Source organism: Thalia democratica, chromosome 8 (assembly GCF_965202585.1).
Source record: "Thalia democratica chromosome 8, ktThaDemo2.hap1.1, whole genome shotgun sequence".
NCBI classification, from domain to species: domain Eukaryota; kingdom Metazoa; phylum Chordata; class Thaliacea; order Salpida; family Salpidae; genus Thalia; species Thalia democratica.
In genome coordinates this window covers 19725443-19844029 of record NC_139172.1, presented here as the reverse complement: position 1 = coordinate 19844029, position 118587 = coordinate 19725443, and the positions used below count along the sequence as shown (strand labels likewise).

At 24.9% G+C, this 118587-nt stretch overlaps 4 protein-coding genes across 7 annotated transcripts; all 4 read left to right on the top strand.

Moving 5' to 3' along the window:
• The first annotated feature begins 7804 nt into the window (after nt 1-7804).
• Nucleotides 7805-15477, top strand: LOC145842196 (uncharacterized). Of its 2 annotated transcripts, none has more exons than XM_082949598.1 (5): nt 7805-8096; nt 8315-8636; nt 8807-8995; nt 10842-11025; nt 15024-15477. In XM_082949598.1, the coding sequence occupies exons 1-5, from the start codon at nt 7929-7931 to the stop codon at nt 15079-15081; spliced, it is 921 nt and encodes a 306-aa protein (XP_082805724.1). In that variant the 5' UTR covers nt 7805-7928; the 3' UTR covers nt 15082-15477. The 2 variants fall into 2 exon arrangements, with proteins under 2 accessions (XP_082805724.1, XP_082805723.1); XM_082949597.1 differs by having other exon boundaries at nt 15061-15476.
• A 3364-nt stretch (nt 15478-18841) lies between these two features.
• Nucleotides 18842-38824, top strand: LOC145843415 (integrin alpha-1-like). 2 transcript variants are annotated; one of them, XM_082950894.1, is made up of 29 exons: nt 18842-19059; nt 19481-19608; nt 20024-20223; nt 20784-20928; nt 21953-22095; nt 22994-23101; nt 23908-24047; nt 25900-26090; nt 26197-26264; nt 29124-29274; nt 29775-29860; nt 30309-30551; nt 30770-30973; nt 31136-31275; nt 31379-31527; nt 31795-31949; nt 32605-32702; nt 33639-33764; nt 34067-34238; nt 34410-34559; nt 34819-34913; nt 35216-35308; nt 35459-35570; nt 35786-35896; nt 36040-36186; nt 36289-36423; nt 37414-37521; nt 37638-37766; nt 37988-38824. In XM_082950894.1, the coding sequence occupies exons 1-29, from the start codon at nt 18854-18856 to the stop codon at nt 38075-38077; spliced, it is 4023 nt and encodes a 1340-aa protein (XP_082807020.1). In that variant the 5' UTR covers nt 18842-18853; the 3' UTR covers nt 38078-38824. The 2 variants fall into 2 exon arrangements, with proteins under 2 accessions (XP_082807020.1, XP_082807019.1); XM_082950893.1 differs by having other exon boundaries at nt 36037-36186; nt 37988-38823.
• Nucleotides 38825-48632: 9808 nt separating this feature from the next.
• Nucleotides 48633-73342, top strand: LOC145842164 (uncharacterized). Its single transcript, XM_082949561.1, has 15 exons — nt 48633-48757; nt 50510-50693; nt 50950-51024; nt 52967-53091; nt 55634-55781; nt 56106-56188; nt 57217-57337; nt 57853-58005; nt 59023-59078; nt 59147-59209; nt 61685-61735; nt 69936-70062; nt 70688-70756; nt 70886-71046; nt 72054-73342. The coding sequence occupies exons 2-15, from the start codon at nt 50519-50521 to the stop codon at nt 72189-72191; spliced, it is 1545 nt and encodes a 514-aa protein (XP_082805687.1). The 5' UTR covers nt 48633-48757; nt 50510-50518; the 3' UTR covers nt 72192-73342.
• A 13664-nt stretch (nt 73343-87006) lies between these two features.
• LOC145841880 (homeobox-containing protein 1-like) lies at nt 87007-108146 on the top strand. 2 transcript variants are annotated; one of them, XM_082949174.1, is made up of 11 exons: nt 87007-87194; nt 87855-87981; nt 88448-88522; nt 88735-88852; nt 90120-90347; nt 90537-90650; nt 92800-92932; nt 94249-94376; nt 97671-97766; nt 105579-105739; nt 106134-108146. In XM_082949174.1, the coding sequence occupies exons 1-11, from the start codon at nt 87055-87057 to the stop codon at nt 106464-106466; spliced, it is 1653 nt and encodes a 550-aa protein (XP_082805300.1). In that variant the 5' UTR covers nt 87007-87054; the 3' UTR covers nt 106467-108146. The 2 variants fall into 2 exon arrangements, with proteins under 2 accessions (XP_082805300.1, XP_082805299.1); XM_082949173.1 differs by having other exon boundaries at nt 106131-108146.
• The last annotated feature ends 10441 nt before the right edge of the window (nt 108147-118587 follow it).

The following is a 118587-nucleotide window of genomic DNA, read 5'->3' as shown; positions in this document are numbered from 1 at the left end:
TGAGCTCAACTTGTCACTACCCGTTTTATTGTTTTCGCGTTGTTATGAACTTTTAACGACCCAAGATCATGGTTTTTAACTCACATATAAAAAATCTGTTGCTTAAAAAAAATTTACAATGCATTGCTTTTTGATAAAGAGAATCTGAGCTGAGTTTAAAGTATACAGTTTGAATATATTTATTTTTTTAGACACTATAAGTGTTAAAGAATGTTTATATTTCAAATTTATTTATCAAGAGGGCAAAAAATAATATAAAAAATGTTATATGCTAATAACGCAGGATCTTTTTAAATTAAACAATTGAAACAAAAGCGTTTTTTTTTTGAAAAGTTTCATAAATTCTAAAAAAGTTTATCAAAAAGTTGTTAAGTTACGTGCCTGTTAGTGGTACTGTATGTTTAGTTGTATTTCAATTACATAACTATATGCAAATTAAAAAACTAAAATAATGACATAAAACTCATCTACTCTATTTAAGAAAAAAATATCTCTGCTGCAAAATATTTTATTTCATAAGTATAATGTCAACACTATAGAGAGATTTATAAACAACTACAAAATAAACAATTGTTTAACAAGAGTATTCAAAGTTTACAAATGTTTACTAAAGTTTAATAGATTCAGGTTTAGTTTACTTTTTTTGAATAAATTGTTTGATTACCATTTTTTTTTACTTTATTTACATTTAATTCACCATAGTTCTAAAAGTACTAAGTGAGTGTTTAATAATTTGTTTCAAAAAAGTAGGTCACAAAACTTGTTAAACCTTTAATTCTTATATGGAATTTTTTAAAGTTTCAAAAGTGTAAATTATAGTTTTGAAATTAAGTAAGTTAATAGTAAAACCTGCTAGTTGATTTTACAAACTTCAAGTTTATAAAAATAAATACTTAAAGCTGACAAAAAAAATTCTATCTTTTTAATTTACACTTAAATATGTCTTTATGAAAATATTTTTATACATAACTTTGGATTTGAAGTTTAACAAGATGCAACTACCTTAACTACCATTTTCTACCTTGACTTTTCTACCTTAACTTAGATAAGAAGCATATGTTTCTTCAACAATAAAAGTGATATTAAAGTAGATTCCACAAAATATTTTAGTATGGTTAAGGGCATAGGGGGGAAAAACACTTTTTACATGTTGATCTTATTTTATAGATATTTTCTTAACTAACAGTTGCTTTTTACCATTTTGTAAAATTCAAATTAGTTTTTGAGATTTGAGGGAACAAAGTCAGAAAGCTCATTAGGTTCCTTATGGAAGAATAAAAGTATTAAGGCAAAAAAGGTTATTTCACTAAAACTCTTTTGTACAGTTTTTAAGCAATCTTTCTTAAACTTTCTCAATTTGATTTTAACTAAATAATGAATATTTCTTTTGAAAAATTTTGTAATGTAGAGTAAAGATTTTTTTATAAAAATTATTTTTATTTTGGTTGTAGAATTATTAATTTTTTTTTTAATTCTTACAGCAGGATATTTTCTTATAATGCTAGGAACATTACCTAAAAATTTGAAGTTAATTTACAAAAAAATGAAGAAGGTAGAGTTTTAGTGAATTTTTTTAAGTTCTGAGAAAATTGGCAACAAAAAAAATTTCCTTTATACATTTGTATTGGAAAATTTTTACACAACTGAAGATATCTCAGAAGTTAATGAATATTTTTTTCTGTGAAAAATATCTTATAGTAAATAATTAGAGCTTTCATATATAGTCTATTATTATTAAATAAAAAAATTGTTGGACACCCTATGTCCTAAATTTTATTTGAATTTTCACATTCAAGTTCCCATTCTTAGTTGTTCAATTAAAACTGATTTTATAATTATTGTTGTTTTATCAACCACCATGGCTACTTAAATAGTCTAAATTTTTACTTAAACTTTTTCATTTTGCCAAAAAATGTTTAATATTGCAAAGGGTAGAGTTTGAGACTTATGTTTTAATTAAGAGAAAAAGTTTAACTTTAAAAAATGTTGTTTTGTTATTTGAAGATAATTTGTTACAGCTGGCTTAGTCTAATAGGGGTATTCAAAATTTTATTTAAATTTGAGTTATATAGTAGGTCCACCTTTTCGTTACAAGTCCATCTTGTTAAGTAGAGTTGTATCCTATCTATCATAAACTTTTTAGGGTTGCCACAAAACCTGGAATCCTGAAAAACCTGGAATTTGACAATTTAGGCTAAAAAAACCTTGAATTTAAGAAAATTCCAAAAAAAAACTCGATTTTTGAACATAAGTCACTAAAAAACTAGAAAATTTAAACAATTTTTACATTTAAAGTAGTAAAATATTGATTTGACACTAAAATTCTATCATACAAAAAAACATTTCATCATCAATTTTTTTTGTTGAAAAACAAGTTTAAAGTAGCTTTACACTTTACAGTATTTTTTCAATGTTATTATACTACTTAACATTGTTTTTAACCTTGAACTTATCTTTAAATAAAAATAAAGCCAAAAGTGTGTACTTCAGAATTTCAGAAAACCTGGAAGAAATTTCTTAAAAACCAATGGCAACCCTGTTTTAATTGCAAAACAAAGTACAAAGTAACTTTCAAACTATAGGCAATCAAATTATTCAAAGCCAAGTTCAATAAGTGTTTTATGGAATGTTAATGAAATAAAAAAGCAGAAAAAAGACTATTTCAGTAAAAAAAAAAATATTGTTCCTTAACTAAAAAATATTATTCAAGTTTTAAAAGCTATCTGTTACTAATGTTTTAATACTTTCAAAATTTCATTTATCTTAAAACTTAGTTTCTAGCTCTTGTTAGAAAGTATAATTATAGTGAATTAAAAAAAAAATTATTAGGTCCATAGCATGGTTGTTTGGTTTATATCAGAATTTTTTGCAAAACTACTAAATTTCAAATAATAAATTAAGTTTTTATTTTTTGTAAAATTTAACTTATAATCTAAGTTTTTATAGTAAACAAAGTTGCCACACTCAAGCTAGTTTGAAATTTTTGAAAACTCAGGCTGTATCAGGCCAGTTTGAATGTTTTTGAAAAACTTTGGCTAGTTTTTATATTTTTAATAAATATCAGTCTAGATTTTTATAACTTTAAATCTTTATATTTCATAAAAATTATTGTTTTATTAAGTCTTTTAGTTGTTATTTTAGTAATTTTAGGTATTTAAGCTAATTACTTTTTTTTTTTAAATTATAGGTTTTATTTTATTTCAATTTTCTCATAAATTCCAGCCAACTCAGTTTATATTGATGTAATTCAGGCTGGCTTTTTGCCTTTCAGAGTGGCAACCCTGTTTAATACTAGCAGTCATAAAATTATCAAATTTAACATACTAGCATTTTTGTTTTTTCTTTACACATTTCTAATAAACTTTAAGCTAGCATTATCTAAAATTCTAAATGATTAAAAAAAATATAATACAAACCTATGAAACTCTTTAATTTTGATCGCTTATGAAGCATAACTAACTTGAATTAAAAAGAAAATTGTATAAAATAACTGATAGATTAGTTTTTAATCTAAAATAATATTGATAAAAAGTTGAAAACCCTCCTATGCCCTTAAGTCCTTTTCTAATTGTTGTTATGTTTTCAAGTAACAACAATTTAAAAAACAAAAAAAAAAAAAAAATTTCAATTTTATTTACACTGATGCTGAAACTTTTATCTCAAAAAGTCATAGTCTAATTTTAGCTAGTTAAAGTTGTTTTATGTTTTTCGTTAATTGAATTTTTATAACAAAGTTTACAACAAAGTTAATTAATAAAAAAGTTTATTTATTAGTTCAAAAGCTTTATCAATTACTGGTTAATTGAATAACAATATTAATTTTTAAGTTTAACATCTAAACTTAGGCAAACATGCTGGCTCATTATGGTTAGTTTTTTGGTGACTTAATCTTTTTTCAAGTTAAAAATTGGAAATTTATTATAGTTTTTTGCATGATTTAAAATACGGTAGTTTTTCTTATACTTATTTATTAGAAGTTAGCCAAAATATACTGGATCAGTACACTTTTTATTGTTTTTTTATAGTATAATAGTTTTAAGCATTAAAAATTGTTTAATAATATTTTTTTTGATTTAGTATTATTACAACAAAAAAAAACTTTTAACTAATTGCAATTAATATGATATTATACTTTTACAATTATACAAAATAAGTTTTATAAATGCTCAAAACTTCACTTTAAAGTATACATGATCTCCTATACCCTTTAGTATTGAAAATGTTTATAAAGTATCATTAGTACTTGTGTTTTTTTTAACCTAGTTTGATTTTTAAAAATTATTTACAGGGTTGCCACACAATCAGGACAATTAATTTAAAATTAAGATAAACTCAGATGACTTAAACTTGTTTTTGTGAGTTATTGCACTTGTTTCCAACTTTAATGTAAAATACAAGAGCAAAAAAGGCCAGTTAAGTTTTTATATGGTTTTATAACTTCTGAAAATCTCAGGCTAGTTTTTTTTTTTAATAGACTTTGAATAAGATTTAGTTTCAATATTTTGTTAAATTATAACCAATTTCAATAAAGTATTTGATTTTTATTGGTTTTGAAAAATAAAAAAAAATAGTTTATTTGATAAAAAAGAACTGAAGATGACTCAAGACAGTTTTTGGTCACTCAGGACGGATTTTTCGACTCAAAGAGTTGTAACCCTGTATATAAACACATGTTATTCTCTGATTCTAATAAGATATTTTTTTGGTTTTACGGTATATTAGTATAAATTCTTAGTCTGGTAGATTTTAGAATAAATAAAATGCATCTAATATCAATTTAATCTGCGCTAGGATCTCTATTAGCAAACAATTAAGTTTAATTTTGAAATTTTTATTTAATTTGTAATATTAAGTTGTACAAGTATCAAAAAGTTCATATTATAAAATCTTATAGTTTAAACTTTTTGCGTTTCAAATATATCAGTTTCAAAAAAATCTTGTACATTAGCTTTTTCTTAATACTAAAGTGACAGTGTAAAAATTGAAAATTGTAGAGTATAATTTTTTTTCAATATTATTTTTACACTGGAAACTTAGTTTATGATTTTATTTAATTATATTTATTTAGTATCTGGGCTTACTGTAAAGCTGTGTAACATATAGTTTTTATAATGAATTTTATGCTAAACTTGTATAGCTGTTTTTTAATTGGAATTTTTTGAGCATAATTTCACATGGTAAAAATATACATGTTCTTAAATCAAAAAATATATTTATCAACCCAAACTACTTAATAATAATCAAACTTAACATTGTTTAAGTTCTAGCGATGGTTTTAGGTAATTTTATGTTAACAACTAAAAAACTTTACTAAGTTAACATTGATAAAAAAATATTTTTTTATGCTTGAAATTATTATTATGATTATTTATATATATATATATATATTATTTTTTAGTATTTAAAATAATTTTGGTCGATAGTGCTTGACAAATTGAATTGGAGCTAAATATTTATTTGAATATATAATAAACAATAGGTTTATATGCCCGTTTTGTATATGAGATTTATGACCTCATATACTCATCAGTAAAGCTTAAGTTAATTAACAATGTTTAACAGAAAATATAATTTAAAAATTGTATAATTATTAAGGCGTAGTAATAATGAAAAATTTTGTACAGTGAGTTATATACAATATTACTGCGTCTTAATAATTATATAATTTTTAATTTCTGTTAAACATCGTTAATAAACTTTAGCTTTACTGATGAATATATGCGGTCATATATCTCATATACAAAACAGTTGTACAAACTTATTATTTTTTATATAATCAAGTAAATAAATATATTTATTCATTTATTATATATATGTATTTTTAAAACTATAATATTAAGTTTAGGCAATCAAAAAAGCTTTATTTTGATTGCTGTGTTTAAGTGTATATTGAAAATTGAAGTAAAGGAAAAACAAAGTACATTATAATAATGTATGTTTTTTATGTGTTAGGGTATTAAATAAACTCTTATTTGATTTATTTGGAATTAATAAAATAGTTATTCAATTGAATTGAAAAAAAATCTAGTCTTTTTTTTTGTGATTAGAAATTTACAGTAGAATTTTAACATTTATTTTTGTTTCTGTTTTTTGTAAACATTATTTTATTTTTGTATCTTATAAGATGTAAAATGTTATAATTAATAATTTTTTTGTAGTTTGTTTTAAATTGAATAATATTAATACACGTAATCCTATGCTTGTAATGTAAAAAAGTATACATATTATTGATCACTTAATTGTTTAAATGAAAATAAAAGTAAACAGCTTATTTACTGTGCTCATTTTAATATCTTTTCTTTTGTGGTTGCTACGCACTTAAGTTTTTCAAACGAGAGTGTTCATTTGTTTTGTATTGTCACAAAGAAAGTGAAAGTAAAATTCTGAAATTTAAGAGTACTAGATAAGCACATGTTAGATTTGTTTTGACGTAACTAGCTTACATTAGTAAAAAATATTTAGTTTAAGTTAATGTTTCCGTTTTAAGTTTATTTAAAAACTTGTTTACTTTAATTTTTTGATCTTTATAAAAGTAATTAAAACTATTTGGAACTAATAGTACGAAGATGAATATTATCTGTTTAAAAAAACATAATAAATAAAATGACAGATTATAGTGTCATAGTTTTACCAAAAAAAAAATGAGTATATAAAATTCAAAGTAGTAAAGTAAATAAATGTATATGCCTTATAAATTAACAATTTTTTTGTTTTTTGTTAGTTTTTTAACTTAAATTCCAAACCTTTCAATTTTTTTAATATTTTTAGTGTCATCTCTAGTAACTTGTTTAATAAAGTATTTAGTTGAAGAAAATTTTTCAATTGAGTTATTTAGATGTTTTATGTTTTACAGTAAGCATTTTTATTCGTAATTAATGTTTTATTTTTTAGAGTTTAAAGGACTTTTAATTCTATTACTTTTGTTCTTTAATTTAATGCTTCGAGTTTTTTTCTTATAATTAAAAGTTTTTATTTAATAATACAGAAATATTTTTAGTTGGCAACTCTAGCTTTTTTATGAAGTTAAATTAAAGTAAACTATTTTAAAGGGATACATCATTCTAAATTGAGTTGTCTTAAATGTTAAATTTTTAGAATGCATGTTTTATTCATAAGATAGTTTTTATTGTAAAATTACTATTGTGCATTACAAAAGTTTTCATCGATTAGAATATGAAAAAATATAAATAAGTTATTTTAGAAGTGTAATATTATTGGTTATAATAAAAAAATTTTTCTTGAAAATTTACTTGGATATGTTTTTATACTACCTATGCCATATTATTGGTTTTTTATGTTTTAGATAATACTTTACACTTTTAAAGTTTTATTCTGTTTAAAGTTAAAACTAAACTATCATAATTTTTTTTTTTAATATTAAGTTTGAGTATGAATCTGTTTTCTCTATAAAGTCTAAAATATAAATTATCAATAGTTGCAAAATTGTGATTAATTAATTGAAACAATATAAAGCTAAGGTTAATATGGTTAACTTAATTATTTAAGTTTATATCATTAGTAGCTCAAATACTACAAATATTATATTTTACATATATCAAATATGTTACTTAATGGTCAAGTTTTATAAAAGCTTTTTTTAATAATTTTTGTAGTATATTCTTATATAATGCATTTATAATCCTTTTAATTTTAAAGAGTTAAATTGTAATAATAAGAAATGAAGTCAATTATACATAAATATTTTTTTCTATAGTAAAAAGTAAGAATATGATTTTAAGTATCTTCTAACAACACTAATAAAAAAATCTTTAAATAAAATTAATTAAGTTTTTTTTCAGAATGTTATAGTTTTGTATGTCCAAATAAGCTCTGCAGTTAAATATTATTTTTATGTATAATCGATGATGCTGAAACAATATAAGCTGAAAAACTAAAGTAAGTAATAAAATAAACTAAATGTTCTAAAAATGGCTGAATCAAACGTAGAAGCATTGAAAAAATTAGAAAAAGAAGAAAAGGCTTTAAAAAAGAGTAAAGACAAATGGAAGCTTTATATAGATTATCTTTTAAGGCATCAATCCATAGTAACTTCTAAATATATGGCATGGGAAAAAAACGAGTTCGAATTGTTTAAGGTAATCTTACACTAAATATTTGAATAAGTTGTTTCTCACCATATTTGAGAAAAGCAACTTGGTATATTTTTGAACATTTAGTTTTAAATTTAACGATTAAAACTGTAATTATTGCACTTCAGTGAAATAATACAGTCTTTAAATTTTTTTTAATTTTTTAGTAGTTTTTTTTTTAATTTTCTAAGATAAAGTTATTACCTTAAAAATATTTTATCAAGGAAGCTCTAGAAAAATCGCAGAGACTAGACGAGAAGGACCAGTCAAATGCTCCAACTATCAAAAAGTTGAAGCTTCGTTGCGGTGTACTCGAAACCAAAAAGTACATAACTGAAGCAAACATGATAAAAAAGTACTTGGATTTCATAGAACGACTTAAAGGCCTGAATTCAGTTGCCAAAGATCTCGTTAAGCTGTTAAAAAAGTCGAAAATTGAAGATATTGAGGAGCTTGTTAAGCACTTTGACTTTTGGAAAGCTTTCGTTGCGATCAATACTAATTTAGCTGTTTTAGAAACTAAAGATGTTGACTTTAACCATCCAGGTTGTTTTATTTATTATTAAAACTTTGTCATATTTGTTTCGTTAGTTTTTCTTGAATTTATGATACATAGTCATAGCGATAACGTTTTACCAACCTTATCAATATTATTTAGCAGCTAAACTATTTGAAAATTATTATTTTATTATTACTAATGTTTTAAAATCCATTAGGTATGAGGTATGTAGTTTGGATTTGTCTCGTTCGAACCACTTTAAACATTGTAAACAAGTTTTTAAAAGAAGTCTCCAGTTTGACGCAAATTCCTCTGACCTCTGTTGATCAGTTTGTTGCATTCAATCTTTCGGAAGAACAGAAAGCAGTCAGTCAAAGACTCGAAGAAACTTTTGCTGGTTATAAAGGTCGGTTTGTTTGTTCATTTATATCATTCAGAATGTAACCTGTCAAATGATTAAGTAATGATACTATATGACCATAGCAAACAGTATAATAGAAAAGATAAATATATAATCAAGTTGTATTACGAGCGTCCAGTGTTTTTAGATATATTTTTAAACAATTGGCTTAATTTTCAAAAGGTTTTTGTTTTCTTTATTTTATGCTTTTTCTTTTTTTTTTTTCAAATTTTCCCACAAACGGTCGCTCCAGTACTTTGTACTTAAGCCAGCTTGATAAGATCTCAACAGCGGTTTCTTGCGACTATGTCTGCCTGATGAGTCCTAGAAAGGACGAATTCGGTCGTAGGTTGTCTCGAATGCTGTTGTTGTTGGTCGTGTGGTGAAGTTCATTATTTATTTTACGTGAAAACCTGTTTCTTTTTTTGTATCCTAACTTATACAATCACTTATTTTTTATGCACTAACTTTAAAATTTCATTCTAAGTACAGAATATAGTAAAAAACCTATTTTTTTGAAAAAAAAAGTTTTTTTACAAACTGATACTTAAAGTCTATAAATACTTTAATAATATTTTGCTTGTCATCTATGTTTATTCCGTAAAAAGGTTCTTAACTCTTAAATTACAACATTTGTATCTTGTAAAAAACATTTTTATAATTAAGCATCCAAAATTATGTGAATATTTAATATTGTTTTAAAAATAATAACAAGTTGTTAACATAATGTCTAAATTTTATAAAATCAAAACGTTAGTTTTGTTAGCAATTAGTCAAGTATTCACAAAGAGACACTTTTGGACGAAGGATCACCTTTGCACAGATTGCATTTTTTAAATAATTTTATTATAATTTTATTTTTACTATCATTGTTACCCCTAACACTTACCCTCGGTCAGTAACTTATTTTCTTTTTTTTAGTTTTTTTATTAATTAATTTTAATATTTTTATTCTTGTTTTTTTTTTATTAATTGTTTTTACTAGTAATTTTTTATTTTAACTATTACTGTTACCTCTAACCTTTACCCTCGGTTAGCAACTTTATTTTAATTAATTAAATTTTATTTTAATATTTTTTCTTGTTTTTTCTTTAAAATAACTTTAATAGTTATTTTTTTTTTACTATCACTGTTGCCCCTTACCCTCGCTTGGTAAATAATTTTTTCTTCTTTTTTATTTATTTTTTTGTTTAAATTTTTTTTATTTTTTGTTTTTACTATTGCAAAAATGACCCTTCGTGCAAAAATGTCCTTTTGTGCATATTTGACCCCTTCCCCAATTTTACTACTTTATGTTTTGAATTTTAGGTATCAAAGTTTATAAAAAGACTTGAGTTTTGTTTTACTAATTGTATTTTAATTCATATAATTAACAATACAATAATTCAAAAGTTAACATGTTTTCAAAGGTAAATACGCTTGCAGTATTTACAGTTATTGTTGAACTAACCAATTTAAACACTATTATAGGTTTATAAATCAATCTGCTGCAATTTAGAGCTTCAGTAAGCTACATGTTTTCTGAATATAAATTTTATTATTACATAACTGTACAATTTCTTAGTTTTAATGAATTTATATTTTTAGTTTAGCTTAAATAACTCTTGTAGTTTACTACAATTCTAAAAATACTTTTCACTCAATGAAATGTGTATTCATAATAAAAAAAAGAAGGTTATAGCGTATTTTTAAAACTATTTAATACCAGAAGTAAACATTTAGTTTCAAATATGTTTAAGTAAAAATACAACTGTAAAGCACTTTTATTTTGTTGTATTTTTCTTATTTCCAAAGATAAAAGCGTTGTTCTAGTTTATGTAGTTTAAGATGTTTCAAAAAAAAATCATTTCAGAGGAAGTGCCGAAACCAGAACTCGGACTCGGAGCCAACTTGACGTTGAAAGCTCTGAGCAAAGTTTCGAACAACGTGGAACAGCCCACGGAAGAAGTGAAGCTTCCGGGTGAGACCGAATACCTCACCTTCGAGTTGGGATCCGAACCGCCTGCCTCGGTTCCCAAAAAGTCCAAGAAGAAAAAGTAAATGCTTGCATAGTAGGAGTGAACGAGTGTGATTAGCTGAAGAAAGTGTTGCATGTTGAAAAAGCAATTCAGTTTGTATGTTAGGATAATTATGCATGTGTGTAATAAACTTGTGACAAAACTTAGTGCTTCAGAGTCGTATTTTTATTTTGGAATTTATAAAATGTTTTTTTGTTACAAATATGCCGTAAGCTGAAGTATAGGTGTACACAATGTTCGTAAATTTTGTATGAACAATTTAGTTTTGTGTGAAAGTTATAAAAAGAATTAATGCATTTTATTGCATTTCAGTTTACCGAATTTCTGTAGTTTTCCTAAATTCTTAGCTGCTGCGTGTTTAGTCCTTATCAAAAGTAGTTTACTAAAGAATTTCATATGTAATTAAATAATGAATAAAAAAAAAACAAATGATAGTGTATTGGAAAACTGTTATTTTATGTGTTGGTATTCCATTTAAAGCTGTAGTTTTTTCTAGTTTATTTAAGAAAAAGTAATTTGTTACTTTTTAAATTGATTAGGGTAACTAAAAGTTACAATAAATAAATCTCAAAACCAAAAACATATTTATTTTTTAGAATGTTAGTATTTATAATCTTGTTTTTAAAAGTTTGAATGCTGCTTTATTTAACCTTTTTGATTTACTATTTAATTAGTTAATCTAGATTTTAGTACAAAATTCATCAAAATGCTTAGATCAATATGTTAAAATCAAACACTAAGACTAAATATAACAATGGTATTTAAACATTACGATACTCTTACAAAATAAGTTTTTAAATAGATTTTAACTTTTTAGTTTTATAATTTGACAAAAAATGCAAAATTAGTAAATGCTTTATTAAATCTACTTGAAATATTTTGTCTAAACAGTAATAAAAGAACTGTGTTGCTAAAAATCTGCAAAAAAATATTTTAAAACTTTTATACAAACGTGCAGCTTTAATTGAATTTTTTTTAAAACTTCTTGTAATATAAAAGTTATTCTCGCTTTATTTTAGCACTTACAACTAATTTTTGTTAAAACTGTAATATAATAGATACTAACTCGTAGTTGTAAATTTAATAATATAACAGTTTCAAAAATGTATAAACAAATCATTTTTTGTTAATTTTCTGAAAGTCTGTTGTTTAGGTAAATACAAAAGTATAAAAATAGTCTATTTTTAGCCTTAGTTAGAATTATTAAATTTTAACCAAACTAATTTTACCTAGTTATGTACTTTAAACTACTTTTAAGTGTCATATATGAATACAGGACTGTAAGTTAGTAGTTTAATTTAAGTATTAAGCCGTTAAATTTATGAAGAAAGTTATACCTTTTTGGTTTCATTGTTAGTACTAAGTTGGTGTCTTTCTGAATGATAATATGTGATTGTTGTCTTTTAAAATATAACAATTTTAGTTGAAAATTTTTTTATAACGATTTAAAAGTGTCCTTTTTTCAAGATGAGTCGTTGTGAAGTTTTTTTAGTCTTTTAATACTTAACCAAGTTGTTTTGAAGACTTTTCTATAAATCCACACCTAAATAAACAAATCAAGCTTGTTAAAAATTTAATTTTAAGAAAAGTTTGTTACAGCTATAAGCATTTGGTTTAAATTTTATTACCGCCGAAGTTTTATATTTGATTATTGTACGACTTATGTAAGTTTGTCCATTTTTATGAAAAACCAGACCACTTTTTTTGGCTCTTAATGCTGTAAATGTTATTAAAAATAATCATATGAGAACTTTGCTGAAAAGTTTTCCAAACCATTTACTAACGGCTCACTTGAACTAAAAACTTAAGTCAAACATCTGCTTTCTTTTTCATATTAAAATGTTGTTTTACTTTAATACAGTGACTAAAAGATATTTTCATAATGAAAATATTTCACTTTTGTTAAAGAAAAATATGCTATATAATAATTTTCCAAGTATATTTGTTTAAATAAGAATTTATTTAGATAACCTCTAGATTTTCAGGAAAAAATTATATCTACAACATTCGCTGTATACATTTATTAATATAATGAAAAAAATATTGGCATGTTTCTAAATAGAACAATAAAACATCGAAGTATCAATCTAAATATAAAACCTCACATAAGTAATCTGTCTTTCATTATAAGTTAAGTTTATTAAAAGTATAACTAAACACAGAATATAAGAACTTTATTATTTTACAAAGTTTACGCAGCTTTTGATTTGAAACAGGATTGCCAAAAAACCTATAGTTACGAGAAATTTTGAGTAAAAAACTGAAATTAAAAAAATCACTAAAAAGTCTGGAATTTTAACATAAAATAGTTAAATTTCAATAAGGATCGAAAAATATCTCATACACAAAAGAAATAAGTTATTTATCAATAACTTTTTTCATTATAAAACACATGTTAAGTAGCATTACTGCATCTTTTCGATATTTTTATACTTTTTGATACAGTTTTTTACTTAAAGTTTAATTTTATACTAGAAAAAGACATTAAAACTTGACTTTCAAAAACCTGGAAGAAAACTTGGAAAAAGTTTAGCAAGACTGAACTAAAAAGCGTAAGACTTAAAACAGTTTTACTTAAAAAGTGATGATCATTTGGTTAGGTACGAAAAATCTATCAGATATAAAAAATAATTTGTTCAATTAATTAATTTTGTTTATTATAAAGAAATTAAACGTAGCATTACAGTATTCTTCAGTATTTTTATACTATATATGGACTAACAAATTTGTATTTTCAAAAACCTGGAGAAGAAACTTAGAAAACTTGGTGAAAAAATTAAAAAAACCTTTGTAACCCCGAACAAAACTAAACGCTATTTTTAGTAATATTATTCGATGCATATTGTTAAAAATCATACCAAAAAAATATTAAACTTAATAATAGGCTTAAGTTTATTGAACGACAAAAAACACTCAAAAAATTTGGTCAAAGGACCTCTAATATTGAATATATATTATAGAAAATTTCTATATCTTTTTAAATAAGAGTTTTTATAACAACATCTATTAGTAAAACTATTCAACTAAAAGAAACAAGCAGATAAAAATATTTTTTGACTTAGGGGTCTCATTTAAAAGTTTTTACCGTATTACTCCTTACAAAAATGCTTTTATGAATCAGAACTTAGTATATTATACATATTGTGTTTTAAATGAACCAATAGGTTTTTTTGATAAGTTTTTTTTTAATACAAAAAGAACTTAGATTTAAAAAATCGAAAAATACTAAAATTTTAGTTTCAAAAAAGCTTGTATACATTAGAAATGGGTAAATGTTTTAGTCGGCGGGCCAGATTTACCAAAAAAAGTATTTTGTTGGATGGTCAGAAAAAAATACTTTAGAAAAAATGGCAATGAAATAATCAATTAATAAGCACTATTGTGCAATAGAAATATAATAAGAGATTTCAAAAAAATTGTCATTAAAGGTCAATTTTATCTGAATTGCTAAAAAATAATTTAAAGTAAAAACGTAATGGGCTAGGTATTTCTGCTCGCTAAATGTACAGAAAAAAAAAATTTTTGCTTTTAGAATTTTTTTAATTTAATAAAATTTTTAAAATTTTAATTTAATTTGAAATTTTATCAATTTTTTTTTTTGACTTTCTATTGCAGTTTAGTTTTTAATTAAACAAAAAAGTTCATTTAAAGTTTTAAGTAATAGTTTTAAAAGTTTATTTTTGTCAAATTGTATGGCTTATTTTTTTAAACTCGCTTGAAACTACATAAAAGCTAATACAGTAACCTCTCGCATATTTACGCACTCGTGACGTTACGCACTCTCGTTTAGTTACGCATTATATTTATTTAAAAAAATGATAAGAGTGCTAGCTGACTTTAAACTGTTAATTTAAATGATCAAAATATAAATATTTAATTTAAGCAGTTCAATCATTAAGTTAACATAGAAAATGTAAGTAAATTATTTATAAGTAAACAAAAATAGGTTGAAAAACAAGTTAAAATAGTTTATGGAATTCACTTTATATTCTTAAGTTTTTTATTCAATTTTTCAGTTTAAGACTACAAACTTTAAAGAAAAGTATCTTACAGAAAAAGAAAAGGATCAGCTAAGAAGAAAGGTAAAGTAAAAAAGAAAAAAAAGAAGAAATAATAAACAAAACTGATAAACAATATACAAAACTAAAATTATCTTTTATATCAGACTGAACATAAGATTCAACACTAATAAACGTGTTAAAGAAATATATAAACCCATTTTTTTTTGATTGAGAAATTCTTATTTTGAAAATGAAAACAAACTTATTAAATAGTTTTCATCATTTTCAAACAATTATCGTAAAATTTTAAAACACTTTAAAAACTTATAAATATATTTATGGCTTTTTAACTCTTGTTCTTAAGTTTTAAATAAAAAATGATGTTGTTTTGCTATAATTTAGTAATGAAACAACTACGTAACTTATTAAATTTAAATCATAAACTACTTAACTGTTTTATTTTATTATTAAAAACTAAACAACTAATTTCAAAACAAAACTAGAATTTGTGACTTATAAAAAAACAACTTTTGCTAAACAATTTTATTAAACGTTTCAATTTCTTTTATTTGTAGGTGTTTATTTTAACTTATAAAAATAAAAACTTTAAATAAGAAAATAACTGTTTTTAAATTTGTTACCAGTTGAAAAGTTGTTTGTTGTAATTAAATTAAACTATAAGTTTAATTTTTGATCATTTATATTACATGTATGAGCGATAAAATTCTTTATTTGTAAAATAAAAGTCATGTTTAAACTTAAATGAATTCTTATTTTATCTTATAAACTTGAAAAAGTTAACTTACAGTTCAATTTAGCAAAAATTTATTCTTATTAATTATAAAATAGATTTGGTTGTTTTTCATGTAACTAAACTGTGTTTAAAATTTAACCTTTTTTATGTACATAACCTGTATTTATATATTTTTTGGAATACAAAGACTTTAACAATTTTTTGTTAAAATCATTATCTAAATGATAACTAGAAGCTAATAATAAAAAAAGCTTTGCTTATATTGTAAAAAATATTTTGAAACTCAAAAAAAGGTTGCACATTTTGTGAAAGTTAACCTTTTTTAGTGTTTTTTTTAATAAAAAAAAAACCTTTAAAAGGTTTTCTTCTTATAAATAAAAACGTATGAATGAAAAAATTTTTGTCAATTACTCTACTCATCAAACTAATTATTGATGTTATTATAAGCAATCGACTTTGGAAACTCATCTTTAAACAACTCAGGACTTAAAAAACAGTTATATTTATATTTGTTTCTAAGTATAGAGTCTTACAACTTAAGTACAAAATTTATTTTTATACTTATGTTATAACGATAAAATGTACTTTTTTTCATATAAAGAAAAACAAAAATTTCTTTTTAGTTACTTACTTTTCTGATTTAAATTCATAAACTGATGAAAGATATAGTTATAATGCACTTTGATCACAAACTATAAACAAGCTTTATTAAAAACAGTTTAGCTTTAGAGTATGAAATATCTTACTTTATTTAATAAATAATTATTTTTTTTGTTATGTTCATTTATCTTAAAATATTCGCAAGCTGCATAGGTATAAGAACATTTTTAAATAATTTGCTATAACAACATTTGTAATTCATTAAAAAAGAAAACATAGGGTAAATCAAATGTTTAATTTTAGTACTAAAAGTTCTAAATGAGAGACTATAAAAACATCACAAGTATTGATAAATTTCTCAATGTTAGCAAAGTTAAAATTTTGTGTACAATTTCTATAAAAGGAAGCAAACAATTCTATCATTCTGACGCTAAAGCAGTCTATATAGTATACGTTTAGTTTCCTTAAAACCTGTATAGTTTTAATATAACGATAAATAATAGTTAAATCTAAATGAATAAAGGCTTTTCTTTAATAAATGAAGTTTTGTTAATTGTAGATAAACTAGTTCTTGCAATGGAACTAATTTTATTAAATGAAATTAAAAAAAAAAGGTTTATTTTTCCTCGTTTGTTAATAAGCTAAAACTTATGTCAATTACCTTTTTTTAAAACAAACTAAAAGTATTTGTTTATATGAAACTGCATTACTTCTAATGTTCTTATTAGTAGCAAAAATTATCAAAAACTACAAACTGTTTAGTTTAATTTTATTTAAGATTAGTAGTACTGAAGGTTTTATGTAAGATATTATATCGAACAAAAGTAATAAGACTTGAACTATTTTTGGTTGCTTGATAGATTAAAAAAAAAGTTTAAATAGTTTTTGATCCACCGTTTTGTAGCTTTTTTTTTTTGAAGTTCCATTGCGACAATATATTTCTGATACTTTGTCTTTTGAAACTAAATATAGTTTGTTTTTAAACTTATTTGAATACTTAGTTTAACTTATCTTATACTTTAAAAGTTAGTTAATATGAATCTATTGTGAGTTTGTTTCATTTTTGAACTAAGTAAATATCTTTATTTTATTAAAGAAATTGTTTGTATTTATGTTTTGACAGCAACATATTTTTGATAAAACAATATTTTATGTAGTTGCAAGTTTCAAGATATTATTACTATTGTACAGTGTACTTTAAAAGGAGGGGAATGTTTTACATTTAAAATATAAATTTAAAAGCTTCTAACGAAGTTTTTTTTATTTAAATTAATTACTAGATTCTAAATTTTTTCCAAAAAGCAAACAGTATGTTAAAAATAAATTAAGTACTTTATAAATTTTTGTTAATTGTATTTTAATAAAATTACTTTGTTTGAAGCTATTATTAGCAAACGTTATTAGTAATTGTCAATGTTTGAACATTTACTATTTACTAATTATACTATTTAAGTAATTAAAATATACAATTAAAAAGATTAAGCAGAAAGCTATTAATAAACACCACTTCTTAATAAAATGCTGCAATAAAGTATATAACCTACAACTAAAATGATTCAGCAAACATTAAAATAAAAACACAAATAGTCATTTAGCTTTAAAGTTACTTAAAATAAGTGTTGTTTTTAATGAAACAATTTTTATAGATTTATTAGTTTTATTTAACAAGTTAGCATTAATTGTTTTTTAGCAAAGAAATATCTAGAATAATACCATAATTTGAAATTAAATTTAAAAACAACCGTTTTTGTACGTAGTACTTATTTTAATTAACGGTGTTCAATTTTAGGTCAGTCTTTTACAGACTTCGTGAAGCTGTTCACATTTTATGAGCAGCGAAACGCCGTTAGTAAGTAATGAGTTGCCTATAAACAAATTTGTTTTGATTTTCCTTTGAGTTCTGCTTTTTAGATCTCTAGGAACTATCGCCTTATAGCGTATAGAAATTGACATTAAATTTATAAATTATGTTTTTTAAATTTAAAATCTAAAAATTACAAAACTAATTCGCAAAAGATTTCAGATTTACGTATTTGCTTATAAAAAGTAATGGCTTTAATTTTTTAAGACTAATTTTACTACAAACTTATCGTTTTACTTAGAAATTTAGAAAGTATTAAGAATCCGAATTTACATGCTTTAATTTTACTTAAATTTTTTTAGTTATTTCTTAATAAAGATAAATCTTACCATTCAATGCGCGAAGCTAACTTATAAGAAAACCCCTCTTAAAAATAGCTAGACTAGTATTTTATTTAAAACTTTTTTTTCCAGTTATATCTTTTGAAATTAAAAGTTTATATAAACTTTAGATTCATAGCTAATTATTTTAAAACATATTTCAAATAGAAAAACCTAAAGACATAACATTCTGTTTAATAAGTGAGTTACTGATTTTCTAAAGTGATATTAAACAGTAATTACGTACTTATTTTTGATAAAAAAAACTCAACTATTAAGTTACACATTTTCTAGCATTTAAGGTAACGCAATGACGAAATTTATTACATTTCTTCTTTATTTGTGCTTTGATATAAAACAAATACGTGCATATAACGTTGAGGGAAGATATGATCAAAGGTTTGTTAAAGCTTTGAAAAGCTTGGAAACGGGGCCCGATGAGGAGAAAAGTGCGTTTGAAGATTCTATATTTTTCGGGAACGTCTTTAAAACAACTACTTACAAAGACTCCATAATGTTAGTGCTTTAACATAATAACTGTTATAACAATCTAAAATAAAAAATTTAGACTATTAGAGAACACTTACAGATATGGGTTGTTTACATCTCTAAGTTTTTATAGCTTTGTATCAAGTATTTAAGCTTAATTTTTTTTTAATCTCTTAAGTGTTTTTTTTTTGAAAAACAATAAAATAAATTAGTTTAGACATATCGGTTTATAACAGAATAAAAAATCTAAATGATCAAAAGTTATTTGAAACTACAACATTTAAACATAATTTTAAAAACTTTATTATAATTTTCAGCAAACTATTTTCTTCATGAATAATTTAAATAGATTTGAAAAAAACACTTACGATCCAAGTAAAACATAATTTAATACCATATAAGTATACTGTATAAAGTAAAAAATAAATTAAACTGTGGGTTTCTTAAGATTTCCGGTCGGAGCTCCTTTCAAACATGTAAATCAAAAGCAAGATCTCGATTCTTCCATCACTCAGGGTGGCGGTCTTGGGCTAAACAAGAAAGATGTAGATACTCTTGGTTCTATGTACAAATGCGGTTGGTGTTTGTAGTTGAAAGCGAATAGAATTAGCATTTATGAAAAAAACACTTTTATGATATTTCATAGAAATACTTGGTTTTTCGAAATTTTTAAAATTCTTAATTTAATGAAATGTTTCACTTTCTCATACTGAAAACGATTTTGTTTAAGAAAACCTAAACTCTTTTATGTTTCGTGTAAGGTTGTTGAAATATTAAGTAAAATAAATATTTTATTTATATTAAATTGTACTTGCGCTTTTATCAATCTACTATATTTATATCTAATTTATTTATTATATTAAAATTTGTTCATTATCAAAAAGTAAACCTTTTTAAAGTATTTCGACAAAAATTGGTCATTTCAAAACGAACGAAAAATTGTTTAAGTTATAGAAATTAACAATCAATACTTTTGCATACAACTATTTAGTGTTTGAGAAGAAACTGTTTCTATCTTCAAATGAGACGGATGACGAAGGGAAAATTTTAGATTGTGGTGAACGACTTAAGTTTGATCAGGAGTTGTTATCAGATGACGATGCAACTAAACAAGCTCTTTCCTTGTCCATGACATCTTTTGAAACTAAAACAAGACAACACACGGAGTTTTTCAAGAGGCATACATTTTTGGTCTGTCTGTTTAAGAAAAAAAAACGTTAGATTAAAACAAATTAAGTTGTCTACAGGAAAGAAAAAAACATAAACTATAAAGATTTTTTGTAGTAAAAGTATTATTTTAGTTACAAAACTCATTTTTGAAATAAAACTATAGTTAGTAAAAAGCAGTAATACTTAAACTTCCGTTTATTTTATCCTTTATCATAGTTGCTAGAATTAAGTTGTAGCAAATACTTTATAATAGATAGTATTTAAATAAGCTTTTTGAATAGTTTTACTTAAAAAACTCTTACTACTAAAAAAATAAACAAGTTTTGAAACGTGATAGAAGTTTAAAAAAATTACGCTCATGTTGTGAATTAACATAATTTATTTTTTTATAAATTTAAACTACCAAAAATGTTAACATAATATAAATATAGTTTATATTTTTTTAAAGAGTAAAAATTTTAACGTAGTTTATTATGTAAAACCGTTTAAAATACTTATAAAAAAAATTGTATTAGCTAATCAGAAAAAAATCAAGTTTGTACTGGTTTAAACTTTAATAATTAAGCTTTGTCCTTGTAAAGGCTTGTGCTCCAAATCGTGTACACACATGCGGTATTAGTACTGGCAAAAATGAAGGGGGTTGTTACGTTTCCAAGGCAACCAGAAGCGGTAGAGGGGACGGGGGATGGAGAACAAATTGGAACAAAGTAAATCCCTGTCGTGAATGTTCGTTAAAAAGAAATTTTCAAATACTATTAATAAAACCTAAGAATAATAAAAATACAGCTGTTTTACGTAACTTTATCTACACTTGGTGAATTTTCTATTGTGTTTTTAAAAATTTAAACAAACTTTTAAAATACTAGAAAGCATTTTTGTACAGAAAATTTTATAGTTAAATATGATAGCTTTACCCTATAATATCATTCACATAAACAATTTTTTACACTAATTGACCTTATTAGGTATTTGGTTGATCTACGAATATAAAAGCGCAACTTGTTTAGTTTAAACAAAAGCAACACTGTTTAAAAACTTTTATTAATTCCTTTGTACATTAACAAATAGGTACATAGGTTAAAAAAACATATGATACTAGTGATTTTTGTTTTAACTATTGACATTTTTGTTTAATTAACCAGAAGTAGTTTATAAACATTTCTTTTATTGTAACACAGTGTATCCTTAATAGCTTACATTTAAGTAGTAAGGAGTTATAAATACAAAAAGAAATAAAAGAAAGTTTATATTTTTTTGAAAAGCTTTGAAGCTAAATAAAACAAAAGCTTCTTTTTACAAATCCTTGCATTTTACGACTTGTTGTGTAGTTTACATCTTAATTATAAGAATATAAAACAACAATAAGAACAATGTTGTTTTAGTTGTTTACTTATCACACTTCGTTTCTATTTCAAATACTTTAACGTTATCTTTTAATGTTTTTTTTTTCATTAAACGTCGAAATTTCTTCTAGTAAATTTTAAAAGTCTTTTTCTATACTTTTGCTGTTTTAGTTAAAATTTTAATATGAAACAATCAGAAATCAATATTAGATAGAGTTTGAAAATATATAGAACATTATTACTTGCTCAATTAGTTAAACGTTACTTTATTTTTACTACAAATTAAAGATGCATCAAACGAACCGGTTTCAACTAAATAAAGCCAAGTTACTAACATAAATACAAGTATAAAATTAGTTTGCAATTTTTACGATTGTGGGGCATGAAATCAACTTAACTTTTTACAGCATGCCAGGAAAAACCGCTAGATATCATCTTTTTGATTGATGGCAGCAAATCAATTAAAACTGTCGACTTCAACAAAGTTAAGACCTGGGTCAAAGAAGTAATGACCAGTTTTGACATAGCAAGCGATACTCAAGTCGGCGTGGTAAGATTTCAGTTTTTTATTTCACATGTTATTGATAAAAAGAAAAAAGCTTAAAAAAGTATTGGTGATTGTTATTCACAGTTGTTAGAAATTTAATAAATTTTTAAAATTTGAATTTTAAATTTGGGAACTATGAAAATTCATAAAAGACAACAAGCCATTTGAATAATTAGTAAAAATACTTTTATAAATATAATTGCAATTTTTATTATTTAACTTTGTAGTCTTTTAGCTAAAACAATATCGTTTTTATACAATTTGTTAGTAATTATTTGATAATCTTTTTTATTTTACGTTCATGGTAATTTTATTGAAGACTTTATTAACAGGTTTAGAAAATATTTAATATATTTTATCTCTAAAAATAAAAATTTGTATAGTACGAAAACTTAAGAAATACTCTAATTTTGATAAAAATTGAAAACAAAAAATAAAAATTAAATGCGGCCAAGCTTTTACTTTTTTCATTTAATCTTTTCGTAAAATTTTAATTTTTTTGATCTTCTAAAATCTAATACATTAAGACTATACTTGTCTTAAGCAACAGAAAACTTTAAAATGTAAACGATAATATACATTCTAAAATGATATTTAAATTTATACTATTCTAAATATATTTTGCAGTGTTTATTAACTTGTGAAAATTTTATCTTTAATATATTTATAATTTAAATCTTAAAAGCATCAAACATTTTTGTTTTGCATGTTATATCTAAAACAATTAAAGGCTAGGTTAACGTACATTCTTAAAAGTAATTTGCTAAACTATTGTTGGTTGTTTACGTACATACATTGGAGAATTAAAAAAACTTATAGGTAAAATTATAGTTAAAAATGTTGTACAAATTAAATTAGTTAAAGTTCTGAAGGATTTTAATATTATTCTAACACACATCAGGTTCAGTATTCTTATTGGGCGCCCGGCCGAACTGAATATTTAGACACGGAAATAGAACTTGGGTTTTATAAAAAATCTGATTTCGACACACTAGTTGATGTGATAAAGGTTGTTTACCATAACAGTAACTAAATTGCTTACTTGGTATGATTTAAAAAAAATTTCCGAAGTTTTTTTTATTGAAAAAAAAACTAAAAACATGTTTAACATGCTGTAACTTTAGTTTTTTTACAAGTTTATTATCAAGCATCAAAGAACAGTTTTTTTTTAAATTTAAATTTATTTTCCTTGAGCATTAAATTTTTTCAATCTTTGTGACATTACAAAAGATATAAAACGTTTAAAAACTTGAAATATGAATTTTTTTAAATTCAGATCAACTACCTTTAAAACTTTAAATTTTTTGGGTAAGATCCTCTTATTATATTTATTAACTTAAAAATAAAGTTCCTATTAATACTAAAGCTTTCCAAATTAAACCTTTGTATGTTTTTTACTACTATGAAAACACTAAAATTACTATTATGTATAATATCAACTATTATACAGTTTTACCTAAAACTTTAAAAATAGGGTAAGGACATTTGTAGTTTTATTTCGACAATTAAATTAAATCTAGTTTTTAATTTATAACTTGAAAAATAAACTACTTTTAATTTTTAAAGCTTTGCATCTAAAAACGCTAGCTCAACAAAAACACAGTATAAACTAATAACAAAATTTATGAGTTTACTCTAAAATTTTGGTGGATGAGCTTAGAAAAATTGTTCGTTTGCACAAACTTATTCGTCTTGTAACAGTATTTTACGTATGATTGTTGTAACTTTGTTATTTTGAAAGTATTTAGTGTCAATACTCAATATCACTAATAACTTTTGTTAAAAACTACGTTAAGCATATATCTAAAACATCAGCAACACGGGTACCAAACTTTCACTGCTCACGCAATCGAAAAGACAGTGAGGGATGACTTCTTGGGCAGCGAAAACAACAGATTTCCACAGTCGTCACGTGTCATGATCCTGCTGACTGACGGTGCCGCCGACGATTCTGAGTTAGTTTTGTTTGGTAGAAATTTTCAAGTTTGTATAAAAGACATTGAAAGTATAACGTTAAATGTATCTAACTAAATGCGAGGATGATTTAATTTTTTTTTTAACAATCAACTAAAAAAACAATTTAAAAGTTTTGATTATAGAAGTGTTTATCTTAAAATATTGTACTTTAGTTTTTGAATAGTTTTTGATTTCTTTTTTTTACTTTAGGCTTTTAATCATATTTTTCTTTATTTTTTTTTGTAGTACTAGTTTTAATTTTTACTTGCCTAATATAATAATAACTATGAAAATAGAAAAAAAATTAAACTATCTTTCTATTTTGCACAGTTTTTAGTTCAAACTGTTATCTCTTGGAAAAAAAAAAAACACAGTAAAACTAATTTGTATTCCAACAAAATATTAAGTATACTTTATTAACCCTAGAATTTGGCAAGCTTTTTATACTCTTTTGACAACTAAGAACACTTTTTTTTTACACAATCGTTAGTATAAACTTTTTTGTATTCAAATTATTTTCTTTTTCTTTTTTTGTGTGTCCTGTTTAAGTGGCTCAGCTTTTGATGCCTAAGTCCAACATTGCACAATAAACAATATAAAAAAAAAACATATGCTACTAGTTTATCTTTATTCGACTTAAAACAACTTCAAATTGTTTGGACAACCTGTGTTTAATTTAATTTAAGTTTCAAATATTTAGACGTACTAGTTTAAAGATTACGTAACAAATGCGTTGTTAAATACATTAAAAGTACTCTAGTCATTATATTTTCTTCTTAAACTTATAAAAAGATTATTTGAAATACAAAATTAGTGGTTAACTTTGCTCTTGTAACAAAAATATTTTTATAAAATTTTAGTATATATTTAGCTGTTTTGAAGGAAAAAAGTCTACAGTGACCTGGAACATATCACAAAATGTTTAAATAGTCTTAAAAGGGATAACAATAGTTTTTTGTAATATTAACTTCTTATATGTAAACTACAAGTTATTAGCAAAAGTTTAATAAGAAGTACAATTTAATTTTTTAACTAAAAGTAATAATTCTTAATATAGATGGTAAACTTATTAAAATTGTCTTGTTTTTCTACTATTAATTATTTTTCGATTAAAATTCTGTCAAATTCAACAATTTTTTAAATTTTAATTAGATCTGTAAAATTACAATTTAAGTGCCTATTATATCGCTCGTTCTAGGTCAATAGTGTAGTGGTCGGCAGATTTTTACAAGGAAGATGACATATTTTCTTTAAAAAAATACTACTATATATAAAAGAGTAATTATGTAATGAAATAAACATAAAATGGGCAGCATATTTTACAAACAAGTAAACAAAGAGCATGTTTACAACTTTTGGTTATTGAGTACGTGAAACTTGCTTCTTCTCTATTAGATATTTTTAGCAAAGCACGTCGCGAACTCGTGTCCTGGACAAGACGTTAAAAGGTATCCAAGTGGTGTGCGACTCGATAACCGAAAAGTTATTCGTGCTCTTGGTCCTAAAACCAAATATTTTGACCATCTTTTTTTTGTTCAATAAACTATAATCATAATTGGTTTGCTAATCGCAGTTTCTGACTCTATTTTAGAGTAAAATTATTAAGTTTCCTCTAAAGTTGCTATAAAAGAATAGAACTAAAGTGCTCCTTTTAGTAAACTAAAACCAATGTTTTACTTCATAGATAAAGAATATATTTCACTTACAAAACTAGTATTTTTCATTTGCTTTTGTTATTTAATTAACTTTTATTAATTTTCAAGCACAATTCTTCTAAGGTTAAAGATTATTTTTTTATCGCATACTTAATAGTTAGATATATTTTTTATATCTAACTAAACTAAATTTTAGAAAACTAGAAGATTCTGTAGCTTACTCAGAAGAAAACTTTGTTAAAACATTTGTCGTTGGAGTAGGAGAGTACAAAATAGACGAACTGCTAAAAATAGCTTCTGACCCGAGCTATGTTTTCACTGTGAAGAACTTTGATAATTTAAAGGGCATCATAGATAAATTGCAAGTATCAATAAACAGTCTAGAAGGTTTGTAAAAGGTTGATACTTTTAGATGTAATCAATTTACAACGAAAAAGTTAATTTGGTATTTAGAACAACACAAATAAAAAACAACTTATATATTTAACATTAGGAGGGAGTGTCAACACCACAAACGGATTGTCTCAATGCTCTGCAGGGTTTTCATCGAAATATAATGAAGTATGTTTAATATTTGCTATTTCTTCAACTTTCAATTATTCTTATAGTCTTTACTAAAAGTTACTAAATTTAATATTTGTTCTTTTGATTTTACTTAGAAAATGCGTAGCTTCAGTAAACTATGTAATTTAGATTTTTTGCTGAAAACCACACTTAAAAGAGTTTAAAAAAACAATAACCAATTTTAGTATGATTTTTTTCCAAAATGTTTTTAACTTATTACATTTAGCTTAAAAATGCTTAGATATACAAGCTGCTGGCACTTTGTTTTTATCATAAACAAGCTAAACTTAAGTTCGAAGTATTTTTTGGCCAAGTAAAACGTTGATTCATTATTTAGAAACAGCTAAATATTATAAAATAAAAGAATATAAGTTTATTACATTTATTTTAATAGTCTACTTAAATACTTCAAAAAGCAAATAGAAATAAAAAATAAATAAAAGGTGACTTTCTATTATAAAATATATCTAGTGATTTTTCAAACAAAAAATATATTAACAATTTTAAAGCTCTGTTATTAATTTTAGCTTTAAATTAAAAACAGAGTAAATAAAACCCATGTTTAGAATAACTAATAAAATTTTTTCAAACAAATATATACTTTTAAAGGTGTTGCAACAGACACTTTTTCATACTTTTTTTAAATTTCTCTGAAAATAAGCGTTTTGCTGCTTTAATTGAAGACCTGTATTTTTTCAATAATAAGGAAGTAGTTTATTTCAGCAAGCTATCTTAAATTAATTGAAAATACTAAGCTCACTTATCTTTGAGGAAACGGTGTTTTAACAAAAAGATGTCAATGCTTAAGCATTTTCTCAAAAAAGTTTAATTAAAAAGAAAAAAAGTACGAAGAACAATGATTTATGCAGTACGTTATAGTTATTTACCTTTTTTTATTTGCTTTTTGTTTTGAAACTATACTTAATCAATAAGAAAATTTGTTTTTTAATTTATTATTATTGTTTTTTTATAGTTGTAGGTTTATGCCATAATTTATATTTTATTGGTAGAAATTAATAAAAGTATATAGATAATATTAATTTATAAAATATAATTTTTAATAAAAAATATTAGTACAGGTTTTTTGATATGATTTAACTTTTATGTTTATTGCAGAAAAAAGTTTAAAAATATAGCTTGATCTTTTGAACTTTAGTTTATGTAAAAATAAATATTCAGACAGCCAAGTTATACTTTGAAAGGTTAAAATACAATTAATTTTAAAGTTTAAACTTATTATTTCAATTCTTTTTTTAATCAGAGGTAGTTTATTTGCTTTCAATATAGCTGATTTTTTATTATAGTTATTGTTGTTTTAATTTGATTAAAAAAATGTTTCATTAGGTGAAAGTCATAAAAAATGCTAGTGCAATATTAAATAGATTGAAAACAAAGTTACATACTTTATTTTAAGTTATAAATTTTATGTTAAGAAAAAACCACCTGATCGTTAGTGAACTTATGTAAAAACTTTTTAAATAGCTGTTTATTAAAAAACATTAAACAAACGTGTTTACATGTTGTGAAAATGTTGTTACAAAATTATAAAGTTTTAAACTTTTACATGAATTAAAACTTTCTCAAAACAAAGTTCTATATGTATAAACAAAACGATTTTGCTTAATATAGTTCGTTATGGCAATAAACGTCACAGTAGTCACGAGAAGTGATGCTACGTCACTTCCTGATACTTGCTTGCTACTAAAAATTCAGTTTGTTGCTTTAGTTTTGTGAATTAGCTTTTAGAAATTTGTTTTAAAAATAATTTGAATTAAAAATTGAACCATGTTAGAAGTGCTTTGTTAGTCTTAGGCAGCTAATCTGCTTAGTTTATAAGTATTAGAGATTAAGTTTAAAGCTAATTTTATAAGCTGATTAAGTGCTTATTATTGTCAATTGTTTTATGATCATTCAAGCTAGTATTTATTAGTGTTTTGAACACTTAAATGTATATTAAAGTATAAACTTAAATGCTTTTAATTTACTTTAATTTGGTCATAAATCATTAGCTTTAATATTTATTTGTTTGTTATACCCAAAACAAAATTTTTAGTTTTAGCTAATTTGGTTAACATTAAACAAAAAATTATTAGGAACACAACTAGATACTTATTTTGTAAAATAAATTCTTAATAGACAGTAGAAAGTTAGTTATTATCTGACAGTAACTTTTTTTTTTTCATAGAAATTTTAACAAATCTTTCTATTATTGTTTTAATGCATTTTTATTTGAAGTTCACTACTAGTGTTTGCTTTTTAATCAATTAAAAGTATGCAAAAAAATATTTTAGTTCAACTATACAAGTTAGTATAGGTTTGGTTCAGTCGGCGTTTGAAAAACTTTTTAAAATCAAAAAACAATTTTATTTTATAATAAGCTTGTTGTTTTACTTGTTGTTTTAATTTAAGTCTTGAAGTGATATTGATACTATGAAATATAAGTTATGCTATAGTAAACATACAAAGACTTTTGAGCCTATTACTTTTTGTCAGTTTTTATAACACCTAAAACTCACTTACCTAAAACTCACTTTTCAGATTTTTTAATTTATAAAACGAAATCTACTGGAACCAGGTAATAAAAACCGTCTAATTTCTACTAAATAAAAGAGATCATTGTCAGGTACAAATGCTTGTTTTTCAGTAAACATTTGTACCTTGCAGTGGTAATTCTTAACTTTCAACAACTTTTCGATTTTTCAGGTTTTACAGGTGGAACGACTAAGAAGAGTGTGACTGTGTGTGTGACTGTGGCAGTAACTTAAGCTTAATATAATAACGTAATAACTATAATAAAAATAGTTTATAAAAATTCATTTCATTGTTTTTAATAGTTTTTTTTACGAACATCAACAGAATGGTCGGCTTCTTTTGGGCGCAGTTGGTGCCTACGACTGGTCGGGTACCGTTGCCAAGTATGACGGTTCCGATGATAAGGAGGCAGACATTCCTGACTTTTCAGAAGTGCAACAGGTTCTGCCAAATAGAACGAAAGAGTCTTATTTAGGTAAGAAACTGTTATAGTAATAAAAAATTTTCTAATGTTTTATTTAATTTATTTTTGTATATAACTAAAGAAATTTAAAGTTATACTTTCTCAATGTTAAAGCTATAGCTATAAATTTTAGTAGTTTGTGTTGTAATGAATAAATCTTGTAAGTTTACAGTAACTAATTTTTGTAGATAAAAATAGAACGAAACTAATTAGGTTTGCTAAAGAAAACTTTTAGCTAACCAAATATTTACTTATAAGTATTTTAACCAAATAACGTGTTGTATAACGATCATACAACGGTAAAACGATCAAATAATGTATATAAACTTACGCAAATTCACAGTCTTTAATTTTTATGTATCATTTTAGTTTTTTGTTCCTATCAACACCTTTGTTTAAAGTCTTTTGTATGTATTCTATCAAAAAACAACCTTAAAAAAATGCATTTAAGTCTAATGCATATGTCCATACTTTTTATCTTAAACATATACAAAAACTAAATGCTTTTAAAGGTTACTCGGTAACAACTGGAAAGTACAATGGAGGCAGCAATGACTGGGCCGCGTCAGGTGCACCTAGGTATTACATGCACGGAGCCGTGAGTTATTTACATTAATTTCTTTAAAAAAACTGCTAAGGTATTAAATTTAATGTGGTAAATATGAAGGAAATATCAAAATTAAAATCATACTAAGTAGTTTTACTTAAGCTGTTTTTATTATAACATTGCAGTATCAAAACATTGTGTATCTACTAACTGGTTATTTTTATTTTATGTTTAGTGTTAAAAGGTTAGAAGTTCACTTAAGTTTTTATCAGTCATATATTCATATTCTATAAGTATGTATTCTAATATGCATTTTAGAAAGAAGATATACATTTTTTTGTAATTTAAAATATTCAAAGGTAAAAACAAGGGTTAGAATAAGATATAAATAAGTTTCAGCCCATTGTTTCTAATATATTATCTACCAAAACTGTTTGATAAGCTTTTAAGTCATCAAAGCCTTATTTTGTTTTAAAAAATTACACTGATATTTTCGCAGGTGGTCGTATACAGACCACAAGATGACAGCAAACGATTTGACCAACATTCCACTATCCTCCCCCATCCGAAACACCGGCAGTTTGGCAGTTACTTCGGCGCCACTTTGCTTTCCATGGACCTGAACAACGATGGAAAAGACGACTTGCTGGTCGGCGCTCCGCTGTACATAGGAAAAGACTCAGACGAAGGGCGGGTATTCGTTTACATATCCGATGACTCCGGTCAAAGTCAAATAAATTGGGCAAGTTTGATTAGACTTTGTTTTTCTATTACACTCTAGTACCTATCTTATACTTCTTATAACTTAGTTTAGGGGTATTTACAGATATTTTGTCCTTATGATTTTAGCGCTAAGTTTTAGATCACTATACATAGATATATTAAATTATAAATAGTATTAATATTAACTTAAAATGATAAAAGCTTTCTCTCTTTATTGTAACATCAACATTTTTAAAGGCAAAAGATTCGTACGAGCCTTTTGAATTGAAAGGCAACGAAGAGGTCGGTGCCAGGTTCGGAACTTCAATTGCTTTCGCCGGTGACCTCAACAAAGATGGGTACAATGACGTCATAATTGGTGCTCCGATGACCGAATCAGGAAAAGGTGCTGTCTACGTTTACCATGGAAGCAAAGACGGAATCAGTACTAAGTACCGTCAGGTAACTTTACAAAATCAGATTATGAGTTTACAACTATCTATTTCAATATAGAAACAAAAATGTTTTTATGTACTGATCAAGGTCATCATTTTTTCAACAAAAATGTTTACAAACGTTTTTATATGATTATTTTTTACTATACTTAAATAAACAAAACAACAGCGTGTTGGGGCGTCCGACGTTCAAGGTGTCAACCTGGAGTATTTCGGTCAATCTCTGCAGGGAGGAGTGGATTTGGACAACAATCAATACCCGGATGTTGCTGTGGGAGCTCCAAAATCAGATACCATTGCAATTTTCAGGTTAAAAATTATAAAAGAAATTTGAGTTATGAACTGAAATTAGATTACAATTTAATTATTTATAAATACTTGTTGAATCATTACATCTTATATCTTTTCACAGAACAAGACCAGTTTTAAACTTTTTATCTGAAGTAGTGTTCTCAAAAGCAAATGTAGACATATTTACCTGTTTGGACACTGAAAATAAGCTTTGCCAAAGCGTCAAAGTCTGCTTGACTATTAGTGGTCAAGGTATTGAACCGGAAGCCAGTAAGTAGTATATTTTGTTACCAATTTAATAATTCGTAAAAATCTAACAGAAACTGGTCTTTAAACAGCATTTAAAGATTACAAAAAATGTATACGTAGTATGTTATTTTTTAGCTCACTACATTATTTTATAGAAAAAAGAAAACTTAACAATCTTGTTAGATTTATTTTATAGAGTATACAAACAATATAACTTTTAAAATATTTTTATTGCTTTTTTTTAAATCATATTATAAAAGTACTAAATTTGAATGAAAAAAATCCTAGGTGTCGATATGAAACTACGCTTAGACCCTGAATACGGGCGTCTACAAATGAAAGATTTAGCCACAAGTGACAACGGACAACAGGAAAAAACTTACTTAAACAGAAAGTTTAAAAAAGATGAAAAAAGTTGCTTTGATGTTCCTGTTTATCTTAAGGTCAGCTAAAAGTACTTAGCGGTTTTTTATTCGTTAAGTAGAAAGCTGAATTTTATCAAAGTTTATAGTATACTGTTTGTATTTACTCTACAAGATGTATATGACATATGAAAATATCTACATACCTGTGTTAAAAGGTGTAAGCATTGAAATCTAAGAAGTCTAGCAATAAAAAACTTAACATGTAAGATAACTTATTACGTTAACATTACAACGTAAAGCTAGTCAGTTAACATCAGAATGTTGTAACTTAGTTATAATATCACCAATTTTAACCGTTGTTTATCCTTTAAACTTTTTGTTGGATTAACTGAGGAAATGTTCTTGTACAATTAAATTAACAAAAACAAAGAACAATATCTATATATCATGTGTTTTTAAAAGTTGATTAAAACAATACTCTAATTAGTCTTAAATAATACTTTATCTAAAACTATTTGTTTAATATTTGTTAGTGTTCATTGTATACAAAAACAAAAAATAAAATTTTTATATTTTTTACGAAAAGTCAAAGTTACATATTTTAACAAAATTAAGTCATGTACAATTATATTATTCTGAAACTAAATCGCTCTTACTATATAGAACACTTTTTTTTAAAGTAAAATTTAATTAATTTAATTCAAGTAAATTAATCGGAATACTGTGGTTGCAGGACAATGTGCAAAACTACAACGCACCCGCGAGTGCGATTGTGAGCTACAGTTTGACCGAAGCACACACAGAACGGGCCCTCTCTTCAATTTCAGACCCGTTAGTTCTCTAAAGTTTTACATGAGTTTAAATATAACTTAAAACAATAAAAAAGAAGCTCAAAATTTTTCGCCCTAGGACCTGGTGCACAAAGAACTTTTCGGTTATCGAGTCGCACAATACACATACCTTTTAAAGTCTTGTCCAGGATAAGATTTACTTAGTTATTCAGGTTGGATCTTAAAACGTAAAATTTTGAGTGTCATGATAAGTTTAAAATTAAAAAGTAATTATAGGCATAGGAGGTCCATACAAAACAACTTTATCGGGTCCAATTTGAAAGCTCAGAGTATTAACAATGAAAAACTTTTTATAGAATTAAAATTCATTAACTTTTGAGATATAACAAGTTTTATAAAAAATCTATTAAATCGATCTAGAAAACAAAATAAAGTATTCTTTTTTAGAAGTTTAAACAAGTTTACTAAAAGTCTAACTCCTCTCTCTCTTTTTTAAAGTTATTTACTTTGAATTTTCAAGAAACATTCTTTTTAAGGTTACAAACAACTTTATGACCAACATTAAAAAAACGGTTTTTATGTTTGTTCAAAAAATAAGCTATAATTAAATTTTGAAAATATGTTTGCTACATACTGAGTAAAATTTACTGAAAAAGATTTTTTTTTTAATTTGAAAAAAGTTGCTCAAAAACTTAAGGGAAGATATTTAAAATTAAAGACAGATATTATTAGTTCTTGAGTGTAAGTAATAATTTGTTTAAGTAATAATCAAAAAAAAAACAAGTAAACTCAAAATGTACTTATTTACTAACATAAATTTTTGGAGTTTCAACTATTAGTAGTAACTTTAAAGTAGTTTGAGTCGTTTATTAAGTAAAGATAGGAAACGCAGTAAACTTTAGTTTTTGTTAGTGATATAACAGGTGAATTTTGTATAAATATGAAAGTACTTAATTCTCTTTACTATCAAAAACAGAGAAATTCCTAATGAGTCCAGCACTACGATGATGTTTAAGAAAAAATGTGGAGCAGACGGAGTTTGCAGTTACAATCTTGCACTGCAAGCTACACAGGAGTTACCATCACATGATCTCAAATACCAGTAAGTTTTATTATTGTCAGTTTAGTTGTATCACTTAAGCTAAACACAAATAAATTTCTTTATGGAAGTTAATCACCAGTTAAACTTTTCTACTAAAACAAATGAACTTGTTTTGTAAACTTGTAAGCTCAATAAGGTACTTTAAAGTTATTGATTATGTTTATGTACATTTCCCTTTTTTAAATATGATTTAAACTAACATTGCTTTTTAACATATACTAATGCATTTTTTAAATCCGCAACACTCATTTTAAAGTATATTTAATTTTTTTAATTTAGACTTCTAATTTTTTTTTGTTTAGAAAAAATGACAAAGAAGTGAAAGTAGACTTGACTGACGGAGGAAAGTTTCTTGTGGTTGGAAGCGAAACAAAAGAACCTTTAACATTGAATGTGACAATGCAGAATTTTGGGGAAGATGCGTTTGATACCCTTGTTGAAGTAAAGTACTCCAAACAACTGTCTTGGAACGAAGTAAGCAAAAAAAAAAAAAATTATTTTAGTTTATAAAGATGTGTGTGTTGTATGACTCAAAAAAATTGGCGTAAATAGAATTATATATTTAAAGAAGGTTTTCGTAACAATAAGATAATTAATGATTTTTATGGTTACGCATACTAGCAGCTATCCATTAAACTTGTTTAGATTGCAAACGTTGAGTCCTCAAACCCGGATCATGCGGACTGTATAAAAGATAAAGGCTCTCAGAGAGTGGAGGAGGGCGATTATTACAAAAAGGTTATCCAGTATGAGTTTGACGAAAATAGAGGAAACATTATGCCAATAAATGCAAAGGTAAATGGTTTTGTCTGTTTGAATTTCTAGCAGAAACTTTTAAAATGTTTTGATAATTATTTTAAAAGAAACTTCAAAATAAAAAAGAGATATAACTAAATTAAAACCGTTAAAATGCCTATAAGATAGTCTATAAAAATGTTATGACTTTTTTCTCAAAATATATTTAAAACTACTTACTAAAAAATGTTGTAGTAAATAAGTTTTAGTACATGAACAAATAATTTACAATAGTTTTTAAAATAAATCAATTTTTTAGTGTAAATTTCAAATTCGATTGAGCTGGGAAAACTTAAAGGATGACAAAAATGATACAAAAGACGTTTTTGTTTCACTTAGAGCAACAACTTTGAAGTTAGTTTGTTAAGTTAACCACAAGCTAAAGTTTAGTTTAAAAAAATACTGTTTTACATGTTTTAGTTGTAACTGTTTAAAACTATAAAGCTCTAATTTAATGCAATGATCGATATTAATTTTAGTGTTTATAACTTTTAAGATGCACACTGATACAGTAGTTTTTAAATCAAATAAAACTAAACTAAAGTACAAATGAGTACATAGTTTGTAAACTTTGAAATAAGTTATTTTATTTGAATTAATTATAGATAAGTTTAAACGTTTAGTTACAAAAATTGAAATAAGTTTATACTTTTTAGTCCGGATGCTACATCACAAGACACTGATGATTCAAATAACAAGAAAGAGTTCAATGTACCAATCATTTACAGATCTGATATAGCTGGTAAAAGGTAAAACTCGATGATAATGTTTAAGCAAAAATTGTTGTAGTTTGCCTGTTTAAATATTACAAAGTCAAGATAGTATAAGGATTTACCGATAATGTTTTTAAAAACACTTTCTGTACTGTTTTATCTATAAAATAACTGAAATTTTTATAGAGTGTCCAATGAAAATGTTGTAAAGTTTAACACTACAAAAGAAGTCAACAGAACAATAGATTCAATTTACCAGATTGCACCTAATATCAGAGATATTGTTGTTTCTTATGAAGTATGTTGTTCGTAATCAAAAAAAGACCACTTTCTTATAATTCAATTTTTTTTTTGTTTGAAAAGTCTGTTTAATTAGTCATTTTTATAAGAAAAAATTATTATCAACAAGCTTTTTTGACTTTTCAAAGATTATTATTCATCTTTAATCTTTATTTAAACACGCTTTTTAAGCTTTTATCTTAGAACGTTTTAAACAACAAGCCACTTTTATAGATAACTGGACGCGGATTTTCGAACATACCTTCATCAAAATTCTATCTAAACTATCCCGATAAGTATGAAGATGAACTTTACTTATTGTATTTATTCGACATCAGTTGCAAGGTTTGATTTACATTCTAAAAAAAAATATATAGGTAAAAAATATAGGTAACTATAAACCTTTAATCAAAAAAGTAAAAATATTTAAAAAAATGACAAAAAAATTGTACAATTACACTTATATATACATATAAAAACTTTAGCAGACCGGTGTTGCAAACACGGAGTCGACCTGTTCATGTGACACCAGCAAGGTCAACTTTCTCGATTTAAGGTGGGATCAAGATGAGAACACAACAACCAGCAACTACACTTATTCTTCAAACCCCAGCTTGTTCAACACTTCTTTAATTGTTAGCGTTTTAGTACATTTTTTCCCTTAATTTTTACAGTACGACTTTAGGTATTGATTCAAAAGAGTAGCTTAAATATTAAAAGTAAAACTTTTTATTTAGGATTGTACGAACAAAGATGTTCCAAACAAAATGTGTTCGAAAATTGAATGCCAAGTAACTAACTTAGGTGAAGGCAACAAAATTGAATTCGATGCGAGGTTTCGCCCGTGGACCCCTACGTTCAACTTTAAAAAGGTTTGTTGTCTTAAGTTTCTAATAGAGGTAAAACCTTATAAAGATTTAAAATAAATTTGTAAACAAAGAATTTTTTTTATAGTCATACATATACCACTAATAGATAAAAAGTCTTTCGAAGAAAAGTCATCTGAACAAAGCTAGGTTATAGTACAAAACTTGTTACAATTTAATTAACTAAAGTATAGATTGAATTATATTAAAGTAGTCAATATACTGATACTTTACTACTTCCTTTCTTGAAATTCATGCAAGTCATAGATTAATAAAATACCTTTAACTCTACATTAAAGATAACTTAAATGCATTAGAAGTATTCAAACTTAAAAATACTTAACGCATTTATAATAAAAATTTTTTTTTAAGAGATATTAATCATTATTTACACAAAGTAAATTTAGTTAAGTAACTAAAAACAGCAGCTTATGAAATAGCTAAACTATTTTCCTTAAATCTTTATATTAGTCCTTAAAATTATCAAACGCTATATATGTAGATATACAAGTAAAAATAAAATAAAATTCTAACTAAATTGACGCAAATCGAGCAATAACGTCAAATGACGCATTTCCTGAATGAATAAGTATTTGGTGTCTAGATTATAATAAAATTAAAAAATAAAAACAGCGTTTTTACTTATCAGCGATTGAGAAACAGTCTTTTCATATAAAGCTGTACTTATATTTTTAATTCCTAATGTATCATCTTTAATTTTTTTTAATAGCAAAAACTATTGATTGTGAATATACCAAATTTGAAGTTTTCTTCAGAAACTAAGAAAAACTAAATTAAGCAAACACTAATTTTAAACAGCTCAATTGATTATGTTACAAAACAAAAGTTCTAGCTTACAAATACAATGTTTGACTTAAACTTATCTTTAGAAAAAGGATTGTTATAAAACTAAACTTCAAAAACTATAAAACTTTATTTAGTTAAATGAGATCCTTGTTCTTTTTTTATACTTTTGATAATAAATTTTGAACACAGAACAAAACAGAAAAGTCCGTGATGAAGTTAGACTTCCAGTTTGAAACAGACAGCCAAGTTACAATAATCAACAGCAAAAACGAGAATTCCAGCCGCTATTCCAATCAGGTAGAACTTAAATTGAAGTATAATTTAAGTTAAACAAACATATTTAAAAACTAAGTAAATAGTCAACAATAAAAAGTGATTTGTTATTTAATTTAATTTTGGTTTATTTTCAACAGCATGAAGTTGTGATTGAGCTCTACACACCACCAATTGTAATTGAGCAGAAAAATATGATTTGGATTTATATCATTGCTTCAATCGGAGGAATATTACTGCTTTTACTAGTGACTTTCATTCTCTACAAAGTTAGTTTAAAACCCGAAAATATATATTATATAAATTGTAATATTACCATATTTTTGACTTAACTTACTATTGTAGTTTAAAGTACTTTCTATGTTTCCTAAAGCACAAAAAGTATATCACGAACACATTAGATATAAGCATACATCATTTTTTTCAAAAACAAATAAAGCTAAGAAACATTTTTTAATTAACTAAAAACTAAAAGTAATCATATTTCCAGTGCGGATTTTTCAAGAGCAAGTATGCCGAAAAGAAGCTTGAATGGGAGGAAGCTGACGGTGGTGACGACATGGAACCGATTGATACGTAACAATACAAAGTTCGCACTACACGAGTACATGATGAATATAGTGGGTGTTGGTTTCAGGATGAAAATCGACTTTTTTCGTTTTTTTTTTCGCATATGAACTTATTCTTTGTACTTGTAAACGAAGATTTTGTTAACTATAATGCTTTTTTAACTTTAGTTTTGAAAAAAAAGTGTTAGGAAAATTTTTTCAATTACTTTTGAAATTTTTGTCATTAATTTGCTGCTTTGCTTACAACATGGGATGGTTACTCTTTGAAAAATATGGTCGTTTTAGGTCAATAAGAGTATAAATACTAAATGGTTAATACATTTTAGTACACAAGGCTTGTTGGCAAACTTTAATTTTTAATTGTATGTATTTAAGTATTTACTATGCTATTTTAAGTAATAAGTTTCACTTTAAAAGTACTTCAATTTTGTTTTACTAGCCTATTTATATAAAATTAGAAAAAAGAGCTTAGTAGTAAATCAACATTTTTTTGCTGTTTAAAAACAGTTGTATAACGAATTAGTGTATAAAACTATTAAATAATTTAAAAACATAATTTTGATTTTTTTAAATTAACAAAATTCTATCATAACATGTTATTTTAGTAATTCAATGAGTTGTGAACACTCAAAATTTTAAGCTAAACAAAATAATATGAGAGGTTTTCTCGACTGAATCTTTCTTTAACACTGTTCAGTTTAAATTTTATAAAAGTTGTTGTATGTTTTTTCATAATTTATACTTTCTGCGGTATTTACAATAACAACTTTAAATATTTTTAATCGTCTTTTTATAATTTTTTTTGTATTTTTTATACTGAATAAAATTCAAAATAAACAAAATGTACTTTTATTTAAAGTAATTATAAAAATATTGAAGTTGAAAAGTTTAGGTTTTAAATTGTGAATGATAGTTATTTTAACAATAAATTATAAAGCCATTGACAACAAACCGATAAAAAGTTTCTTAAATCCTGAGGCTGTCTGTTATAACTGTTGAAAATGTTCTCATTTTTCGCTCTTTTATTTGTAATATATAGCTGGGTAAAGTAAAAACATATAAATATCCAGATTTTTTAAATTTTCTATAGCGACCACAATACGATAACCGGAAGGTTCTTCGTGCACTAGGCCCTAGAACCAAGTCTTTGTGTGCACCAGGTCCTTTTGAGTGTCTTTAATTTTTTGTTCAATAAACTATATATAAACACATTAGTGTAAATAAAAAAAATTGTGTTACCCTTAGAAATGTTAAACTTGTTTTGTATATTTAAACTATTCACTATAGATTTTAAACTACATCAAGTGTTTACCTTGAGTATTCATGTGCTAATCTTATAAATCAACAATTATTTTAAATGTTATATTAAACTAAGTTTTTAAAAGTTCCTTAAAAAAATGTATTTTGACTTAATATTTATGTTTTTAATAGTTACAATTTAGAGAGTAAACCAAAATAAATAAGTACTTGAAACTTTTAAATTGCATATAGATATAGCTTTATAATTAACTTTGATAAAAGGCGAAATTTGATATGCAAAGAAATGTGACTTAGTTTAGATTACAACTTCATTAATTTGAAGAGTAATAACATCTTTTCAAAAATTTTGTCACCATTACAAACTTTCACTAAAAGAGATCGAGCTTATTTTAAATTTAAACTCTTAAAAGCTTTGAGTTGTACTACAATTATATCGGCAATACAATACTTTGTTAAACATTTTCAGTTATGTGGTCACAATAAATTTAAATAAATTCTGTTGAAACTTATGTTTATCATATTTGTTGTCAATGGTAAATTTAAGAATTAAAATTTTCAAATAGAGGTATATATTGTGTGCAATGAATTTAACGATTGTGAAGTACATTTTTTTCGAAAAAAAAAAAACTAAGATGAAGTTCGTATGAAAGCATACTATTTATTAAAAGAGTTTTGTAAAATTAAAAAGATATTAAACACATAGTAGGTTTATTATAACCTTACTTTCGCAGCTATACTTGGTTAATACAGCTTGCAAGTAACAGTTAAGATAGTAATTTTAGAAAGTTTATTACAAAATTTTATTTTTAGTCGTAACAACATTTGAGTTAGTTTTTTTAACACATTTTTTTTATAATAACTAAAATTTTCCATTAAGCTACAAATTTTACTCGTTTTCGTTTAAATATCTCATAAATTATCAAAAAAAAGTGTATTCATAATGTTCATCACTATAAATATTTATTTTATTGAGTTAATGTTGGAAGTCTAAACTTTTTATTTTTAGATTAATTAGTTGAAAACTTTTTCGTTAAAATTTTGTTTTAGTTACAAAAAAAATCTTTTTTTATGACTAAGTAGTAAAATTTAAAACTTTTTTCTTATAAAAATCTTAAAGATAAAATGCATAAGAGCGATCTTTCAATTATATAGGATTGACATTTCCTCGCGATCTGGTATTTACCTTCAGAGTTACGTTATCTCTAAAAACTATATGTTTTATAAAATTAGTTTGTTTGTTTGATTATCAGCATACTTATTGCCATCTCAAACTTGACCTATTTTTTAAACCTTTAAATAGAGATACATAAATAAATAAATATAAGATGTTACATTAAAAGGCGTTAGATCTTAGAGATCCGGATAAGCTAAGCTTATTGGAATATATACCACAGATGGTTTTACGTTAAAACTTTATTCCGACTAACGGCGTTGTACTGCTCTCAAATAAATTTAAGAACAGATCTACGGAGTCTATAAAATATTAACACACATTAGAAAAAAAGCATGTATAATTATGTACAATATTTATGTGAGTAGTAACTATAAACGAACTTATGGTTTAAAAACAAAGTTTGAAATGAAAAAATAAAAATATAAAATTGTCTACAAAAACTACAAATTTAATAAAAGCATGTACTAAACTCAAAAAAGCTCTAAAAATAGGCAAGTTTTTTAGAAAGAAACATAAATTAATTTGTGCAGAAAAGTTACGTCATAATAAACTTAACAAACTAATCAATAACTTTTTCAGCTTAAAAACAAACTATGCAGCAAAATGTTTACTAAAAACTTAAACTAAATTTAAAATATTTATACAGTACAATATACACGGTATATAATAAAATAGAGAAAACATGTAGTACAGTGCTTATTAACTTATCCGGACTTCACTTATCCGAACGCTCACTTATCCGGACAGATTCGGTCAGGCGAAAAAAAAAAAAATAATAGTAAACACAAAAATTCATTCAAAAAGTTTCACAACTATTTAAATTCCATGAGTTTTCTGCTGAAAAACGTGGAAAAACTATAAAATTAATGTCTATTATTTCTTATTTTAGTAAAACTTCCAATAAAAGCTAGTTTGTTAGAATTGATATGGTTCCGTTAAATTGACTTTAAACTTAGTCAAAGTTTCCCTTTTTTTTTTTCAGTCTGTTTTTTTTAATTAAAAAAAAATATTTTATTTAATTTAAAGAGATAGTTTTATATTATTTTTTGTTTTTAAGGATTAATTTAATTTATATTTCAAAAAACGTATATAGTTGTAGAGGGTTAGTAAGTCTGATGGTTTTCTACCATAAAAAAATAGTTAACCTAAGGTTTAGCTTTTATTATTTATTATTTTATTAGATACTACTCTCAATTATTATGTATTTGTTTTTACCATAACACTTTTATTATGCATTGCATTATATGCAGCAGTTATATTTTTATATGAAAAAAATGATTTTTTGTAGTTATCCGGATTTTTAGTTATCCAGACATGTTTACAGAAAAATCTTGCCCAACGTGTCCGGATAAGTGAATAAGCACTGTATTAAACTTAATGTTTGTGATTGTATATGAAAATGTTGTGAACTAAATAAGTGCATAAGTAGACACAGAGTTACTTAAAGTAGAATCATCGGTTGTGAGGACAAATATTCGATACATCTTTTGCTTGGTCAGAAGTAGGTCTTTATCTTCTGCTGCAATTACTGCTCTTTCTGTATTGCAAGTTGGGCAAATTGTACTTACTCCGTTTAATGTATGTTTGATCTTTGAAACAATACTCCACTTCATGTTTGCCTTTTACCGTACCTGTGAAAAAAGCTCCAGAAATAATCTGATAAACGTGTGCTTTGTTTATACAGAAATACTTGCAATACAGAAAGAGCAGTAATTGCAGCAGAAGATAAAGACCTAATTCTGACCAAGCGAAAGATGTATCAAATATTTGTCCTCACAACCGACGATTCTACTTTAAATAACTCTGTGTCTACTTATGCACTTATTTAGTTCACAACATTTTCATATACAATCACAAACATTAAGTTTAATACTACATGTTTTCTCTATTTTATTATATACCGTGTATATTGTATTGTATAAATATTTTAAATTTAGTTTAAATTTTTAGTAAACATTTGGCTGCATAGTTTGTTTTTAAGCTGAAAAAGTTATTGATTAGTTTGTTAAGTTTATTATGACGTAACTTTTCTGCACAACTTAATTTATGTTTCTTTCTAAAAAACTTGCCTATTTTTAGAGCTTTTTTTAGTTTAGTACATGCTTTTATTAAATTTGTAGTTTTTGTAGACAATTTTATATTTTTATTTTTTCATTTCAAACTTTGTTTTTAAACCATAAGTTCGTTTATAGTTACTACTCACATAAATATTATACATAATTATACATGTTTTTTTTCTAATGTGTGTTAATATTTTATAGACTCCGTAGATCTGTTCTTAAATTTATTTGAGAGCAGTGAAACGCTGTTAGTCGGAATAAAGTTTTAACACCAAACCATCTGTGGTATATATATATATATATATATATATACATATATAGAAATAATATACACAAAATAAACTTTTGCTTGGTACAGCTGTTTCTGCGTTTAATACGCGTCCTCAGCCAAGTTTTATTCAATGAAAAGCAAACTTGTAAGTACAGCAATAAAATTATACAAAATTAGATATTACGTAATAAAAGAAAATAAAGGCAGCAAACCTGTCTCCACAATCAAAATATGTGATTCAAAAGAACAGAAGACACTAAACAATAACAAAAAATAGCAACAAATATATATATATATATATATATATATTTCAAATACAAAAAAAAAAGACAACTAATTTTTATATTGTTTACTAAGTTTCATCGTTTAACTTGTTTCGTCAGAACTATAGAATGCACATAGAAAAATTCTTAAAGAAGCGCAAAAAACAAAGTATGACGTATTGTCTTAAAAACAACTTATGTACAAATTAACATATTTTTTGCTTTTTTTAATCTTGTTTTTGGTTTTATTTTGTTGCTATTTTTTGTTATTGTTTAGTGTCTTCTGTTCTTTTGAATCACATATTTTGATTGTGGAGACAGGTTTGCTGCCTTTATTTTCTTTTATTTAATGGTAATTCTTTTTTAATATATACGTATACATATAGCATTTATTAATAAATTAATAATGCAAACATTTAGATTAATTTACTTGGAAAAAAAACTTCTACTTTTATGCTTGCTTCATAGTTTTATGATAAACTTAACTAAAAAACTATTTAAAGTAGACAAATGATTTTAAACCGATGATTTACAAATGATGTAAATTAACGTTATTTCAGAATCAATAAAACCGAACAATCAATACTACATAATGTACAACAGAAACAAATGCGAAAATCAATTTTAAGCTATTGGTATAAAACAAATTCAGTTAAGAAAACATGTAAGTTTAAAGTTTTAAAAAAATAAATCGAACAAATAATATTTAGATTCATTAATTTAAAAAATAAAACGTACTAAAATTATTTGTAATTTTTAACATGCATTTAAATTAGTTATTTTAGACTATAGTTTATTGAACGACAAAGAAGACGCTCAAAATATTTGGTCCTAGAACCTGGTGTACGAAGAACCTTTTGGTTATATAGTCGCATACCACGGATACCTTTTAAGTCTTGTCTAGGACAAGCAAAACTTGCAATAAACTGAGTTCTTTGAGGGAATTGTTTGTTAGAAAGTTTAGTAAAAGGTGAATATAGTTTTCAAATAAAGATAAAACTTCATGTTTTTAATAAACGCGAGTTTGAAGTTTTGGTAAATAAGTTTATCTTTTTATTAGTAGTTAATTTTCTGACCATTCTAGCATTTTTAAAGATCGTTTTAGTTATTCTTTTATTTTTATTAATGCTCTAAACAATCTTTTAACAGATTTCGACAAGTATTCATTAATTCCTAAGTATAGTATAGATAATATTAAGTAAACTGTTGACCAGTAAAAGCACAATTGAATGCACAATGTCGGAGATTGGATAATGGAAAAAGTTCATGAAAGAGAAAAAACTGTTATTGGTAACCAACAAGCTATATCTGTAGCAACAATCAAAGATACCCGAACAAGTGCTGCATTTCCCTTTTCTGCGCTTTTTTTTGCAAACAGAACGTTTGATAGACTTTTCTGTTCGTATTTTGAAGTATTAGGATGTAACCGACAAATATGCAGACGATGAGAAACAAGTTTGAACAAATCATAGCAATCGATAACAGAGAAGTTAAGAAAGATTTCGAGTAAAAGTCTAGCAGGCAAACGGCAAAAAAGCTGTAAAAACCTAATCTCGTTTTTATACCAATGCTCGTCTGTGGATGTTGACTTTTAAACACTTTTGAATTTAGGTACTACTCTTTTATGTTTTTTGTTTTATTAGTGTTCTTTGAGGATGTCTCGTTGGTTTAAGCGGTCCGAACATATTCAATGTTCTCAACTAATTTATACAGCTTATCTTAAGTTAATATTTTGCTTAAGAACTTTTAGTTTTCGATCACTAGCTTACCCGAAATATTGTTGTATCAAACAATATTTTTCCCCACAGTAAAAAAAGTTATCGAAAACTAAAAGTACAAATGACAGTACTAATGATAAGATCCAATAGATAAGTATTAGAATGTAAAGTTTGTATTTTTTTATTTCTAAATATTTGTACGGGTTATAAATTGTTTACAGCCGTAAGCCTGTCATCAATACAAAATCATTTAGTGAAGTTTGTGAATAAAGAAACGTTAAAGTTCTTATAAAGTTGCAACAAACGCTCGAACGGTGTTCAAAGTTATTACTTCAATAGTTTCATGAGTAACTGCTAGATAAAAAGGATATTGCAATTAAGACAAACCCAAAATTTATGTGTGAAACAGACAAGTTAAAAATTAACAACAAGTTAGATGTTCTTTGATTTTCAGACTTTTAATTTTCCTTAAAGTTTTTGTTATTGCAAAACAATTAAATTAAATTAAAAAAATAGTTCCAATAGAAGTTATCCAAATATACCTTCTGAGGTAAATGTTCTTTATCATTGCTTTAACCAAACTAATAGGAGTTTCTACGCATTCGTCAGACCGATCGTCGCAATCGAAATTGTTGTCGTTCTTCTTCTTTATACCAACTGATGTGAGTTTTGCTGGAACAATACCTTTCGTTAGACTGATCTTCGCAATCAAAGTTACAGTCGCACGTTTTTTTATATCAACTAGTTAGTAATTGTTCGACTCGCAACAGAAATACCATGGACAGCTTAGTAAATTATACTTGATATTTCGCATAAGTTGGTATTTACAAATTGAAACTTACATTTTGCTTCAACTACTGAACGATATATTTCTGGCTGTCATTTTATTTAACTTGTATTTAACCGTTATATCTGGATTGTTTGCAGCATCTAGAATAGCAGCAGCTGGGTGCAACACTGAGTTGTTAAGATAAAACTGGTGCGTTTGAACCCCAGTATAACTATTGCATTATATTGTAACAAAATGATTTTAAATGATTGAAAATAAAACTGAAGCGATTGATAAATTGATAAACTTACTCAATCTTAATTTGTTGGAACAACTTAGAGAGCACTCATCGTCCCGACACGAACTTTCAATCTTCCGATTACAAGAACGGAATGAGTCAGTCGAGCTTGCCAGTGCTTTTTCTTCGAATTGCGGAGAAAACCTTTATCCGTATAAAGTAAACTCAAAAAATTGAGACCGACTTGTGGCACCTCCGTGTAATACATACATGGAGCGATTAAGCGCAGTAGGTCCCAAGGTACACTTTATGCTTTTTTGTGGTAAAACAGGCGAAATATCATATGATAGCTTTGTATCGCAGTGTTTTTTATCCTCACCTCCCAGTAAATCAATGTTAAAATCACAAACAATATCAAAGTTTAAACTGTAATAGTTTGTACTTAGTTTATTTCGCTGTAAAAGGCTTTACACAAGGTCTTTACATTTGAATTTTCACAAGTGCATTCATCTGTTAAGTTCTGACTGTCTAACACTCTATTGCATAAATTGGACTTAAGAAAGATTGTACCAATTTACATAACTAGTTTTGAAATAAAGGTATAAAAAAGAGAATTTTACTATTTCATTCTTATGTAAAATTTCGAGCTGTTACACCATAAAAATTTACAATCAATACAGAAAATTATAAATAACCTGTTAGTTTTTTTTAATTAACAAAATAAGCTGCTTTAAAAAGTGTGTAAAAACATAGATGATAGTTTATTTTCAAAATGTATCAAACGATACAAGCATACTGTTTAGCAGATCATATTCTAGGAGATTTACAACTATTGTTAGCATATATGAAATAACAAACTCCATTTTAAGTTAACTTCGATGAATCTATTTTGCACAGCAAGCTCTTTTTAAAAAGTTTTGATTCAATTAAAACATGTTTGTTAATAAATTTACTAAAGCCAAAATCTAAATCTAAAAAAAAAACCTTTAAGATTAAAAAGGGTAATCAATTAAAAAGTAAAAAAGCAAATTCATGTTACAACAATGTAATACACTAATAGTGTTAGTTTGACCAGTTAATACTAACGAACATATTTAAAATAGGAAACTATGTAAATTATTACTTTTAGCATATAAATAAGGTCTGTTTAATAAAAAAAAAATCATATAAAGTAAAAAGCGTAAAACGTTCTCTTATCTAATTCGTTTTTAAGTATATTAAAAAATAATTTGAAAGATTTATGACGATTTAAGAAAACTGATGCTCCCAGAAAACCGAAAGTTTATTTTTTTTTAAATTAATATACAAATGAGTGCTAAAACTCTATATATATGCGGTATTTAGCCTTTAAAAATACTACAATATGAATTATATTATAGTTTAGTATAAAAATAATTAAAACAGTAAATACTACAATAACCTACTTTCTTTAGTTTAACGATTTTTTAAATTTCTAAGAAAAAAATCGATTATAATTAAAAAACAACTTTTAACTTACAAATACTTGCATTTATGTATTTGTATCTGATTTTTTAGTATTAGTACAAGTTTAAAAACAAGAACATACTTACAAGTTTGTTTGGTATAAATGCTTTTTTTTACTTAGCCATTAGAAAAAGATTTACTTGACAATAGTATTGGCAGAAAATAAGGATGGTTTATATTTAGTAAACATTTGTTAGTTTTAGTTCAGTACAATAAACTCGAATAACTTTTGATTATATACTTATCGCGACAATTTCAACCAAGCTTATTTTACTGTATAAATGTCAATGGTTTTAATTTTTAGAATATTTTACAGAATAAAATAAAAACGATGTTTTAAAATTGATAATATAGAGAATACTTAATAAAAACGTAATTTATAATGAGTTAGTTTTATTTATTTATTCTATTTTGCAAAAAAAAAAAAAAACGTTTTCCTATTTCTGTGCAAAAATCATTTATACAATTAATCAAGTATGGACTATGGAGTCTTTAGATAAAAACTAAACATTCAAATATATATATATATATATATATATATATATATATATATATATATATATTGTTTGCTGCTGAACGACAAAAAAAGCGCTCAAAATTTTTGATTTAAGGGCGTGGTGCACGAAGAATCGGTTATTGAGTCGTACACCACTTAGATACAGTTTAATGTATTTTCCAGGACTTAGTTCTCAAAAATATTTATTTTTATAATCTTGACAATTCTGCTGTAAAGTACACTTAAATTAAAGCAAGGCAATTAGATTAATACACAGGAAAAAACAGTTATGTTTCCGAAGTTTTTGAATTTTTATAACGTGTTCCGCTTTATAAATTCGAATATTTAGTCATAGCTAATTGTCTTACGAAGTAAACTATTAAGTTCTTCATAAAAAGCTTTAGTGTATTTTATAAATAGAGCTTTTTTTTTAAAGTTTATAATATAATCAATTTTTTTCGCAATTTTTTTTTATTTTGAGCAATGAAAAACTAAAACAAGACGAATACAGTACTTTATTCTACTAATTCATTTGGATTGTTTCTCAAAAATGTACAGCATACAATAAAATATTTAACAGTATTTAAAATTTTTCAACACTGTCTCGTTTTAAAGTACAATACGCCTGGTATATAAAAGCTAAAAAAGCACCACGGTTTTTCGAATTTTTCATATATCTTATCTTTTTTCTATAGTTAAATAAAGTAAAAATCTTCGCAGCAGCTTATGGTTGAACATTCGCTTTTGTTTTGTTTGAACATTAAATTAAGAAAATAACAACATCATAAACTAAAACTTGTAATTCTACTGTTGATAAGCCAACAACTAAAACAAGTATTACTGAAAATAAAAACACAAACTATAAAAGTATAGGTAAGGTTTTTGTCAAAATCCTTATAATATTTTGTTCTGGGTATTTGATGAGTTATCCTGAGAAAATTTAACTATATAATCAAGGTAATAATTGTTAAATATTTACAAGCTAAGGTTCATTATCAATATTTCTACCTCAATTTCTCTTAATTTCTTAATTTATTTCTACCTTAAAAAAATAAAAAATAAATAAATATATTAGCTATTAAATTAATTGTTTTTGTTTTAAAAATGGTTATAAACTTCTGACTTTAACAATTAATTTTTTTGCCACTTTGTATTTTTTTTTCTGTAGATATATATTTCAGAATACAAAGTATATCATATCTTAAAACTAGGTATAAAGCTGTATTTATACAAAACATATTTAAAATAGGTATATTGAAAATAGAATTAGTATTACTACAGATACTGTTAAGGGCATAGGGGGGGGTAAACACCCTTTTTTGGTTTTTGATCTTATTTTATATAGTTTTTACTAAGCTACAAGATGCTTTTTACAGATTTAAAAAATTCAAAATAATTTTGAGATATAGCCGGTCAAAGTCAGAGGCAACAATAGGATCCTTATGGGAGGCGCAAACTAAAACGGCAAATAACTAGAAATCACTAAAAATCTATCTCCTCCTACGTTTTTTGAGATAACTACCTCAAATTTTTAGGATATGTTCCTTGCAGTATTTAGAAAATTCTGTCGGAACAGAATTTAAAAAAAATAAAAAATAAAAATTTTATAACAAAAAAACAAAAAAAAAACTGTTTTTTTTGTTTATTTTTTATATAAAATTTTTATTTTTTATTTTTTTAAAAATTCCTTCCGACAGAATTTTCTAAATATATCAAGGAACATTTCCTGGAAGTTTGAGGTAGTTATCTCAAAAAACGTAGGAGAAGATAGATTTTTAGTGAAATAGTCTATTTTTGCCGTTTTAGTTTGCGCCTCCCATAAGGATCCTATTGTCGGCTTCAACTTTGACCGGCTATATCTCAAAAACTATTTTGATTTTTTTAAATCTGTAAAAAGCATCTAGTAGCTTAGTAAAAACTATATAAAATAAGATAAAAAACCAAAAAAGGGTGTTTACCCCCCCTATGCCCTTAATGAAAAATGTGTTCTACAACACTTTTTATTCAAACTACTTTATTGTGAAAGTAATACTATTTGCAATTTACTTTTAGGAATTTGCTTTCATACAATAATTAAAGAAATCATTTACTAGTTATTAAAATATTAGAGCTTTTTATTCTCAGAGCATTTTTGAGATTCCGTAGATCTGTTCTTAAATTTATTTGAGAGCTGTGAAACACTGTTAGTTGGAATAAAGATTTGACTGAAAAAAATCTGTGGTATTAAAATATTATTAAATTTTATTTATGATCTCACTTAATATAGAAATTTGAGAGGGTTTTTATCAAGATAAGTATGTCTAAAAGATTTTATTTATAAAATCTTCAAAATCAGGTTCAGATAAGAGTCTAAACACATGTTTCAAAAAATTATTTAAATTAGTTGCACAATTACCTAACAAGTTTAAAAATAAGCATCATACCTACAAACTTTAAAGTTATCATCCTTTGATCTTGTATTACCTTGTAAATGAGTCTTAGTTGAAGATGTATAAATATTTTATTTTTTAAATGAAGAATTACAAATGTTCTATCCATTCTCATTAAATATGACTTAAGTAGACAAAAAGAAAGTTATACAATGTTTATTAAGCTAAAAATTGTTTTAAGTTTTTCTTATTGCTTTAAAATGTTATATCAATTTCTAATTGTATAACTTTTTAATTATAAACATTTATTACATTTTTAAACAGTAAATTGTTTCTTTAGATATTAAAAATGTTTGTGAGAAGAAACAAAGAGTTAGCACAGACAGTTTGTATTTTAGTACTGTTAGCTACTCTCGGATATAGTATATATTTGTACAACTCACTTCAAATAAAAGTTCAGCAATTAGAAGTTAAAAACATAAGACTTGAGTCTCAGCACCAATCTCTTTCTCAACAATTACAAAGTAAGTTGCCTAAGTCCAATTAATCTTGTATAATAATTGAAAACTTTTTATAATAAAATTTAAGTATATGTTAATATTTATTATATTCTTGTTTTTTATAATATTTTATTATAATATTAACTGTTGTCTTTTTTATTTTGATTAGCTTTATGAAAAAAATGTTTGTTCTAGTATTAAAGTTTACAAATACTACTTATAGTTTAATTAAAACTATTTTTGTTTATTAACTTTAATAACATATGGTTAAAACTTTTAGAAGTTTATGCAGAAAATGCTAATGTAAAAGGATTTTTAGAGATAGAAAAACAGGAGCATAAAAGAAGTAAAGATGGTAAGTTAAGTTTTTTATTATTTAATTTTATAATTAATTATTTAATGTTTGACTTCTTTATTTTTTTATCCTTCGAAGTTTTTGTTTTTGGAGTATCTTTTTAACACTATTAAGTATTATAAAGTACCTTTAAAAAATATTTTATCCCGGTTTAACTTATTGCTAGTTTTTTTGTTACTCACCTAAGATTTTTTCATATCCTATATTTAGTAAGTTTTTTTGATAATACACTAGAATATTTCTTTTATAGTATTATTTAAATATAGATATAAGGTTTAAATAGTCTTTATCAGATTTTGCCATAATTCTAAATATATTTTAATAAAAATAAGTTAAGAGCATAGGGGGGGGGGGGGGTCCACCTTAATTTTTACAAGTTGATCTTATTTTATAGAGTTTTATTTGAGCTATCAGAAATTTTTGACAACTAACTATTGACAAGTAACTAATTATAGTAGTTGTGTAGTTGTGTTTATACAATTTTTTGTTAAAGATTGTCCATTTTTAAAAAGAAGTTAAGGCCATAGGGGGGGGTAGACCATGTTTTTTACAAGTTGATCTTATTTTATAGAGTTTTTACTAAGCTTCAAGATGCTTTTTACCGTTTTTAAAAATTCGAATTAGTTTTTGAGATATGACCGGCCAAAGTCGGGCCGCATAACAGGTTCCTTATGGGGAAGGAAAACTAAAACGGCGAAAAAAGACTAATGCATTCAAAATCTATCTCCTCCTTCATTTTTTAAGCAATCTTCTTCAAACTTTCACAGTCTATTCTTTATACAATAACAAAAAAACGTTATTTGTGACTTTAAAAAATTTCAAGTAAAAATACCTTTTTTTTGTAATTTTATGACAAAAATTAAAAAAAAAAGTGAATTTTCATCAAAAAAAATTTTTTTTTACAAAAAAAAGGTATTTTTACTTGAAATTTTTTAAAGTCACAAATAACGTTTTTTTGTTATTGTATAAAGAATAGACTGTGAAAGTTTGAAGAAGATTGCTTAAAAAATGAAGGAGGAGATAGATTTTGAATGCATTAGTCTTTTTTCGCCGTTTTAGTTTTCCTTCCCCATAAGGAACCTGTTATGCGGCCCGACTTTGGCCGGTCATATCTCAAAAACTAATTCGAATTTTTAAAAACGGTAAAAAGCATCTTAAAGCTTAGTAAAAACTCTATAAAATAAGATCAACTTGTAAAAAACATGGTCTACCCCCCCCTATGGCCTTAATACATAGCAAGAAATTGTTCTTCAGTATTAAATGTGTATTATTATGAAAAGTGCACCACTTTTCCAAGTTAAAAATTAACAAACATACAAATTTTCAAGCTAATACTATAATTTAACTGAGTTTTAAGATTTGATAATGCAAAGTGTTCAAACTATTTGTTTTAGAACTACTTAAAGTTCATTGAAAACCTATAATAAAAAATAGATAAAACAATAGATAGTCTTTTTTCTGAACCTTTTTTTGTAGAGAATAAATAAGAAAAAGTTGATAAATGTTTTTTTTACAGTGAGTCTAGTGTTTTCAGCAAAAATATTTTATACTTTAAAAGTAAATGTTTAAGTTGGCATTTTACACTTTAATTTTTTTAACTTAAACTAATTTAAGTTAATATTTTGTTTTGAAGCTGAATAGTTTATGTAGTGTGCCTTTAATAGTTTTAGAAAATTATTCTTAGCAAACAAAAATTAAAAAATGTCTTTAGATTGATTTAGCAAACAACTGTAGCTAGTAAACAGGTCTAATAGACATTTATTACTACCTATGAAGCCAATGTTTGATAATTTGAAAAGGTTAAATCTAATATTGGTACATTTTTTTTGTGTTTTATATTGTTTGTGATACTAACATTTTCATAAAAAGATTTAGTTTAATACAATTAGATAAAATATTGCCTATTTTCAGTATTTCATACACTAAAAAATATTAATTTCAGCCTATGAAGAACTTGAAAATGTACATAGTAAAGAAATAGAAAAATTACATTCTCTTAATTATGAAGAAAAAAACAAGCTTAAGATAGAAAACAGCAAAATTCAAGCTGAAAAGGATGATATTGAAGTAAGTTGTTTTTACGTCAAACTCAAAAAATGTTTTGTTGTTTGTTGTAATTTTCACTAACATAGAATTAACAACCATTTTTCTTATTTATCTTGTCAAAACTTTGCAAAAAAGGAATGTACTAGCAACTTAAAAACACAAATATACAAGTAAATCAGCAGTAAAATATCAATTAATGACCTAGAGAGAGTAAGACATTTTTTTTTACAAAAGTCAACATTAGCTTGTATATGAAAACTTAAAAATATAAACTATAAATCAGTCTTAGTAGAATATAAATATTTCAATTAAGATTTTCGTAAAAAGCTTCCAATGCAAAAATATTGACTATATTTTTATATGGTCAGTTTTCTTGTAAACTTAAAATAATTAACTATTATTTTTTATTTGAGCTAGAGGCCTCAAATAATAAGGATATATTCCTTATGAAAATTGAATAATTTAGAGTTTTCAAGTTTTGAAACATTATATAAACTAGAGGAAAAATTGAAAGGTTGTTTATTTGTAAAAAAAACATTGTTGAAATTAAAGTGATGTTCTTCTAGAAAATTTAAATACTAGTAATTGACATGATGTGAAAACTTGGATAAAGTTGGTTAAAAAGCATAAGAAGACATATTATTAGTGAAATAGTGTTTTTTTAGTTTGCGCCTTCTTTAAGGAACCTAAAAAACTCATCGATTTTGATCTATTGTATCTCAAAAGTTACTTTGAATTTCTGTTAAGTGTTTGATAGTGTCTGCTTGCTAAGATAAAACAATAGAAAATAAGATCAACTTGTAAAATTCAAGGTAGATCCTCATATGCCATTAAAAGTAAGCTTTAGTAAAGTCTAGCAAAAGTTTTTCACAGTTTTAAAAAATTTTACATAGTTAAAAACAGAGTGATACTTTTTTTTTAAAGGTCTGTAATTAGGTAAGCACATTTTAATGCAAAAACTAATGTTATGATATTATACTATTTACTACTTAAAAAATATTAAAACTTGTTTCAAAATATAAAAAGCTACTATTATGTGAAGGTTTTTTAAGTATTTATATACAGTTTGCAACTAAGAATATATGAATTTAGGTTATTCATTTTATTATTATTTTTATTTCACAAACGTTACACAAAGTTTATTTTTCAAGTGACAAATTAGTTTGATAAGTATTTAGTAAGTAGACAGTTTAAAAATAAGTTTAAAGTGTAATGATGCATGATTATAGGATTTAAACAGATACGAGATTTAAAATGAACCAAACAAAACTACAATAAGTTAGTAAATTGTTAATAATTTTTATTTTCCATTTACTGGTGTTTTCGTGTTTAAACTAGGACTTTCTTTCTCAATCAATATTGATTCTAGGCTGTAGAATTTGCTCTGCTTGGACATTATAATACTTAAAACTTATTTTTAAACTTTCTACTTAATATTTTCAAGCTAATTTATAACTTGAAAAATAAACTTTGTGTAGTTTCGAAAACTTTTGTGAAGTTAAAAAAAAATAAAATGAGAAAACTCATATATTTTAGTTGCAAGTGGTATACAAAATGGAAACTAACTTTGAAAATGTAATGAAATAAAAGTTGTTCTTACTAAAAAGTACATTACCACTAACTATAATTTTGGTCCTGACATTGAGAACGGTCACTGCAACAAACAATTAGGTTTGTTGTTGACATGAATAAATTTTGTGCAAATATGCTGGCTATTAACAAGACTAATCTAAAATAAACAAGTTATGTGTTTGAACTTTTACTTTTAGTAGTACAATCGTTTTTCTTCATATTTCCTTACCACCACATTAAGTATAGTTTTGGTTTAAATAAAACGTGGCTGAGCTAAGTTTTTATCTCCAAGTTAAGCAAATTGTTATAGTTTCTATAAGTTTATAGTGATGTTTGTTGCAAGTTTGGAAAGAGAGTTAGATATATTTTTATACCTCTTTTTAAATGCTCTTACCTGATAGAAACCTGATTGTACTCCAGTCAGTACAATCTTTTACGAGTGTCAGTCTTGCAACAAGATTCGTTTAGCACAACTGTGGTTAAAAAAAAAGATTTTTGTGCTTCAATATTTTGATTTTCAAAAGTACAGCACAATTTCGGATTTATTAAGATATTTTATACTTTTCTATAGTAGCTTTTCTGGAAACGTTACTTAATGTTTTGTTTGTGGAATACTGTGTTTTCGAATTCATTTGAAACATTTTTAATAACGACTGATTTGTACGTAATTAATGTTAGTTTTGTTGTATTTTTAAATTATTGTTTTAAGATTCTTTTTTACAACCTGAGTATGTATTAAATTTCCTTATCATTTTTACTATCTCAAAATTTCAAAAAGCCTAACGACTAAATTGATTTCTGTTTTAATGCAAATGCTAAATTTTGAATTATTTATAATTTTATTGTTTTTAGTGTTAGAGTTAAATAATTGTTTATTATAAAAACTTTTAGTTTTGTAAAAGTCGGTTATCTCATTTTTTTCATAGACAATTTTATATCAATAACTTTATATACTATCCTATTAACAAGTTATTTAATTATCATTTATCAGAGAACATTAGATGATGAAACTGATAGACTTGAAAAGCTCAAGTTGGAAAAAAATATGCTACAAGTAAAGCATGATGACATCTTAGCTCAAATGCAAAATCACATAAGTGATAAAGAAACAGCTTCAAATGCTCTCAAGAGCTTGCAATGTAATTACTCTAATTTTGTTCTATATAAAGTATAAACTATTTTTAGTTTAAAGTTTAATTACTTGAAAACTCCAGCTGTTAAAATATGTCGAATTAAAGATTGAAATATACAAAACAAGGTAGACCCAGTTTATGCGTTCATTTAATGTTTTCTGAACAGACTGTTGGTTTTTGAAATTAAAAACAAAAAATGTAATACCTTGCTATTATGCAAAAACTATGCTATTATCACTAAAGATTATGTGATTTAAGTTGTTTAAAAAAGTTGTGTTTTATTACCACATATTAAGCATTATGTTTTGGTAATAACATTCATATTTGCAGTGGAGTTTGCTGAATTGAAATCAGCAAAAAATGAATGTGAAAAATCGAATCATTTTTGGAAACTTCAAATTGATTCTCTCAAAGTTGGTAACATTTTAGAATCTTAATGTATTTGGACATTTATTTTAACATAAAGCTTACAATAAGATTAAGTTTAGCTAAAGTTTAGAACTTTTGATTATTAACTGATGACAACCATGTTGTAACTATTTACAAACTTTTCGTTCGGTACATCTAGTTGAAAAAGTTTAATTTTTAAACTGGTTTTTAAAATTCTGGCTACTTGACCTTATATTTTGTAAAAATAAGGCTAGTTTTTTCTGTAAATAACAGGCTAGTTTTTACTTGTAATACCTTTGAATTAATCTTTTTCAATGATATGCTATATATTTTGATAATTAAAGTTATACTGTTTAGTTTTTTTTTCTGTCATACGTATTTAAAGCTTAACTAACATTTAGAATTTAAAATTTTGATACTATTATTCCAAATACTTATTTAGCTTTTGTTTTCTAAATTCATCTATTAAAGCTTTTGTTAACCAGCTGTTTTTTATTTCTAATAATAGCAATTTTGTGTGTAACAATTTCTTTAAACATACAACCATTGCTTTCTCAAATATATGTAAAAACATAAAATAAGTATCATAGTTATTAGTTTTTTAGCAATAAATTTTTATGTTCTTATAAAATTTTTTAAGTATTTGTAGCAGATAAAACGTAAATGCCAAACATTTTTTTTTACTTGCCTTTAAAGTCTCATGGTGCTTGTAGTATGAAATTTAGATTCGTACCATAAATATTTTAATTACTCATTTTACAAATTTTTTATAAAATATTACATATTTTGAAATCTTATACGTTAAAAAAGGACCTAAGGTATTATCACGAAGTAATTTAATATTTAATACCATAACAAAATAATTAAGGAACAGCACAAACTATTTTTTTCTCATTTTTTACTCAGTAAGAACTCTATGAGCTATTTTTTTTACTGTTTACTATTTTGTATTAGATTTAAAATGCAGTTTCATATTCAAAGTTTGATAGCTTCTAAAATAAATTAAAGTTGCAACTTTCGCTTACTTAATCATAATTTTATAAACTAACAGAAAGAGAGTGAGTTATTCAGCAAGTTGAGGTCCGTACTGACCCGCGTAGGAGCTGACGTCCTCGATTTGAAGCATTCTCGGTTGACTGCATTGAGCGAAGATGAAAGAAGTCTCCTTTACAGTTAGTCTTGTTGTTTCTGACTTTATTGAATATCTAATTTTCCAAGTCTATTATATTAAAGCTCTACTAAGTTTTGTAAGTCGTTAATTTCAATATTGAACGTGCACGGATAAATTCTATGATCACGTATTTTTTAATCATTTTTAACTTTCCAAAAACTTGTCAATATAAGTACTGTAAGTATTTTTAAAATTGAATTTTGTTTTAAGTCTTAATACTTTGTGAAGTATTTAAATTTACTTTTTAAATAAATACCTTTAGTATTTAGCAATAAAAATTCTCCAATAGCTTAAACAATTTTTACTAAGATATTGTATTTTTAGTTTAAGACTAAGCATTTAATGCTCTTGGTAAGTTAATAACAATATATCTATATATTTACTTTGCCTTGAGTTAAGTCTAAAAAAACTGCTGAGGTTTTCTGACACTGCTACTGTGATAAAAAAAGCTTTTAAAGCTAAAAAATGTTAGTCAACTGCCAGCACAAAATTTAACAAATCCTTCCACTCATTCAGAGAGCTTCGGTAGCGACAACGAGCATATTAAGCGCTTGCAGGAGAGCAGGTTGGAAGCTGAGAAGATTGAGGAGGCAAGAATCAAGCAGCTCGAAATACAAAAAGCTGCTAAAGAGGAACGGGACAGGCAACTCGAGATGAGGAAAAGCATCAGTTTGTTTTATTTGCTGTTTTTTTCTAGTATATATATCAGGATTGCCACTTTACTTGGAATCCTGGAAAAACCTGGAATTTGACAATTTAGGCAAAAAAGCCTGGAATTTAGGAAATTATGAAAAAAACCTGGAAAAACTTAGAATTTTGAACAAAAATCACTAAAAAAAACTGGAATTTTAACAATTTTCAGATGTAAAATTTTGAATTGACCCAAAAAATCTATCATATAAATAAAAAATTTCGGTCATCATCAAAAATTTTTTTTTAAATAACATATTTAAAGTAGCTTTACAGTATCTTTTCAATGTTTTTATACTATTTGACACAATTTCTTACCTTAAACTTAACTTTAAACTAAAAATAGACCCAAAAATGTGCACTTTTAAAAACCTGGAAAAATTTTTGTAAAAACAAGTGGCAACCCTGATATATTTTTTGTAGTAGAATAAACGTTTATTATTATGTGTTTATAAATACATTCAAAGTTTCCTCAGGATAACTCAGGTTATTAATATTTTTAAGTTTTAAAATAATTCAGGATGACTCAGGGCAGCTCAGAGTATTTTGATTTTTTAAACCCAGGCTGAATCAGGATAGTTTTTTTTTATAAAAAACCCAGTATTGTTTAAGATTTTAAAAGTCTAAGGACAGTTTTTTTTTTAGATTTTGAATGAGATTTAGTTGCAATATTTGTTATTTATAACTAATTTTGTTGAAGAACTTTAGCTTTATTAATTTTGAAATATAGAAAACATTTAATAAAGGATTAAAAAAAAATTCAGTATGACTTTTTTGACAGTTTAAGGTCACTCAGGACAGTTTTTTTTGACTCAAAGAGTGGCAACCCTGTTTTATAAAACACTACACATTACCTAGCATTTTACTAAAATATATTTGTTCATCAAAGATGTACAACTTTGTTTCAATTTAAGCAGCACATTAATAAAGTATAAGTTTTATTTAAACTTATAACATTATCATAATTGAAAAACCTTAAAAATTTAATTTCAACAGAATCACCTTCACCAACTATCAAAAACATTCCACAAGTAAATGCTGATCCTGAAAAGGTTAATTAACTTAGTTTGTTTATTTTCTAAAAGTTTTAAGCTTCAATTGAATTATGTTTGAACACCAGGATGAAGTTGTAGAGACAGACTCTGAAAATGAAAGCGAACAAAACAATGACAACGCAGAACAAGTAAGATATTCCGTTGCTTTAAGTTATCATATATATCTGATTCTTCAAATATAAACAGTATTGTTTAGGAAATCGCATGTGCAGTTTATTATTTTATATAAATATTAAAAGTTGGTTTTTTAGAGCTTTTAAAATTGAGTTAAGGTATCAAACTAAGGTATAATATAATTAAAAAGTTACAAGTATGATTTATTGAGTTATTCAAAAATTAAATCTACCTGTTTCAAGTAACCTAATTTTCAACAAATATTTTCAGGGTTGCAACTAAACCTGGAATCCTGTAAAAACATAGAATTTGACAATTTAGGCTAGAAAAATCTGGAAAAACCTAACATTTTGAAGAAAAGTCACTAATAAGCCTGGAATTTAAAATAATTTTTACATGTTAAGTAGTAAAACTTAGATTTGACACGAAAAATATATCACAAAAATAAAGCATTTTTGTAGTCATCAAAGTTTTTTTTTTTTTTTTAAACCCATTTAAAATAGCTTTACAGTTTCTTTTTAACGTTGTTAAACTATTTAACACAGTTTTTTACCTTAGTTTTAACTTTAGTTTACACTTAGTTTAAAGGCATAGGTGGTGGTCTAACATTTTCCATTATAAAAATTATCATTGGCCCTTATTTGAAAGCTGAAAGTTTATTCTGTAAGATACTTTATTTTGAACAAAAAAAAAAACGATTAATTTTTGATATCTAATCAGTTATAAAAAACATCCGAAACAAATTTTTGGAATAGAAATTTGTTATTGATAATTTTTCGGATTTTTGAAAGAATTACTAAAATTCTATCTCCTCCTTATTTTTTAAAGCTATTTACTTCATTTCTCCAGGAAATTTTATTTTCAATATTACGAACAACTTGTAGGAAACAGATATGAGATAGTAATAAGAATTTACAGTAACCTCTCGCATCTTTACGCACTCGTGACGTTACGAACTATCGTTTAGTTACGCATTTTAGAATTTTAAAAAAATCAAAAAATCAATTTTTTAATTATTTTTATTATTACACAAAATAGGTTTATTGTACATTTTTAATTAAAAATATGTTTTCAAATGCTAACTTACCTCTCTATTTCTTTAGACTTTGTAAACTTATGTTCCTTGAATAATTGATTAATATTTAGTTATACCTCAGTAAATCAGAAATTTTGTTAATTATAACAGATTAATCTTTATACTTTTGTTCAAAAGAAGAAATCCCATTACAGCACCAAATGCATATTTTTGTAAAAGACTACAGAAAAAAATTCAATATAAACACTACATCATTTCTTAGTTGTAAACAGATGCTTAATTTTAAATTGAATTTGCTAAGTAGAATAGAATATAAATGTTAAGTATCAAATAACTCACATATAAATAAAGATAAAGATAAAACTACTTATTATTAAAATAATTAAAATTTATCTTCAAGTATTATTATTTTATATAAATTTATATATATTTTTTAAATGTATAAATAGTTTTATCTTTTGTTTTCATATTTATAAATTAAGTAAACAAACTATTAAAAATGGGAAAGTCCCTAGTTTGCTTTTAACTAGAAGCAATATCAAAAAACAGCCATTATAGTAAGTATATTTGGTACCTCTCGTATCTTTACGATCTCTCATATCTTTACGCACTTTTTCTGTGGACACAATGTGCGTATATAAGCGAGAGGTAACTATAATCAAAAAAATAAAAATACTTGTTTATGCTTTTTAATATAAAAGCTATAAAAAACTGACAATTTCTTTTCTAAAAGTTGTACATAATTTGTTAAACATTAAATAGAGAAAGTTGAAAAATTATTGCGCAAAAATTTTAGGATGAGGTAGATTTTAAGTTTTTTTTTTACTTATAGTTTGCGCCTGACATGAGAAACCTGATAAACTCTCTAACTTTGATGGTTTATATTTCAAAAGTTACTTTAATTTTAAAAACCAGTAAAAAATACCTCATAGCTTTAGTGTAAAAAATAATACTGACTTTAAAAAACTGGTTTACCCCTCTAAGCCCTTAATGCCATACTTAATCAAAACTTTATAATATAATTAGGTCTACGATTTGAAATGAAATATTAGTAATTGTGATTTTTCAAATTTAGCTTTACTCTAAACAAATATGTTTAAAAATTATTGTTTTATAAAAGCAATCAATACGCTATTAAGTAATGCTATGTCTAAAGAAATTGTTCATCAAATTTTTCAAACTAATTTTTCTTTCTTTAACAACTTGTTTACTTAAAGCTAGCTTATACTTGTAACCTTTATAAACTGCACGTCTTATTAATTAAAATTAGTTTTGAAAGCTTTATTATAAATAGAATGGTTAAATAACTGTTTTAAATTACTAAATAACAGTATATATTTTTGAAAATTTAGTTTTATTTCAAGCAACTGCCTAAATCTTTTATAGCGATTTCTGTTTTGAGCTTAATTTTATTAATTTTAATGTTTATTTTGATTAAAAATGTTTAAAATAGGAAGAAGACAACTTAGAAGTAAACGAAAACAATGATGATTTTGATAACGGGGTAAGTATTTATTATAAAATTTTATATAAGGCTTTTGCAATGACTGTTGAAAGATATTTTGAAGTTTTATTAACAGAGAGCCGTTACCTTTTATTGGTAGTTACATTGATTTTTTTGAACTTTTTTAACTTATGTATATTATGAACTTTAAATTTATTTTTTACTCCTTAAATCAGTTGTAACGTTTGTACTAAACTAGTTATATTACATTAAAACTTTTTGAAAACTATTTAAAAACAAGTTAAATATTTGAAATGTGCAAAATTATTAATTATTTAAATATATGAATTCTAACTATATAAGAAAATTTGTTTTCCTGTAATGAATGAATTAAATGAGTGTTTTTTTAGTGTTTTAAAAAGGTCAGTAATCTTCATTATATTGAAAGTTGATAAATTATTTAGTATTTTTGTCTTTCAGTATATTTTTAGTCTTTTGCTCCATTTTTAGTAAAATATGTGCGTCTTGCAGTGAAAACAATTTTAATTACTATTTACTTTTGTTTAAGTTTAATTAATTCATTTTTATGTATTTTTGTTCTTCCAATAGTAAAAACTTTTTTTTTAATAGTTATAAAACAACAATTGAAGCTTTATTTATGATAGCAAGTTTTATCTCACCCAAGATTTCTAGGAAAATTGTTTTAGCTTAAAACTTTTTGGAAAGCAATGAAATTAATCTTACAGAATAAATATTTGATTTGTTTTAAGTTTTCTATTTCTTCAAAATAACAATTGAAAATACGTATAATTGATTTTATTTTTTGTCTTTTGTTACATCTTAGGATAAAAAAAAGTTAAACGAAACAAGTAGAGTTTGATAATTAAAAAAAAAAAAGTTGTGATTTTGCAGAAATTTACAAAATTCTATCTGCTCAGATTATGTTAAACCAGTATTCCTGTAGCTTGCGCAGAATACTTTTTTACTGGGTATATAAAGTTTTGTGTTTACTCGACATGTTTTAAACATAAAGTTTATTTTATTAATTTTTTAACAAAAATATTATATATATTTTTTAAGTTTAACTTTTTTTTTACTATTTTTTGTATCAGTAAAAGCGAGTAAATTATATTAAGAATAATATTAAAACAAAACACGTTTTTAATCGTCTGGTGTGCACAAAGTTTTCCTCAGAAACTGGGAGCGTTTAACAAACTTTTTTTAACTTTATTTTTGATTAAAGAAAATTTTAGAAGTTTGAATTTTTTTTTAAATGACTAATTATGGTTTAACTATTCAAAATATAGATTTAAGTGTTTGTTAACAAAGGATCTTAGTGAAACAAGTTCACTGAACATAGATGAAAACAAATTATACAGTAATTTTCCTTTATTGTACCAATGTAATTATGGTTTAACAATTTTTGTGATAACAAGATTTTAATACAGGGGTCGGCAGGCAGTTGGTGCTCGCGGGCCAAATTTAAAGTTTCCAAAATTTTTGCGGGCCGCAGTTTTAGTTTTAGTGACATTTGAATAAGTTTTTGGTTTTAGTTTCAGTCACATTAAAGAAAGTTTTACTTTTGTTCACTTTAAAATTTTTAATGATATTTAGCTACACATAGAATGCCTATTTTAATTATAAATATTTATTGGAGTAACATTTACATTGACAAATATCCTTAAGTCTTAATTAACTGTGTACTTTTTTTAACATAATTAAGGTAATAATTATAAGTAGACCAGAAAAAATTACAATTAGTAAACAACACTAAAGTCATAAAAAATGTTCTGAGAATTCGAAGATTTATTAAAAGTGTTTGAAATAAAAGTTTACCTGAGTTTCTTTAAATGTCTCAAACAGGTTTAACCTAGTTTGAATTTAAAAAATTTTTAAACTAGACTGTATGTTTTGCAACCCTTTTTAAAATAAAGTCACAAAATAAAGAAATAACGAAGTATACTAACAGTGAATTAAATATATAACAAAAATAATGTCATAAGTCAGCTTGAATGGACAATTACGTTTTTTAAACATTTTTAACAAAATTTAAAATTTTTTAAGCCAGAAATAAAGTAGAAAAACTTAACTTTTATTGAACATTATAGCAATTCTTTATCTGCAATAAAGATGTTGTATTTAAAGAGTAAATGTGAAATATAAGACGAGCTATAAAAATTAAAAAACATTAGTTAGGAGTTATTGCGAGAAACAAAAAAAAAACAAATAGCTATAGTCAGTTTCAACAAAGCAACAGAACAGAGTAACTACAGACTTATCAGAAAAAAACTGTCAAGGCAAGTTATAAAGTAGCAAAAATAATTACTAAAAAGAAGATACCGTTTAGAACTTTTTTAAGAATTTATGTTGGCGGTAGTAAAATATTTTTGTTCTTTTCTTCAATGACAACATTTAGTCGTGTTTATTAAATCTCTGAAGTTTATAAAGCAGCATCAATCAAATTAGAACTTTAATCAATCTGTTAATATAAGAGAACAGGTACAACAAATATTGCTCATCTGAGAGTTCTTATTAGAGGTGTTTTTACTGACTTTGATTTTTTAGAAAAGATTCTAGGTTAAGTTCCAATGCACAATAATAGGTGAAGGCGTTTTAAAAGCAAAGATGCAATGCACTTACATAAAGTTTTTAAAAGTATAATTTTCTGCTTCTTTTTTTGGTATAAAATTAAATTACATGGAATAAAAAACTGTCTTTAATAATATAGCAATACTAAATAGATACTGTTGAGCTACTTTTAGTGAGTTTAAAAAAAGTATCTATAAAGTAAATTTTTTGTGTCAAATCGAAATTTCATTACTTTACACGTAAAAATTGTTTAAAATTCCAGTTTTTTTCATAAGTTCTCAAATTCAAGGTTTTTCTAAAATTATAAGGCATAAATTTTCAAATTCCAAGCTTTTCCGGGATTTAAGTTTTTTAGCAACACTAATTGTTCACACCTATATGTGTAAAATTATATAAATAAAATTTAAAATTTTATCAGCTGCAAGACTTAAAGTTTATTATATTTTATATATCAAACCAACACTGTAAATTGAATAAAACATACATCATAAATTTAATTTGCCACTCATAAAGCAAAAACGCCAGCCTAAATGACCAAAAACTAGCCTAATATTTTAGTATACAAATATTTATTTTAACTAAAAAATGACTAAATTGACTTGAGATTTGAAATCTACAGATAGTCATAGTTTAAGTGTGTGGCAATGTTTAGTTGTTTATTTGCTTGAATTTTAACTACTTTGATTAACAATATACAAACCTTATAAATTTACCATCCCTAAATTTAATTTGTATTAAATAAACAGTAACTGTATATATTAGTGCATAAAAATTAACTTAGTTTGTCAAAAAAACATTGTTTTGTATATTGTAATGTATACCTATTAAAAAATATTTTAATCTGTATCATGTATTGTTTTAAATGTGTCTTTACACACCTAGATAATACATGTATGTATAAACAATAATTTTATAAAATTATGAACTAACTAAACTTAATCTAGTTTAAGTATTAAATAAAACGTGTTTAAAAATGTGAACCGCTCATTTCCAACCCGCGATCATTTCCCACCCGATCAAATCCGATAACCGCTTACCAACCAAGGATTAGGGGTAACAGTGATAGTAAAACATAAATTAATAATAAATATAAACGAAACAAAAATATTAGAAAAAAAAGAAATAAATAAAGAAAGTTAAAAATATTTTTGAGTGGGAATTGTCAGTATGCCGATTTAAATATGAGCATCTTTGTACATTTGTGTGCATAGGAATTAGTTTAGAATGCTAAAACAATTTCTAAAAAATCAAAATGTGTAAAAATCAAATAAAATAAACCTTTTTTCTTACTAATATGTAATTTTAAATGTTTTTGTGTACACTTAAGTATAAATTTTAGTAATAAAACATCTATAAAATAAATTTAGTTTTAAAAAACAAGTAAAAAATACCTATACTAGCTGTTGTAAGAAGAAAGTTATGATGATAAACTGAGAAAAAACCTGGAGGAATGCTAATCTGTTTTTTATTACATTTATAAGCTGATACTGTAAAGTTTTTTAATTGTTTTAAAACAGGGTTTCCCAAACTTTTTTTCTAATGGCCCCTTTCGAGGAAATTTAAAAGGCCATGCCCCCCTACAATATGGCTTCACAAATTTATATTGTGCACATTTTTTATTCGTTTAAAAACGAATGGGTGCATTCTAATAAGTTCAGCGTAATACCACTGTTACTTGAAAGACTATATTTTTGAATTTTTAAGGTGACTCATTCAAATTTTTAATTAGCTTCTAGCGCTGCCATTACATCTGGTTGTAATAAATAATTTTCATAGTAACAAAAATGTTGTTTAAATAAAAGCCTCTCTATCACAAAAAAAACTTGGAATAAATACAATTTATTAAATGGAAATGTCTTTGTAAATGTCAATTGCAACAAATTAAGTAATTTAATTCGTACCTTAAATATCAAATTTAGAAAATGAAACGTTAATCAAAAACATTTTGATATTTTTAATGGTTGTAACATAAAAATTGCAAAGAAATTAATATTCTATGGAATGAAAAAAAAGAACTCAAAAATACTTTGTCCAATGACCTAGTATTTGAAAAAACCTTTCGGTAATCTCGTTGTACACTACTTGGATACAGTTTAACGTCTTGTCCAGGACAATGAAATGATTAGTTTATTTAACAAACATAAAACATAATCGAGTTATAAAATTAGATGACACAATTTTCTGGATAGGCAAACTGCTTGTTAGGGTGTTGACTGCTGGATTGTCTAGTTACGTTGCTATAGACTGGTTGATGTGGCTAGTTCGGTTGCTAAAGACTGTTGAATTTGTACTTAGTTTATAAATCTAGCTATTTTAAATACCTAATTAAGATAACTTAACAAGAAAAAAACAAGTTCAGTCTATTATTCTACTTAAACTTATCTTAAGTCAGTCTGAGTTAGAAAAAAATCCTGAGTTATCCTAAGCTGTCCTGAGTCATTCTTAGATTTTCAAAAGTTTCAAAATGTCCTGATTTATTCTGAGTGTACCAATTATTTGGCAATCCTGTATGTAAAATGTTAAGTGTAATGTTAAGTAAACTGAGAAGTAATTAAAAAACATTCAATTTCACCATATGACTTGTTTAAAATAAATGTATATACTTATTTGACCAAACTTTAAAATATTGCTCAAATTTACTGTAAAGTAAAGAGATTAATTAAATAATTAAAAAGGTGAAAATAAACTTTTATATTTTTTTACCAGGTTTCAGTGGGAAAAAATTTAAACCTTTTCAAATATTATTAAGTTTTTTTTATTATATTATTTCATATATACTTAAAATGATTTGAAAAAAATCTCATTTATAACTGGTAATAAATAAAATAGGTTATTAGCACTTTTATCATTACTAACAAGTATATACAAAGTTTATTGTAAGGATTTAAAAAATAGATGAAGATTAGTAAGAAAGAAAAATGTGAACACTTACAACAAAGGTCAATGGATTAGTGTGGAGAAAAACATTTTGGTAATGAACCTCACACCATTAATTTTGTTAACAACTTTTGACTTTTTTTTTAAGTCTTAATTATCTTAAGTTTAAATTGTACAAAAAATAAGCTCAAGGCAACATATGTAAGAATAACAAATGGTTCATACTAACCAAAAAAAGAGTTAGTCAGAGTTTATTGGAATTATTAAATAAGAGTGGTACTTAAGAATGTTACATACTACTTAATTACTAAGGTAACTAAAAATTATTTTTTAAATGTGGTTTGGTTTAAAATAAAAGTTAAACTAAGTTAAACTCATAGTACACAACATTTATTTATAAAAATATAATAGTTTTATTAGCAATATGCTAGAAAGTTACAATTTTATAACTTATAGGGGCAACCATAAAAAAAACTTCTATATTAATTTAAGTAAGAATCTACATTTAAAAAAAAGTTGTTCACATTATTGAATTTTGAAAAGTTATATTTAATGTTAGTTATTAAAAACTCTAAGAACTTACAATTTAAAATTTAATGAATAGTATACTTAAAGGTCAGTCTGATTTGCAAATTTACAGAATAGATACATTTTTTTTAAAGCTTTATTTTTTTTATACCCTTATCCCTATCCCACTTTACCCATACATATTAGAAATTAATCAAAGAATAAAGCTTTAATAGATAAAATAAAAAATAACATGAAAAACAACTTTTTTTTTTTGCTGATTCATCATATTGTAAATTCAGAATAACCTTTAAATACAATAAGTTTTAATAAAATATTGTTTGCTAAAACATGAGTATAAATATATGAAAACATACTTGAAATACATTTGATGAGATTGCCTGGTTGGCATATTGAATCAAGTAGGAGTTGCATTTTTGATACACAAATAACTATCTCTCTATATAAGATAAGTTAATAATCTAATAATTCACATTACCTTATAAAAACTGAGCAGCTGATGTTTAACTTTGTTTTAAGCAACATCTTTAGACTGTAAATTTCTCAATTTAATTGGTTGAAACTGTAATGTAAACATATACTGTAAATAAAATTGGCAATAGATTGAACTTTACATTGAGTTATCTGACCTAAGCACTAAAGCTATTTCTAGAACATACTTACACAAAGTGGATTTTATATCTAAACCCAGGGCCAAAAACTAAAATTCTAAAATTGCTGTTGCAAAAATTTACGTAATTTTCAAAGACGGCAAAAAATTGAAAAGGCTCCCTTATGGCCCCTTTTCTAGACATGGGCCCCCCTTTGGCTTAGGATAACTCAGGATTTTTTTCTAACTCAGACTGACTTAAGATAAGTTTAAGTAGAATAGTAGACTGAACTTGTTTTTTTCTTGTTAAGTTATCTTAATTAGGTATTTAAAATAGCTAGATTTATAAACTAAGTACAAATTCAACAGTCTTTAGCAACCGAACTAGCCACATCAACCAGTCTATAGCAACGTAACTAGACAATCCAGCAGTCAACACCCTAACAAGCAGTTTGCCTATCCAGAAAATTGTGTCATCTAATTTTATAACTCGATTATGTTTTATGTTTGTTAAATAAACTAATCATTTCATTGTCCTGGACAAGACGTTAAACTGTATCCAAGTAGTGTACAACGAGATTACCGAAAGGTTTTTTCAAATACTAGGTCATTGGACAAAGTATTTTTGAGTTCTTTTTTTTCATTCCATAGAATATTAATTTCTTTGCAATTTTTATGTTACAACCATTAAAAATATCAAAATGTTTTTGATTAACGTTTCATTTTCTAAATTTGATATTTAAGGTACGAATTAAATTACTTAATTTGTTGCAATTGACATTTACAAAGACATTTCAATTTAATAAATTGTATTTATTCCAAGTTTTTTTTGTGATAGAGAGGCTTTTATTTAAACAACATTTTTGTTACTATGAAAATTATTTATTACAACCAGATGTAATGGCAGCGCTAGAAGCTAATTAAAAATTTGAATGAGTCACCTTAAAAATTCAAAAATATAGTCTTTCAAGTAACAGTGGTATTACGCTGAACTTATTAGAATGCACCCATTCGTTTTTAAACGAATAAAAAATGTGCACAATATAAATTTGTGAAGCCATATTGTAGGGGGCCATGGCCTTTTAAATTTCCTCGAAGGGGGCCATTAGAAAAAAAGTTTGGGAAACCCTGCTTTAAAGCTTAACGTAAAAATATATTGTAATACAGGGTTGCCACTTTACCTGGAAACCTAGAAAAACCTGGAATTTGACAATTTAGGCAAAAAAAAACCTGGAATTTGAGAAATTTTCACATGTTCAGTAGTAAAATTTCGATTTGACTCGAAAAATCTATCATATAGATAAAAGTTTTTGTCATCATCAAAAATTTTTTATTAAAAAAACATATTAAAAGTAGCTAAAAGTATATTTTAAATGTTTTTATACTATTTAACACAGTTTCTTACCTTAAACTTAACTTTTAACTAAAAATAGACCCAAAAATGTGTACTTTGAAAAACCTGGAAAAAATTTTGATAAAAAGAGTGGTAACCCTGGTAATATCAACTTATATTAAAATAATACATTCAATTTTTGGTATTTCTTAAAAGAGGTTTACAAAAAAACTATTAAAATATATCAAAGATCTAACATTTTATATTTAGTTATTACTTTGGATTCTCGCAAACTTAGTTATTTAGTTTACGATATATAGCACAATTTATCATACTGAATACAGGAAGTAGTGAAGGAGGACCAAGTGATTGAAGAAATACAAAAGTTGCAGGAAGCCCAGCAGCAGTTGGCTGACAACCAACAGGCAAACTTGTTGGAACTTCAACAAAAGCAGCAGCTTCAAAAAGAAGGTTTGCGTGTAGTTTTCAAAGTTTTTATATTCTTTTTAAATATTGTGTTACATTGTTTTTATTGAATTTGATAAATTTAAAATGTTCAATTTGTAGGTACAGGGCCAAAAAAACTAGAAAAAACTATTATTTCGACAGTTTAGGCAAAAGTATTCTGGAAAAACTTGGAATGTTAAAAAAGTATAAATTTATGTTTATTTTAAACACTTTGGTAGTACCATTACAGTATTTTCTTAATATTTTTATGCTTCTAAGACATTTTTAAGCTTAATTTTAACCTCAAAAAACTCAAAGAAATTCTGAAAACCTGAAAAAGTATTCAAAAAACCTTTGGCTACCTTTTAAATATCCCTTATTTGAAAATTTGTTAAACAATTAAAATAATATTGTGAAACAAAAGCTGCCAATTTTTTGATATATTTTATTTACTTTAATCATAATTTTTTATATATAGCTAATAAAAGTTTAAAACGTTTAGCAACTTTTACTGAATGATGTATAAATAAATTGTAGTTTGGTATATGAAATAAATTTTAATTCTTTGTAAATATAAAAATAAATCATATCAATCAAAATAAATAAATCAAAAGTTATGTTTTTTTTTACCTTTTTTTATTTAAATCAGGTGAAGAAACAGCTGAAGATGCAGACATGAATTTAGATGAAAACGAAGTGAAAGATGTTGAAAATGAAGGTTAAAATTTATATTTAATCCTTTTATATGTTTTCGTTGAAACAAAGAGCTCTAAACATAAAGTACTCGAAGTTAGCTTATTACAAAGAATTTATAAGATCATAAATTTGTTTTCAACGATTTCAACAGACAAGGAAGTTGTTCAGTTGAACGAGCCTCCTGTCGCGGCGGTCGGTGACCGGGAAGTAGGAGAAAGTTTCATCAACGCCCCGCCTAAGTCAGATGAAAACTTGGAGGAAAATTACGCGGCAGACGGAACTGAAGAAAACGAACAGGAGCAAGTACAATATGTGAGCTTTTGATGCAGCTATTCTTTAGTAGTTTATAAGTATATATACCTTGTTATTACTTTTTAAATTTTAAAAGTAGCTTTTGTAAGTTTGTCTAAGCTATTTAAAAATTAACTTGACGTGTAATTGTTTTTTTGGGTGATAATTAAGCAAACTTAAAACTTTTCATTAAAGTAATATATATTATTGAGTTCTAGATAGTAATAGATCTAATACAGCGGTTCTTAACCTTTTATTCATGTTTTACCCATTTTTGAAAGGTAATTACCAAATTTACCCGCAATATACAAAATAGTGTAAAGTTTTGAAGAAAAAACTAAACTTTTTGAACTTTACGCTTGTTCTATATAAAAAATTGTTAAATTTACAGAGTTTACTTAACTTAAAAAGAATAACATTAAAATACTAACTTAAAATTTAAAAAGACAATTAATAAACATTTATTTACATAGCTTGTAATAATGAAAATTTTTCCCCTAAAACAAAGGAATTTGGCCCGAGAGGTAATAGTCGCTGGTCTAATTCTTTTAATTCAAGTCCTTAAGAAATTCAATAACTACTTCTAAAGTTGAGTTTGTAAATGAATGAAATATTAATTGAAGTTAAATTACTTATTAATTTTCTAGTAAATATTAACTATAAGAAACATAAAGCTACAAAAATATGAAGAACTATTAGCTGCCAAGATGATTTATAAATTATGTCTACTTAGAGCAAAACATAAAACTTGAGTATAACAGTTTGTCATGAAGTATTTTATTCAATATAATTTTTTTTGAAGATATACGATGAAGAAGATAAGAGTATATTTAAGTTAGAGACAGTAGAAATATAGAAAAATAAGTATATTTAATTACGAAACTACAAAAAAAATAGTAAATGGATAGTAAACATGATTTAAAAACAGTATTTTATTCCAAGTCAACAAAAATAATCCTCGAGTTATTACGACATAAATTTAACAGTTTGTCGTATAAAATTTTATAAAACAACAAAATTTTCAACAGATATACGATGGAGAGGATGAAGATGCGGGGGAAGAAGAGGACGATGACAAGTGGGATCCGAACGAAGCGGAGAAAGCTGCTGACGACGAGAGGAAGAACATTGAGGACGAGGGAAGGCAGGCGAACAGGGACTTCTAATTATTAGTTTTTTATTTATAGTATTTAACTATTTGAACTATTTATTTAATTTGTAACTTTGAAATCTGCTGCGGAAAACTGCATCAACAGTTTGGCAAACTCTGTATTATGTTTGTTAAAGATTAATCAAATAATATAAAAAGATTCACTGTATTTTAGAAGCAGCAAAACTAAAAAAAAATCATGTAAAACAATTATTCATAGATTCTTTGAATTAAAGTTAAAGCAATTTGTTATATGATGATCTATTCAACGTTCGAAGACAAGATTGATTTGATTGTGTTTTGCACAGCTGTAGCAGGGCTTATACTGCTGCTTTTGTTTTATTTAGTAGTACACGTTTTAACGTTTATCACACATACATTTCATCAAGTTTTTTTTTTTCTTTTAGTTACTTAAATTGAGCAATTTATTTGTGTTTATTACGCCTTTTACTCGCCCATTTATTTATATTTCAATGCAAGTTTTAAGACACCATTAGTATATTCTATAGCTACCTTTTTTATGTCATTCTTAGTACTTACAAGTAGTAAAAGTTTTTAACTTAAAGAAAAAAATCTTGAAAATATTAAACTTGTTTTTTATTTGTACTGTTTTGACTTTTTTAAATATATAAAGTATTGAAAAAAAAGGAAATGATCGCAATTACAGTAGTCTCCCGCGTAACTTCTCATGCTGAACCCAGGTAAAAAATGCGAGGGTATACGGCAGATACGATGAAAAGTGACTAAAACTTATGTATTTAGCTGATGTTCATTTAGCTTGTCTATTATGTTTTTTGATACGGATTTAGTTTGTACAAACTTACAAATAAAAAGAACAGTTTTGATGAATAAGACACAATGTTAGGACTTAAAAAAATGCTATATACTTTTATTAATCAAAGTTTAAGTATGAAAGTATCAGTACAAATAGTTTCAAAACGTAAAAATTAAATTAATTTTAGTTTAAATTACCATTTAAAAAAGTAAAACTTTTATACTAAATATTGAACTTAAGATATAAACTAGGTGGAGTTATGTGGTAGAATACTGTATATGAAGTAAAAATATTACACATTAATATATATCTATATGAAGCATTTATCTCACATTTTGAAGACATTTAAGACAAAATTATATTGTTTTAAAATGCGCAAAAAGTTCTTTTTATCATATACATATCATTAAAAGTTGTTCATGTCATATGGGCAGATTGTTGTTTACTTTTTTTTTTTTCATAAACTCATGTCTATTAAAGAATGATCTTTAATATATAAGCAAATTTTTTTTAATTTTTTGCTACAAGATGTATAGTATTTCATCAGCTAATCTAGATTTATTTATAATAAGTGTTACTAAAAGAATTGCATAAATTTTTGAAAAAAAACAATTGCATAACATTTTCATGTAATGGATCAGTGATTAGCAATTGAAACACTAAAAATTTCAATCAACATCAAAATTATTTTGTATTCAATCTAGTATGATGCACATGTGTTTATGTTAGAATGCTAGAATTAAGTTATAAAATAATTTTTTTAAGTAAATTAATAATTAAAAAAAACTGTATCAAGTCCATTCTTAATGTCATATTTGTTTTTATTGAGTATCAAAATTAATAATGTTTAAAAATTCGATCAAAAGTAGTTATTAATCTTTTTCTGAAACTATAGTTTTATACTGTTAATTACAGCATTTATGCCATATGTGTCATATTATGTCATATGGGCAGATTGTTGTTTACTTTTTTTTTTTCATAAACTCATGTCTATTAAAGAATGATCTTTAATATATAAGCAAATTTTTTTTTAATTTTTTGCTACAAGATGTATAGTATTTCATCAGCTAATCTAGATTTATTTATAATAAGTGTTACTAAAAGAATTGCATAAATTTTTGAAAAAAAACAATTGCATAACATTTTCATGTAATGGATCAGTGATTAGCAATTGAAACACTAAAAATTTCAATCAACATCAAAATTATTTTGTATTCAATCTAGTATGATGCACATGTGTTTATGTTAGAATGCTAGAATTAAGTTATAAATAATTTTTCAAGTAAATTAATAATTAAAAAAAACTGTATCAAGTCCATTCTTAATGTCATATTTGTTTTTATTGAGTATCAAAATTAATAATGTTTAAAAATTCGATCAAAAGTAGTTATTAATCTTTTTCTGAAACTATAGTTTTATACTGTTAATTACAGCATTTATACAATGGTTTTAAGATAAGTTAGTCCGCTTTTATTGAGCAACTTCGAGTTTGTTAGATTTCACTTATATTTTACATATACTTTATATCTTTTTTAAACGTGCCTCATGATACTATTATTAGATCTAAATATCTTTCAAATATCACCGCCATGTATTTGAAAAAAAAAAGTTTAAGATAATTGACAAAGTTTTATATAAAATTAATTAGCTTTTAGATAAAATAAGTTGTTGTAAACCTAAGGTATTTTTTTACACTCTGGCTTAAAATTTATTTGACGTTAAAGCTTATATAAAGATAAAATATTTTAACAAAGTGTTCTACTCCTGCATTAGAATACACTATCAAACTGCTTTTCTAAATTATTTTGATTTTTCAAATGATTAGTTACATATTTTTTGAAAGTTGTACAACTCATAATAGCAAAATTGAAACACTGTCACATTGCAACCATGTTTTGAAAAGTTGAACAGTTTTTTCCGTCTCTAACAATAGCCAAAGGAGGACCGCTCTACATAATCCAAAAATAGTTTCTTATCTTAAAAACGGTTTTAATCAATTTAAAACATTTGCTACTTGTTATGCTGTACACCTCTCAGTAGCAGTAGTATTTAAAAATTCATTAAAAAAATACTAATCAAAATGATGTCTTATAGCTTATTTTCACATAATACCTTCTTTTTTTATGGCAAAAAACAATTAATTATTATCCAACAATTGCATAGAAAGTTTTTTTTAAGTTTAAAAACTATTAAACTAAGTATCTAGATATCCATTGTAACATCTGGCGTTTCTGGATTAGTAGGTAACCTTGGCGGATTCCTTATGTTATAAATATAATTGAAAGTACTACAATTCTTTGTAAAATAGAATGGAAACATTTAAGTATAAAAAATTTTAAATAAAAGACAATACTTTTCACCTAATTTAGTAGTAAACGCTACTAACAAAACAAAACGTTCTTTGATGATTCGTTTTTGCTACGAGTTTCTAATGATAATAATCTAATGTTTTATAAATAAAAGTGCTTAAAACAATATAAAAAGTATTTGCTTTACTTAACTGTCGTACATTTATCTGTTTTAAGCTTATAACATAGTTTTATTGAGTTTTACATGATAGTTTTTAAATACTAAGTCAAGTTCAATAAAACAGGTGTTTGCAAATTGTTGTTATTGTTATATTTAACTAGCTTGTTTCGTTTTAACCTCTTTTAAGAAACATACTAGCAACTTATATTTCTAAAAGTTTGAAAACTAATACAAATCACATAGTTTAATAGAAAAAGGTTTTATAAAGCAATACTAGAACTTTGCGAAAATTGGCTAATCAAAATATAAAAACACTGCTAATATCTAAGACCCGTAAAATAAGTTAAACGAGAAAAAAAGGCTTACTCAAAATGTTTCAATCTTGTTTAAGACAAGAAAAAGTATTAAGCATTACAAAAAATTTTTAACTACATTGTGTAACTTTTAAACTAATTTTTTCAAATCCTAGTAAAATATAAATTAAGTAAAGATAAACAAAAATTTTTTACTTAACTTGAAAAAGCTAAAATGAAAAATAGACTAACTGTTTGAGGATAAGTTTCAAACGAAATTTCCTTTTTCGACTTGTTTAAAAAATATATTACAAAAAAAATGTTAACACAAGGTACTATTATCTATGTTTTTTTGCCTACATTTAGCTAAATCAAATTTTTTTTTTGACATTTATTATATTTTTAGAGACTTAAAAAAGTTTTGAACAAAAGCACCTAGAACTAAATTTGAAAAATATATATTATAGCTGTTTTGAACAGTGTGTTTTGTTAGGTATTTTTAAACACTGCTTTAGGATTTAAAATCCATAGTATTTAAATTTTTTTTTAACAGTGATATTTTTCAATGACTATTGACTAGTGTTTAAAAAAAAATATATAAGTGTTTTGAAGTTTAAATGAAGTTATATGAACTATTTATAAACATAATAGATCTTTTTTAGGTATTATGTAATAACAGTTTTTATAGCACTTGTGACAATTTTTAAGATTTACTTTATTTAACAATAAGTTTATGTTAATAATGCGTTTAATTGCAACAAAATAAAATTTATTTCCTTGAAAAAGTATTCTTTAGTTTAAATAAAAATAGTATATGTATGTCTACAGACTTATGCTGTAAATAACTTAAAGGTCTCTACCTAACAATTGTTTTAAATTTCAAGCTCGAACTACTTTTGTACATAGATTTATCTTCTACTTGAGTACGCATTTAAATACAGATCAAAAAGAAGAAAACAAAAATGTAAAGTAGTTTTGATTATATCATTATAAACAGGTTTCTCACTTATATTGTTTATTGAACGACAAAAAAGAAACTTTTAAAACACTCTTTTGGATTTGACATTAAATTGTATCCAAATAGTGTACGACTCAATAACTAAGAAGTCTTTTTTTGTATACCAGGTACTTGGACCAAGTATTTTGAGGGTTTTTTTGTCACTATATAAACAGTTTGTAAAAAAAATAATGAAATTAAAACTAAAAATCTTCTGTATGTTTGTATCCCTAAGTGCTTGCTAGAGAATAAGATCCAAAACTTTATATTATTAAGACTAATATAATTGTCTTAAAACCCTAATGCTTCTCAGGTAACCAGCAATCTTTACAACAATATTCATCTTAAAAAATATATTAAAACTAATGAAATTGTTAAATAGTTCATAAATGTGTTTTTGAACATATTTCTAAGTTTATTTTGAGTCCCTTAAGTTTTCCTTTACTTAATAATCATTCAAATATTTCATTAAAAAAAACATTAATTATTTACTACTAAAACAAAACAACTTTAAATATGCAATATTTGTAATGATTTTTTTATTTTTGAAGAAGACATCAAAAATGAAGATGAAATTGCTGATGTTTATACTAATAATTATAAAGTTTCTCGAAACATTCTTCCAAACTGCAACCTTAAGATAGTCCTCAATGAGTATGCTAGTTGGGTTCTAACAACTTTTGCCAAATCTAGATTGTAGCAATTACTACTATACTCTTATTACACTTAGTAAGTTTACTTATAATGAATTAATATTTCTTTCTTTTTGGATATATTTACAAAGTCTTTGATATATAAGCTTCAAAAACATTGACTAAGCTATTAACTAAAACTACTGTAAGAGTAAAAAAATTAAAACAACGTTAGTCGATTTTTTTCTTATAAGAGTTTATTATAGCAAGCAGTTTACGTGTACTTTTCTTTTGTGTTTGTTGGTTTAACTTTTCAAAGTTAAATTTATAAGTATAAATATATATTTGCTGTTGTACAAATCAAAAAGGCTGAAGTAGATAAAAGACTTACTCTTTTTCTACAAGCACATAGAACTTAACTTTAAAGATTTTAATTATCTTTTGAGCTTTAAACAGTTAAATAAATTGAGTTTATAAATTTCAGAAAAAAGAAAGTTCTAATATTTATTTCCGAATTTAAGTTATTTTGATCTAAATATCTTACTTTGGTTTTTTAATGTATACACATTATTATAACTGTACAGTACAAGTTTTAACGTTAAGAGATTTGTATTTTATTTCTTTCTTTATTTTTTAGATCAAAACAGTAAAAGTAAAAAAGTAGTCTTGTAGCTTAATAACTAAAAAGTTTTTGTTACTTCCAGGTGCTTTGAACATATTTTTGTGCTTCGATTTCTTTCTCGGGTTCAATAAACTTATTTAATGATATGAACGAGTTCAGAAGGCAAAATTGTTCATAACATAATTTAAAAATTCTGCTGTTAACAATTATGAAAAGTTACAATCAAAATTTTTTGAAAGGAATTATCAGTAGCATGTTATACTAATATTACAGATATGCTTTTAAAAGTATGTGTGTACTTTAAAGAATATTAAATTTCTTTTTACCTTCATTTTAAAAACTTATTTTATAATACTGTTTTAAAATAAAATATATTCACATTTCAATTAAAGGGGTTGTAAATGTAATGCAATGTTCGTTGTTTTCTAAAATGTATAAATTTTTGTTAGGTTTTTTTTTTTTTATGTGTTATAATTACGACATAAGTAAATGTAATACCACTGTTTGTCATTTTTCATAAAATTTTGAGGAATCTACTCTTTTGTTATTATTTTTTTAATACATTTTTTTATTATTCACTTGCTTTCATTGAAAATAAAAAACCTCAAATAAAAAGTGTTTTTTTTCTAGTTACTTATTGAGAGGGTAAAACGTTGTATAAAATTCAAAAACTTTTGCGATTCGTAGAGTAAATCACTAGAATTAATATTTTGAAATACTAATAAGTTTCAAGTAAGGAGATGAGTTTAAAAAACCCTAGTCTAGATTTAAATTAAGTTAAATACTCAATAGAAAATAACAATAAAAAACGATTATCTAAGTCTATAATAATTTTTTCATGTTTTTGTATAACTACTAGCATACAAACTTATAATATAAACTGGTAAATTAAATTTAATTATTTCGTTGTAGTTCAAGAAAACAATTAAAACTAAGCTACAATAAAAAATAAGAGCTTGTATGTAAACCTTAGTGATTGTTGACTGAATTATACCGAAATATAAAAACATTAATTTATAAAAACACTTGAATTAAGATAATAACACTTTTTTGTTTATATATAATTTTCAACTGTCTAATTAAGTTTTAATAGATTTTTTTAATCATCATATCACAATTGGTTATAGCTGTAGTACTTTGTATAAAGATCTCTTAAATATTTACAATTTTATTACTTTTTCAGACCGAAAAAAAAACACAGCTTTCTAAGTTTATTTGGTGTTAATACATAAGAAACTTTTGTTAAACAAAAACAAACTACTTAGCATGATAAAATGAACAATATTTTAAAAGTGTAGCTGTAAATCAAAACATTAATATCCGATTTTAAAAAAAGTAAATAGTATATAATAAACGTTAAATGAAAGTATTTTCTAAACTTTTTATTATCTTTATTTTTAATCAAAGCAATTATTTTCTAATCATTATAATTAAACACTATATACATACATACACAACTAAAAATATGTTCAATAACGTAATAATAAAATAAAAACGTTTACAGATGTATGTATTGTAATGTGCCTTAGATAATTAAAAGTAAAGGTAATTATTTTTTAAGTGTATAAAATTAAGAGTCGTAAGAAAAGTATTTATAGAAAACTATCTCACCGTGTACAAAATGCATTATAAATTAGGTAATATATTGTAAATAAAACAAATATAAGTACTGTATTATTAAGATATAATTTTACACAACATAATGATAATATGACATTTAAGACTATAGTTTTTACTAAAATTTTGTTTTTATGTTTCTGTTATATTTTACTTAGGTTCAGAATAAAGGTTAACTTGTACTCGTAAAGTGCTTGACATACACAAGTAAATAATTGTTTCTTTCGTCAATTCTTAGAAACTTTTGATAAAAACTAATAATGAAGTGTTTATAAAGTTAATTTACAATAAACATTAATTTTGTTTCTTAGAAAAAAAAGAGAGTTATTACTTAAAAATTATTTTTGTTATCAAAGTGGAGTTTAGCTTACGATAGCAAGCATATCTATAAAGCTTTAAATTCCTTTGTTAACAAAAGTTTTAATAACTTTTTTCTTTGTTGTGTTAGTAGATTATGTGTTAAGTTTTGTAAGATACTTAGACTTTCAGATTAGTAAAATATTGTTTTTCGCTTTCTTTTAGATTTCCTTTAAACTGATAATTGTTAAGTTGTCTAAAATAACGACTAAGATGTATTATGAATGATTTTGTAAAGGTGTGAATTTTTCATTTATTTTATAGTAACAAGAAAAACAAAAGCAATATTGAAATTATGAAAACTACTTCAACTATCTTACAAAATCTTGTTTTTTTATTAATAACTAAAACAAAAAAAAGTTTGTAAATTACTTTAAACGTACAAAATACTAAACCTAACAAATATTCACCGATAATTAGTGATTACTTCGAAAAATTTTTAATTAAAATATTATCATTTAAGAAATAAAGCACATCAAATACTGTATCAACTTGAAGAACAAATAAAACTATATTAAGCAAAACAAATAAAAGTTTTATTAGTCAAATAAATTGAATGAAAAAATTTTAAACAACAATTTCAGTTATATAAACTTTGAAAAATATATAGCTTTCAACTCAATTGAGTGAGAACATATTTTTGAATTATATATAGTAAAAGAAAACAAATATTTTCTAGAGTTAGATGACAAAAATATGCAATCAAATACTTGCAAAAATTTAAAAGTAAATAGTTGTTACATTTTTTAATTAAGTTTGTTTATAAATTAACAAAACAAAAATTACTTAGTTTAAGCTTGAAATTAACTAAAGCTAAAAATATACATCCTTGAAAAGTAGTTATCAGATATGGCATTACTTATCAGTATTAAACTTTTTTTTAATTATTGATATACTTTGTTTGTTGAAGTATATTAAATAGTATTCCAACAAAAATTTTTACTTAAAGTATAACTTTGACGTATCTAAAAAAAAACTTATAAATAAAAAAAGCTTTGTTACATTAAAAAACCGATAGCTAATTAAAACAATTTTAATAAAAGTCATTAAAAGTCTTAATAAGTATTTTAGAAAATAAAGAGAGTAATAATAAACTAAACTTATAACAAAGAAACTATGTAATAATTTCTTGAAGTAATTTTTAATAACAGTAGTTTCGAAAGCAAGTATTCGTTCGTAAAGTAACCATATTTTTTATGAGGCGTATAGCTGCACATTTGAGTTGTTTATAAACAAATCAATCTGTTTATTAACTTTTAATTTCCAAAATAAAACAAACTCTTCTGAACTTAAAGTAAGTATAAGTTTTAATTTTAGCTAAATTTAGAGTTTTTAAGTAACTACTTTAGAATTTCAAGAAGCTTTGAGTTTTCATTGTACTAATTAAGTTAGTTGTTTTTTATAAATTTTTATAGTTTGTTGTCTTATTTATACTAAATTAAACCAAAGAAAACTTTACTAATATATAGATTTTTTATAAACTAACAAATTATCAATTGATTACTAAAACAACAAAAATGTTTTTTACTCGTTAAACAAAATTCGTATGAAACGATATTGTCTTTATTAAACCTTATTTTTATAAAAACAATTAAAAACCTATCAAATAGTAAAACTTGTTATACAAAAGCAATTAATAAAGAGTTAATGTTTATAAGAAATAGTAGATGATGATTTATTAGCAAACAAAAGCTTGAAATCTTCTATGGGTTTACAAGAAGAAAGTAATTTTATTGATTGGTGTTGTTACATCAAAAAGTTTATGTGCTTAATGTTTTGTACAAAAAAAAAAGTAATTTTATACTTGTTTTCATTAACAAACTTTAATCAGTTCTTACTTAATTGGTTGGTTTTAGTTGTACTAATGTGCATTTACTTATTATATATTGATTTTAAAAAGTAAAGAGATATATATTCTTTACTAACGTTTGCTTTTACTAGCCTAAACAAATTTAGGTCATTTGTTTAGCTCAGCTTTTTAGATAGATTACGTTAATACAAAGATAGTTATAATACTTTGTTTTTCTGTATAAATTACTTGTTTTTTATCATAAAGATAAATTACTTGGCTTAGTTTGTTTAGTTATAACATCTATTTTATTTTCTGATAAGTTTATAAATAATTTTTATTTAAGCTTATAATTAAAAAGAATTAAACATTTTCTAGTACATACAAACTATTGTCACTTATAGATTATTTTAATTAACATTAAGATTTTTAAAACAATGGTTTAAAAAAAAACAAATTTTATTTTTCAATAATAGATTTTTATCATTGATGGATAGCGTTAAAAGCATAAATTATTTTAAACCTATCTGTACCAATCTATCTTAAAAAAAATGAACAAGTAATAATTTTTTTAATAGATTTTTTCGCTAACTTATCACCTTAAGATAAAAATAATTTACAAATACAAATTTACAAATACAAAAAAGACTTGTCAGAAACTTAAAGTTTAAGTAGTAAATGCTTTTATGTAGTCCAAATTTAAAACGAAACAACAAAATAAAATAAAATATTTTCAAAGACTTTAAACTGTTATGTTTTACACTTTATTCAAATTGATACATACATCTTTTTTTTTGTTTTTGAAATTAGTGGTCGAGTAAGTACTTAAAATTAGAACATGCTTTCTGATTTAGTGTTTTGCCAGCAAGATAAATTAATTCGGATAGTTTTTAGTCACAATTTTTTTAGAAACTACTGTCAGCCCAATTTGAAGTTTTTAGATTATTACTATGACATTGCTTTTTGAAAATACAATTATTATCAATTTTATTATTTGTACTCTTTTCCAATTGCAGACATTATTGGTATTTAGCGTTGTGAATTAAATCTTATAATTGCCTAAAATTAATCTCGCTGGAGACATATTTCAACTTTTTTTTCATAACTCTGATTAAATTTTAATGAACATTGAGTTTGTGACTTTAATTGCTTATTTAATGAGTTTGTAATGAAAAAACTCTAAACGTTGTGTAACTAACGTTAGAGTTTAGTGAGCTCAAGTTAATTACTTAAATAAGTTTAAAACCTTAAAATTTTTTTGAATTAATTGATTTCTATCAACATTAAAATTTAAAGCTTTAAATTAAAAAAATGTTTAGCTATTAAAAGATGTTTTATAAATTAAGCTTGTATCAAAAAATATCTTTTTTACAACGAATAGTTTTACTTTGGTGGTTACATATTTAAATACATTATAAAATAAAAGTCTAACTTATCTAAAATAAAAATAATAGGATTTTTGTAGCTTAATTAATTTACAAAACTTCAGCAGTGAAGCGACACTTTTGAAAAGTTGCAGTACAGTTGTACGTTTTTAATAAAGTCTACTAAAAGTTAAATAAACAAAATTATTAAAAAATTTGAAGATTTTTAATCCTGAAGTTATAGTAAGGAAACACTAGTTTTTCAACAAGCTCAAAGCCTTGTATAATTAGCCACCAATCGACAAATAGTTAGAACAAAACTATATTTTCGACTGAACAAACGTCATCCATTAGGACAAAAAACATTAGTGCGAGCTTAAATTTTAGAAATTATGAATACTTTTAAAGCTAATAGTTAAAAAGTGTAACACTTTAACTAGTTTCAATACATTAGTTTAAATTTTTTTAATTTTTAGAACTTTTTTTGAAGATTTTTGTCTAAACTAAAAACACTCGCAAACCTAATAATTGAGTTTATTTTAAACAAGCAACTTAGAAGATAAGCATATAATTTTTAATTATTCACCATCAATATAAAATAATAATCATTAAATTTTGTTTAATCTAACTTTTAAGTAAGTAAATGTTACTACATCGAGAGTCTTAAAGTTAAGTTTTAGAACTGTTTTACAAAGTATACTTTGTTTGTTATTACTATAGCTAGTATTGAACTGAAAATACATAAAAAAAATTGTTTTGTAAACGTTTGCTTAGATCAAAAAAAACAAGTAAAATTGTGTTTAAATTCAGGCTGTTTAATTATTTATGGCAAAGCTTAAACATTTAAAAGATTTTTATTAAAGTTTGTGTCTAATGTTTTAACTTTAATGTATTTTAAACTGTTTTCAAGGTTAACGTTTGTGACCAAAAAATATAACTGATAAATTCAAGATACTAAAAAAAAAAGTATATATAATCAAATTAATTATTAAAATGAAGTAAGCTTGCCTGTGCTAAGTAAGTTTATTTACAAAAAAGCATTATAAAATCACTCATCTACTATATTACAGTTTTTAATAACTAAAAAAAATGCTTATAAATACTTGCATAAATTTATCTGTAATATTAAGCTTTTATAAGGTGACTTTAATATTTCAGAGAAGTTTAATCGATTTATTTTTAGCTTAAAACTCATCAGGGTAAAACTATTAATGTTAAAGAAAATTCATAGTTGATTAGTAATGTCTACTATACAAGTTTAAATTTTTTGATATTTTATCATTTAAATTTCTTAATTGTTTTACCTAAATACGCATAAATTTTTATATCATTGTTTCCTTTTTAAGTTAAAATTAATCTAAAATAGTTACTAGTGATTGTAGTATTATAGTAATGTATTTGTTTTTTTACATGTTTTCTAGTAAAACACTTTTTCAAGTATGGTTCTTATGGAAATACGATCCTTTGAAATTTATAACAAAACTATGTACTTATTTTTGTCCAGTATTAAACTATATTTAGTGATATTTCTATACTACAGTCTTTACCGTAAAGTATTTTAAGGGGTTTACAGACTAAACGATAAAAAAAAAACGTTTTCATATGTTTTAATTGTAATTATATCAAACAAAAATATTATAAATATACAATCAAAATTTTAAGTATTTAAAAAAAAAGTTATTTAAAAGTTTTATGTTATAATTACGTTTAGTTTTAGAAATTTATACTAACTATTTTTTTGGAGTTAAAAAAAAATAGTAAAAATTACCAACTAAACCCATGTTTAAATTAAAGTGACAAAATTTAACAAATTATAAAACGCTTTAGAAGAATTTTAAATTATTTTTTTTTAATCAGGAGTTTGTTTGCCTTTACAAAAAAATATTCCTACTCTCTGTACGAAATTTTTTTTTATGTTTTTTTCTTCTGTGAGATAAACAAAAAAACATTACAATCACCACCAGTTGGCGTTGTTGTGTTGATCGCTCGTATTTGCATGAGAAAAAGTTTTTTTCGTAAACGGTGTGATGTCATTGTATGCACTCAGCATTCGTAGAAGTCTTCGCAAAGTTAAGCGAGTTAACTTAGAGTACTACTAAACAAAACTGTGGAATGAAAAATAATGTATATATGTTTTTTTTTTACATTTTAAAATTAAGTTAAAGGAAAAGCATAGTTGGAATTTTTTTAAACATCATTTTTTATTTTTGTCTGTTGTAACTTTCGATTAAAATTTTGTTTTCTAACTGTTCAAACATAAAAAAAAATTACCAGGAAGATTTCTTTTTTAAGTTGGCAAAGCTTTGTATAGTGTACTACAAAAACATTTATCAACAATTAGTACGTGGTAAGACATAAAGCAAACAGATTTGACTTATTTATAGTTTAGTTAGTATTTGAAAAACATTTCATATGTACTATGTTTTTTAGTTTAAAAACTTGCTTTTAGTTCTTAAATGTTTTCGTTATATGATTTTTAATATTGATATTATTTTTTACGCATTCTCTTAACGCGATGTACGTTACACCGATTATAATGTTTTAGTATTCTGACAAAAAATTTAAAACTAAAAGTATAAGAAATTCTACGTTTGTCGCTAAATCTGAGTACATTTTTTTATCAACAATTTTTGAACATAACTATTTGTACTAAATATCTTAAAACTTAAAGTTTATATAAAATGTATGTTAAATTTTCTTGATATTCAAATACTAAAATGTTAAGCAACGTTTGTGCTACGGTGAAAATCATTGTTTGTGTTCAATTGTTTTTGAGACAGCATTCAACATGTGGTCAGTAGAAAAAAATGCTCTAATACACAATGTTAAAAACTCTGTATTAACAAAAACAACAGTGGTTTAGTGACACAACGTTTTTTTCAATTCAAGTTATCTTTTTCAAAGTAAGTTTTACGAACAACAAAACATTTGATTTCATAAAATTATTGTTTAAATAAAATATGCGTTAAAAGTTATCGCTTCTATCAGGTAACTTTTATAAATGTTCTATTGACTATAAAAAACAAGTTTTTAGTTATGAACTATTTTTAACGTAAAAAAACTTGCTTTTTATAAAAATATTTTAAACTATGCTGAGAATTAAAAAAAATGCTTTTGATAACAACTATATTAGTGTAAAAAACTTAGATTAGTATATTTTTTATAAACAATTTTTTGTACTTTTGCATTAAAACTTGTCTGAAGTTTTATTTTTTATAAGTATTACGACTATAAATATTTTAAAGTACTTTTCTCAATGGAGAGTAAAATCGAAAGTTTACCAAAGTTCTTAAGTTCCGTTTTCTTCTTGATCTAACTAAAGTAAATAGAATTCATAAAGTTTTGTTCTAAATTTAAACCGATAAAACTTAATAACTGAAAATAAACACGTTACTACAAAACAAAATTCATTAATTTACATATTTAAATATTTTAGTAACATTTGATAAAAATAATTTGTGATTATTATTTATTTTGAATAAATTTATTGTTCCATTCTTTGGATAGAAATGTTATTGAGAACAACGAATCTTAATTTGATATGTATCAGTTGTCAAATTTTTCTTTATACATTAAACGTTACTCTTTGTATGAAGCAATTATAATAAGCGAGTATACCGACATTTTACAAAAAGTTACTTTATATATTTTTTTATATAACAATCAACGCTGATTTTATAACCATCGGTTATTTAAATGTAATGGCAAGAAGATTAGTTAAGATTTGTTTTATTTACGAAATCACACAGTAAACAAATAAAAGCACATCTTATATTTTTTGTTCTTTTTAGAAAGTTAAAAAGACTTTCTATACTATTAGCTGTTTTTAATATATTTTTTTAAGCTTAATGTATAAGACGAAAAGTTATTTCTCAAGTTTCTAAATTTTGAAAGTACAAATGTTTTTAATAGACAATTAAAATTCTTTGTTTAAAGTTTATATCTTCAGTATAGCTTAACAATAATGGATGAAAACTGCTTACATCCGCCGAAATATACGGTGGAACAAATAATCCTACTTCAGAAACTAGTGAAAAGTGGGCTAAGCAAACATCAAATTATTGCTGGTGTCGAGGAAATGCAAAAACTTGGAGTTACTTCGAAGTTTGTTAACTAAAATTTATTTTTGTAACTAAAACTATAATAGTTAAAGCAAGTAAAGACAGAAAGTTTTAACAATAATCTTCCAGGAAATTAAAGTGCTTATAAAACGAATAATATCATATTTTCCTTTTTGGATTATTTATAAATATTTATTAATGTAACTTTATAAGAATATAAGTAATAGTACAATCAATTAGAATCAGTTTGTTTAAAAAAATATTGAATCTCAGTAACAATACCAAAGTATGCTCTGATATATTTATTATAATTTTATATATATTAAATTGTATGTATATATACATATATTCAAATAGCATAATTTGATGAAATATCATAATTAGTTTAAGCTTTAAACAGTCTTTTTTTCAAGGAATCTGCTTTGAGTAATATAAAAAAAAAGTATCAATAAGGAAAATATTAAAAAACACATATATAAAATAGTTCAAATGTTTTAAATAAGCTACGTTGCTAAAATAGTCTGATAATTAAAATTAGATTAAATCATTTTGTCATTACTTCCTTTTTTTAATACTTTTTAAGGTTTTATAACTACAACCAGTAGAATTTCTTTCAAAATATAAACAAAAAAAAAATTACCTTTGCTACATTTAGATAGAAACTTTTAACCAACTCAAAAGTTATGCACTTGTTATATCCTAGGATAGACAACGGTTCAAGACCAGTATCGTTTTTTAACAATAGCCTTAATGGACCAAGCTCAAACAACAGATCTGTTAAAGAAGAAAAAGCGAACTCAGAACAAAACAGAGCTCAGTCGCCTAACCAAGTAAACTATTCACGAGAAATAAACTAAAAATAGATCGTAACAAAAAACATTTATTTTGTCAAAGTTAATTTAGAAATATAGGCTAAGAAAATAAAAAGTATCTTTAGTGCAATTTATAGTATTCGATGTCGACTAGATATTAATAAAATGTTTTAAACTACAACTTATGAGATTTAGTACTGACAAAGTTTAAAATATTTCTTAAAACTAATTATGTTTTTCTTTGAAATTCATAACAATTTTTTATTAATCAACAAACTAATTAAAATTGCTGAAGAATTTGATTGTTGTAATGTTTTTATTTTGTGTACTGTGAGTGAAGCGTTGTATAAAGTTCACACTACTTTGTACTTCTATCAATAATTGTTTAGTAAATGTTACTCAACGTGAATTTAGCTATTCATACGTATCAAAATGAATAAACAAACCTATAAAAACAAGTTCTACATTAAATATTTTTTTACAGAGCTCAGCAAGTTCTTCTGTCTTTCCACAGGCTTTGACTCAACCGAACTCACTAGTATATCAAGCATCGCTGAGGGTAAAAAATATTTAAATTTAGTCTAAGTGTCTTTAACTTAATGCTAAAATGTTTTCGACAAACTTCTATTCTGCATAACAATCAATGTAAAACATAAAATGTGTTGAGTAAAAACTAAAAAAGTACATGATGTAATTATCTATAAGCTCAAATGAAATAGTGTAATCAAGCTTTATTCTACAATGAGGTATAATTAAAAGTCATTTGAACAGAATCACCCTAACTTATTGCAAATAGCCGCGGGCGGGTGGGGAAACCAGCAGCTTGCAAACACTCTATTCCAAAACAACTTCAATAATACTTTTTCGAAGTCGTTCATGCAAAATCAAGGTAATATCGTTGTTGCTTAAATTTTAAGCAGCTACATAAGTACTCAAACTAGACTTTTATTTATTATAAACGTAACTTAACTTGAATATGTTAGTACTTAAGTTTAAGATTTGAGGTATGTGTACTTTAGAATTAAATAAGTTGATCTTAAGTAACATATTTATTATATTTTCGGAACTTATAATAACATAGCTATATAAAATAAATAAAGATAGCTGTTATTAGAATCAGTTACTATAAAACATTAAAAGTCTAACAAGATTGTTATTAAAATTTTGAAATATAATTTTTTTAAAGCAAGTTTTTTGTTTTAATGATATATCACATTACTTACTTTCAAAAAAAAGTAAAAACTAGGCTAACAAAAAAATGCTAAAGCTGCATTCTAAAAAGAATAGGTTTATTAACAAAAAAAGACCTATCGTTTAAAGTTTAAGGAAAAACAGCTTAAAGCAGTTTTTATTTATTTTTTTAGTGTTAAATTTTAGTAACAAACTTTTAAAGATTCATCAAGCACTTAAAATATGTTTTGCAGCTGTGCTGAAAATTGCATAAGTTCCCTAATATCATCATAAACGAACCTGTTAATGCTGATTATTGCTTTTATGAACAATTAAAAAGTTCGTTAAAAAAACTTTCAAAAGTAAAAGACTCAAATGTACTTTAAAACTCATTACGTTAAGGTGATCATTAAGTTTAGCAAGGTGGTGAAAACGTTTCGATCCTTTTTAATTCAATTAAGCTATTAGCAAAGCTGCAGTAAGCTTTTCAAACCTGTTCTTTTTTTTTGCTTGAAAAATTACTTTTCTGTTGTGTTAAGGGTTAGGGCTTTTTTTTATTTAATGAGTTTTCAAGCTTGATTAGCAACCGATTAAGTTTAAAGATTTAGTTAAGACTCGTGACATTAATTGTGCTGAAGAATAGACTTTGATTTTACTGATACATGAGAAAATTAGTTTAAGTTTTTCGCCATTCATAATCGCATTACCAACTATTTCACTTCTAGAATACATACAAAGTAGTAGTTTAAACTTAAGTTGATTGAACATAAATAAAATTTTACTCTGAAAGAAACTTAAAAATATAAGATCAATTTTACGCTCTACTTTTCCCTAATTTTTTCTTAGCCTGTAACATCAGATAGAGTAAAAACTTATGAGCTTTTTTATGTAGCAAAAAAAAATTGAACAGAGTTTTTCAAATAAGTAAAAATCTAAACTGTAACTCACGCAAAAGTCAGCCAAAACAACAACAGCAATTAAAACAGCGGCGAGCATGTTGCGGAGGAGCTCGGACGGAATCGCGGCACCTTTGCACAACTCCTCCAACGGGGGGCAGCAGTCGGGGGAGGAGCAGCAGCAGTACAGCTCGGACATCCACGACGAGCTGGACGAGCTGTTCAGGCAGGACCCGCAGCAGGTGAAGGACGAAATCAGGAAGTTCATCAGCGAGCGACACATCTCGCAGTCGGCCATCGCAAAAGCGACCAGAAACGGTTTGTTGAAGATGCATTGGAAAAAAATGCATATTTTTAATAATTTATGTTTTTGTTTTTTCGGAACTTGTTAGAAGCAGTTAGATTGCTGTAAGACTTTTTCTGTGAGAAAGAAAACTAAAAGTTGTGTTGAAAAACTGTATATTTTTGTTTACCACAAAGTATTAAAAAAAGATTGTGTGATTGCAGCCATTAGCCAGAGTTACATTTCACAATGGCTCGCACAACCACAAGACATAAGTGGGCAGAAAAAGAAAACTATGTATTCATGGTATTTAGCAGAAAAGCGAAAGTACTCTTCAGGTGAGTAGAAACTAGTTTTGTGTATTATCTTATGTTTTTTATTCTATTTTCTAAACAGAACTTAATTTGTTACGTTTTCAAACTTACAAACATAAATTGAAGCTGTGCAAGTGAACAAGCTTGTTTATCACTTACTTGTAATCTTTATACTTCAATTAACATATCATGTATACTTTTTATTTTTTAGAGAGCAGTAGTTTTATACAATTTTAAGTTATACAAAACACTTAAATAATAATCTATTAAGTTAAAGTCGAAATAGTAAAACTAAATTGCAAGTTTAAGTGTAACCGTGTGTGTAAACTTTTACGAAGCTTAAGTTTATAAATAAGCGTATTACTGGTAAGTATTTCTCAGTGCTCAATATTTGTAACGCGTTTCCTGTAGTTTTTATGTAATAAAAACAGAAAGCGATAGCTTTAACATGCACCGTGAAACTTTGTGTAAAACACTCGCATATACTACTTTTCTTACGAATTGAATGGTTGAGTTAGTTTTCCACACTGAGCAGCAGCACTAGGAGTAATAATAAGTTGGGAAACTAGGTGTGCTTATAAATTTTACACGTATGTTCCGTCATTCATTCTTCCATTCGAACACCCAAACCGCATTTGTGTTTTCCACTTTTCACCACCTACTCCTTCTAAGCTCTTTTTTGGCTTCTCTTTTTTCCGAAACGCTCACCGACGCCATGGCATCACGTAGGCATCGTCTTACTATGGTTACAATTGCAGTATAACGTGTCTACTCAAAAGCATTTTTATTGTTTTCGCTCAGGTGCGCGAAAATTGTTGGAAAATGCTTTAGCAAGTTTCGAGCAGTCGAAGCAAGTGCAAAAATCAATCAAAAATACTGTTTTATTAAAAAAAAGCTTAAACATTTCGACTTAGCGCTAGTCGAGCTTTAACTAAATCGTGATAAGAGGAAATGAGTTATCAGAAATGGGTGAAATATTTGTTATGCTCCTCTAGTTAAAAATTCCATTTGGCCGTCTCAGGAAAAAAAATGCTGCTCCTAATTCTCACTCACCACACAAATACTCATCCATATATACAACATAAACGCCCATAACAAACTTGTGTTTGTTCTCCCACTAAAAAACATCGCCGCGCGCTCCTATTTACCTGGTTGAAATAATTGGGAATAAAGCAGACAGACTTGAGGTTAAACTTGATCTTTTCGCTTGAGCATTGTTTGCCAGAGCTAGTCAACAGCGAGCTCGATAAATTATTCAACTTGCGCATTTCCATAAACACGCGCTCAACACAACACTGTGTCGGCGGCGCGAAGGAACATTCGCGCGTTGTTTTAATAACTTGACAACTGTTTTCTTTGTTGCATTTCAAGTGCTTTAAACACACCGAGCTTTTTGCTGCTGCTACGTTCGTTTGCGCGATTGCAAACTTTTTTCATCGCTAGTTAACTCGCCGTTTGATTAAATATTCATCAAGCGTTTTATGGTTAAAAGGAACGCTTACATCACATCAATCACACTGTTGCTGCTTAAATGTTTACTTTTTCTTCGTTACACGAACCTCTCGTGTAACTTTAAACGGTAGTAATTGCAGCTAAGATGATTGCTGTCTACGAATTTTTATAACGAACTGTTTTTATAAAGCTTCAATAAGTACATGTGTACGAAATTATAGCTTTAATGATTAAAACTCACATTTTGTGTTTAGGGATAACATTTATTGCATCATTTTAAAAGGAATAATTTTTTTTTAGTTTGAAAAAAAAACACATAAAACGGTAAACTAAAAAATGTATATTAAATATTTTCAAGTAAGACATATTAAAGGATATAAATACTATTTACCCAAAAGTCGTTTAAGCTTTACAAACAATTTTTTACCAGAAAGTTTGAAAGCTATTTGTAGTTGATAATAGACTTGGAGTTGCTAACGTTCCAATACAAACAGTGTGAACTAAACAGGGTCGCCAGTTATTCTCTCGTTAATATTTAACGCATGTACAATTCAAACAAGTAAAAATTTTCTTCTCACTATTTAACAAATTCAAGTTCAAGTTAATAGTTGAAAATAAACACTCCGTACACATGTGACTATTTAACGAGTTTTTGTACCAGTTTTCCGGCTATCTTGTTTGTTAATATTATTTTCGACTAATGTTTTTATTTTTTGCGCAGGTGGGGGCATTTCGGGGTCGCAACACCAGCCGCTGTTATTTTCAAGAATGGGGGCATGCTCGGTAACCGACCAGGAGTCGGCGCAGGACCACCCGACGGGACAGCACGTTGTCAAAACAAAACGAGGATCGAGGTCAGTTGCAAAATTTGTTTGACTAGTTCGCTTAGTGTTGTTTAGCGTAATGCTAAAATAATCAAGTTATAACAAGGCCAACAACAACACTGGTGTATGCAAATATATCTATTTTGAAATGTTTGCTTGATTGTATGTTGCTTCATTTGTCCTAGCAAAAAAATACTGGACAATTAAAGTAAAATTATTAATATAGTATAGAAATATTTTTTGTTTACATAAAGGTTAAGCTTAGGCTCAATTTCAAAATATAAACAGTCGCAATTGAAGTCTAGTTTGAATTTAAGTTGTATAATGTTGGGTAAATTAATAAAAACATTATTATTATCAAAAAAAATATTGCTTCTGTTTCATCTTGTTACCATATATGCAACTTTTTTGTTAGAATTTTTGAGACAAGTTTTTATGTTATACTTAATTATTTATAACCCCTAAACATGTTTGTTTTATGAAAGGGTAGTTAAAAAAGTTTATTATTCTAGTTTTTTTATTTTTAAATTTTAAAATAAATATAATACAGCTCTAAACGACTTTAATGTTTTAAATATCACAGCTTTTAATTTTAACAGAAACTTTTCGTACTTTTAAAAACACCTTCTACCCGAGTATGCTTACTTTGCTGTGCTACATTTTTGTTCGACTCGATTATAACCAGATCGAAGCTCATATAAAGGGTTTAGCAACACAAACTAAACTTGATAAAGTTTTTGTCGGTTGTTATCACAAAAATTTACGCGGAGCAAATCTCTTTGCCGCGACCTTTCCATCGGTAACCTTTGCGACCTCGCTGAGAACGTTTCCATCTCAATAAAAACCGTTGATTTACACAAAAACCGCCGTGAACTTTGTTTATTGCCATCGAGTGAGATGCATAACTTTTAATATTGAGTGACGCAGTTACGAGGTACCTTTCGTCGCTGTTGAGAACGAAACGAGTTTGATTTTTTTTTTTGCTGCCGCTTCAGTACTCGCTACACACAAGCACCCGAAGCGACACAAGTCAAAAACAAATTCGCGCCGCAGAAGCCTTTGAAGTCGCGCGTTGTGTTTGGAAGATCTGAACTTGACACTGCGCGTTGCTTTTTTTTTTTGTTTGCTGCCGCGGCCTCGGGTTTTAAAACTCGAAACGGTTCGGTAAAGTGTGTGAGTAAGCATAAAGTTTTATCTGCTTTGAAAATGTGAAATTAACTTGAATATTTTTTGAACTGTGAATTTTAACTTTTTTTCTCAATTTATAAGGTATCTAAAAATAATGAGAATACTAAGTATACTATCTTATCTTAGTAATATCGTTTGAGTTATGAATTTTTATGCAGGTTTACTTGGCCAAAAGAATGCGTCTCAGTTTTAGAAGGGTTTTACAACACTAACAACTACCCAGATGAAACTAAAAGGGAAGAGATTGCTTTGGCATGCAATCAAATCATACAAAGTCACAAACCTGGTAAGTTACAACTGTTTGTTTATACTAAACTTTATTTGTAAACTAAATTGTGTTTGAGTTTAAACATATTAAATTCATCTTACTTCATAAACATTTATATTTTACTTATAAAAATATTTATTTTGCCACTCGACACTAAAACAAGTTTAAACAACCAACATAAATTCTATATAAATTTAATTTAAATTGCAAGTACAACAAATAATACAAAGCAAAGCAAGCTTATCATAATTGTATTTGTTTAAGCAATCTAATTGCATTTACATGGCTGCAGGTCCTTGAAGCAAAACACTTGACTCAAATTTTTGAATTATTTGCTAATCTAAACAGCTTAACATTATGGTGATGCATCTATCATACTTTTAAACTTTTTTATTGTTATACAAGTAAAAAATGTTCTACATTGATTTTTTTTATAATATAGTTTAATAACAAACCTTCAAACTATTGCTAATTTATAAACATATTTTTAATTACAATTTTTTCTACTTAAGATATTAAAACGCGTTATATAGTACTTATGCTTTAAAGACAAAAGTTTATTGTAAAATACTCAATACTCTTTACAAAAAAGCAATTTGCTTAAAAAGTCTTCTTTTTTTAGTTTGATATAATCGTTTATAAGCCTAAAGTAAAGTTTTTTTTAATGTAAAAAAAAGTTTAAAACCTATATGAGTTATTAAAAAAAACAGCACAAAATAAACTATATCATGGGGTACTTTATACAATAAAAAATACATATAAAGACAACATAATTACTTAGTAGTAAACATAATTGAATTAAGATAATTTCGATGTAAACTTCGCTCGAGATAGCACGCCCAGCAAATAAAAATTACATGGAATTTTATTTCAGTCTCCTTACTAAGTCAAAGGCTGTTTAGTATAGTTTTCTTTTCTATTCAGTTATTTAACCGTGCACCATACAAAAGTGTGGAGTTTAGCGCAATCTCTCAACTGTGAAAATTCTGAATTATTTTTCGACTTGTCTGCGTTAACGTACAAAATTTGCATTTAATAAATTCACTCATGTTGCATTGTTGAAGCTTATTATTTCCTGCTAAACACCTGATTTTTTGTATCAGAAATCTTTATTTAAAATGTAACAAAAGGTGTGTCAGTTTTAATGTTTCAATATGAGTACTAACTAAGAAATATTAGAAAGCATACTTTCATTAGTATATTTATAATAATATCATAATAATAATATCATTTATGATAAAATCATAACAAATTATTTTGTAAAACCTACGATTTTTTTTACTGGATTGCTTTTTTTGTTGAATAACACTTTCAAGTTAGACTGATTTAAACATTTTCTTTTGTAACATTTTTGACAACTACTTTAAAAAATCTCAACTAAATATGCTTTAAGTTTAAAAAAAATAAAAACTTGAGTTAAAAAACTTTGCTTTAGGGAAACATGATTTCAAGAAAGCTAGTACGAATAACTAATAACTTCTCCCTTAAATGGTTAAGCTTAAAAATGTTCTAGTCGTGAGAAATATTAACTTAAACAGCAAAAAAGGAGTGTACTTGAAAAATTAACTACAAGTAGCTTATGAAAAATCAGTTTATTTTAGGACTATGTATGCCATGTTTATAACAAACAAGCGCTATCTTAAAGTTATATTTTGTGTTTTAAGCAGTTTAATACAAACATAATGTTACGGTTATTCTCCAAGGTAGAAACTACATAAAGTTTTGGCTTAGTCGTGTAGCTTTCTTAGTACAGAGATTACTAGCTGTCAATAACTTAATAAGAATAAATAGCTGTTTGTTGCTTATTTGACAATGTGTAACTTTTAAATTATCACATACTGCTTCAAAAATAGTCGTTAACTTTTACGAAAAAAGTTCACAAATCAAATATGTTTTTTGTAAAGGTCTTTTATTTGAATAAGAACTTTATTTATTAAACATTTTGATTGTAAATGCCGTACAAGTATAGCAATAATTAAAGTATGAGTCAAGCAGTTAGCAAAATTTTTATGCCTTTACGCATTGTAATAATTAAACATTCTTCTTTGATAAGTGTTATGATGTCTGTTCCTTATAAGGTGAACAGACTTTTTAATTGTAATAAAAAGTGCTAACTATTTTCTCTTTATCAACTAGTAAAATGTTAAATATTTAGCTGATCATTTAACTCGATCAAAATTTAACGCCCCATTTAAACCAATCTAGATTGTTTGAATTAAGATTTTTTTTTGCTTTTAGCAGATTTTATCTTTTTTGTTTTAAAATATTGTTTTATCTTAAAAGGAATCTGTCTAACTATTGTTTGCACTGAAGATAACTTATGCGAAGTAAAATAAACTTTCAACTTTTTTAATTTAAAAGTACTATTTTTTACTTTTTATTAATTTTCTATTGGTAGGTAAAGTACCTAATGTATGTATAACTTAATTGTATTTAAATTCACTAAACATATAATTTATTTAACTTGCATGCATACTACAGAATTTTAGCAATTTTAAGTTTCTTATAAAACGTAATTAAAACTAATTTGCTTATACAAAAACGTATGTATACAAAGGTTGAACAAATATTAAGTTTGAGGAATAAACGAAATTTGAACTAGACTTAGTTCGTGCTAAAAAACTTGATTTTGTCTATTGTAAGATTTATATTAAATTTTACTTTCATTGAAAGCCCGAGGGTACAAGTTAATGACAGAATGGTTTAAATTAAATCCAAGCTTCTTTCATTCCAAATTGATAACTTCAGTGCATATTATTTTTAATAACTAAAAGCTCAAAACTAAAAAAACTGCTTTTTAAACTTAATTTACCGTTAAAACGAAAAGCTCGCCAATATTGGCTGTGAAAGTACTTATTTAAATAGACGTTTTTTCAGACATATTAATTAAAACACAGAGTAAATATTTATGTTACACCCATTTTTTTCAAAAACTTTTTTTGATATTTATTAGGAAAGCAGTTTTCAAACTGAGATTAAATTTTAAAACAATCGTAATATAATGTACACTATCAGTAGCATACTTTTGATAGATTAGATACAACTTAAAAGCAGATAGAAAGTTTAAAACAAATTTCCAAAAATTAAAAATACTTTTAAAACACATTGTAATTTAAGTACATTTTTCACTTTATTGGCAAAGCCTTAATAAAGCACTTAACCTGGCAATTTAGTTTAGTTATTGAAATAATGGTTTAAAAGCGAATGAGTGCTTTTTATCAAGCTAACTATTCATTATCACTGTTCAACCATATGTTCCTTCAGTAAATTGCTGTGAAACTTGTACTTACGTGAAATTACTTCCATTCACAGGTCTTTCAATGTCGGAAACGGAAAAAGTGACGGCTGGAAAAGTCTACAATTGGTTCGCAAACAGAAGAAAGGATGACAAAAGAAAAAGAAATATTGGTGAGCTTTAATAACTATTATTTCCATAACCATAAAATTATAATTTTAAATATTACTATTTTAAGTCGTATAATTTCACGTTTAAAAAGTGTAGAAGTCGGGTTACTTTTATACAAAATGAACAGAATTATTTTTAAAATTGCTAAAAACTATTTAGAATCTTTATGAAAGCATTTTAAGCCTTTACAAAATTTAAAACGTTAAAAGCTATAATTGACTAAACATAAAATTAAAGTGTAGAGACAAAACGCAAACATAAGAAGTTATTTTTTAATTGTCGCATCGACTTCGAAGTTCGCAAGTAATTGGGAACACTATAAAAACGTTTTTATGAAATTATACTTTGTTTGAGTAAATGACATAAAAATGTTTACATAAACAACTACAAGTCAACGTTATTATGTTGCTGTTGTTATAACAAATGTAGTAATTAACCCCTTAACCCGTCTTGTAAAAACAAAAACTTTCTTAAGTATTTAAATGAAAATAAGTTTCAACAAAAATCTGGAATTTAAACAAATTTTTTAAAGTATAATAGGAATTTATCAATATTATAAATACGATGTGTTTTTTTTAACTTGAAAATTAAATTCAAGTAAACAATAAAAAACAGAAGACTAGATAATCACAATTAAGCAATAACAAAAGTATACGTCAATAAAAACTATTTAATAATTTATTCCTGAGTTTTTTTTTTTTTAACATATACCAAATCAAAAGTAACTTTAAAAATATATTTTTTATGATCTGTCAGTGGTAAAACTATCTTGGATAGAATGCTGAAAAACTTGCTTTTTCAAAGTTTGTAGTTTCATTTGGCATCTAATTAGTTTTTCATGAAACGTTTACCAAGGTATTTAATTTTTTATAAACATTATAATGGATTGTTATATTAATTAAGCTTAATTGAACAAGAGTTCCATCAAACTTTTTCGATTTTTCCTAAAAATTACTTGTCAAAAATTTTGTTAAACTAAGTTTGCATGGTGTCGTGTTCCTTTTTTATTGAAAACGTAGACAATGGAAAATTACTAATTCTGTCAGCTATGTAATAAAATATATTTAGAAGGCTGCGAACAATTACTTTTTTGTTTTACTAACATTGTCACGCTAAAAATATTAAAAATGTTATACCGGGTGGGTTCAACATTTTATTTTGTCAATTTTGATTTTTATAACTTTGATTTCAAGTGAAAACACGGCGAAGTTTATATTACTATGACAACTCAATTTCAACGCGATATATTGTCAAGTTACGACATTTAGCATTACGATGATGTTATGCTTAATTTGTTTCGCTTTTAATGTCACAAGCTAAACGTTTTCAGCAATTGACTTCTTAAAATTTTCAAAACAGCTCATATAAAAGGACTTCAAAAAACTCGTGTTATTAAAAAAGTAAAGACAGAATTTGCGATGGCTTTAGTTGCAATTTCGCTTTCACAAAGCTAATTAACACGTATCCGATATACACTTTACACTTTTCGAACACATTAATTTACATACTTTCATGGAAACCGACCACAACTTAAGTTAATAACGAACAAAAAAGTGGGAAAACGACGTGATAGGAAAATTTCTCTCGGTGTGGAATAAGTAGTGTAGCCTGAAGATATGTTTTAATAAATATCGTCGAAGTGCTGCCATAGATTGGGAGTGAATTTTTCGTTTATTACTCCAGGCTCAAAACGGTATGCTTCGTGCAAAATGTGTATTCGAAAGTGTTGCGTTTTTTAAGTTAACTTGGAGAATAATATAACAGATAAAGTTTGTAATAACTCTTAAACTATTTATTTTAAAATAAGAGTCAAAATATTCTAAGATTTGAATATTTTAACTTATTTTGAATTTTAACAAATTTAGACAGCCTGTAATCGTAAATTGAATTAAAACTAAAAAGTTGATAACTATATTTAGTAATTCAGTAAATCGTAAAAAAGTTTAAATCGGTTAAAAAGTTTTTCTATAAGCATCTGAAAATAGTAAAAACATAATTGTTTAAATTATATTTTAAACCAAAACTTTTCATTGAAACACCTACAAAAATATTAGCCATTTATTTTATTCTTTCATTTATATTTAAAAACTTTTAGCTTTCCGAACAAAGTCAGAGACTTAATTAACAAAAGATATATATACTAAATTTTATAAAGTTTATAACTTGAAAAAGCTAATTATTTAAAGTTAATACTTACACACTTAACCATTAACTGACTTGCTGTATGATAATACTTTTAACTTAAAATAAACTTAATAAAAAAGAAAAAAAAAAAGTACATAGAAGTACTGTTCATCTATGTTAAAAAATATATGACTAACGTGAACTTTAATTCATTAACAGTTATGCTTTAAGTATTTTTTTGTTCTTTTTCTGTCTAAACCACACTACAGTTATATATCTATTTCAAAATGGAATTTTTATGATTTTTGAGTGCAAAAACTTTGATTAATATTGCTCCAAAAACTCAAGACTTTGCTTTGAAAATGTACAAAGTAGTAATGAATTTTTAATAAGACGGCTACAGTTCAATTAGTAACGGTATGTAACGAATAAATTAAGTTTTAAAAGATAAAATTACTTATGGACGGATTACGTATAAAAATTTTAACTTATAAAACTTTAAAAGATTAAAATTTTGAAGAAAAACTATGTTTTTTGAATAACTGATGACAAAGCTTTCAGTAAGCTCATTATTTTAAATAGGATTTTTCTCACTCAGTTAAAACAACGTAAAATCTGTTCTTAAAGAAAATAATTTTGTTACAAGTAAAGTTTTATTTTTCTAATATCTGTAAAATATGTATAAAAAATTGAAATGTTAGAAACATTAATATCTACCTGATTTTAACTTTTGAATATTGCTAAAAATAAAGTGTTCAAACTTTTTTTAAGCATTATTATTTTAAAGTTAAGTAGCATAAATTACTACAAATGTTTTTGTAGCCAATAAGCTTCTTATTTACTATTTTCAAAACTTATTTACTTAAATAAATATTATAAAAGTAAAAACTGTACCACCAAATACTTGTAAAAAAGTTTCTTAATACTATTCCACAATTAATGATAGGACGTTAGGATTTTTAGATATCCATACTAAAACCAAATCTTTATTTTTTGTGTGTTTTCCATACATTTTAATACCAAGAAATATATGTTACTTATCATGTTAAAACTAAAAGTTTATAGTATGTGTATTTTTTCTTTAACTAATTTTGAGGCTAATGGTTTATTTTTAACTACTAAACTTTTAAACTTAAAATTGTAGTTAAAAAGTTTGTAAGCTTTAACTCTCAGGTAATAAATGTTTAACTTGTGTTTGCTTAATAAGATAATGACCGATGTTGTGCTATATGTTACTGTTTTTATAGAGCAAATTTAGTCAAGTTTTAGTTGTTTCCTGTTTTTTAATTACTTCTCTTAAAAATGAAATCGTTTAGTAGTATTCTAATTTATGGAACCACGTTATAAGTAAAAATACTTAAGACAAGTTATAAAGCTCTTAATAACTGATTGGAAATCACTTTTTTGAAATCGTCTTAAACTTTCTTTTATCAAACCTTTTTCCGAGCATGCAGTTTTATATTAACCATAAAAGCTTTTACTGATTATTCAGATTTTTCTTTTGTTATATATTGTAAAAGTCATGCTTTATACTTAACTTATGACTTTTTGTAAATTCAAAATCAAAATATTAAAAGATTACCCAACTTTATGTGACAAAGTTATTTATATTTGTAGCTTTCAAGTCCTGGTGTTTTAAGTATGTTTAAAAATTTTGAGAGTTTTTCATAACTAAAATTAAAAACTAAACATATTAACTTGGTAAATATAATATAGCTGTAGAACTTTAAACTATTAAAGTTCTAGCTTATAACTTTACGTAGAAAATGTAGAAGCTCAAAAAAAGGTTTAGTGAAACACTTATTTGTACATTAATATTCCTGTTCAATACTAACTTCCCGTTGTATACGCACTATTAAGCCATAAAATTTGTGTTTAAAATGCAATTTTTCATTTAGACTCATACTTCTTAGGTACGCACTTCTTGTTGAGTACGCTATTTTGGGATTTTAAAAGTGCTAAATCAAGATTACTTTAATGTTTTAAAGTAAAAAAGCTTTACTGATATAAAAATATTTTTTTAAATCTTAATTATAAGATTTGAATACTTTTTTATTATATTAGTTAAACTATCAAAATTTGAAACTTTAGACTTAATTTTAGGTTTTATAAAAGAATAGTAAAAAGTTCTTGTTACATAAAACCGCTATTTCTTTAAGAGCCGAAAAATTATTTGTTAAAGCACTATATTATTATCTATATAAATTAGTTTTTTACTTTTGTTATCTTTTCAATGAATTTTAACGGTCCTTGTAAATACAAAACGAAGTTACATTCAGAGTTTTGAAATATATTAAAAACAAAAATAATTATACAGTGCTTTAACAAATAGTTTTTCGCCTTTTTAAGAAATAGCGGTTTTATGTAACAATAACTTTTTACTCTTTTTAAACAGTTTGCTTTTATTCTCTAAATGATACAAATTTTAAATTTTAATTATGATAGAAATTTAAAAATGGTTTTATAGTGCTCAAGGCTTTAAAAATACAGAGGCTTTACAGTATAATGTTCAGCAAAAAAAAAAACATTTTTATAGATATTTTCATAAAGTTTCAGCCATTTCACTAATTAATCAGTATAAAATTATAAAAAAAAATATTTTTTATGAGTAGGATATTTTGTATGCATTATTTTCAAACAAAACCGATTAACTTTTATGTATACTAATTGTGTTTTATTTTCCTTTGATATAATTTATGATTAGAACTTTTTATTTACATATAACATTATCTTAAATCAAAATGAACTATTACGCTTTTTAAACCAAGTATAATAGCTCTTTAAAATCGCATTTTTCCTTTGCATATAAACATAACTTGTAGGATGTCTGATAATATTAAGAACTAAAATAAACTTTTAATTTACGACTACTTAGTTTAGTTTTAGTAGCAATTAAACTTACTAATCTAAAATTTAACAAGCTTACTCTATTTATCTTTGTATTTTTTAAGAATTAAATTTTGGGTCTTCAAAATCTAAACAACTATCATATTTTTTTAACTATCAAAATATAAAAATAAGTCAACATAGTATAACCAAAACTTACAATACATACTTAAAACCATTTGATAACTAACATTACTTATTTAACTTTATTTTAAACAATTTATTTAATAAAACTGTAAAAGTTGTATAGAGTTTGTTTTTACTTTAGTTTGTTGCACTTAAGTCTGTAATAAATAAATTATTCTCTCTTACTGATGATAGAAGTTTATTAGACATAATTTGTTTTAGTTTTATTTGTTCTATAAATTTTCTAATAAATACTGCAGTATCTTTACAGTATGCCGTACAAAAACTTACTTTTTTCGAAAATTTAGAATATTAAGTTAATGATAATACAAGTTTAACCTCTAATAAGCACGTCCTAAAATTGTTTTTGTAAACTGAAAAAGCTAACCATTGTTTCACAAAACTAAATATAATTTTACAGTTGCAATGTTGTATTATTACCTTTTGAATAATCACTTTAACTGTTTTTTTAATGCTATAGAATTAAAAATATACTTTTTTGAGTTTAAAAGTAGTTTCATAGCTTTTTTTTCAATAAAAGTCTTCTTATTTTTAATCAAAAATATCAAAGTAGAAAGCAATATATAAACAACAACAAAGTTATTTATTTCAAGAGTTTTGTTTTGATTTCCTAATGTAATAAAAGTAAACAAGGTTCAACACTTGTGTACTATTCATTCAAAAACACTTAGAAATCGGTCATTCAAGCTTTTTGTTTTTCTTTGATTTTAATAAGATTCAAACTTACACAGAAAACTTGTTAATTGATCAATTCAAAGACCTATTTGTATTTATACTTGACAACAAAGAAAAATATGCGCATCAAACGAGTTGAACTATTTTGTCACAAGTTTCCCGGTCGTTGGCACACTTGTGAACATTGAATTGCTTGAATTATTTCCCTCGAAACTCCAAATAAGTTTCAATAGTCTACTGATACATATATTTATAGCAATATTTGTAGAATCACATGTTTCTTTGTGTACAGCACTTGCGCTTGTGCGTAATTATTTTTGAACAGATTAGTGGTTTTAAACTCTAATTGTTTTTGTTTTTACTGAACTGTACTTTATCAGCGTGAATTTACGTTATAATAAGTGATAATATGATTAAAAATAAAAGCAAAATTTCTAAACAACAACCTGTAACATTAGAAAGATTACATTAAGCAATCATTTTCTCACTGTTTCTTTTTTAAAGTAGAAGAAGCGATACTGCGCCATTTTTGAAACTTAACCATGGGAAGTAGGTTTCATTTCTTTAATAAGGTTGCAAAACTAATCATCATTAGTTTACAAAAGAACATACAAAATTACTTTTCTGCGTGTAAACATCGTTTAACGGGCCGAAGTTAAATTAATACTTAATTAACTTTATTAGTCTTGTAAAGCTTACATTACACCTTAAATTTCATTGCAGTAAAGGGGCTCATTTTGTGAGTTTTAAACTAATGACAATGTTTTTTATGGGAAAAAATGAAGTAAAGTAAAACGTGTGACAAATTAATGTCTAGACTTTTTTGGTAATTTATTTTTAGGGAATCAGTTTAAAAAACGATAATTTTATGCAATGTTTATACTTTGATTTCTTTGTTTAATATAAAATTTTAGCTTTGTATTAAAGTATTAAACTTATGAATGTTGAATCCGTCTTACATTATTTTATCAGTGTCTTTTCTTTTTTTTTGAAATGGTTTTGAAACAATTTGTGTGTACATACTACAATATTAAATTTAAAACAGTGGATTTTAAAGTAGCATATAAGTTAAAAACGCTCTCATTGCGATTAAAAAAACTTACTTAAAAGATAACTATTTTTTAAATTTACACTTACTTACGTAAACATTTTTTTGGTATAAAGGTATAAAATTGCTTATATGTTTTATTTGAAAATAAAATATATAACTAACATTTAAATAGGTATAAAACACCTTTTAAGGCAAGATTTTATTCTACCTTCTATTAGTTTTTAAAGAATTATTAATACTTTTTCAGTTGAACCACAAAAATTCAAGAAAAAAGTATTGTCACAAACATAATTAACCTAGACTCAAAAAAAAGCCGTAAAAATATCATAGCTTAATTGTAAATAGTTGTGGGTAAAAAGTTAGTGCTGTTTTAAAAGCGCACAATTGTTTATGTGCATGTTAAGTTTTATAAAATCAAAAAACTATGTAAAGTTTGAAGTCTTAACGTATGAACTGGTTTATTAATAAATGATTACGTATTTATACTAAGTCCTTTTCATATAATTCATCACATATATTTCATGAAACTTAGTATATACTCATAACAAAAGAATGTCCTTCATTCATATCAAGTTCGAGAATATTTCAAAACCAACAACTTATTTTTCGAAGTTAAACCGCAAACACTGAATCAACCTTTTAGCTCATTCTGTTCCGCATTATCTGATTTTTTTCTTGGCTAAAATAAGTTTAATTTGACTTTGGGTGTATTTACTTGCGTAGCGACTATAAACTTTATTAAAACGCTATTAATTCAAGCTCACTGTAAAACAAGGATTTAAACCTAAAGAATTTATTGCTTCATTAAATAATTTTAATTAAAACTAAAACTCATAATAACTCCTAACTCTTTAAATAATATTTTTCACGAGCCGACAAACTGAAAACAACCTTTTTTAAATCAACTTACTGACATAAAAATTATCCCCAGAACAAGCTGATTCTAACATGGAGCAGGGTTCCAACAGTTTGACTTCCCCCTCTCCCCGGAGAGTGTGCACCTCATCGCCAACTTACTCGCTTCACTCCAACGAGAGCCTCAGCATGGCCGCACAGCAGACCAACGGGAGCTCCCATCACGATATCCAGCAGGCAAGTTTCTATACACAGTTTAAAAACTGAAAAAAAAGTATATGCGAAAGCTCGCTCATTTTTATGTCTTATGCGTGTTTTACGTGTATTTTGTTATAAAATTAATAAATAAATGTAAAACTGCTGCAAAAGTTTATTAATGATCTTAAATTAAATAAACGGTACGGTAATCAAAACAGATAGTTTTAAAAATTGCTCTAATACACTGATCAAATGGAGGAATGCTTTACAATAAATGTTAGCTACAAAAGTTTTTACACTTTAAGAAAATGAGCTAACCTTACATTAAAAAATACAACTTAAACCGGTTACAGTACAGTTTATAAATATAAAAGCTTCTTTAACACCTGCAATAAAATACGCGCAAGAAAACAACCGGCTATGTTTTTAGCAGAGCCTGTCGAGAGCTTCGGCTTTTTCAGCGATTGCGGCGGGAGGCAAGTACGTCAGCTCGGCCGCTGACATCGAAAAGGACCTGAACAGGGTCAACAGCTCGATCATGGCCATCGTGAACGCGCACAACGAGCACAAGAGCGAGCAGATGGATCACGACCAGGAGCAGTTCAGGAGCCAGGACGGAAGAAGCTCTGCGAACCAGGAGCTGGCGAAGGATCTGACGACTTCCAACGGATCCGCGTCGACGATCCACAGGTTCGCAAACTGGGCATCAGCTAACTCGGCCCAGCCGGATTTCAAAACCCACCAGCAGATTTCGTCTTCTTCTTAAAAGAAGTACAGAAATGAGTTTTTTTAGAGTCTTATTTAGATTATGTTTTCAGAAAACCCTTGTTTGACACCTTACTGTTGGTTGATAGTTGTGTTTGAAAAAGCTTATTGAAAAATGAAAATCAGAGTATTTTTTATGTCCTTTAATTTCTGTAATACACTTTTAAGTTTGAAGTTTTGTTTGAAACACTATTCTGAAACTAAGAAACATTGTACAACAAAACATGTTCAAGTGTGAGCGATTAAAAATAAAAGCTACAGACTGTGTTTTTCATGCTTACTATAAGAACTTTGTATTTCAATTTTTATTTCTAGTAGTGGTGGTGCTAAGTTCTAATATAACTTGGGTTTGTGTAGTTAATTAAAGCAAGCAGTTGTGCTTATAAGCAAACTTTGAAAGTCTTAAGTCACAATTCTGCCTTATACTTATTTATATAGCTTTCTAAAACATTTTGAAACATACTAACTATTAACTTTTTTTATTGGATTGTTAGATTTAACTTTACTGTAATCTTTTTCGAGAAAAACTTTTTTTTAGTTTGTATGTTTAGTTCTGAATATATTTTTAGCCTCTTATTATTTCTTTTAGTTTCCATTATTTAAAACAAACACATAAAAACATTAAACTTTTTAAAACAAAACTTAATCTATAAACAAGAAGTTTTAAATGGTTTGGGTATATACTAATACCTTAAAATATAAGTTAATTTAATGTATTTGAAAACTTATAGTAATATTTGCACGCTGCTAACAAGCGAAAAATCATACAACTTACAAAATTTTTAACAACTACTTTTTAAATCTTATACATAACAACATAAGTTTTTATACAGTTTAAAACATGTTACTGCAAAATTTTACTTGTAGAAAAGATGTTGATATATATTTTTTTAAACACATAAGACTAAATAAACATTCAGATACAACCCTACAAAAATACATTGGACTACTAACTACTACATTTATACTATAGTATTATTAGTAAACTACTTTACTTTTTTACTATACCCACTTATTTAATAACTTTTTTGCTGTTTTTTAAATTTTCAATAATATTTACTTGTATAAGTAATTTGCACTTTGTCTAAAATCTATCTTGGACGTAAAACTAATATCTAAACAATGTTCCAAACAAACCAGTAACGAAATTATATTTAAATTAACGATAGTATTAAAGCTGTTATTTAGGCTTACAAGTTGTTATAAAATTAAAAAGTATTATTTATATGTAAAACTTACTTTCATTTTATATTTAAGTTCTTTATCTTTTTTGCAACCATCATATCAAATAGTATTCTTTCAAAAAGAACAAATCATTCTTAAAAGTGTACATTCTTTTTGTATCTACTATTTCTGACCGATACTTCTATAAGTTTCAAGCTTTTTGTTTTCATGTTTTTCTTGGAACAAATTTTCGTACATTCTCACTTTTTACGTTGATTTCCTGTCGAGATTTTTGCACGTCAGTCAAATGTTACCAGTATCGTAACAAGACAACTTTCACGGGTTTTAATTACTACAGGTTTCTTGTGACCAAGCGCAGTTTGAAACAACGAATGTTTGAACAACTTTAGATTAATATTTCGCAAGCTAGCTAAGAGCAAGCCGTTTTTTCTTGCAGTTTGGCAACTATTTGTAAAAAATTTCTCGTGTGATTGTAAAATAAAGCTTTTGTTTTTAATGTTGTGTTTTTGTACTAAATTAAAAGTATGCATTAAAATCTTACAACTTTATTTTACTTATCTACAATGTTTTATGTTATTAATAGTAAGAACCTTTTTAGTAAAGCTTGATTAAAGTTAGCTATTTTCAATTTCATAAGGAGAACTAATATTTCAATCTGAAATTTTAAAAATCTGTTTGTTTTTGTTAAATTACAATTTTGATAAACAAAAACAAGTTGATTAAAGTTCAGAATTCCTGTACAATGTATTTAATAACTACTAAGTTAATACATAAAGTTAAGCTTAGTTAATTAGATAAAAAGTGCGTGTAGTTTGGTGGTTTTTGTTGGCATAAAGGTCACTTTAACATATAAAGACACACCCTTTTTAATAAAAATAAAGTTATTACAACTGTAAAACTTAGAATTAGAATGTCACTAGAACAGGTTTGTCATAAAAGTTCTGCTTTACAAGTTTCTGAAAACAAACTATAACTACTATAAATACAAGAGCTTTTGTTATTTTTTTCTTTGTTAGTATAACAGCTATTAAGTACTTATGTATAGAGTAGTTAATTTAAAATTACTAACCATGAAATTCTCCTTGATTACAGCCCAATACTTTGTATTAAAATTAGAACTACTACTCTATTTATAGCTCAAATTGCTTTTAAATAAAACTTTAAATATACAGCACAAATTTTCATATATAAATAAGTAATACTTTTCATTAAAATCAACTGATTTAACTTGCTGTAAATTGGTAAAAATTTTACTCATCAATAAAGCAAACTTATAATGAAAAAAAATTTATGAGCTTTATTATTTAGTTATTTACTACTAATGGTTAATTAAAATTCTCTACATTTTTTAGTTGATAGTTTTTCAAATATAAGATATAAAAAGTGTATATATAATACATCTAAATCCACTAAAAAGCGGTTACAATATTACAAACAAAACTAGCGAATAAATCTTTCAAATATATTAATTTTACATTTACAAAAAATTTTTTTTTTAGTTTCAAAGGATTTTAAATGTTTCAAATGTAGCTTATAAAGACTATTATGATTAAAAGTTGAGAAACAAAACCACCATTTACACATTTTCAAGTTTCAAAATCATTTAGCTAGAACATACATCTTAGTTATCATAAACATTCCAACTAAAATATGGACCTCAAAATGTGTTTGTGTTTTTTGTTTGATTATCAACTTTGAAAACAGTTTGTAAACACTAATTAATCTAATTAATATTTATAACCATTTTTTAGTTCAGTTCAATAAAATTTGTTTGAAAAAAAAATCCATTTTAAACGTGGTACCACTCGTCAAAAAACTTTTTGTTTAATATTTTTAAAACTATTTTTAACCAACAATGGTTCTATTTACAATTAGTAGAAAAACGATGTTTTATACTTTTTAAAATCATGGTAGAAGTATTATCAAATTAATCTTAACTCACTTTTTAGAAAAACCTTGTTTATAAGACCTACTTACAGTTTTTAGAGTGTGCAAGAAAATATAAGTCTAAAAAAACATTAAGTGTGCTACACGATGAAACTTTAATTATTTAAATGTATTATTATTTTTTGCATTAAACATTTGTTTTAACCTTAATAAGTTATAGGAAAAGATAAAACTAATTTTGAACATTAGATTTTTGTTTGTTTTCCTAAATATTATTTCAAGCTACAATATTAATTTTCAATCGTTTCGTTTCCTTTTAACGAGTAAATGTTTAAATTAATATCTAACCGCACAACTATAAGTTTTGTTAATAAAAAGTGTGAAAATTTATTTTTAAAATTGAAAGCATATAAATTTGTTGTAAGAACTTTTGTTCTTTGAACAATATTAAACATTTTCTTAAAATAAAGTTTAGTTTCTGCAAGCTTATACTTTTATTAACAAAGTTTAGTTGTTTTTAAAATGTTATTTTCTTTTAACAAAAAATGTAAAAAATAGTATTATATTTGTATATGAATGTTAATAATTTTTAAAAAGAAAAAATTTTTTACCCTACATTGTAATTTTTATTGATTAAAAACTTAATAGACTATCACTAAAACACAACATAGTCTAGACATAACAACTCACGTTTACGTTTTTTCTGCGCAAATGTACAAACTCTTAACTACTAGTTACTGCAAGCTTAAACCTATATAACTATTGTAAAACTTGGAGTCTGAAACGAAACCAGAGTGCAAAGTAGTTGTCAACAAGTTAAATAATTAAAAACAATTAAATTGGTGCAGAGCAGTGGTTTGCACTCGTGGTTCGTGAAAATACGACGCACAGTATTAAAAGCAGTAGTTTGTTTTCATAAAATTTATGTGGTGTAACAAATTTGATTTGAATAATTTTTAATGGAAAATTGAAGAACTGGTAATTTTGTTAATTAGGTTTTGTAATAAGTTAATGACATAAATCTCATTAATTAGTTTTATTGCTGTACAGTTGGTATTTTTTTGAGATGTTTTGTTTAGAATAATAAATTTAGCGTTTTAATGTATTTAACTTGCATACACCGTTTTGAAATTTGAAACTGAACTTTATAAAAGTCTGTGTATGTTGATAGCTATTTACAAAAACAGCTATCATTTTTAAAACAAAAAAAGCTTAAACATTTTATTGTTTGTTTAAGTTTAAAACTATATCTATTAAATATTTTTCAGTTGAATGCGTCCCTTTACTAGAGAAAATAGTTTTTACAACTAGTTAAACAGCTTAGTTTCTAATTAGCAATAGTACTACATACTTTAAACATTAAAGTAAAATGCTCTACTTATTAAGACTAATTTATAATATTTATTATGTACTTGAGCCATATTTTTTTTTTCTAAAATTGAGATATTTTATATGATATATTCAACAATTTTTTAGTTTATAAATAAAAAATACTTTATTGTCGATAAAACGTTTTAAAATATGCATAATTAATGTCAAAAGTATCGTTAGTCTTTTTTTATTTTTTATTGAAAGTAGTTTTAACTGCTTATTTTTCTAATGAACTGATCAAAATAAATACTTTTGTACAAACTTTTAATGATAATGATTAAACACTGATATATACAATTATGTTTAAAACAGTGTTTAGTTTTATATTATAATCGCAAACCAACAACAATAGTTGTTACTTTAAAAACGTCAGAGATAACGTTATAATTTAAAGTACGATATAAAAGCTATTAAATATCTAAAATCAAATTATGTTTGTATCTTTTTATAAATTTGCTTAACAACTTTTTTTTTTTAATATTTATGCTGTAGTTTATTAGACTAATGCTACAAACTTTATAAGATTTATTTTTCGATAAGTATATAAGTAAAGTATTTTAAAGATTTGTTAAACAAACTTATACTAATAAGATAACTGAAAGTTATTACTTTTAACAATACTGCTGATTTTTTTGTGTAAAAAATAAAAAAACTTTTTTTTCAAACACATCATTGTGTAATAAAAAAAATCGTTAATTTGTATTTTGAACTGAATAAAAAATATAATGATAGTTAATATTAAGGTAGCTTTTTTTTTTATATAAAACTTATATTATTTTGACAAATCTATTTTAGAAAATAGTTTTAATCTAAAATTTATACTTTTCAATTTGTTTTATTTAATATATAACTAATAAAAACGGCTCTGAAGAAGTCAAATTTTTTTATATATAATTTTTTAACCTAATCGATTTTTTGGGTAAAATTTAGCTTATAAGTATGTAAACTTTTTAAATAGAATAAGTTAATAAGAAAATAATTTTAAATTTATTATCATTTGATAAACTTATGCGGTAAGAGAACTAATTAACTTTATAATGTTTCGTTTTAAGCAAGAAATATATTTTACAAAAATTTTAACACATTAAAAAAGTTTCAAAAATTTTCAGTGTTTAAATAACTTATATATAAGATTAATAAAAACTTTTTTTTATAAATATATCAATAATAATTTCTCATCAAGTTTCAAGTACATAAGTTAATAGAAGTAATAGTACTGATAAGGTTTTGACTATTACTAAAGAAGTTACGAAAATTTATTTTGTATACTTTTCGACTTTACTTAAACAAAACATTTTTTGCATAACAAATTAAAAACAATTAAGTATTTGAAAATAAATTTCTAAGTACTTATTTTTATATACTTAAAAATGTCATTAGCTATAAATTTGGATGATAATACTTATGTACGTTTTTTTAAATATGATATTACCTCACATAAAATATAGAAAATTTTAATCTAAACAAATAACTCGCTGTTTTATAAGCCAAAAACATATTACGTTTATGAGTTTTTATCTAAATTTTTTTTTTTGAAATGTTACAATAATAAGCACTTAAAAACTTACTTTCAACGATACAAACTCTTATTCATATTTATAAACTATGAATTTGTTTTTATATAAATGCGTATGTCCTCTCAAAAAGCTACTGTAGGTTTTATTTTGCTGATTTAATTAACAAATGAACTTATTATGTGATAAGATCTATAGCTAAACAGCAATAACAATAATCAAACTGCTTCAATGACTTAATTCAGTGTAAGTTAACTGTACATAAAAAGAGTGAATATAGCCTATAAAAAGCAAGAACCTAGCTTATTTTTTTTGAAATATATATTTTTAATTTTTTAAACATTTATTAGATCTTTTTTTCATGTATTTTCCTTTTTAACCTTACTTATAGTTAAAAAAACATTTAAATGAAAAGGTAGTATGTAGTGAACTTTCTTTATTTAATTAAATTGTTAAGACTAAATTAGCCACGCTTTCGAAACATCATGTACTCATAATGTAAATAAAATCTACGAACATTTTTATTGATTCCTACCGATACACACAAAATTAAAGTTTTTGTACTAAACGACATCTAATGATACTATCAAACCCAACCTTATGAAAATAGCGTGATATTTAACTACTTACTAACTGTTTTATTAGCTTTAATTGAGAATTACATCAACTACAAACATTTTCTGTTAATTTTTTATTTTTGCTTTGAATTGAAAAAACACTATGTTCAACCAGTTTGTATAAACATAAACTTATTATCAATTTTGAAAAAATAATATTGATAATTGTTTAAGTTTTAGTTTCTATAAAGTTTAACAGTTTGTCAAATTTATGTATGTATTTTTTTAATTACTGTATTTTTCTCAAGAAAGTATCTTTATACAAAAATTAGGTTTTTTTTGTTTTTTCTTTTAGTTAAGGACATATTATCAAAAAAAAAAAAAAAACGGTACGTTTTTTAGGGTTTTAATATCTTTATGACAAAAGTAAAAACAATCTAAAATAAAATTCGCTGTGTAAAGTTTTATTGTAATTATAGTTTCTTTAAAAAATTCATTCCTAATTTTTTGTACAAAAAAAGTTTTAAAAAAAAAGCCTTTTTGTAAATACAAAAAAAAACGATCAGAAAAGTTATTAACAATTAACTGGCTAGGTTTTTTTTTGCACTTACGTTCTAAATTTACATTTAATCAGCTATAGTTATTGTTTAACTTCCTTTTAGATTAAACAAATTAGTTTTCTCACAGAAAAATTTGCAATTCAGCAACATAATAAGTAATGCATTTTATTGTAAACAGGTATAAGTTAAGTAATAACTAAGTAATTTTTTTTTAAATGTTTGATTTAGTTAGTAATCGTATACAAATCGTTTTCAGATAAAAGTACCAAAAATAGTTACATACTTTAATTTAAGTTGATGCTCTTGAAGTAAGTAGCTAAGTTAATTTTTGTCAAATATAAATTTATGTTATACAAACAAAACTAAAGCTAGGTTTTAATTTGCTTCTAAAGTTTCTTAAAATATTAAGATAATGTTTTACTTAATCTATTAAGAGTATGTTTGTAAAAGTTCCAAAAAAATAAAAACATCCGTCGTAATTTTGACATATATTCATTTTACATAACTCAAGCCAAACTTTAATATATACGCCGTTTTAGTTTGACTGGTTGACTATTTTATGAAATAACAAATATTGTTAGTTTTGTCGGATTAAAAAACTTTTTGACAACATTTAAACTAGGAAATTAAAAGAAAGAGTTTTTTCTTAAGTGTATTAATGTCGTCTTTCTGCTTTGCATTGATTCAAATTATACAGAAAAATGACATTTATTTGGAACATCCTCTGAAGGTAAGTGATGTCGTTCATTATAACAAGCTTACAATGTCAGATGTCTAAATTCGAGTTACATAAAAAATGACCATGTTCTAGCTTCGTCCTATTAAAATGACTTACGATTTACACTTTTATTACTTTTTACTGGTTTATCAAATTGTTCTGTAAAATCTTAGCTAACTTTTTTTTCAACTAGATGTGATCAAACTTGAATAGTTTATTAATGAAAATTAAAGTATACTATTATATTCTAAACCAGACTTTTTGATTAATTATAAGAACTTATTTTTTGTGAAACTAAGGATTTTTAAAAACAACTTGATAATACTTACTAAATTTCTAAGGTTAATAAAAACCTTTTAAGCAAGTTGTATTGCAATTGTTTTTTAATTTCTTTTGTAGTTTTTTTAGTATACGAGTAGTATTTAAAGCAATATCATTATTAAACAAGTTACATTTTTATAGACGACGTAAGTTTTTGCTGGTAAAAAATTTACTAGTAAAGAATGATAAAATGAAGAAAGTTTAAACTCATGTAAACGTATTTGATAAGTACTTTATCTAAAAACATTTATTATTTTATCTATAGTTACTCTACTTTCCATTAAAAACTTGCACTGTATGTAAATTTATAACACGTACCACAAGTATAGAAGATTGAACTAAAAAATAGCTCTAAATTTGTTCAAATGTTTCAATTGCTTTCTTCAAAACTAGTACATATAATTGGCATTTTATTGATAATTATTTCGAATATATCACTAAAGTAGTTTTTGCGTAATTCTACTATTGATAAACTTCTGTATACACTATAAATAGTTTTGTAAAAGCTTATTTAATTTTTTACTTCAACACTGAACCTAGGTTCCTTCTACAATACAAACACAAAAAAACTGACTGACAAACTTTGAAAAATAATTTTTAACAGAAATTTATTTAAATAACGCAATTTAAATGTTTTAAACTAGTTCAAGTCTAAGTTTAATTTATTACTGTTTTTTTTAAATTAGTTTATTGAACGACGAAAAAAGACGCTCAAAATATATTGTTTTAGGACCTAGTGCACGAAGAACCTTTTGGTTATCGGTTTTATTAAAACTTTGAAACCTAACGGTCTTTAGAATAAATTTAGATACAAAATTCTATCTAAACTTTTTAAATTAGAACTATATCTTAAAGTACTTACACAAAATATCAAAAAGATTGAAAATAAAACAAGAAAAGTCTAATAAATTTTTATATGTGAAACTTTACGAAAACTTTTGATAAAGCCATAAATAAAAATCGTTATTTTTTAAATCTTTGTTTGATTTGATTTAAATCACAAAAAAAAGCTTAAAATAATTTTAAATTGTTAGATTCTATTTGTCTTAAAGATACAAACTCTTTTTAGACTCTATTCCAAACCTTTGTATGCAAACTTCTGCTAGTTTTAGTTGTTCTATAGCAATTACTACATTTAAGTTTTTAATATCTTGAGAATTTTTATATAAGTTTGACAGCCATGATAATCACAAATTCTAACATCTAACAAACAGAAAGCAAATAGAATCTAACCGCAAAATTTGTACCAACACGCGAAACTCTCTACTTTGATACAAATTAATTTTATTTTCAAACCTACCGAGTAATTTTACATTAATTTATAAACTTCTAAGACTTAAATTAATTTCAAACAACTTTTATTGAAAACATTTTGTTTAAACAATTATTGCTTTATTTCAGTTATAAATTTAAGTTTTAAGATCAGTTTTCGCCTTAGTTTTTAGTAAATACTTAAACGTTTAAAGTTTAGCTATCATAAAAATTACGTTGGTTACTATTTTATTGCCAAATAACGTTTTGTACTAAAACTTTGTTTAGGTACAATAAACTTTTACATTTTGCAACATTTCTAAACGTTTTTTTTTATCCAAAAACCTACATTAGTTTTTAAAGCGAAAAGAGTTTTTGAAGTTTTAAATAAAATAACTATTTGAAATTTATTTTTTTAGGGTTTACTGTTTTTAAAACAAAAGTTGAGATAATTAAAAAAAATCATAGTTAAATGTTTTTTTTTTCATAGTCTATAAAAGTGCATATAATATTATACAAACGACATTAACATTAATAATAATACTTCAATAACTTCAACGCTAAAACAGTTAGGAAAAATTTCAAATGAGCGAGTAGATTTTGTTATACTAATATTTATGTTTTCAACTTTTTATTTTTTTAAATACAAATGTAAGTTTACTCTGAAAAACTTTATTTATAACAAATTAACGACCACATTTTTTTAAGAAGTTTAAATCTTAACAATACCAAAAAGCTTAGCATAATAAACTAGAAATTTACCAACCTAAAAAAATTACTTAGCATCTGTATTTAATAAATATATAAAGTTTAAGCTTTAAACTCATAAAAAAAAGTTTTTTTTAACTCTGATTGTTTTTACTTAACCATTTGTAACTCAAAACAGTAAAATCGAACATACTTTAACAATTAGAAACAAAATGTAGATGAAAGAAATGTGTAGATACGTGAAATAATAATATATTATTCAATTATGTACATTTTAAAAAGACTGATCCTAAACTTATTTATGGTAACAAATTTTGTTTATTGAAATTAGCTTTATGTTTATATATTTTCTTTTTGGTTACTCATGCAGTATCATTAATTTTTTATATTTAGATATATGTGACTATCAATAAGAGAAAAGTGTTCTTAAAGCTATAAAATGTAAATGGAACCTTTATTTATTAGGTTTAGTGTGTCATAAACGAAAATTTTCTATCAAAGTAAAAAGTACTAATAGAAAATTTATACAATAAATTTCTTCTAATTTTGCGCGACTCTTTTATTAAAAGTTGCTTAACTTTGTTTTATCTTTCTTTATTTATTCTCATCTAGCTAATAAACTTTTGTCATAGATTCCGAAAATTTAACTTAACACAAAACAAAAATTACTGTCAAGACGTTTTTTCATAGGTGTCTAAAGTTATCAAAGACTCATTTTAAATACTTAGTTATTACTTTATTCATTATGAAATAACTCAATTAATTTATAACTACTTATTTTGTTTTTGTAATTCCTATAATTTGTGTCATTAAGATAGATTTAGTAAATTAAAATGTTCAAAAAATCAAAACCTGTATTTCTATATATTTTGTTAACATTTTACCATCGTAATTAATACACAAATTCTAAAAAAATAAGGCAACAAAATATTCAAAAACGAAGAAAAAAAAATTATATGAAAAAAATATTGAGCTAATTACAGTTATTAGTTTTAACATTTCTAAAAGCTGTACAGTTTATTTCAAAGGTTAAATAAATTTTAAAGCCTAGCTTACTATTCTTAATGAACAACCGATTGAAAGTATTAGACTTTATACAAAAAATGACATATAAATAGATTATCTATATTTTTAATTCCCAAGTTGTTATCTAAATTACAACCTTTTTATACTTCTTTTTACTGCATTGTATTTTTAAGTAGTAGTATTTTGTTCGCTACTATTTTTAGAGACTTTGTATTTTTTGATTAAAATTTCTTAAAAATATTGATTGTAAAATTCATTTTTTAAAAATAATACAGTTGAAAAACGAGGATGTTTGTTTATTAAGTCGTATTAGTTTATTTAAATTTAAAGAAAAATAAAAAACATAAATTCTTTACTTGTTTTTAATTTCTAACCCGTTTTTCGTATTTAAAACTTTTAAAGACCGAAAACAAATTGTTCTAACAAACATTAGTTTATAGTTCTACTTTTGACTTAAACTGTTAAGTTATATATGATTAAAAAAACTAAGACTAATTTAGAATGGTAAACAATTCTTGCAAAAATTTAAGTAAAGTAATTACAATTGGAAAACTGTAGAAAACAGATTATTTTAAGGTAATTTAAGGAAAATATATTTACGAAAAAATAATTTATGTCGTATGTCAGTACGGTAATTAAAGACTAACAAACATCAAATTTCCCTAAACAGTATGCATCTAAAATATTTTTACAAATAAAAAAAATATTAAGACTGGTATATTGCTTATATATCTTAAAGCAAGTTTTATAACTGAATTAAAGAAAAAATACTAATATTCTTAAATATGTTAAGTTAATAAGTGGTAAACGTGACTTAAAAAGCAAATAATAAAAACAAATTGTTATTTTTTCTAATTTTAGTGTGTAGTTATAAGTTGTAATTGTTGTAGTATTATCTTAAAAAGACGAACATATATTTATAATATTAATTGAATAAACGAAAATCTTAAGAAGCTAAACATATAAAACAAATCATTTTTTGTTTTTAACATTAAATCTACTTAACAACCAATTGCAAATATAT

What these genes read in the sequence shown, in the direction of transcription:
- LOC145842196 (XM_082949597.1), top strand. Translation starts at nt 7,929, where the DNA reads ATGGCTGAATCAAACGTAGAAGCATTGAAAAAATTAGAAAAAGAAGAA. An exon ending in TGTTGACTTTAACCATCCAG is followed by an intron (nt 8,637 to 8,806) that starts GTTGTTTTATTT and finishes AAAATCCATTAG; the next exon opens with GTATGAGGTATGTAGTTTGG. An exon ending in AACTTTTGCTGGTTATAAAG is followed by an intron (nt 8,996 to 10,841) that starts GTCGGTTTGTTT and finishes AAATCATTTCAG; the next exon opens with AGGAAGTGCCGAAACCAGAA.
- LOC145842164 (XM_082949561.1), top strand. Translation starts at nt 50,519, where the DNA reads ATGTTTGTGAGAAGAAACAAAGAGTTAGCACAGACAGTTTGTATTTTA. An exon ending in TGCTCTCAAGAGCTTGCAAT is followed by an intron (nt 55,782 to 56,105) that starts GTAATTACTCTA and finishes TCATATTTGCAG; the next exon opens with TGGAGTTTGCTGAATTGAAA. An exon ending in ACAATGACAACGCAGAACAA is followed by an intron (nt 59,210 to 61,684) that starts GTAAGATATTCC and finishes TGTTTAAAATAG; the next exon opens with GAAGAAGACAACTTAGAAGT.
- LOC145843415 (XM_082950893.1), top strand. Translation starts at nt 18,854, where the DNA reads ATGACGAAATTTATTACATTTCTTCTTTATTTGTGCTTTGATATAAAA. An exon ending in GGTGCCGCCGACGATTCTGA is followed by an intron (nt 24,048 to 25,899) that starts GTTAGTTTTGTT and finishes ACTAAATTTTAG; the next exon opens with AAAACTAGAAGATTCTGTAG. An exon ending in ATATTGTTGTTTCTTATGAA is followed by an intron (nt 35,571 to 35,785) that starts GTATGTTGTTCG and finishes CCACTTTTATAG; the next exon opens with ATAACTGGACGCGGATTTTC.
- LOC145841880 (XM_082949173.1), top strand. Translation starts at nt 87,055, where the DNA reads ATGGATGAAAACTGCTTACATCCGCCGAAATATACGGTGGAACAAATA. An exon ending in AAAGCGAAAGTACTCTTCAG is followed by an intron (nt 90,651 to 92,799) that starts GTGAGTAGAAAC and finishes TTTTTTGCGCAG; the next exon opens with GTGGGGGCATTTCGGGGTCG. An exon ending in AAAACAAAACGAGGATCGAG is followed by an intron (nt 92,933 to 94,248) that starts GTCAGTTGCAAA and finishes ATTTTTATGCAG; the next exon opens with GTTTACTTGGCCAAAAGAAT.